The 144,179-nt window shown below is 38.9% G+C and overlaps 1 protein-coding gene and 1 long non-coding RNA gene across 2 annotated transcripts; both read left to right on the top strand.

Annotated features, from left to right (window-relative positions):
* Positions 1-50,045: 50,045 nt before the first annotated feature.
* Positions 50,046-113,248, top strand: LOC126456958 (zinc finger protein 2). Its single transcript, XM_050092894.1, has 4 exons — positions 50,046-50,317; positions 51,099-51,257; positions 87,627-87,955; positions 111,034-113,248. The coding sequence occupies exons 1-4, from the start codon at positions 50,183-50,185 to the stop codon at positions 112,049-112,051; spliced, it is 1,641 nt and encodes a 546-aa protein (XP_049948851.1). The 5' UTR covers positions 50,046-50,182; the 3' UTR covers positions 112,052-113,248.
* A 15,057-nt stretch (positions 113,249-128,305) lies between these two features.
* Positions 128,306-128,864, top strand: LOC126456959 (uncharacterized). Its single transcript, XR_007585417.1, has 2 exons — positions 128,306-128,489; positions 128,524-128,864. It is a non-coding gene; the product is annotated as an uncharacterized LOC126456959 (long non-coding RNA).
* Positions 128,865-144,179: the final 15,315 nt, after the last annotated feature.

Here is a 144,179-nt window from a genome sequence, read left to right as displayed (position 1 = left end):
CGTCTACTTGCAAAACTACTGGCTTGGCGGGGTCAAAATGCTCTAAACATCCGTCTCTAAGCAAAGCATTTTGAGTTCCTGAAATGCGTATTGTCAATCTTTAGTCCACACAAAAGCTACATTTTTGCGACGCAAGCGATGCAACGTAGCCGCTATCTGAGCGGCATTCGGAATGAACCGAATGTAGTATGCCATTTTGCCTAGTACTGACTGCAGTTCAGACACACTACGAGGAACAGGCAGGTCACGGATTGCAAGCAAATGGGAATGGAGGGTGTGCACATCCTGACTTTATCACATGACACACGTGCTGTAGTTCAGTTTGAAAACAGTCACACTTTTCGAGACGACACTTGAGTCCTGCTTCTGACAACACTCGAAAAAGTACACACAAATTGGCAATATGTTCATCTGGAGTACGACCTGAGACGACAGTATAGTCAAGGTAATTTGAGCAAAATGGCACTTTTGCTGTCAGCTGTTCCAAGTAACGTTGGAAAATGGAGGGTGCGGAAATAAGAGTCCTAAGTGTGTATTTCCAACAAACACTTTCTGTGATTCTTCATCCAATGAAATTTGCAAGTAGGCATCACGCAAATCTATCTTAGAAAAGTAATGTCCTGCACGAAGCCTGTCCATGAGTGCCTCAGGGTGAGGTAACAGATAAGTGTCTGTGAGTTGACTGTAGATTTGAAGTCAACACAAATGCGAATGCGACCAGAAGGCATAGGCAACAAAACTAGAGGACTTGCACATTGACTAGCTTGAATGGAAGCAATTACACCATTATCTTTCAATTCTTTCAATTCACTGGCTGCTTTGTCTCTTAAAGCAATTGGAACAGGGTGGGTCTGGAAAACTTAGGCTGTGCATTCTCTTTCAATGTAACATGCGCTACAAAATTATTAGTTTTTCCCATTCCTTCTGAGAATACTTTAGGAAATTCTTTAAGCAAACTACAGTAGCTACACTGCCTTTTGGATTAGAAACGGATACTGAAAGCACATTGTCTTGGTTTGGATTAGAAACAGATACTGAAAGCACATTGTCTTGGATGCTAAGTTCAAACAAATCAAAGGCATCTAGACCGAATATGTTCTCACTATCTCTTGATTTCAACACAGTGAAATTCACTGTCCTCGTGTGAGATTTGTAAATGGCAGGCAAACTACACTGTCCAAGCACTAGAATTTCGTGTCCCTTGTAAGCAGTGAGGTGCTTGCTAGATTTAGAAAGGGTGGTGAGTCTAACTGTTTGTACGTGAGACGATTGAGCAAAGTTACTGAGGCACTGTTGTCTAACTGAAAGTTCACAAGACGGCCAGCAATTCCTAATGAGACAAATAGTTTGTTAGAACGTCGTAGTACAGCACCAGGGCGAGAAGGAGGCACAACTTTAATCTTACTTTTATCAGACCCTATTGTAGGTTTTGAAAACACACCGTTCACTGTAAGAGCACGAGCCAGTTTTTTCCGGTAGCGGGCAAAATCGTCGTTTTTAAGCCGTTGCAAACAAAGTGCTTGGACATGGCCTTTTTCTCCACACATGTAACCCGTTGCGTTGCGTGAAGGGCAATCCTATCTTTTAGGGCGAGCAAAACATCAACGACAAGACTTCATTAAATTCACAGGCCTGTTTACATGTCTACGTGGCAGTCCGCACAGTTTTGTATGCGCTCATTGTTGTGGCTGCTTGGGGCAGTCGTGAACAAGGGACGCCTCGACCTGACAAATCGGGGCCTGGTCAAACTTATAGGGCGCTATGGCACCCGAATCATATTGCTCTAAAACTTGCAATACTTGGGGAAGTGATGGATCAGAGTACATTAAGATCTGTTCCCATATTCTACTATCTGGGACACTGAGTATTATTGCATCGTGGATCACTAAATCACTGTAAAAGTGGCCACAACTTCACTTAAAAATCTGCACTTCCCGGTCATGCCCATTAATTCTGTGTACCACTGGCGATACGATGGTTCCTGCTTTTTCTGCAAAAGAAGGGACTGGTATCTAGCCGCAGCTACTTGGACTTGCTGGTCATAGATTTTAGTTAATGCAGCGATTACTTGGTCATAGCTGAGATTAGATTAGATTGGTACTTGTTCCATAGATCATGAATACGACACTTCGTAATGTTGTGGAACGTGTCAGGTTACTAAAAGGTGTTTATACAAGATATTACATTAGAAAAAATATTACATGACACTCAATAATTTTTTTTGTGGAGGTTGGGAAATTACCCACTTACTATATCCAAAAATTAATCTAATGAGTAGAAGGAGTTGCCATTAAGAAATTCTTTTAATTTCCTTTTAAATGCTATATGGCTATCTGTCAGACTTTTGATGCTATTAGGTAAGTGACCAAAGACTTTCGTGGCAGCATAATTTACCCCCTTCTGAGCCAAAGTTAGATTTAACCTTGAGTAGTGAAGATCATCATTTCTCCTAGTGTTGTAGCCATGTACACTGCTGTTACTTTTGTATTCGTTCGGATTGTTAATAACAAATTTCATAAGTGAATATATATATTGTGAGGCTACAGTGAAGATTTCTAGCTCTTTAAATAAGTGTCTGCAGGATGATCTTGGATGAGCTCCAGCAATTATTCTGATTACACGCTTTTGTGCAATGAACACTCTTTTACTCAATGATGAGTTACCCCAGAATATGATGCCATACGAAAGCAGAGAATGAAAATAGGCGTGGTAAGCTAATTTACTCAGATGTATATAGCCAAAATTTGCAATGACCCTAATAGCATAAGTAGCTGAACTCAAACGTTTCAGCAGATCCTCAGTGTGTTTTTTCCAGTTAAACCCCTCATCAATGCATACACCTAGATATTCTGAATATTCTACCTTAGCTACCGATTTCTGATCGAAGTCTGTATTTATCAATGGGGTCATTCCATATACTGTGTGGAACTGTATATACTGTGTTTTGTCAAAGTTTAATGAAAGCCCTTTTGCAGAGAACCACTTAATGATTTTCTGAAAAACATCGTTTACAATTTCACCAGTTAATTCTTATCTGTCGGGTGTGATCTCCACTGTCATTCTGAGCTAGAATCACACCCGTTGAATTGAAAGGTTATGCCGACAAGCAAAGTACTGGCGCACAGCTGCGTTCTGAATACTGGTCAATGAACGAGGCCACGACATGCGAATGTAATACAACAAAATCTTGAGATCTGGGTCTGCTTCCGGGGCCTCAGCAATTTTTCTGTAGTGCAACGCAAAAAGTACCAGCTTTGCATCTTCATGAATATAGAATGGCAAGTCATTAATATATATTAAGAACAGCAGAGGAACCAAGACCGCACCTTGCGGCACCCCATTCTTGATTGTTCCCCAGTTTGAGAAATCGCCAGTTTTTTGCATATTATGTGAACTGTTTATTTCAACTTTCTGCACTCGTCCAGTTAGGTATGATTTAAACCATTTGAGCACTGTCCCATTCATACCACGGTACTTGAGCTTATCTAGAAATATTCAATGATTTACACAATCAAAAGCCTTTGATAGATCACAAAAAATCCCAACAGGTGACTTCCGGTTACTCAGAGAATTTAATATTTCATTAGTGAAAGTATATATAGCATTTTCCATTGAAAAACCCTTCTGGAAACCAAACTGACATTTTGTTAAAACTTTATTTTTACAAAGGTGTGAAGCTACTCTACAATACATTACTTTTTCAAGAATTTTGGATACGGCAGTCAGAAGAGAGATTAGGCAGTAGTTGTTGACATCAGACGTATCCCCTTTTTTATGCAGTGGTATAACAATGACATACTTCATTCTATCTTGGAAAATACCCTGCTTCAGAGAGCTATTACATATGTGGCTAAGAATCCCACTTATTTCTTTGGGACAAGCTTTTATTATCCTGCTGGAAATGCCATCGATCCCATGTGAGCTTTTATTCTTGAGAGAGTTTATTATCTTCCTAATTTCAGATTAAGAGGTGGGTGGAATTTCAATTGTATCAAATGGTGTGGGTAAGGCCTCTTCCATTAACTGCCTTGCTTCTTCTAATGAACATTTGGATCCTATTTTCTCTACAACATTTAAAAAATGATTATTCAAAATGTGCCGGCCGTGGTGGTCTCGCGGTTCTAGGCGCGCAGTCCGGAACCGCGCGACTGCTACGGTCGCAGGTTCGAATCCTGCCTCGGGCATAGATGTGTGTGATGTCCTTAGGTTAGTTAGGTTTAAGTAGTTCTAAGTTCTAGGGGACTGATGACCACAGCTGTTAAGTCCCATAGTGCTCAGAGCCATTTGAACAATTTGAACCATTATTCAAAATGTTTTCAACTTCCGGCTTGTTGTTTATCAAGTTTTCATTCGCTTTGATGGTGATGCCGTCATCCTGTACTCTTGGTTGTTCTGTCTCCCTTGTAATAATGTTGTTGTTGTTGTGGTCTTCAGTCCTGAGACTGGTTTGATGCAGCTCTCCATGCTACTCTATCCTGTGCAAGCTTCTTCATCTCCCAGTACCTACTGCAACCTACATTCTTCTGAATCTGCTTAGTGTATTCATCTCTTGGCCTCCCTCTACGATTTTTACCCTCCACGCTGCCCTCCAATACTAAATTGGTGATCCCTTGATGCCTCAGAACATGTCCTACCAACCGATCCCTTCTTCTGCTCAAGTTGTGCCACATACTTCTCTTCTCCCCAATCCTATTCAATACTTCCTCATTAGTTATGTGATCTACCCATCTAATCTTCAGCATTCTTCTGTAGCACCACATTTCGAAAGCTTCTGTTCTCTTTTTGTCCTAACTATTTATCGTCCATGTTTCACTTCCATACATGGCTACACTCCATACAAATACTTTCAGAAATGACTTCCAGACGCTTAAATCTATACTTGATGTTAACAAATTTCTCTTCTTCAGAAACGCTCTCCTTGCCATTGCCAGTCTACATTTTATATCCTCTCTACTTCGACCATCATCAGTTATTTTACTCCCCAAATACCAAAACTCCTTTACTACTTTAAGTGTCTCATTTCCTAATCTAATTCCCTCAGCATCACTCGACTTAATTCGACTACATTCCATTATCCTCGTTTTGCTTTTGTTGATGTTCATCTTATATCCTCCTTTCAAGACACAATCCATTCCGTTCAACTGCTCTTACAAGTCCTTTGCTGTCTCTGACAGAATTACAATGTCATCGGCGAACCTCAAAGTTTTTATTTCTTCTCCATGGATTTTAATACCTACTCCGAGTTTTTCTTTTGTTTCCTTCACTGCTTGCTCAATATACAGATTGAATAACATCGAGGAGAGACTACAACCCTGCCTCACTCCCTTCCCAACCACTCCTTCCCTTTCATGTCCCTTGACTCTTATAACTGCCATCTGCTTTCTGTAGAAATTGTAAATAGCCTTTCGCTCCCTGTATTTTACCCCTGTCGTCTTCAGAATTTGAAAGAGAGTATTCCAGCCAACATTGTCAAAAGCTTTCTCTAAGTCTACAAATGCTAGAAACGTAGGTTTGCCATTCCTTAATCTAGCTTCTAAGATAAGTCGTAGGGTCAGTATTGCCTCACGTGTTCCAATATTTCTACGGAATCCAAACTGATCTTCCCCGAGGTCGGCTTCTACTAGTTTTTCCATTCGTCTCTAAAGAATTCGCGTTAGTATTTTGCAGCTGTGGCTTATAAAACTGATAGTTCGGTAATTTTCACATCTGTCAACGCCTGCTTTCTTTGGGATTGGAATTATTATATTCTTCTTGAAGTCTGAGGGAATTTCGCCTGTCTCATACATCTTGCTCACCAGATGGTAGAGTTTCGTCAGGACTGGATCTCCTAAGGCTGTCAGTAGTTCCAATGGAATGTTGTCTACTCCCGGGGCCTTGTTTCGGCTCAGGTCTTTCAGTGCTCTGTCAAACTCTTCACGCAATATCGTATCTCCCATTTCATCTTCATCTACATCCTCTTCCATTTCCATAATATTGTCCTCAAGTACATCGCCCTTGTATAGACCCTCTATATACTCTTCCCACCTTTCTGCTTTCCCTTCTTTGTTTAGAACTGGATTTCCACCTGAGCTCTTGATATTCATACAAGTGGTTCTTTTATCTCCAAAGGTCAATTTAATTTTCCTGTAGGCAGTATCTATCTTACCCCTAGAGAGATAAGCCTCTACATCCTTCCATTTGTCCTCTAGCCATCCCTGCTTAGCCGTTTTGCACTTCCTGTCGATCTTATTTTTGAGACGTTTGTATTCCTTTTTGCCTGCTTAATTTACTGCATTTTTATATTTTCTCCTTTCATCAATTAAATTCAGTATTTTTTCTGTTACCCAAGGATTTCTACTAGCCCTCGTCTTTTTACCTACTTGATCCTCTGCTGCCTTCACTACTTCATCCCTCAAAGCTACCCATTCTTCTTCTACTGTATTTCTTTCCCCCATTCCTGTCAATTGTTCCCTTATGCTCTCCCTGAAACTCTGTACAACCTCTGGTTCTTTCAGTTTATCCAGGTCCCATCTCCTAACCTCCCACATTTTTGCAGTTTCTTTAGTTTTAATTTACAGGTCATAACCAATAGATTATGGTCAGAGTCCACATCTGCCCCTGGAAATGTCTTACAATTTAAAACCTGGTTCCTAAATCTCTGTCTTACCATTATATAATCTATCTGAAACCTGTCAGTATCTCCAGGCTTCTTCCATGTATACAGCCTTCTTTTATGATTCTTGAACCAAGTGTTAGCTATGATTGAGTTGTGCTCTGTGCAAAATTCTACCAGGCGACTTCCTCTTTCATTTCTTAGCCCCAGTCCATATTCACCTACTACGTTTCCTTCTCTCCCTTTTCCTACTACCGAATTCCAGTCACCCATGACTATTAAATTTTCGTCTCCATTCACTATCTGAATAATTTCTTTTATTTCATCATACATTTCTTCAATTTCTTCGTCATCTGCAGAGCTAGTTGGCATATAAACTTGTACTACTGTAGTAGGTGTGGGCTTCGTATCTATCTAGGCCACAATAATGCGTTCACTATGCTGTTTGTAGTAGCTTACCCACACTCCTATTTTTTATTCATTATTAAACCTACTCCTGCATTACCCCTATTTGATTTTGTGTTTATAACGCTGTAGTCACCTGACCAGAAGTCTTGTTCCTCCTGCCACCGAACTTCACTGATTCCCACTATATCTAACTTTAACCTATCCCTTTCCCTTTTTAAATTTTCTAACCTACCTGCCCGATTAAGGGATCTGACATTCCACGCTCCGATCTGTAGAACGCCAGTTTTCTTTCTCCTGATAACGACATCCTTCTGAGTAGTCCCCGCCTGGAGATCCGAATGGGGGACTATTTTACCTCCGGAATATTTTACCCAAGAGGACACCATCATCATTTAATCATACAGTAAAGCTGCATGCCCTCGGGAAAAATTACGGCTGTAGTTTCCCCTTGCTTCCAGCCGTTCGCAGTACCAGCACAGCAAGGCCGTTTTGGTTATTGTTACAAGGCCAGATCAGTCCATCATCCAGACTGTTACCCTTGCAACTACTGAAAAGGCTGCTGCCCCTCTTCAGGAACCACACGTTTGTCTGGCCTCTCAACAGATACCCCTCCGTTGTGGTTGCACCTACGGTACGGCTATCTGTATCGCTGAGGCACACAAGCCTCCCCACCAACGGCAAGGTCCATAATTCATGGGGTGGCTTGTAATAATATTCCAAATTATTTTGATTTTGTCATCAGAGGTATTAATCTCAGACATGATGCACATGCTTCTGGACTTTTTAATAACCTTTCTTAATGTAGCACAGTAGTTTTTATAATATTTGACTGTTTCTGGGTCATTACTCTTTCTTGTCGTTAGATACAGTTCCCTTTTGTGGTTACAAGATATTTTTATTCCTTTAGTAAGCCAAGGTTTTTTGCATAGTTTCTTATAATCAGATTTAACTACTTTCTTAAGGAAACAGTTTTCAAATTCTCTTACAAGTGTATCATGAAATAAGTTATATTTTAAATGAGCATCGGGTTCCTTGTACACCTCATCCCAGTCTAACTGCTGAAGATTTTATCTGAAATTTCTAATTGTTCAGTCATTAATTGAATGCACAACTTTGGAGGGTAGTTTTGAATTAGTGAATGGAGCTATGTCATACTGTAACTAGCTGAGCATCATGATCAGAAAGCCCATTCTCAACATGACAAGAATTTATGTTTTTAAACCTATCTTGGACTATAAAAGTGTTATCTACCAATGTGCTGCTGTCCTTTACTAACCGAGTAGGAAAATTAATGACAGATGTCAAATTGAAAGAACCGAGCAAGACTTCCAGGTCATTCTTCCTATTACACTCTTTCAATGAATCAACATTGAAGTCCCCACAAATAATAATTTGCTTTCCCCTATCTGACAGATAGCACAATAAGGCATCCAAGTTTTCCAGGAATAAATGAAAGTTTCCTGAAGGGGATCTATATACTGTTACAATTATAAAAGAGCCCTCCTTCAGTTTAAGTTGACAGGCACATGCTTCTATATGTTGCTATAGACAAGACTTTTTTGTATCTAAGCTTTCTACACAGTGTTAACTTTTGACATATGTGGCAACTCCTCCTCCCACCTTATTCTCTCTGCTCATACGTGCAGCTAGTTTATAACCACTGATATTTACCATTTCCATATCAGACACAATGTGACGCTCAGACAGGCATAGTATATCTATTACATTATTAGATTCAATGTCATCTAAACAAACCAGGAGCTCATCTACTTTATTCTTCAATCCCGGAATATTTTGGTGAAAAATGGTAACATTATTTTTTACTTTACTTTTCTGAGAATCTACTTTTTTCTTTAATCCACCAATATTTTGGTTAAATATGCTAACATTATTATTTACTTTCCTGTTGTGAGAATTTTGTGAGTTTTGGACCTCTTTAGCACCTACCTGCCTGAACTTCTCATTGGACACTGATATTAGTCTAAAAAAGAGGTACATCCATGAGTACTATTGTCCCCCCTTATAAATTTCGCTAACAACCCTGCCAGTTTACCCTTCCATTTCCCATTGAGATGTAGGCCATGCCTTGTGAAATCCCCCCTATCAATAGCCTCGACAGGAACCAATCCAATGTCTGACAGAGTGGCCGCCCTTCGCAACTGATCCCAACTCCATATTTACCCTCCTGACAGAGCGGTTCAACTGGGGCTGATCATGCCGCACGAAAGCAGCATAGGTCGTTGCTGAGGCTATTTTCACCAGGTCACACTCAATGCTGTAGCCCTGATCCCTATCAATACTGTTTCACACTCCACCCACTACCATCACATAATCCTGCTTTGTGAATCCCTTGCACAAGGAACCTATATCCTCTACCACCCGGCTAAGACTTGCACTTGGCTTGAAAAAGTTTGTGACCTGGTACCTGTCACCTAATTTTTCCTGCAAAATCTGGCCCACACCTCTTCCATGGTTGCTACCTAGCAACAGAACTTTCCTCTTACTTTCTGCTTTTTTTTTGAAACAGTTGGTTTCCTATTGAAATTCTGTTGCATCTTAACTACATCTACTTCTACTGGAGCCTCTTCCTTACTTAACTGTGGTAGCAAGGCAAATCTATTGGTTGTGCCAATTGGGAAACTGTCAGACACTGTTCTTTATCTGTGGCCCCTATTCCCAGCTACCACTTCCCACCGCTGTTTGCCCTCCTCCCCCCTTAACCTCTTCAGTTCCTTCCTCGCTCTGTCCAAATCAGCCTGAAAGGCTCTAATTTTCTCCTCCTGTTCAGCTATAATCCTATATCTTGAGCAAACCCTGCAAGAGAATGGAAGATTCTCGTTTGCTTCCCAAGTTCCCACACCGCTACAATTTCCCCAACGAAACCACCTGTCACAACAGCTGCACAAAACCCCTGAACTAACTTTCCTACTGCAGCTCACACACTTAGTATCCATGGTAGCTTGGAAATTAGTTAAAGAGATTTACTAAGTGATAACGATAATATATTAAATACAGATGCAAAAAGACACTAAATATGTTGTGGAAACTAATATGTAAGTAAGCTATTACCAAATGCACTTAAATTTGTGGTGTAACACTAAATACGCACTATCAAAAATTAGGCCTAAACAGCCGAATGTAACCAAAACAAACTTTATGCGACAAGTGGAAAAATACGTAAATAAACGAAAAACCTTTAATGGCAAGCTTGAAGAGCACACTAATGAATGTATTTAATTAGTTAATCTATACCAGATGCACTTAAGATTGCGGTATAATGCTAAGTATGTACACTCAGAAAGTAAGGCAAACCGCGAAATATAAACAAAACGAGCTTTTCGCGATTACTGGAACAATACGCAAATAAAAGAAAATCCTTTAATGGTGTGCTTGAAAGGCACCCTAATGAACGTATTTAATCAGTTAAACTACAGCAAATGCACTTCCAATTGCGATATAACGCGAGTCCGCCAGTCAGTGGCGGCGACGTAAATACTTACTGTCGAGAGGGTGTTGCTTGTCAGTGTGTCTCTGCCCTCTCTCATGATAGGCATGCTTGATCAAATACCTACTATCGATTTACACGCTACGTCTTCGCCGACCAGTGTGCTGGCGCCATCTTATGCCAGCATAGCTCCATACTTACCAGTAATATAGAACCACTTGCTCGACAAAAGATCCATACCCAAAGACTGGAAAGTTGCACAAGTCACAGCAATATTCAAGAAAAGTAATAGGCGTAATCCACTAAATTACAGGCCCATTTCACTAACATCGGTATGCAACAGGATCTTGGAACATATGTTGAGTTCGAACGTTATGAATTACCTAAAAGAAAATGGTTTATTGACACACAGCAACACAGTTTTAGAAAACATCGTTCTTATGAATCACAACTAGCTCTTTACTATCACAAAGTGTTGAGGGTTATCGACAAGAGATTTCAAATTGATTCCATATTTTTGGATTTCCAGGAGGCTTTTGTCTCCTTTTTCAGAAATGGCTTGTAATCAGATTGCATGCTTAGGGAATATTGTCTCAGTTATGTGACTGGGTTTGTGATTTCCTGACAGAGAGGTCACAGTTCGTCATAATTTATGGAAAGTCATAGAGTAAAACAGAAGTGATTTCTGATGTTCCCCAGGGTAGTGTTATAGACCATCTGCTGTTCCACATCTGTATAAATGATTTAGGAGGCAATCTGAGCAGCTGTCTTAGCTTGTTTGAAGGTAATGCTGTCGTTCATTTTCTAGTGAAATTATCAGAAGATCAAAACAAATTGCAAAACGATTTAGAAAAGATATCTGTATGGTGTGAAAATTGGCAATTGCCCCTAAATAATGAAAAGTGTGAGATCATGTACATGAGTACTAAAAGGAGTCCATTAAACTTTGGTTACACAATACATCAGTCAACTCTAAAGACCATAAATTCAAATAAATACCTAGTAATTACAATTACAAACAACTTAAACTGGAAAGAATACATATAAAATGTTGTGTGGAAGACGAACCAAAGACTGCATTTTATAGGTAGAACATGCAACAGAAGTTGTAACAGATCTACTAAAGAGACTGAATACACTACGCATGTCTGTCCTCTTTTGGAGTACAGCTGCACATTGTGGGATCCTTACTGGGTAGGTTAATGGAGTACATCGAGAAAGTTCAAAGAAGTGTAACACGTTTTGTATTATCGAAAAATAGGGGAGAGAGTATCACGGACATAGTACAGGATTTGGGGTGGATATCATTAAAGAAAAGCCGTTTCTCGTTGCGGCGGGATCTTCTCACGAAATTTCAATCACCAACTTTCTTCTCCGACCTACAAACGGAGAAACGATCATCATAATAAAATAATGGGACTCAGAGCTCCCATGGAAAGATTTAGGTGATCGTTTTTGACCATGCTCTCTTCAAGAGAGGAATATAGAGAATTATTGTGTAGGTGGTTCGATGAACTGTCAGCCATGTAGATGTAGATGTAGATGTAGACAACACAGACTAGCATCAAGAAAAGGCTCAACCCATTCGTTTCAATGTAGCTCCTCTTGTTTTATACTTTGTCTCGAAACCAATGAAGACGATGCGAGAACCCAAATACGTAATCAACAGCAGCCTACGCGCTAGTATGGAGACTGTGTTACATACTATGTGGACACCTTGGACGATTACAACAAAATGTTTAATTGTTGCGAAGATACAAATCAGACACCTCACACATGTCAAGACTCACGGAAACAGCTCAAAGAGGGGTTCAGGTCGATGACTTACCACCTGAGGCTACAGAGGAAGGAGTTAATCAAGACATACAGCGACAAGGCATTGACATGCTAGGCGTTCACTACTTCAGGCGGAAGGACCCAGTCACAGGACTATTCAGAGCTCAGTCTTTGCTGTAGCCTTGCCAAATACTATGGCTTCTGATGCTGTTTATGACATAATTTAATTACTGCATTACAAAGTGAGAGTAGAGGCTGCGTCCCTCACCAGCCTGTTTACTGGAAACCCCGCCAGCGTTGGGCACATACTATAAATCATAGTTGAGTTCCAACAAAATGCGTGAAATGTGGAAAGGAACATACCATCAGAGACGGTTCAGTACCACGAGAAGACTCTACTAGATGCATAAATTGCTCGCAGACTCACCCAGCCCGTTACCGAGGATGTGAGCACTTCCAAAAAGCCTTAAAAACCATCAAACCCAACAATATCGCCATATAAGAGAGCTTGCCGCCGTACAAGGACTTACCAACAACAGGAGGCCTATATCAGCAACCGTTCCCTGCCCACAGGTCCCACCAGACTGAGATAACCCAAGTAAAAAACCTTATGCAAGCGCAGCAGCTAACAGGATTGACCGAGAGCGAAAGCGTGATTTGACAGATACAGACGTTAGTGCTGCCTTCGGACACATAGAAAGGGCAACTTATACACCACCTTAATAGCTAGTTGTCAGTTGAAAGTGCATAGACAGCAACTGCTTTACGTTCTTGCACCTTGGCAACGCCTCAGACCAGCTTGCCTGAATCTGCCTCACATTTGAAGAACTAGTATACTGTAAAAATAAAGTCCCTTGCCTGCTTGTGAAACGCGTGGCGTCAATAGTAGAGTAACCTATGTTCTGGTGCATTTTGTTAGTATGGGTTGCATACATTCAGCGGCAAACTAGATTGATTTATAACCCCCTTAAACTTTTGTTCTGTTAATTGTTTTATGACCCCCTGGTTGTTGATTTATGACCCCCTGGGGATAATCTGTCCTTGTGAGAAACCCCTCCATCCCTGTCCCTCCACCTCCTCGATCCCTCTGGGAAGCACATCATTGATATCAAATTAATTGACTGATCAACTAAATTGGTAATTTAGTTAACCACTCCCCCCTCTGCTAAATCTCCCAGCCCTCACCTCCACCCTCCCCAACTCACCTTCCCTCCATCTGGAAACTGTCAGGAAAAGGACTCAGTCTGTGCTCGAGAGGGAGGATGTCAAGACAGGAAATTCAAGTCTATGTCAATATCATAGCAAAGGTTATACTATTTATTTATAAAATTCGAACTGCAGGGGTTGGATCTCTCTTTTATTTGATGGGAAAAGCTCATCATTCTCAGCTGTATTGGAAGACGCAGGTCTTGTAAAAAACGCCGAAAAGGAGTAATTAAATCGATCACTTTTTTTCTTCTGATAGTGCAAGGAATACTGTCACGAAATCGACTTCACTATATCTCACTGCACATAATTACAGTGTTACAAATATGTTGCTCCCATATTTGGACCACAGGGCCAACGAGCCAGCCACTTTGCAGGTTGGGAGACAGGACACATTCCATCTGCTAGGGCCTGTGACCACTGTTGGCTGCCGCATCACCAGCAGCCTCGTGTATTACCACGTATGCAAGTCAGCAGAAAGGCGCGCAAACTGGAAGTCATGCTAATCTCTAGACAAAGCATCAGGTCGTGGCAACTCCTTGTGTGGCTGTGCAGACAGATAAGAGGTGGTATGAAGCACCAGCTTTCCACTGTCACAAACGTCAGACGTGATGTCCTGCTCTGATTACAGTGCTACAGATTGGCAGTGGGAATAACATATCATGAATAAGCCCCAGCCTAACAGGTATTCGCAAATAGACTCTATAAAATACTCACCTGCTAACAGCTCTGACTGAATGCACAGTGCTAGAAAAGTAACTCCCTTCCCACACTTTGCTGGACTGTCATGACAACACATCTGCGTCCCACAGTGTCCCGAAGCCTTGTGCCCAGGCCCACGGACAACTAGAATGTGATCCTAGCTTCTCCAGGTGACTGGGGATCACATCACATAGAGTGATAGGGTATATCCCCAGGTATACAGACAGATGAACACAAGTCAAGCAATTAAATTTCAAGAACACTCGTCATATATCAGGGGCCTTGTATACAGAGAGGTTTGAGAACACAAGCGCACTCCTGCATGCACTGCCTGTTACCCACATGGTCACAAAGGCTGCTAAACTAATACTGAATAGTAGTTCACTATTCACCCCCTAGGGAACACCTCGGCCATTGACACCTGCACAGGATGATGACCCCAAAGCAGAAGTTTTGGTCCTTTTGACATTTGATACCAGGCAAACCAACTGCACTCTCTCTCGAGTGGTTACATCCTGTGTGTGTGTTATTGTGTGCGTGCGTGTGTGTGTGTGTGTGTGTGTGTGTGTGTGTGTGTGTGTGTGTGTGTGTGTGTGTGTGTGTGTGTTTGTGTGTGTATGTGTGTGCGAACCAACCTGTCCAAACCAGTAGAACAAGTTATCTCTGAATACTGCAATCTTTTTGGTTCCTGCCAAATTACCAAGCACGGCTTGAGTCTATATAAACCATAACCCATCTACCCTCAGCCTCATTCTGCCATCATTCGCCAGTGTCCCAGGTCACCTTTTGCTTGTGTGCCTGTTACCAGTTTTTATTTGGAAAAATGAAGGTGGCAGTAGCCGCAGCGACAATGCCAGTGGTGGCAAACGCCCAAGATAGTGGGAAGTACCTGGTAAGTTAATATTCAAATTGGCAACTGCAACTTATTTATCACTCGTAATTTTGTAGTATTGAATACATTTTGTCTTATTGTTTCAGCATACATCCACCAAATTGTGGATGAAATGAATACTGAAATGCTTAAGCGACAGCAGCAGTAGCAAGAGCATTGTAAATAGTATATATTTTTTTCTTTGTATACGTAATACGCTGGTGTTATTTAGTGTTTGGTCAGTGAGTCTTCACTGTCGTATTCGATTTTGAAGATCGAAATAGACAACTGTAAAAGACGCTTGTAATTTTTTCTCTAAGAATCTGGTAGTACTGAATATGTGTAGTCTTATTCTTTCAGTATACAGCCAACATGTAATTGGTGAGCTGGCTGCTGAAAGCACTTCCAAAGACATATAGCAACTTTGTCTAAAATTATGTCTGCTGTGCTTAAAGAAAACTACACCGCTTCTGGGCAAAACTGGATACTACCAAAGGGGAACAGGGGGGAACATGGTGAAATCAGTAAAAAAGGTACACACACATTATGAGGTAACAATTAATTTCTCATCCAACTTGAAAGTAATTTTACATTTTCGTAACCAGACACACCAACACAATTTTTACACATCTTCTTCTTGAATCGATAAGGAGTAGGACACCCCTAGAATTCCAGGTCTTGAATAGCAGCAAACTTGAATATTCGATGCATCGATAGGTCTTCTCCTCCTCCTTTATGTAGATGATGGTATAAGTGTGGTCGAATAATCGAAGCGATGTCACCATATCGTTATAGGGTATGCCAGAATCATCCCAGTGAATTCCAAGGAAGAAATCTTAATCTCTTTGCACTCTTCTGTATTTTAGCACACTTCACATCCCTGAAAGACGTCGATGATGTAATGTTTGCTGAGAATGTCTCTATCATTCTGGCCTCTTCTGTGTGCACTACGAATGCAACACATTTAAATATGAACTGTCTACACTCATTGTCATAGAAACCTGAGCGTTTGAGTCATGTTCACACCCTGAGATACTATTGCCGAACGCTCTGGGTTAGGTGCAGCACCTGTTCATTTATACAGCTCGCTGCACACCAGTCAGTGAGTAATAGTTTACCACATGGTCTTGTAGAACTATAGCATACGTTGCAGTGTGTTCTGGGAAATTTCCCGCAGATTCAAATTCAATTCGTACATCTATGGGTCCAGAGTTAATTATCTCGTTCTGTTTTGAGCAGTCTATTACGATGATTGGCGCCAGCTCCTTGAATTTCCATGGACATAGTAGATATCTACCTTCTTCATAGTATGAAGCATAGAACTTCACATATATGTCATATGCTACACTGCACACTTTTTCATCCAACTGCAGGTGTCAACTATCATATGGGTACAATTTGGAGTTCAGGTAGGCTCTGGCATTAGTTAACCAGCAATTATCAAATTGGTGGAATCATTTGCTATATTTCCTCATCTATTAGTCTCAAACGCAAGTATGATGAACCTGGTCATCTCCAAATGAGCGATGGTTTTAATAGACCACGTTTATCTGCTTGCAGTCAGCAGAACTGTGTACTCGAAAACCTCTCATGAAAGGAATGATAATGGTAGAAATATACTGCATTCAGATCTTTTAAAAGCTTCAAATGTTGCTCATCCGATGTGTGGCGTTTTCCATATTATTTTATTCATGATGATCTCTTTTTCCTTTTGAGCTCCTTGAATGTATGAGTTGTCATCCATTGCACTCCATACAAAAGTAAGAACCTGTTTAGCATTCATAACATTTCGCAGCATGTCCTCAAAGCGGCGGGGTCAGGGATTTTCTCTGCCTCGTGATGACTGGGTGTTGTGTGCTGCCCTTAGGTTAGTTAGGTTTAAGTAGTTCTATGTTCTAGGGGACTGATGACCATAGCTGTTAAGTCGCATAGTGCTCAGAGCCATTTGAACCATTTTGTCCTCAAAGTATCCGATGAGTAATTTTAAAGATATTCACACAGTAAATCTCTTGTTCTCTTCCACTGTTCTATCCACTGGTTCGTCTATAAACCATCCACGATTTTCTAAATCATTCAAATCCGAGGGAGAAGCAGAAACACACGTTTTAAGAGTTGATGTTATGCCTATGTTGCATGTATTATTAGTCTTGACCCCATTAAGTTCCTGTCATATCTCACGAAACAGGAACGCTAAATCACTGCATGTAAGGTTCGTTGCCACTGTAGCAATCCTATCCCTTTTCGTAAATGATCCATCAAGATATACAAAACTCTTGCATGAAACGGGTAAATCGTCTTGGTGTTGGATGACAATCCTAATTTCATTGTTCTTGTTAAATGTGATTGATGAGTAAGATTCACTGCAGATCCTGATGAGCCAATGGTAGCTGCCAATGCTAGAGACAAGCTGGATGTTGCTGCCAGTCCAGATGCATTAGAGGCCACTAAATAAAGAAGAAGAAACAATGAGCATCTACAAACAATGACAGGGAGCTGAAGAAGGAAAGGGAACTTGACAGAGAAGAGGAGGAGGCACTGCTACATACAGTAGTAGTACAAAGACATGTAATGAGAACTTACTTTAACAGTTCTTCCGCAATAGAGAGGCAGATGAGAATCTCGACTGCTATTGGCACTTCACGGTTCTTCTTCTTCCAGAGACTGACTGTGACTTCTACACCATGATCAAGTGACCGGAAATTAATTAGTCAATCAATTTATTGACTTCAGTAGTGTTTCTGGATCGACTCCCACTCAGACAATTACCTTGGAAGGAGTTATCATGTGTGCCAGTATCTGGGAGGGAAAGGCTTGGGGGTTTCCCGGGTAAATGCTGCTTTGTTTGCGGTTCATTCTGACCACAACTGATATCACGGATGGGCCCAGCAATGGTTTGCAACAGGAAGTGACCACTTGAGAGAGAGTGGGGGAGAGGAGACAATGAGAGCACATGTTTCAACAAGAATTTCTCAGGTATCAATATCAACAGTTGCCACCACCCGATGCTTTGTTTGGAGATTAGCGAACTTCTGGTCTGTGCACCTCTCTCCTGATCTACATGCATTGTAATACGTGAGGCAGCTGACAATGTGGAGGTGGAGGTGGAGGGGATGGGGTGAGGTTTCTCAGAAGGACAGATTATCCCCATGGGGTCAGAAATCAACCACAAGGGGTCATAAAACAATTAAGTGAATAATATGTTAATGGGAGCAGGTCAGAAATCAATCAAGTTTGCCCCTGAGTGTATGCAACCCACACTAATAAAAGACACCAGAACATAGGTTACCCTACTACTGACGCCTTCTGGCGTTTCAGCCATTATGAGAAAACTCACAGAACTCACAGAATACCACAGAAATCAGTCAATTGTAGTTTCATACACGTTAGGCACCCCAAATACGACAGAAATTCGCACAGTAGGGAATGTGGAAACAGATTGAACACTTTAGTGAATGAGTTATTTTGGTTAGTTTTGATGTGGTTTCCCTGTTCACTTGTGTGGCCCTCACAGACTCTGTATACTTGGTGTCCCAGCTCTGTGACGACACCATCGTAGATTTATTAAACATACCCTGACTTCATCATATTTTTTACTTGGTGGAGAACATTTCAACAAGGCAGACAGCGTCGCAATGGGAAGCCTTTAGCTCCAGTTGTAGCCAACCTCTTTATCGAGTATTCTGAGGACATTGCCTTGGACGCGCCTCCAGCAAATCCTAGTTGTTTTTAACGCTACATCGACGATACCTTCGTTGTATGGGCTCGTGGACATGAAAAGTTGGAAAGGTTGTTGCAACACATCAACAACATCCACGACCACATAAAGCTCACGATGGAAGCAGAGAAAGACGGTTCCTTGCCATTCCTGGATGTCCTCGTCCGCCGTAAACCCCGTATGTGTCTCGCTCACAGCGTTTACTGCAAGCACACCCACACGGATTGGTACCGGGTGATCAAAAGGTCAGTACAAATTTGGAAACTGAATAAATCACGGAATAATGTAGATACAGCTATTGTTGAGGAATGATGGTGGATATATTGAGTATTTCCTCTAAAGAACATCATCTTTGCTTTGTCTTACTTTGTTATGCTAATTATTGCTATTCAAATCAGATAAAGCGCCATCTGTCGGACATTTTTTGAACTTTTGTATTTTTTTGGTTCTAATAAAACCCCATGTCATTCCCAGCATGTGTGTCAATTTTTAAGCCTCTGTCTACATTATTCCGTGATTTATTAAGTTTTCAGATTTATACTGACTTTTTGATCATCCGGTATTTGCACGCCACTGGCTACCATCACTCCATCACTCAGCGCAGATGCGGTCTATTGTGAAGACCTCGGTACATCGAGCTGAAACCGTCTCACACGCCGAAAACCTGCCGAGGGAACTGAGACACTTCTGTAAAGCTTTCAAGGAAAACAGTTACAACAACAGACACATTTTGCAAGCAGTTTCATCAAAGCCGCGAAAGCAGAAGGCCCCTAAAGAAGACTGCGTTTTTACCGTTTTGTGGCTCAGTAACAGGGAAGATTAGCCAGCTCCTGAAGAAATGTAAAATCGACACAGTCTTCAGGCCCCCCAGCAAAGATCTGGCAACTAATGAAGCCTGTGAAAGACGATGTAGGCCTCACAACACGTAGAATATACAAAATCCGATATGGGTGTGGACAGTTTTATGTTGGTCTGACAGTCCGCCCTATTGAACAGCGCTGCATAGAACATAAAAGGTGTTTTCGCCTACGCTATGCGGAAAAATCAGTTTGTAACGTTCCCTGGCAAACTCACGTTATTAAAAAAAAAAAAAAAAAAAAAAAAAAAAATAGTTTATTTATACCATATACGCCGCTCTGGGCAAGTTGTATATATCGTAATTATTGAACAAAAAATATTACTGAATGTGGTGTAAAAGACATTTGTTATTCTCCTTATATTTTTTGTTGTAATATTTCTCTGTATTTAGGATAGGAATTTTTCTGTATTTATTATGTGATTGTAAAATGTGTCAGTATTTGCGATAGCAGAGATATGTTGCCAGAAGAGAATAATATCGTCAATTTGCAAAGAAATGTTAATAGTCAGCAATACTATTTAAGCACAATGCATTATGTATTCTTTGGTCTTCTCTGTTCAGAAGCCATTGCGGTAGGACACTGTGAAAGAGTTTTTTACGAATGGGTAGACTTCTTTTGTCTCTGTCTGGACTTAGCCGCCATTAGACGATGCGTTACGAATTAATGTGAGTTGTATTGTTGTTTGATCTAAATATATTAGAGTTTATCAAAAGTGTGAATTATTTATGTAAATTAGCTTGCCCACGTCATCTATAAAATTTCTTTAAGAATTTTTCAGCATTTTTTAGCGGTGTTGCTGGGCTGTGCCGCGACCAACAATAGCAAACCCGTAAATCGGGAACAGATGCATAAAAATCAATGGTGAATTAAGAAATTGTTCTTCTTTTTCAGTGATCCTGTGGCTGATAAAATTTGAATTAATTATACGTTTGTGCATTCGTAGGCGGATAGCTAATGTTAGTTAACATTGAAATTGAAACAGTTTGGTTCTTTCAAAATATCTTAAATGTGTAATGAAGTAGGTTTGATCAGTGATAAATGTCGGCTTGGCAATAATTAAAACATTTTCTGCTAATAGAGGTAATCTTGTGTTCTATGGCTAGTGCCGGGATAAAATTCAGTAAAAATATTTAACAAAAAATCCACTGCATCAGGAAAGTGTATGCCAAGGCCGAATGATTTAAAGGACCCAATTCTCAACCTAATATTCTTAACCAGTTCATATGAGTTCACGTAAATATTATTTTTTCTTTAAATGTACGTAATAATTAAGTAAGTAAAAATTTTTTATTACCACACGAAAATAAGAGAGTGGTTCTACAACAAAGTTCGCACGAAAGAAAATTAACTTAAAAACAACAGATAAATTTTATTATTCTTCTTTAACGAAATTTCAAATCAATCCCATTCATTTCGACGATTTCGTTAAATTGGCGCCCAACGTGGGGCACGAATATGCAGTGGCCACTAAATACCCGTGAGATAACTAGGGAATTAATATAGTCGAACTTTGTTGCAGAACATTTAATAATTTTTCTATGTATTGTATGTATTGCATAACCAATATTGTGTGGTAATACCTGTGTATGATTTTTTGCATGAGAACACTATGTACCCAGAGGCAAGCTGAAGAAGAGAGCTCAATATTTCGTAAAATTAATTACCTACCACAATATCAGGGGGCAGCTGCACCCAAGATAGATCACCAAAAGGTAAAGCTACAGTGTAGTTGTCCTGTGGGCAGTAAAGTAGCCTCAGTGCAGTGTTCTCGGATCATTAGTGGTGTGCTTGTTGTTAGTACTTTGTTTTAAAATAACAGGACATTTAGGTAGTTAGTCATTGTAGTATATAGTAAGTGTGTATTAGTTAATGTCCATTTCTTGTGTGATTATGTCAGTGAAACCTGAGTGTTAGGATATTTAGTTCAGATTTTATTTCTTTTGTTTACTATGGTTAGATTGCGTAGTCAGAAAGATATCAACATGGATAATGAGCAACAGTCAGTAAGTAGTGATACTGAGTTAGAAAGTGGGACACAAAGTAATGTTAGTGATGTAGTTCGAGAAGTACAATATGAAAATCTGGGGGCAGAAGGGCAAGAAATGTTGCCATTGCCATCCAGTGATTCAGTTGATAGCGGAAATACTGTGCCATCCGCAAGCACTGGACACGGACCAGAGAGTGGTGAGGTGTCAGAAGTGCAACCATTAAGAGTTATGCTCGAGCGCATGCTCAATTTCCAAGCTGAATTTGTACGTGTGCAAGCAGAGCGTGATAGAGAACGTGATGCTAAACAAGCAGAACGCGATAGAGAACGTGATGCTGAACAAGCAGAGCGTGACCAGAGATTGGTAGCTGAATTTGCCAAACAAGCAGAGCGCGATAGAGAACGTGATGCTAAACAAGCAGAGCGTGACCGACGCCTGCATGAGAGGGACTTGCAGTTGATGTAAACTTTAGAAGTTATGCAAAGTGAGATTGTTAGTTTGAAACAAAAATATGAAACCATACCCAAAACGGTGCAAGAATGAAGCGAAAGAGTAGATAGTGTTCAAGTGGCTAACGCCAATATAGTAGAGGAAATCAGTGTCCTGACTAATAGGGTCGAACAACTAGAAATTGACACAACTCAAGTAATTGAGAACAAAGTGATCGAACAAGTGCACAAAGTAGAAAACGAATTCATAAAAGAAATAGATCAGAAAGTGCACGCCGCAATTGAGGCCAGAGATGTGGGCTCAAGTGCGGATGTGCAGGATCTAAAAAGGATAGTGCACAAACACATTCCGCTGTGGCAGCGGAGTGTGGACCATCGTCTTGCCGAGATGGAGCTTAGCTTGCGGCATGACGAGGCACGGGCGCATGTCACGCCAGCCAGGTCCAACAATGATAGGCATATAAATACTGCAGTAAAAATTGCGACTGCGAGACAGAACAGGCAACCAATGTAAGCGAAACAAATAAATGTCATTCCAAAGTAGTGATTGAAGAAAGCTTGATTAGGAACCGACAGTTTCAGATCTTTACAACGGAGAAGAAATCTGTTCACCCTGTAGTGTTTATCAAGGGATTTAGAAACATTTTGCCTAGCGTTTGGAGTCATACCCAGAAAATACAGTTCGTTATGTCCTACATACAAGGAGATGCTGCATTATGGGCAACCGAAGCAGCTGACAGTTGTGATACATATGAGCAATTTGAAAAAGCATTCTTGGCCAAATATTGGTCAACATGTATCCAGGAGAGATTACGGAAGGAGGTATATAATCCAGAGCCGTATTCTCCACGACTAGGCAATTTGCGAAAATATTTCGAGAAGTACATTAATAAGACCCGTTACTGGGACGAACAGATTTCCTCCCGGGATTTGATCAGACTTTTGAAATCACACTTGCCGATGCATGTAAAGGAAAAACTTATACACGTGCCTGAAAATGATATGGAACATTTCTTGTCTGTTCTGGACTCAATTGACCTGATTCAGGAGGACGTCAAGGCAGCTACTGAACAGGCTAGAAGTAACGGAAACGGTTATAGAAATGGTAGAAATAACACGCCTCCACCAAGTAATGGAAACGGCGGAGGTAATAATAGGAGACAAGAGTATGCACAAAACGGAAATAGAGGTAGAGACCGGAACGGCAATAGTCCGCCGGTGAATAATGACCGGAAAAGGAGGTTCGATGACCGGTATGAAACAGGCCCACCAAGCAATAATAGATGGAAAAATGCCAGGGGGCCGAGCAACACTAATCCTTATAATCATGCAAACCGAACTTGGCCGCAGAACCAGAGGCCCAGTCCGGACCGGCAAAACAGTGATAGGTATGACAATAACCGACCGCCACCACAAAATGCGCCAATTGCGCAACCGTGGCGGCCGACGCAACACAACGTGCACATAGTGGAGGTCAGTGACACAGAGCAGCCACGCCCATCCACTAGCAATAATTCAACAAACTAGATGCAGCCGAGATACGCTCTCCATCGTCGGCTGAGGTTTGGAGTGAGAGCAGCCCGACACAGAACAAAACACCGAACAACATCTGTATCCTTAGGTATAATGACGGGGTACAGATGGGAGATGAACTAATAACTGAACCATCCACGTGCGTAAAGGAGCACAAAGACAAAGTACAAGCGATAATAGGGGTCAAAATTAACAATATTGATGTGCAAGCGGTCGTAGATACAGGTGCTACTGTCAGTGTTATGAGTATGGACTTATTCAAAGTACTGGGGAAGGAAAGGCGTATGCTGACTTTTCCCGTGAATAATTGTAAAGTCACTGGAGCCATAAGTGCACAGCGACAAATAATTAAACTCCAAGTGCGGGTAGAGATGTATTTAGGGGATGAAGCCATAGCGTGCTCATTCCTGGTAGTAAAGGGTTTAAAGGTAGCCTGCATTTTGGGGGTAGATTTTTTAAGAGAAAGGGACGCAATAATCGACCTTTCTCGGGGAAAATTAAGCTTGATGAATGCTGGTAGGAGAATAGAATTGTCCATGCTCAGATCTGAAGAGGTACCTGTACCTAATTGTAATGCTATTAACATAAGGTGTAGGCATCAGTGGATACTACATTTAGACAATCATTGTCTAGGTCAGAATCTCTATTATCCTGACGTACAAGATGATCAATTAAAAGCAAATGTGGACGCACTTGTGAACAAAGTATCACAGTCCGAAAATTTGAACTCTATGCAACAGCAGGATTTGGTACAGTTATTATCTAATTATGCAGATGTATTTTCAGAACGACCAGGAATTGTTAAGGGATATCAGTACAATATCGAGGTGAAGCCTCACAAAACTTACTGTCGAGCCTCATACTCCATTCCTTGGTCCAAGAAGGAAATAGTAGCTAAAGAAATAAGAAAACTGATCGAGTGGGGAATAATAGAACCGTCTTTGTCCCCTTATAGTAGTCCTTTGGTGGCGGTAGCAAAAGCAGACGGACAGGTACGGTTAGTACTAGATGCGAGAGACATAAATGAAATTATTGTACCTGTTAGGACTCATCCGGAAAATCTTGATGAGCAAATTCAAAAATTTCATGGAGTGCAATATTTGACATCTATTGATATGAGAAGTTCTTTCTGGCAAATCCTGCTCACACCCGAGTCGAGGAAATATACTGCATTTATATTTGGGGGAAGGAGCTACCAATTTAGGGTACTACCTTTCGGCCTAAATGTAAGTGCAGGAGTTTTTATAACAGCCCTCGACGCGGTTTTAGGTCCGGATTTGCTGCAAAGGGTAACAGTGTATGTAGACGATCTAGTGATTGCCACTGCCACCTGGGAGGAGCACGTAGAACTACTGAGTAAAGTCTTAGAAAGGTTTAAGCAAGCGGGAGTAACAGCGAATCTTGATAAATCCAAATTTGGACGTAATCAGATTAAATTTCTAGGTCACATAATAACACCACAAGGCATCAAGCCTGACAGCAAAAAACTTGATGTAATTCGTGGGTTTCCTAGTCCGAGAACTAAGAAACAGCTCAAAGCATTTATAGGTCTAGCATCTTTTTTTAGACGGTTTGTTCCAAACCAATTAATGAATAACGAATCTTTATTGAGCCTGTTGCGTAAATATGCGCACTGGGTGTGGACAGAAGAATGTCAACGCGCATTTGACGCTATCAAAAATGCCTTGGTGAACGCCAACATACTGCGACACCCAGACATGACAAAAGATTTTTGTATCGCGACAGATTCGTGTTCATACGGTCTGGGCGCGTGTTTATTTCAGTGGGACAGGAGCAACGACCCCACAACAATCAATGTAATCGGATTTGCCAGCCGCACACTAAACAGCTGCGAGAGAGCATATTCCGCTACCGAATTAGAGGCTCTTGCAGTGGTTTGGGCGGTAAAGAAATTTAACTATTACATCTATGGTAAAGAAGTCAAAGTATTCAGTGACCACCAGGCTTTGAGCTATTTAATGACTTGCAAATTATACCATACCCGCTTGCTAAGATGGAGGTTAGCATTACAGGAATATAAAATTAAAATCATGTACCTTAAAGGACAAGATAATGTTGTAGCAGACGCCTTGTCGAGGCTTCCACTAGGGCAATCCTCAATGTCAAATATTTTGGGACAATCGGAGGAATATCGAATACTATTAGTACAAGATAAGGTACATAGGAGGGACTTTTTACATATGTGTAAAAATATGTCCATATTGCAGGAAACTGATCCGATTTGGCGAGATATCATTAGTAAAATTAAAGAAGGAACCAATCTTAAAGGTGTTCAGAATTTCAAAATAGTAGATAATATTCTGTATTATAAAACAGGTGTGTCAAATGACCATGGAGTCGTGTGTATACCACAACAGGCTATCCCAGCTGTAGTGTGGCACACGCATTTAGCATGGGGTCACGCTGGGATAGGCAAGACAATAAGGATTTTGTCCAAATTCTGTTATTTTAAGGGGATAAGCCAGCAGACTCGCACCATTATCAGGACTTGTCCTCTGTGCCAAAAAGCTAAGTTTCAAAATAAGTCCACAAGGTTTGAACTGCATCCTATAGTGCCTCATCGACCACTTCAGTTAGTATCTATAGACATAGCAGGACCCTACCCACGAGCCAGGGGTGGATTGAAGTACATTTTAGCGGTGTATGACCTTTTCTCTAAATATTTAAAAATATACTGCCTTAAATCAGCCACTGCTCGTGGAATAGTTAAATGGTTAGGGAAGGAATATTTTACACAAGTGGGTAAGCCTGAAGCGATAATATCGGATAATGCTTCCTATTTTACAGGCCATACCTGGAAAAACTATTTACATGAACAAGATATAAAGCATATACTAATTTCCCGTTTTCACCCACAAGCAAGTTTAGTAGAGAGAACATTTGGAGAGTTAAATAAATTTTTCAGGTTATACATTGCATATAAACATACAAGATGGCCAGATCCGATACCTAAGTTTGTAGAAGTTCACAACGCAACCCTGCATGCTTCTACGGGGTATCCACCAAACGAGATTATAATGAATAATAATAGAGTTTTGAATGAGTGGCTGGCACCTTTGCCTAAGGTCCCAGTCATTCCTGAGCCTAAGGAAGAGAAGATAAGAAAAGCAGGGTGCAACCTTACCAGGTGCGCTCAGAAAAGGAAAGAAAAATATAATCGACATGTGACGAATAACCAAAAATTTAGTGTTGGGGACTTGGTACTCTTACGCAATCATCCTAAGTCCTCGGCATCCTTGAAACAGAATAGCAAGTGGCAATTGGTGTACAATGGACCTTTTAGAGTAGTAAGTGTGCCACATGAGTGTAGCTATCTCTTAGCAGATCCCCACTCAGGGAGAGTACGGGGACTGTATCCGCTTATGGATGTAAAAGCATTCCTACAGTAAAAGACTAATAGTCCTATGTGGACACCATTCTTTTGTAAATAATGAACATCAATGATGTGTGATCTTTAGAGATAATTTACTAGTGTAGAAGTGTTTAGTTATAAGAATATGATTGACTTTCTCATGTGTATGGATATTTGTGTTATGTACTCTTTTAATTTGTGTTATCTAGAACATGCTCTAAATGTTTGCACAGATAATCTGATTAGTGCAATTATTTGTAGTGTTAAGCTGTGACAGAGTTCAATCAAAAAGAACATTTTAGTAATGATTAGTTAGTGTACTACATAATTTTCTATGTGCCCAAATTTGAAATATTTCTTGGCACAATCTTCTCTATTATGTGTATGTATGTATATATGTGTAGCTGTCAGATTGACAGATTCGAACCCAGAATAATATCAATAATATGAGGCCCTGATAACTTTATTATCTAACCAATGTTATTAGAGAAAATAATGCACCCAGTAGTGACCCGAGGGCACCACGGGAGGCAAACTTGTTGCAAATTTATGTAATGCAAAGTTACGCACAAAGAAGCTTCAATTGAAGCATGTGCAGATTCAAACAGTAAAAAAGAGCTAGCCAGATACAGTCCAAGTCAATTTTTGCCTACAGAGACTACACTGTAGTTACGTAGGACGTTGATAGTAAAGTGTGACACGAGTTCAAAGGAGTTATTGAACAATATGCCTGAATCCGGCTGGAATGCACAAATAAAATCTACTCGAACACGAATATAGATGACTTTTGGGCAAACTAATACCAAATTTTAATATTTTGTTACCATGTACGCAAATATCACACCTTGGTAAAGAGTTACGAATGTGCTATTACAAAAAAAAAAAAATTGCACAGCGGACATTGTAAATAAAAATAAAGGAACTTAAACAAAAGTGCAGTATTGTGCGGCAGAGACAGACAGTGACTGTTAAACCTGCAGCAATACGTCACGGAATAGTTGTGTATAAGTGATAAAAAACTGTATCATCGCCGTGTGTGCAAGTGGACAAGGAACTAGCACGACACGAACAGTGAACCGATATCGGACGGTGGATCAAGCTAGTGTCAAACTTTAACTCTTTGTGTGTCAAGGGACGCTAGGAAAGCGCATTGACTACGAAGATACATTTTGTCCTAAGGTGAAAACTTGCGTGTGACTAATGACATGGTGAAAAATATTGTGTGCCCATAAAACGTGTTACTGTGACAACGAAACATTGTGCAAACCAGACTAGTGAAGGCCTACTGAGTAATAACTGCCACTAACTGTGTGCGTCCTTTCCCACAGCAGGAAAAATGCCTATAAGGATAGTACACTGTTTCTGAACTTGTTGCATGTTTCCTGGAGCACTGCAATAAGACGTCGCACGGGCGAGCGGATATCCAACGCGCATCCGGCTACATCAGCTTTGCAGCGGCCGCAGCAGCCCGTAGCAGACCAGACAGACAGCCACGCCCCTCCGCGCCGTAGCTGTCAACGCCGGGGGCGGTGACCTACACGGAGTCACCGCGCCGCGCCGAGCGCCGCTCAACAATCACTCCGCACCGCTCACCAAATACAGCATTATTGATTTTTTTTTATGTTCACATAAACTGAATAACATGTCAATGACTTCATTTCGATAAGCATTGAACATTTACTACGTAGGACAAGTGACCTTGTAGTGTATCACAAGAATAATAGTATCACACACAAAAAACTTCAGTCGAACTGTATGTGACTGTGGTATTGTGTAATTGTGTAACCGTTTGTGACGAACTGCATTTAATTCAAATGACCATGAACCAACTGGGATGGCTGGGCTCCGGCACAGTTTTGCCCAGGTTTCCTGTTTGCCTACGCCCAAATGGGGGAGCCATGAACTTATATAACCCTGGGACTAAATAAAAGAGCCATTCCGTAAAATATACAAGTGTAAAGAACGTTACTGGCACCATTGTGTCAAAGTGTAAAAACTCTTTGCCAAATGTTGCCAGGGGGCAATGTAACGTTCCCTGGCAAACTCACGTTATTAAAAAAAAAAAAAAAAAATAGTTTATTTGTACCATATACGCCGCTCTGGGCAAGTTGTATATATCGTAATTATTGAACAAAAAATATTACTGAATGTGGTGTAAAAGACATTTGTTATTCTCCTTATATTTTTTGTTGTAATATTTCTCTGTATTTAGGATAGGAATTTTTCTGTATTTATTATGTGATTGTAAAATGTGTCAGTATTTGCGATAGCAGAGATATGTTGCCAGAAGAGAATAATATCGTCAATTTGCAAAGAAATGTTAATAGTCAGCAATACTATTTAAGCACAATGCATTATGTATTCTTTGGTCTTCTCTGTTCAGAAGCCATTGCGGTAGGACACTGTGAAAGAGTTTTTTACGAATGGGTAGACTTCTTTTGTCTCTGTCTGGACTTAGCCGCCATTAGACGATGCGTTACGAATTAATGTGAGTTGTATTGTTGTTTGATCTAAATATATTAGAGTTTATCAAAAGTGTGAATTATTTATGTAAATTAGCTTGCCCACGTCATCTATAAAATTTCTTTAAGAATTTTTCAGCATTTTTTAGCGGTGTTGCTGGGCTGTGCTGCGACCAACAATAGCAAACCCGTAAATCGGGAACAGATGCATAAAAATCAATGGTGAATTAAGAAATTGTTCTTCTTTTTCAGTGATCCTGTGGCTGATAAAATTTGAATTAATTATACGTTTGTGCATTCGTAGGCGGATAGCTAATGTTAGTTAACATTGAAATTGAAACAGTTTGGTTCTTTCAAAATATCTTAAATGTGTAATGAAGTAGGTTTGATCAGTGATAAATGTCGGCTTGGCAATAATTAAAACATTTTCTGCTAATAGAGGTAATCTTGTGTTCTATGGCTAGTGCCGGGATAAAATTCAGTAAAAATATTTAACAAAAAATCCACTGCATCAGGAAAGTGTATGCCAAGGCCGAATGATTTAAAGGACCCAATTCTCAACCTAATATTCTTAACCAGTTCATATGAGTTCACGTAAATATTATTTTTTCTTTAAATGTACGTAATAATTAAGTAAGTAAAAATTTTTTATTACCACACGAAAATAAGAGAGTGGTTCTACAACAAAGTTCGCACGAAAGAAAATTAACTTAAAAACAACAGATAAATTTTATTATTCTTCTTTAACGAAATTTCAAATCAATCCCATTCATTTCGACGATTTCGTTAAAAGTTGTAGAAGAACGTGTACTGGAAAATGGACACCAAATTGCATTCTATGATACTTCTGTTAGTAAATGAACCAACAGCTTCTGGGATAGCATAATAAATGAAGCAATAGAGATCAAAATATCGGACAACACCCTAAATAAGGAGAGTGGATTGGAGCTCAGTATGCATGACCTGGGATCCTGTGATTGGTGAGTTGAAATGGGCATGGCGGCCGCGCCACCAAAACATTGCTATACATGATGCGGGACTGGGCACCAGTGCTATATCTGGTGGCAGCGCGGCTATGTGATCACGGCGGTATTCAAATGACAGAGAACCACTTGGCACTGGCAGAGGAGATCTCTGCCGAAAGCTCGTGGGTAGTTAACCAATTGACTGATGCTGCTTGAAACCCAAGAATATTTTATTAATGGATATCACCACGAGAGCATGCATTCATACATAACATCGGAACAGATGGGAATTGCAATCGATTAATAGCCTTACGTCGACCAGAATCCGGTCTAGTTACCACTTTCCCAAGGTGACGTGCATATAAGGAAACAAAATGGGACCAGTTTCAACAACAGCAGGCCCATACTCACTGTCAGCACTGCAGAAAAGATAGACTAGCCAATATATTACCTTACCGCCACAATCAAAGAGGCAGACAAACTGCTGCCCGTGATAGTCATCCACGACACAGTCTATCAAGATCCCTTGCCACACTCAAAGAACTGAAAGAATCCAAAAGAGAAGTTACCAGAAACTTTGACAGAAGACAAGAGACCCCAGATACCGTTGAGCAATGCACTGCCTACGTAGGGAGCCACGAAGACGCCTCCCCGGGAGAAAGACAGAAAAGTGGGAAGACAAAATATCGACCTTTTCAATGTAGACTTAGGCTGGAAGGAAGCTTGTTAAGAAGATACAAGCAAAGAAGACTCCAAAAAATCCAGTTCTTACACATCGAGACCTTTCTGCAGATACTCTGTGCAAAGCAGACACCTTCGCCACGATGTTTGAGGCACAGTCGTCTTTACTCCAAGAATCACCGAAATTACTGGAACGAGAATACAAGTTTACAACGTAACAACTGTCAGAGCGCATTCAGATCAACGAAATATAGGTACAGCCACGCTCACAACACTATCAAAAGTGAAAACTAGTCTGCACAACCGCTACTCACATCACCATCGGAAGTGAAAACTATTCTTCCTAAGTCGAACAATGAAAAGGCGCCTGGTCCCCGCAAAATCATAAGTAAACAGTTCAAGAACTTCCCGAGGAAGTCGCTACTATTACTGACCCCATCTAATCCCTTTACTTCCTGGATGCTGCGTACCAATCCCAAAGAGAATCAGAGACCTCACATAAGCGATTAAGCACTATCTCATTAGCTTTCTCACCAGCGTGAACAAAGGTTTTCAACGTTTGATTAAGAAGCAAATTGAAAAACCAACAACTCAGGACGCAACTGTCCGAGTTTCAACCAAAAGTTTCGGCGGAACTGCAACTTCTGAGGCTCACGTCACAGACATCTTCAATTAGTACACCAGATCGATGGCTGCTGTCTTTGGTGTTGACCTTTCTTCACAGTAGACGGCTCAAAGTGTATGTCGAAGGTCAGTAACCTGATATCAAGCGCCGCGCTGCCGCAAGTCTCGCTGTTGTCACCTACTCTATTCACAATTTACATCAATGACATCCCAAACACACCGCCCACCCAGACAACATATTTCTTTGAGAACTCAACGTTTTTGACGACGGGGAGAGTTAATGAAACCACCATTCAACGACTCCAATGCCACTGACACATTACGACAGACTGGTGTAAAGAAAAATACGGGGGAAAATGAGTCCCAACAAGACGACGACCATTAGTTTTAACAGAAAAAGAGCAGCTTTGCGTAAAACTCCTCAACTGTACAGCAGAAACTTGCAGCAGTCCGGTATTTAGAGTGACTTTCGACAGGCAACGGTTTTTCACAAACCTGTGGAGGACTTACTGGGAATGGTGAGGAAACTTTTCCCGTTCTTTATTAGCAGCAAACTAAACATGGTCACGAAACCAAGACTATATGAGTAATACGCTTTCAAAAATGCTCTATGAAAATTCTGTCTGTGACTTAGACAGCAAAACGTCCTACACGACATTACAAGTAACACAAAACACATGTCTGCAGTGGCTCTTAGGGGGGAACTGTTAAGAGGCAATTCAGAGTCATTCTACAACACTTCATAACAAGATAAAACAGACTTGTGTGACACTCAGGCAGCTACAACGTATTGGCACCATGGAACCTCGACCCAGGTTAGGACATTGGTAAATAACAACTGTGTTTTAGCACAGCAATGCAGAAATAGGATTAAGGACCCTAATATTGGCCCTCATACCCTTCGTCATAGTGAAATAAAGAAAGAACCAATGTTTTGTCACATGCCACAATGAAATGTAGGTCATCAGGAGATAATGCGGCTTTATATGCACAAAGACACAAAAAAAGTCTGCTACGAGATCAGGCTAAAAAAGTGTTTCATTTAAGGTTGTCTCTTTTTGTAATACAGGTGAAGACGTGTAATCAGGGAATGTGATGTAGTTAAAATAATTTTTTCTACAAATTAGAAATAAAGAAAGCTTACTCCATTGATGTATCAAGGAAAAAATTAAAAATACTCAGAAATATAGTCTAAAGTTGTGTAGCAGGATAAAACAACGAAATTTCCTAATACACATTACCAGTGAATTAGACTGTTGATAAATCTGCAGAATTACGTGATCTTTTCAATGAATGGATGTTGCAGTGATTTAATTTCTCAAAATTTGGCCAATCAAAATGAGAGAATTGGAGTTAAAGTGAATGGCAGTGTTTCTCTTCAAATGATGACCACTATGAAAAGTATGTCAAAAGACCATAGAACAGGCATATCCATAAGTATGGACTTCTGCAGGAATTTATCAAATGATAGAGAGGAGGGGGGGTGACAGGATTCTACAATTTCCACTTTTGATATAAACGAACTAATCGGTTTCAAGAAAAGAACTAATTTTATAGGTGACAAAAAATGTACTATATCCCACAGAACTGATGGTCATCCATGATGCATGAGAATTCTGTAAAGAAAGAAAACTATGCACTCCTGATTGTAGGGCAGGGGGACAAGTGCATCACTCCCCATCCCACCCCCTTCAAGATGCCTATGTTACAGAATGAGCATTCAGATGCACTATACAAGCTTTATATTATCAATGTACACTGCCATCCATATGAGGTTGAAAGTTATCATAATACATTTAAAAGATAAAGAAGATTCTCTGAATGTGCACCTATTTGCATAACTTCTGGATTGTCTCTTTCTGAGTGTATAGTCTCTTTATGAATCTAAGCTGCTGCATACAAAAAAGTCCATTCATAGAAAACAAATATGTGCATAAGCTAACCTCACATTTACAGTTAAAAACTAAACCTGTCTGTGAGAATGAGAAGCAAATCCGACTGTGAGAAAGTAAATGACATATGCCTTGTCTGAACTAACACTGTCTGTTGTATTTAAAAAAAGGTCTCTGAACTTTAATGAGAATAATTAAACTCGACACTGTTAATTGACTCTTTGAAATTGAAAACTCTTATATTCTGTATTTGGCTTATCTGTATTGCAATGAAAAACGTTGTGCATCTGCTCTCCTAGACAAATGAGAAAAGGCGCATCTCAGTTTCTGAACTGGTACTAACTACAGTGAATTGCGATAGTACGTTGCAATCTCTTAAATATGCAATCCAAACCTGGGACTCATTACCGAGCGCGATGGAGCAGTGCTTAGCACACTGGACTCGCATTCGGGAGGGCGACGGTTCAATCCCACGTCCTGCCATCCTGATTTAGGTTTTCCATGATTTTCCTAAATCACTCCAGGCAAATGCCAGGATGGTTTCTTTGAAAGCACACGGCTGACTTCCATCCCCATCCTTCCCTAATCTGATGAGACCAATGACCTCACAATTTGGTCTCTTCCCCCAAAAAACAACAACAACTTGGTTGTCATTAAATTTATCTCTCTAAGAAAAGAATGTTCAGCTGGTAATGGGAGCTGGATAATGATGAAGGATAATCTGAGTTACTCTATAGACAAAAATTCTTCACGAGAAGCTGTATTAAAAAAATTCACCTCAAACATTTCTTAACACTACTCTGCTTGCAAAATTTCACCGTTGATGGCCTAGCAAGCAATAAGAAAATATTTCATTACAAATAACAATTATGTAGGTTACCACTGGAGAAATACAAAAAATGTAACTCAACATGAATAAAATATTCTAACAAAAAGTCCTCAAACTAATGATTAAATTCTTTTTGTCCTTTCAAATCTATTAGTATTGGCTATGACAAAGCTTTATAAAAATAACAAGAAATTCCTGTGTTAAACCAGAAATGCCTAAATAATGCTGCCACAATAAAGTAAAATGCTGTCATTCCTTATCTTAAATCCCAATCTCATCATTCAATGCATAGAGATATTCCTTTTGTAATAATAATATCTTCCATCAGATCAATAAAATGATTCCCAAGAGCACCATGTTTTGCATCCTTCCTGTACAAGCTTACCACCACAACACTTCCTGTCTCCTCTCCTCACGATTAACATTTAACATCCATGCACCATTGCAAAGTATAGATGATCTAACTAGCAGTGCAGTGCAGTCCCTCTGGAGAGACTGCACAGAAATAACTAAACAATATTGACATTACATCTGCCTCCTAAGATATCCAATAACAAGAAAACCTGTAAGATTACATACACATAGCTTTCAAGGCAACTTCAGTATGGAATATGATTTGACCATTAGAGCTCTGTACATTTTTGACATTACATCTCTAGAATAGATGAAAGTGGTGTACTTATGTACATATTTTTCATAGACATAATGTTTGCATTCAGTGTCTGGAATTAGTTTGGCTTAGAGCTATGAGATACAACAAATTAACCATTTATGCTTGTTAATTTCTCTTTATCTATGGTCTTTATTAACTTTTCTCTTTATAATAGCAAATACACAAGAATATTTTACATTTTCCCATATTTATTGGTACATTTATTGACACCCATATCAGAAGAGTTATTAGATAAGAGCTCAATAAATGTGCAACAAAAACATTTTACTACAAATATTTGACATGTCTCTTGTACTTAAATTATATAGATTATGTATATTATGGTACGAATAGACAACAATTCTCACCCACCCACCCACCCACCCACCCACCCACACACACACACACACACACACACACACACATAAATCAATAAACCTCTCCAAATGAAAATGGTCATGTGTAAAGTGTTCTTAACACACTTTGAATCATTTTAGGAACGAAATTTTCCATTTTTATTTTCTTGTTCTGCAATTGTAATCATGGTTCATGCTTAGGGAAAATAAAATATTAACTCCAGATAATAATTCTCCCTGACATAAGTACTAGTATATCCTGTTGCGACTGCTTTATAATAAAGATAAACATTTGGAAATTTTTATAATAAGTACATGAATATAGTTCTAGATTGCATACATAACAGACTGAGTGACAGCATGCTATCACTCTATGCAGTCACATAAATTACACCTACAATAACAATTTTTTATTACATCATATATAGATATTTTTCGACAAATAAAGAAAAATTACTGATGAAATAACCATAATTTGACTTTTATAGTACTTGCCTATGACAAGTAACTTTCCCTACATGTGCATATTTCAATTTGCATCTGTAGAGACAGTAATTGTTCACTGTTAATAATGGTAAAATGTGTAAAAATAAAGATTTTAACAATGTAAAACATAACAAATTAGTACAAAAATTCTTACGCTATCACATCAGATGCCAGTCACAAACTTGGTTATATTCTTGATTACACAGCAAGAAACGAAGAGTTGTCCTAACAGATGCAGATGAACCAATAAAATCAGTGAGGAACTATTAAGTGTGGTATTCCTCAAAGTTCGATCCTTGGACTGCTGGTCTTCTTCATGTAAGTTAATGTCTGCCCAGCATCAGTAAATAACAAGGTAAATATACTGAATTTTGCTGACTCAATTACCCTTACCAAAGCTGTGAAGTTCTCAAAATAGATCACAACTAAAACAATAACACACAAAGTATAGAAATGATTTATAGCAAGCAGTCTGTCAGTAAATCTCTGGACATCAAATCTAATGCAGTTTCAGATAGCAAATAAGCGACAAGATTCTTAAATTGATACCAATGGTCAGGAAATGAAACTCCCCACTTAATATTTCTAGGCGTATGAGCAGATTATCAGTTAAGATGGACTGAACATATTGATCACCTGATCAAGAAACAAAGTTCTGCATGCTTTACTCTAAGAACTATTTCACCCTGTGTTGGTAGGGAAATAATAATGTTTTTGTATTTTGCGTACTTCCAATCTCTGATCTCGTATGGTATAACATTCTGGAGAAAGGCTGCAAAAATGGAAAAAGTCTTAAAGTACGATAAAGAACTGTGAAGTTGATCTGCAGTGTTAAAAATTGGACATCCTGTAGAACCTATTCAAGATCTTTGGGATACTGACATTCACAAATCCATATATCTATTCACTGATGATATTTGTAATCAAAAACAACAAAAATTTTCCCAACTAATCATGACAGTCACAATCAAGACACAAAGTAGAAGCAAAACCTTCATAAAAACTCAGTAACTCTCAACATAATGCAAAAAGGAGCTATCCAGTTTGAAATAAAAGCTAACAATTAGCTTGCATTGAATATAAAGAAAGGACATTGATAACCTTCATATACTCAAGAGGAAACTGAAACAATTCTTCATAAATTACACTATATACAATTTAATTGAATTTCTAAAGCTATAAGTTATGTAAAAGATGTATCATACTGTAAATAACGTTATAAAATTGTACACTATGTATGTATGTAATACTGTATACCCCGTATGCATATTGTTTGCAGTGTTGCGATTCTGCTGTCCTTCTCCGTGTATTTGTTTTTTGTATTTGCATTTTATTCATCTCATAACATACAGTCTACAGATTATTTCTTTCTATTGTACAGGAGAACGTCAATTTTGGACTTATGATACACACAGTTATATAATTTTCTAAAACTAATTTTACCAACACTGGTTTATGTTGAACATAGTAATAATATTGAACTGTTTTCCTCATGATGTACCAGTACTTTGTGTATAAATTTTCCAAATATTATTTCATACATAACACTATGATATTAAACATTCACACTGCTCAAGTAATCATCTCATCATTCATAAATTCCTGACTTGAATAGCAGCATTTTTCCACCAGGGTATCTTACAGGTGTCACTTCAACAAACCTAACTCTGCGTTCAGTACATCTGTACTGGTGAGTTAGTTATAGACCTTTATTCACTTGTACTTGGATGTCTGTTGGTAAAATTTTAACCCTCATGTGAGCACACAATTTTTCTTAATACAAGTGAGTGCATGGTGTACTTTGTATGCATATAAAGAATGGCTGTCTTTGTTACCAAGATAAACATTTATGAGCAAAATCACCATTTAATCTTAGTTTAATTGAACAATGGAGGAATTAATTTACATTGTATGAGCTAAAGTACTGTTTCATTAAACAATAGTAAAATAACCATCTGCCTGTGTGCAAAGGAATGGGATACTACCACATTATTTTTTCTACAGGGAACCATTTTATACTCTCTTTGTAAAAGAATCCACAGGTAAAACTTCTCCTCAGTTTGATTTCTCGGAGGGCGTTACATCAATATCAAATACAGAAGCACTGGGGGAGGATGAAGAAGGAAAGAGGAAACAAAGCAGGAAGAGGAAACAGGCATTAAGGATTGGAACACAAAATGCAACCCACACTATTGCAGGCTGGCAAGCTGGAAAATGCCAAAAGGAAATGATGAAGAGTAGACTGGATGTATCAGATATGTGTGAAGTGAGATGGGAGAATAAGGAAGAGTTGGACATGAAGAATGGAAATACACTCCTGGAAATTGAAATAAGAACACCGTGAATTCATTGTCCCAGGAAGGAGAAACTTTATTGACACATTCCTGGGGTCAGATACATCACATGATCACACTGACAGAACCACAGGCACATAGACACAGGCAACAGAGCATGCACAATGTCGGCACTAGTACAGTGTATATCCACCTTTCACAGCAATGCAGGCTGCTATTCTCCCATGGAGACGATCGTAGAGATGCTGGATGTAGTCCTGTGGAACGGCTTGCCATGCCATTTCCACCTGGCGCCTCAGTTGGACCAGCGTTCGTGCTGGACGTGCAGACCGCATGAGACGACGCTTCATCCAGTCCCAAACATGCTCAATGGGGGACAGATCCGGAGATCTTGCTGGCCAGGGTAGTTGACTTACACCTTCTAGAGCACGTTGGGTGGCACGGGATACATGCGGACGTGCATTGTCCCGTTGGAACAGCAAGTTCCCTTGCCGGTCTAGGAATGGTAGAACGATGGGTTCGATGATGGTTTGGATGTACCGTGCACTATTCAGTGTCCCCTCGACGATCACCAGTGGTGTACGGCCAGTGTAGGAGATCGCTCCCCACACCATGATGCCGGGTGTTGGCCCTGTGTGCCTCGGTCGTATGCAGTCCTGATTGTGGCGCTCACCTGCACGGCGCCAAACACGCATACGACCATCATTGGCACCAAGGCAGAAGCGACTCTCATCGCTGAAGACGACACGTCTCCATTCGTCCCTCCATTCACGCCTGTCGCGACACCACTGGAGGCGGGCTGCACGATGTTGGGGCGTGAGCGGAAGATGGCCTAACGGTGTGCGGGACCATAGCCCAGCTTCATGGAGACGGTTGCGAATGGTCCTCGCCGATACCCCAGGAGCAACAGTGTCCCTAATTTGCTGGGAAGTGGCGGTGCGGTCCCCTACGGCACTGCGTAGGATCCTACGGTCTTGGCGTGCATCCGTGCATCACTGCGGTCCGGTCCCAGGTCGACGGGCACGTGCACCTTCCGCCGACACTGGCGACAACATCGATGTACTGTGGAGACCTCACGCCCCACGTGTTGAGCAATTCGGCGGTACGTCCACCCGGCCTCCCGCATGCCCACTATACACCCTTGCTCAAAGTCCGTCAACTGCACATACGGTTCACGTCCACGCTGTCGCGGCATGCTACCAGTGTTAAAGACTGCGATGGAGCTCCGTATGCCACGGCAAACTGGCTGACACTGACGGCGGCGGTGCACAAATGCTGCGCAGCTAGCGCCATTCGACGGCCAACACCGCGGTTCCTGGTGTGTCCGCTGTGCCGTGCGTGTGATCATTGCTTGTACAGCCCTCTCGCAGTGTCCGGAGCAAGTATGGTGGGTCTGACACACCGGTGTCAATGTGTTCTTTTTTCCATTTCCAGGAGTGTAGTTTTACTTGGGCAGGGAGAAGAGTGGCAGCTATGGCAAGGCAATTGTGATAGGAATGTGGCTGATGAAAGTGGAGTACATAGATGAAAAACTGATGAAGATGAATTTGAGAAATGACAAGAAAGATGTTTTTCTAATCCATATATTCATGTTTACAAGTCAACACGCTGATGAGAAAGTAGAGAAATATCATGAGAAGATTGAAGAAATCATGGCTAAAGAAAAAAGAAACACCTGCATCATCATAATGGGGTATTTGAATGCAGTGGTAGGGGAGGGAAGAGAAGTGGGAGTTGTTGGAAGATTGGAACTGGAAAATAGGAACGACAGGGATGAAAGGATGGTTAATTTCTGCAGACAAAAATTCTCTTGCAGTTGGAAACACTTCGTTTGAACACCATAGAAGACAAAGATATACAAGGATATCCAGGTTGAATAACGAAAGATACAAAATTGTTTATATCCTAATTCAGAAGAGGAACAAAAACTGCCTCAAGAATACCAAAATATACCGTGGAGCACACATAGTTTTGGACCAAAACTTGGCGGTGGCAGACTTGGAAATAAAGTTGAAGAGGCTGGCAAGACGAAAGTCAGCAAAAAACTTCGACCTAGAGGGACTAAGGGAAGAAGGTTAGGATGCTGAGTAGGAAAAGATATTTATATCCATCATTCTAATTTGCAGCTCCTTGTATTGGCCGTGTTTGCAGTTAAAATTGTTGGATGTGAGGTCCACCAGTTATACAAAACACCATTTTTCTCATTACACAAACATGTTTTGGCACCACTGTGCCATCACCAGTGGGTTTTCGTTTTTATTTATTCTGCAATGTGAACATTTTTGCTAAATGATTATAAGATTATATGTATTTTTAGTTCAAACAACAGATTGTTTCTTTTGTAAATACCTTTACATTTGATGTGCATGAATTTTCTGGATCACTTGTGTGTTAATTACTAAAAGCAGCTTGTCATCTGCAACCAATCGATATTGATGAGAATTTTTTTTTTTTTTTTGCTGAGAGCTAACCTATCTTCTAGAATGTAATTCAGTTTTTCACGATGTTTTCGTGCCTATATTCGTTTTTACTTAAGTTTTCATGTGGCAAGTACTTCCATTCTCCACATAAGGCTGAGATGTTATGATGCACACGTAATTATAACAAGTATTTTTCACAAAGAACGTAGTAAAACACTTTTCACTTCCCCAGAACACAATGCGACTGTCGTTTGTTATGTGTCCCAGCCCAGTCAGTGTTCATTTGTTAACCAGAGAGTTCGGCGCCAAATTTGAATTTTGTTTGCATTTTATCTTTGTGTGTCTGTGTGTGCGTGAGTGTGTGTGTGTGTGTGTGTGTGTGTGTGTGTGTGTGTGTGTGTGTGTGTGTGTGTGTGTGTGTGTGTGTGTGTGTTTATTTGTAAAGTTCCTTTAATGTGTTAAATAGTGTGCCTTGCAGAGTGTAGTGTATTCGTTTAAGACCTATTTTCCTTCTGCTATTGCCTTCTGTATATGGAAGTTTTCCTCATTTGTCAGTTTGCTGTATAGGCTGTGGCTGGTTTTGTAGTATTCTTAGGTCTGTTACTATTGTGGTTGGGTGGTGATCGTTGCCTACAAGGTGGTCAGCAAATGTGCTATGGTAGCTATTGCTTTTTAAAGCTCTGATATGTTCTGAAATCTTGTTTTGAAGTTTCTGCATGTTTGTCCTATGCACACTGACTGGAAAGTGTTGCATGTGAGTTCATATATTCCTGATCTTGTGTTCTGATCTTTTTCTGTGTTGTGTTCTCTGTCCTGTATCCTATTTGGAGTCTCTGTTTCTTTTATATGTTGCCTATTCTGTGAACAATCTTGTTATTGTAGGTGAGTATGTGCCATTTCGTTTTGTGTGTGTGTTGTTGCTCTGTTGTGTCTTGTGTGTGGTCATTGTTTGTGTTTTGTGTTGTTCTGTGCTGAGTGAGGACTTGTGTGTATGTACGAATACACTACACTCTGCAAGGGCATACTATTTAACACATTGAAGGAACTTTACAAAAAAAGCACATACACAAAAAATAGAGAAACTAAAATCTGGAAAGGAATACCATATAAAAGTAAACACACACAGCTAAGAAGCGCACAGAAAACACACACTCATGCACACACATGCACACATGCACACATGCACACACACACACACACACACACACACACAACCACACACACACACACACACACACACACACACACACACACACACACACACACACACACACAAACATAAAATGCACAAAAAAATCAAATTTGGCGCCGAACACTCTGGTGAGCAAATGAACACTGGGCTGGAACACATCACAAACCACAATCACATTGTGTTCTGGGGAAGTGAAAAGTGTTTTACCACGTTATTTGTGAAAAATACTTGTTACAGTTATGTGTGCATCGCAACACCACAGCATTATGTGGAGAATGGAAGTACTTGCCACACGAAAACGTAAGTAAAAACGAATATAGGCACGAAAACATCATGAAAAACTGAATTACATTCTAGAAGATAGGTTAACTTGCAGCAAAAAAAAAAAATTCTCATCAACATCGTTTGGTTGCAGATGACTAGCTACCTGTAGTAATTAACACACAAGTGATCCAGAAAATTCATGCACACCAAATGTAAAGGTATTTAGAAAAAGAAACAATCTGTTGTTTGAACTAAAATACACATAATTTTTTATAATCATTTAACAAAAATGTTCACATTGCAGAATAACTAAAAATGAAAACCCGCAGATGATTGCGCAGTAGTGCTGAAACATGTTTGGGTAATGAGAAAAATGGTGTTTTGCATAACTGGCGGACCTCACATCCAACAAAGATATTTATGTCAAAATGGGTTAGAGAGCCCAGTGAAGAGAATGCAAATCAGAAATGGAAGAGGATGAGTCAAAACCCTAAGAAATCTGCAGAAGAAGTTGTAGGGGTGAGAAAATTATAAAGAATAACGAAAAATGCACAACAAGACAATAGTAGTTAAGAAGGAAATGGAAGACAATAGGAATTGAGGAAGGAAAAAGGATGTACAGAAAACTGAACAGTGAGTTAAGGAGAAAAAGAGAACAGACAAGGGAGACATGGATCAAAGAGAGGCGTAAAGAAATAGAGCAACTAGAAAAAGGAAGGGAAACATCAAATGATGTACAGGATAGCTGCTGACCTAGTCTTTGAAGCAAAGAAAAGCAGGGAATAGAAAGAAGTGATGATACTGCAGTTCATAAAAAGGAGGAACTGTTGGAGAGGTGGCAAGAATATGTAGAGTGCCTAGATGAGGCTAATCAAAAACCAAAAGCTATTGAATTAGAAAGGAAGACTAGAATTATAGAACAGGACAAAGGATGCTGCATCTTGGAAGGAGAAGTAGGAAGGGCTTTAACAGACATGAAGAATCATAAAGTAAGTGGAATCGATGGATAGCCAGCAGAGTTGTTTACAAGCCTTGGCAGTAGTGGTCTGAAAGAGTTAACATATCTGTGTAATAAGCAGTAATGATACTGATTGAGAAAAACGGAATGACAAGAAATGTGAGGATTTTAGAGCAATAAGTTTGATTCCTTATGCAGCTAAAGTTTTATTAAATGTGAAAAACAGAAAACTTCACAGAAGACTGAAGAAAGCATTGCAGAGGAGCAGTATGGAGGAAGTGGAAGAGAAATTTACACTGTTTTCATTGACTTAGAAAGAGCTTTTGCTAGAGAGTAATGGAATAAATTAATGGATATTCTAAGAAAGAATGGTATCTATGGAAGGGATAGAAGACTAATTAAAAACATATACCTCTCCTCATATATATGTGGAGCATATTATTCGAAGATATTTGAAACAAAATAGTGGAGTATGGTTTGGTGGTAAGAGGACAGAATGTATTCGATTTGCAGATGATACAATGCTATTGGCAGAGAGTGAAACAACTATGACTGGAATGTTAAAACAATTAAATAAGACCTGTGAGGATTTTGGAATGAGAATTAATAAGAAAAAACCAAGTATACAGTGATAAGTGCAAGAAAAGTAAGGACAACTGTCAAGTTAAGACAGAAAGATACAGAACAAGTTAGTGCTTTTTTTGATGTTACATGTAGTTTGAATTCCCACCAAAAATTAAACCATATCTAATTATGGATTCAAAGTAACTGTGGTACACCACTTTCCTGCTATTTATGTCAGTTACACCAGATAGAATGACCTCTGAAAAAGCAACGATGTTTCATTTAGTAACTAAATAACCTATATGTGCTTGCCAGCTCAGATTTTTGCCCAAGTTTAGTCCCAAGAATCTGATGAACTTTGCTTCTTCCACAACTCGAATTTTACAAATGAGACTGATCTCATTAATTTTTGGTCTGTTGGTTTTAAACTGAGTAAACAGAGTTTTTGAAATATTAAGTTTCAGACCATTTTGTTGAAACAATGTCTCTATACTGTTTAGTGCATTTGTTACAGCTCCCAAAATTTCTCTCACATTTCCTTTTTCAAAAAGTACTTAAGTGTCATCGTCAAACATGACTGCTTGGCTACTGATATTGGGAGGTAAATCACTTACATGAAAGAGAAACAAGACTAACCCTAAGATTGAGCCATGAGGGACTCCTTGTGAAACTGTATCCCTTTGAGATGCATAATATTGCATTGTTTGACTTGACCTACATTGCAGTGCATTAGAGAAAATATTTCAGTGTGTTAACACAGTGTATTCAGTGCTCCATAATAAGACTCCGTTTTACACAAGTTCCTTACAGCTTCGACAGGGACACAATACTAAATATTCCTTGATATAAGAGCTTCCATATTGTGACAACAATAAGATATGCCCACTATCTTTCTTCTATGAGAGGTGGCGTATGTAACCCCCATGTTTATCCTACTACTGATACATTATTTACATGAAAGAACTTCCTGAAAACGCCGTTTCAGCTGTTTTGAGGAATTTTCATTTATCAGTAATTTTATTTTGTGCATGTTACCGAGTATATATTTAGGCACAACAAACAAACGAGAACTGAGGTTTCACAAGAGTTCCAGCAACCCATTCACAACTGTTTGCCATAATTATGATTGATTATTCTTACTGTGTTCTCTACAGTCCAGCTGTGAAAAAGAGTTTCACCTATGGTTCAGTATCATGTCAACAACAACAAATATTAACAAGTTGTTGTTTAGATAGTTCCCTCAATACATCCTCACTCTTCGTCCACACATTCATGCCAGCATTGGCGAATAGTCATAGGACAGCATCCACACATTTGGAGCCAACACCGAGTTGAATTTGTATAGAGCCAACGTAAGCATGTCTGACTGACAGGTCGTGACTGGAGCATTTGTGGTTGTGAATGTGAATAACTGTATTTTGTCACTGTAAAATAAAAAATGAAAACAATTATTGTAGTACTACCTACTGCAACTTTTCAAAAACCAAATCACTTACTTTATAACAATCACGAAAAAGACATAATTTACCGTACCTTCCATAAAGCAAATACCGATAAGCTTTCAGTCACAACAAATGCTTACGACCTTATGCTCCTGACGTTTTGCAGATGTTAAACTATAATGCCAGCCTTTGTCAGGATTCTCTACAGGCCCTGAATTCTCAGAATAACATCTGGTTTAAGGTATGTGAAAAGAACTTAGATGAAACAAGCATTACTGCACTAGTAATTGCTGCAAATACATCAATGCTCACAAAACACAGCACTGTTACAGAATATATATATATATATATATATATATATATATATATATATATATATATATATATATATATATATACATCAGTAACCAATTTTTCTTGAGATATGTGCCTGTATTTACTCCCTGGGAGGATAAAAGTCCGGTAAGAGATTCAGCAATCGTGTAGCCCTTTGGTTGCCACACATTCATTTTGACATTGCGATTTTTGTGGTTCCTCATTGTAGGATTCCACCAACGTATTTCTTACTGGTAAGGTCCCGAAAACTGAAGTACATCCATGTTACTGCACTGATCGTGAGACACCGTGTTTTCAAAGATCAACCGGGAAGTACAAGCACAGTCTATCATAACAGTCGCGACACTCACTGCTGTAAAAGTTGTTACTGTTTGACAGATGGAGCGACGCTAAGGTAAACGTCAGACGCGTCGTAAGCATAATGTTTCTTTTGCATCCATTTCCTACTTAATTTACAAAATATTTGAGGTATTTTCTTGCCTCCAAGGGTTTGTGTAGTATCAGAAGGCATGTACGTTTCTAAAACTGATTCTAAAATAAGCGCAAGTATGGACAAAAACCATGAATCGAGTGGCAAGCTACAACACATTCGTGAAGAAACACTTGCGACATTGGATAGAATTGCAGCTTACAACGTTGATATCAAAGGAATATAAACACACAGATTCACACGTAAGAAACACAGACATGTTCCTCTACGTACAAAAACGATCGACAGCTCATTTATCTTTCAGTAGGCCTATTGTGTTATACATTGTCGCCTGTTGCCACAAGTATGACCTTCATCTTTATATTATTATAAGTGGGACAAGCAACTCCCAAATAGTGGGAGAAATATGTTGAAAACATTATAATGAGCTGATTACATTACATTTCATGCAAAACCAAATATTTGAATAATTTTCAAACAATCTGTCAGTGAACAAAGTGTTAACAAAATAATGTCATCACACGAAGGAAGCAAGGAAAATTAAGTGACTAACAACAGAAATGAATGGAATACATACCAAACATTACACTTTTGTAAGACATGAATAACTGCACTTAATCTAACCACTTTATCATCAAAGCAAGTCTGTGTTGACGATTCACACGAATCTGGCACTGATATATGGAAAGTTGAACTGGCTGCTTCTGTGTCATAGGACTATTTTACAGCTTTAGATGGATTGTCGAATTTTTGTGGCAGTTTCCTCTTCATCGTCACTCGAGGTGGCTTATTTGGGATGTCAAAATCGACACAAGTTTATTATTGTCTGCGCTCATGAACTGGTTTTGTTCGAAATGTAGCGAACAAAACCTAATATTATTATACAGGTAAACTGCGTCTTTTTTCAAAAGGTCTTCTCGTCTGCTGTTAACTAGTCATTTTTTGCTCCTAAAACGTAACATTAATTATTACACACATGTAGTTTGCAAGTGAATGCCGACGATACAGTTTAGTAAAGGTGGGTTTAGACTAGCAAGTCGCTTGCAGAAGTTATTGCTGCAAGTTATTGCTAGCCGCTTGCAGCTGTGTTTACACAGCAGCTCAAGAATTAATCAAGATTCTTCCGCAAGTTCTTTGGCAAGAAACTTGCGTCAATAACTTGCTGATACTGTTTACATATGCTTTCAGTACCACTACGAGTGTCAGCCAAAGTGTAAAATGACAAGTAGGCGGGTGAGATATGCTGCAGCTCGTGTAATTGTAATGCAAAACGTGAAAAAGAAAAAGAGAAGTATTTGGGTTAGAGAGTAGATAATGAGAAGATCGCAAAATGGTGCCTGTAATAACCTTTTGCAAGAACTGAGTATCGAGAACATAAATACTTTTGAAAACTTTTGCAGAATGTCCTCAAATGATCTGGAGTATTTGTTGGTGTTAATAGTGCCCGTCATATCAAACTTCGGTAATGCTATTTCAGCAAAGGAACGTTTGGTACTCACTCTATGATTTATAGCCACCGGTGAGCTACGAATAAAATAGGCATTTCATTTATTTATGTGAAACACACAACCAAAAAAAGTTTGAATTTTGAAATCTTTTCTTTGGAGGAGACTCATACAAGTCCCTAATGTACTTGTTTCATACTCCCGTCAGCACGATTTTTCTGATCGTACCCGATGTATGTAGAGCCATTTTTAACGTTTTGAAAAGGAAAAATTATTTGAAGGTATGTGAAAACACAACAATGAAATTAAATTTTTATTGAAATAAACTGAATTTTACAGAATGATATGCTTATAAAATTGTTTTTTTTTCCTAATGCTCATAAAATGGAAAGTGACAAGCTAAGTAAATAAAACATATAATGATTACACATCATCTTTTTCTAGACTCCTAAAACAACAAGCGAGTGGATGCAGGTGGCAAAGGGGTTGTGTCTTCAAGTTATGCTACTTTCTAAGTACTTCTTTTATAGATGTGTCGAAATCGATGAGATTTCATTTAATGCGCTCATCTTCTTCACTCTATCCTTACAGTCTCGGTTATGCATGTTCCGTATTTCGGGGTAGCTCTCCACAGCTTCAATAAGATGTTCTGTATCCTGCTTCATCCATTCCCGTTTCTTCCCCATTTCTGAAATTTGTTTGCATATAATACATAAGATGGTTGCATAAAATTAAGTCACCACATTAAGTAAAATGTTAAATATGAGTGCTATGCAGACGACATGCTTACTATAACTTGCGCTTCCTACTTGCAGGAAATAGAAATAAATCCTAAAAGCTGCAAGTTACTTGCCGATACTTCTTGCGTGGTGTTTACACTGGAAGCGGAAAACGTGTGCAAGTCACTTCCGCAATAAATTGCTACGGTCGCAAGTCGTCTTGGCGATATGTTTACACTCGCAAATCGTGCGGCAAGTTCCTCCGTGGATGTAAATTGCTGCAATAGCTTGATAGTGTAAACCGAGCATAAACCGAGCATAAAATGATGGTATATATCTCTCAGGATCCTTAGATAACCTAAAAAAAAAAAGACAGCTCTGATGTCTTATACCTGTTGCTACTGCAATTTATTGCGCTACAAACGCTCCCGCTTGTAAAAACCACTGTAGAAATCAAAATAGGCAACCACTATTCGCTTTCACGATCGCGCCGAAGTCACAGTTTAAGTTACTGGCCGCTTGGGGTACTGCTGGCGCGCTGGGCAACCAAATCGAGGCGAAGTGTCGCGACTGTTGTGTTAGACTGTGGTACAAGCGAGGAAAAGAACTCGAGTTGCATAACGACAACCGAAACAAACATCGTTTGCACCAAGCTAAGGTCGACGTATCGGTATTGGCCCCATCGTCCAATGGTGCTTGGTCGAAATACCGATAACAACGGAGCCGTAACAACATTGGGGCCAGTGTAGTTTCCAGTGTTGTGTTATTTCACTGATTTACACTCTGGACCAACACTGTTAGTGCCGTTTGACATGCTTACGATGGCTCTATCCAAATTCAACTGAATATTGGCTCCAACATATGGGTGCTATCTCACAACTATTCGCCAATGTTGGCGCCAAAGTGTGGAAGAAGAGTATTGAGGAATTGCCTCAACAGCAACTTATAAATTGTATTTGTTGATGTTCACGTGACATCGAGTCATAGATGTAATTCTTTTTCGTAGTTGTACTGTTCATAAAACAGTAAAAATGATCAATTGTAATTCTGACGAACAGTTGTCAGAAGGGGTTGTTGGAACTTATTATGAAACATGAGTCTCGTTTGTGTTTACTGCCTAAATAGATAGGGCCTATTTGGTAACTTCAATAAAATGAAATTTCTATTACAATAAAATCTACAAAGCAGTTTTCAGAAAATTCTTTGATGGAAATAACATATCGGTACTAGGATAAATGCGCCATCTCTCATAGAAACAAGATAGTCGGGTTACCTCATTGTAGTTACAAAATACAAACTTTTCAGTCAAGGAATATGAAATATTACGCTGTTGCGGAAGATGTAAGAAACTCGTGTAGAACTGCATCTTAATCAGCGCTGAATGCGCTGTTACCACGCCGAAACATTTTCTTTACTGCATGGGGAACAGTTCTCACAAAACGATAATAGAAAATGCCATACTTCGAACTGTAAAGTTGTAATAGCACATTACGTTTTGTCGTAAATATTGACAGATTTTCATTCGATGAACAAGAGAACTGGGTTATTGTAAGTGAGCAGATCTCTGCTATACTAAGCTGTAAGTTTTTAAACTATTTTAATATTGTAGCATGGATGTTTCAAAATAATTTCAAGTCTTTGGTAACTTCCATACCGTATTGTAGGAGCAATATCAAATAGGATTTGTCATATGATTTGATTAGGCCTACATAAGACCTATGCTGTATAATTATTGTAGGTATCAACCAGCCCACAATTGTAACTAACTAAAATATTCGAGAACTATTCGTATGCAGTTGCCATACTAGAGACATAGTAACAGCAACCTACTGTTTACAGTTATCTCAGCATTTTCTGGGATTCTATTGTAAACCTACCTATGATGGACGAGCCGTAAAAAATAAATATTTTTCACATCCTCATTAGTCGTCACCGCAAAGGTCACCTTTCTTATTGGCACATGTTGTTTTCCATTTTTCTGAATACTTTCAAATCCTTCTTAGGGTTGTACTGGAAGCTATTTACTGTATTTCTTTACACACAAAAAATGTTCGTTGTGACACCGGATTGCGCCGACAGCCGGCGATTTTTTAGTCCAGTGTTTTCATCACTGACTTAAAATGGTGGCAGTGGGTTGTGGTAGTAGTAGGTGTTGTGTGGTGTAATGAACGTTGGGGATTGTGTGTTAGTTTTAATTGTTTGCACTTCGAAAATTATGTAACATAGCTTGTCGTGGAAATTGGTGTATGCAAAATGAGCGCCGGGTATAATTCTTCGGAAGTTTGTCGTTTATGCACGACTGGCGGTGGGCTGAGGATGCACATATTTGACAAGGAAGGGGAACAAAGACAGCTGCTCTTCAAAATTAAATCGTGCTTACCTATCATGGTGAGTATATACGCTCTGTAGGGAAAAATAGGGAAATACGCGAAAATGCCTTTACAGTTGGATGCAAACTACATGTGTATGTGATAGGGCTCAGCATGATATTGAAGGCGTTTACTGGCGATACACCTATAAATCCCGCATAGAGAAGTTAGTGATGAAAGACCTTTAGGTATGAAAAAGAGTAGCTACAGGAGCTGGCTTCGGGCAGCACCTGCTATTAAATTCAGTTAACTAGTAACTTCAAGTAACTAGTAATTTCAAGTAACTTGTCTCTTGATTATTTTCATTGTTTTGAATAACAGTCCAACATGTGAACTATTTAAAACAAGTTATCAGTTTCAGCTCACAGCTATACAATCATTAGACGCCTACAATTCAGTGTTGTCTTTCTGCTTTCCTTTATAAGTGGCCACAAAAAGCTGATAAGTCTTGAAGCATAGTGATGGATGGCATGTAGGCCCCTACCTGACGTTTTAGCTAATGCCCACTTGTATCACTTTGATTTCACTTGAAGTTTACAGCACTGCCATTTTCTGTTGTATTTAGAAGCCTCATGCAATGCTCATACAGCAGATTTACACATAAGCTACAGTTGCTGATACAAACGAAATTATGTATGTATAAAATATGTGGCTCAGTTAATATAGCTTCATGGTTTTTCAGTTACTGTTAGGCCTACTGAGAAAGAAGGTTACAAATTATCAAATCTGTTAAAGATAGGGCTACCACCAAACATTTTAGAACTGATTTGTACATTGAATGTCAATGTATTTGATTTCAGATATCAAAGGAAGATACCCTTCCAAAGAAAATATGTTACCGCTGTGCATACAAGTTGGACATGTTCTACGAGTTCCGATTGAGTTGCCTGAATTCTGAGAACATGTTGAAGAATGTAACAGAGAAGCAGTTACCTGTCGAGAATGGACAGAGAGATGAGGTTTGGTGCTTTCTGCTATTTATGGGAGGGGAAGAGTTAAAAAAAATAATAATAGTTCCATTTTAGGTTACTGTGAATACTGTATGTTAATGGATTAACACGTAACACATTGGTCTGAGCACTAGTAATTTATTACGAAGTGTGTTACACACAACCAAACAGTTGATTTTTTAAATGTGTTTTGCCATTTATAATCATAAAAGTTGAAGGGTCAAGAGTCACCTATGTTCATAGATGGGAGAGTGTGGTGCCACATTTGTAAACTTGACAGTTAAAGTGTCGGATAGGAAACTAATTGTAAATGGCATAATGTATTAAAAGTTATGTGAACAAGTATTTGTCATCATTGTTGTATACTGTTTTAGATCTGGAATATTTTTGATTCTCTCTCTCTTCTTTGTGTGTGTGTGTGTGTGTGTGTGTGTGTGTGTGTGTGTGTGTGTGTGTGTGTCAGGGATTCACATTCTAATTGTTCATTTTTTTTTTTTTTTTTTTAATATTCTGAAATTGAATTGATGGCTTCCATAGCCTTAGACTGTGGTCGTGTGCGTGGGTGTGTTTTTTTGTGTTTGTTGTCTAATTCCGATGAAGGCCTAGTTGGCTGAAAGCTCACTTTCTGAAAGTACTTTTGTTGTGTCTATCTGCGACTCAATATCTCTGCTATATGGTGAGTAGCAACTATCCTTTTCATAATATTGTTAAATTTTGTCAAACTGTGAGGTGTTCATGATGTACAAAGATTTTCCCGGTAGGAGTCTGTATCCTAGTCTGCAGGGATAATATTCTGTGTTCATATGTGTATCAGCAGCACAGCTCATATGTCTATCACATAATTAATCTGTGCAGGAATTGTCCATAAGAAACACTTTTTAGTGTCATATTGGAGATTACTTTTAACAAATGGCTGATTAGGTGCAGTGAAATACAGATTTTATTTCATATAAAATTTGTATGGTTTACTCATCATAGATTTTCATCTAGGTATACACCAGTACGTAAAAATCTGCATCCATCTGTGTCTGTCTTGTTAGTTCCACCTATATTATTGATAGAGGTTTGGTGTGAATTTGGAAGTTTTAGTGACAGTAACTAAGATTTACTTATAATAACCTTCAAATTTTGATCCTGGAGATACATAGGCCTAGTTCATCATTTTGTTTGTCAACAAATAGCAGCAAGATGTCCGCATAGCTTACCGATTGGGAGTTAAGAGGTGGCTCTATATAGCATTCATTTATTTATTTACACTAGGATATGTGAAGTGCTAACAACTGATCACTGGGCTACGCCTTGTGTGACTGTTTCGTATCTGGATTGGAAACTCATGACAAGATCATAGTTTTTGCAAGTCAGCTTTTTATAAGGCTTACAATTAATTAGGTTTTGAGTAAGCAGTTACATGAATATGGCATTTATATTGAATGATCAAGTTTATTTAAGAATAACTCATATTTTACTGAATCAAAGTCTTTAGTGAGGTCTTGAAATGTGGCCTGCTGTTGGGTACTACACAAGTTATGATTGCTGTTACAGTGTTGATCCTTTCGGAAGCCGTGCTGTCTACCTGTTAGTAACTTCTTTTTCAAGAAATAGCCATTAAGTCATGTCAGCAATACAAGCATTAGTCAACAACAGTGTTATTGCACCTGGGAGTGGGGGTGTTTTGGTCAGCTGGTGTGTTTACCTGTGCGTTTGAAACCCAACATAACATGTTCTGCTGTTCTAACAACCAGACAACTTGCTTGTAAAGCTGTTCAGACTTCCACAGTGTATATGACAGTTGAAAAAATTGATATGGTTTTTGTTTACAGTAGCATCACTGCATGTTTCGGTAACAATTGTGGCAGGCCAAGTGCAATATTATCATGGGTGGGTAGCAAATACTGTATTGAAGACGAGTATTAATGAAATGGGACTAAAGTGTGGAACCTCTTCCTTGGATCGTTTTTATGCACTGTGCTCCACTGCAATGCATTTGGAAAAGTGTGTTCTCTGATACTCTGGTTGATCAGATGGGTAACTATAATAGCTAATTCTTTATTTTTTATTTTATTTTTTTTAAATCACAACATTACAGAAACATTCCCAACTTGACGAGTAGTTATTCCATAGGTTACTTATTATCCTGCCTATTTCCTTTTCATTCACTTATTTGAATTTAAGGGGTGGCTCTTGTATGGGGCAGAGCTTTACCTTCCACTCTCATTTGTGATATTACCGGGATTGGAGCTGCAAATATTATTTATTAAAAATGTTGCCAATCTTATTAGTATCTGTAATTATTTTTCCTTCGTGTCTGATTTTACAATTTCAGGCTCTGGCTTTGGGATGACTTGAAAAGTTTATTATGTTCCATGAAGACTTGGCTATATTGGCTGATTAAGAGCTATTTCATTGCCTCCTTCATCCATATCTGTACATCTCCTCTGGCCTCTTCTCTGTGCCCTCCTCCTCCTCCTCCTCCTCCTCCTCCTCCTCCTCCTCTTATACATCCCCATCTCCTCCACCCCTTTCATTCTCCACTTCATCGCCCTTACCCGAGTAGGAGGCTGGTGGTTCCCGCCACTACTGAATTTCTTTCCAGATCATAACTAATAAATATTATAAATAATTAATACCAGATTTGATTGAAATGGTTCTTTTAACCCTTGACTCTGACCGCATATGCACATCTCAAATATATTTCACATATAGTTAACATATTTCATGTGCTTGTACACACATTTAATTTGTAAGTCTAGTGAATTTGGCCCTGCAGTTTCACTTTCAAGCCGCCCTACATCTACATCGATACTCCTCAATCCACTTTAAGGCCTGTGGCGGAGCGTACCCAGTATCACTGATAGTCATTTTCTTTTCTGTTCTACATGCAAACAGAACGTGAGAAAAATGACTGTCTATATCCCTCTGTATGAGCCCTAATTTCTCGTATATAATCTTTGTGGCCCTTATGCACAGTGTATTTGGAGGCAACAGAATTGTTTTGCAGTCAACTTCAGATGCCAGTTCTCTAAATTATCTCAGTAGTATTCCTCGGAAAGAACATTGTCTGCCCCCCCCCCCCCCCCCAAGGATTCCCATTTGGGTTCCGAAGCATATCCATAAGACTTAAATATTGTTTGAACATAACAATAACAAATCTCTGAATTGCTTTGATGTCTACCTAAAATCCGACCTGGTACTGATATCAAACACCCGAGCAGTACTCAAGAATAGGCTGCACTAGTGTCCTACATGTGGTCTCCTTTACGGAATTCTCTCAATAAATCAAAGACAACCTGTCGCCTTTCCTACCACAATCCTTGTATGCTCGTTCCATTTCATATCACTTTGGAATGTTCTGCCCAGATATTTAAATGACGTGACTGTGTCAAGCAGGACACCCCTAATGCTGTATCCGAACACTATAGGTTTGTTTTTCAACTCATCTGCAATAGCTTACATTTTTCGACATTTAGAGCAAACGGCCATTATCACATCAACTAGAAATTTTCTCTAAGTCATCTTGTACCCTCCTGCAGTCACTCAACTTCGACCCAGCTCAGTTTTTATAATGTCATTTTTCCTGAACTATGTGTTGTACATATTCTGAGGCATCAATGGATCACCAATTGGAGGGCAGCGTGGAGGGTAAAAATCGTAGAGGGAGACCAAGAGATGAATACACTAAACAGATTCAGAAGGATGTAGGTTGCAGTAGGTACTGGGAGATGAAGTAGCTTGCACAGGATAGAGTAGCATGGAGAGCTGCATCACACCAGTCTCTGGACTGAAGACTACAACAACAACATTTGTTGTACAATGATAAATTTTTGAAAGTACGTACAGTCAGATGTGGATCCTGTCTGCAAAAGGTGTCGTGAATAGAGGTAGTGGCGACCAAGTAATGAATTTAAATGACTTGCCTGGCGCCGCAGTTTTTCGCAGATCTCAGTGTTTGTGATTTAATGTCTCCCGAATTACATGCCATACGATGATATAATTTTTGGCGGTATGAATACAGTTAGTAATAAAGAAGTTATAAATTAAAACTTTGTGCCCCATATGGAAGCTTTAGTACATGAACAGTGAAAATGTGGTAAGTGTTAAGCTTCTATCCTTTTGTCATTTTATGGAGGTCCTTAGCAAGAGAGAATTTCCTACAGCTTTGAAGTTACATATAAAGTTCGTTGCAGGTCTGTGAGTGCTCTTATTCGCAAATACTGTATGACTAAAGTATTGTATTCGCAATTTGTGGGCTACACTGCTTTATCATCCCCACACCTTTGAGAGGTAGATGGCTCTTAACCACATAGCGACAATTTCCAGATGGTAAATGATACGTATATCAGGTTTGGTTGAAATCAGTCCATTGGTTTAGGAGGTGTGGAATGTACATACATACATACATAATACATTTTTATAATAGTTGTGCTTCGTTGTACTTGTCTTGAAAATCTGCAGCTTTGTTGGCAACTTTAGCAGGTGCAGTTACTGAATATTTTGTGTGTGTTTGATCATTTTTGTTGGAAGTGAAAGTTTGGTGTTTTTTGCATCTTGGTTATGGGTTAGTAAAAACAGAGTCCAAATGTCTTAGCATACTATTATAATATTTGCCTGTTTGCTTTCTGACACTTTACACTGGTAAACCAAATTACAATCCTAAGTAGCTAATTCATTTTGTAGAGCTTTGATGTCAGATTGCTTTACATTTACTTATTCCCCACAAATTTTGTTATTTTTGGCATGCTTGGTTTACACAGTACACTAGCTAACTGTGGTCAGAGTAGCAAAAAATAAAATCCACATTCATGCACCTAACACTGCCTTTATTTGTTTACTAAGCATAATGTGATCTATTCTACTACATGTGGATTTTGTTACTGTAGGGTTAGTATTGACTACATTTAAATGTTAGAATGTCCAGGATTGAATAACAGCAATGTGGAAGGGATAACTTGCTACTTGCCATGTAGAGGAGGCATTGAGTTGCAAAAGGCACAATGAAGAGACTATTCAAAATTTTAATTTAAGCTTTCAAACAAAGTCCCCTCCTCTGTAGTATCAGTCTTTCCTTTTCACATTATATCTCTTATGTAATTGCTATTGAATGTAATTAACAACAAACTGTTCACGAATCTTTTCAGAGCTTTAAACATTTTTTGGATAGTATGTTGTTTTGTTGTTGCAAAGGTTTCATTTATAAAGCTGTAGCCTTTGCATGATTTAGAACCAAATGTTTTTCTCTCTGCATATTTCACTGTCATTTTAGCTTCTGTTGTGAAAGTTTTACTTTTTAAGTCTTTAACTTCATCATGAGCACATAGCTTATGTGGTAAGTACAGTCATTGTTACTCAGATTTCGTCTTGGTTTATCTTCCATTCACAACCAGAACTTTTGTTTTAAGTTCACATTTGCACAATCAAAATGAAACACCGTTTTCCATTTAATTTAATATGGACTGGTAAAGAAATCTACTCACCAAATGGCACAGGAGAAAATACATATAAAAGATATGGAAATGCGCAAGCTTTCAGAGCCAGTATCTCCTTCCTCCTGCAGAAGAGTTGAGGGGAATGGAAGTGGGATAAAGGAAAAAGACAGGAAAGGTTCAGCAAATAGAAAAGAGTTATGTAAAGTTGCCACTCAGGGGAGACTTACTGGATGGGGTAAAAAGAGAAGACATTGTTGGTGCCTATACCAGATGAAATTTGAACACGTGAGAACTTACAGTGGAAGTTAGGATGATAAGCAAGACAGAGATTACTGGGGAAAAAATGTGCAAGTGTCAGTAAGAATGGAAAGCTGAGTGCATCATACATTATAGATAGTTCAGGTGGGTGAGGAAAAATAGGCAAGTCAGAAAATAAAATATAGAAAAATAGAAGGGAGCGAAGAAAAGGAATAGTTACTAAAAATAAATGGTGAGAGCACAGAAAATAAGATACATTTAGGCCACATGGGTGGCAAGGAACAAGCACATGTTGTAAAGCTAGTCCCCACTGGTGGAGTTCAGAGAAACTGGTGCCAGGAGGGAGAATCCAGCTGGCAAGTGATGAGACAGGTACCAAAATCGCGACTGTCGTGCTGTAGAGCCTGCTCTGCAAGATGATGATGTGTGTTGCCTTTATGCACCCTTTGTCCGAGCCCATTCATCCTGACTGATAACTTGCTGGTAGTCATACCATTGTAAAAGGCTGAACAGTTGTTACGTAACAGTTGCTGCATGACATGGTAGGTGACTCTCACTTGATAGTATATGTTTTTCCGCTGGCAGGGCTTTTATATATGATTGTAGGATGGTGCATTGGCAAGTCCTATTGTGGGGACAGTCATAGTGGTAGGAACCGTTGGGTAGTGAAATGAATGGAGGAGCAGCATAGCGTATGACTGGGTTATTGTGGAGATTGGGCAGGTACAAAAAGCTATTCTAGGTGTGGAGGGCAAAATGTCACATGAAATGGATGTCATTTCAGGGCATAGTTTTAGGTAGTCGTAGCTCTGTTGAAGTAACTGATAAATACATTGAAGACCAGAATAGTACTAATGACGAGCTGAATTCCAAAGTTTTTTCTGGGTTCTCGCCACTCACCAGGATTAAATTTGTGTTAGTTTATGTGGCCTCAGAATGCTGGTCCCTGGCATGAATCCTCCCAGTGGATTAGTGTCGAGGTCCGATGTGCCGGCCAGTCTGTGGATGGTTTTTAAGGTGGTTTTCTATCTGCCTTGGCAAATGCGGGCTGGTTCCCGTTATTCTGCCTAAGTTACACTATGTCGGCGATTGCTGCGCAAACACTGTCTCCACAAAAGCGTACACCATATTACTCTACCATGCAAACATTGGGGTTAAACTCGTCTAGTGTAAGTCATTTCTGGGAGGGGTCCACTGAGGGCCAAACCACACAATAACCCTGGGTTTGGTGTGGGGCGACAGTGGACTGCTGTAGCGTGTTGTGGAGTTGTGAACCACTGAGGGCTACGGTGGGGACGAAGCCTCTCCGTCGTTTTTAGGTCCCCAGTTCAATACAATACAATACAACACTGCAGTGGTGGATCCTATGCATGTTGGGTGCATGATGATGGAATCATTAGATTTTAGGAAAGGAAGTATCTAAAATTCCAAATATAACAGAGTAGGGTCATGTTGTAGGGACCTGAGAAAGGGTGACGAAGCAGTGCTACACATTAGGAATTCTTGGAAAGCATGGATGAGGTAATTTTGAGGTAGTGGTGTGATTCAAGTTGGGATATGGTCAGAACTCTTAAAGGCAGGATTCAGTGTCAGATTTGCTGCTTGAAAGGTTTTAGATTGGGTTCTCGCCACTCACCAGGATTAAATTTGTGTTAATTTATGTGGCCTCAGAAATTCTTTTCAGTAACTATTTCTTTTCTTTGTTCCCCTTTTTGTTTTCTGACCTGACTGTTTTTCCCTGCACTCCTTACCTATGTACAATACACTTAGCTTTCCACTCTCATTGACTCTTGAATGAAAGCTCCGTGTCTCTTTCTTGTTTATTACCTCATTTTCCATCTCTCTGTTCTCAGGTACTCAAATCTTGTCTGGTGCAGGCACCAATAATCAATCTTCCTCCCCATCCAATTAGTCTCCCTGACTTTGGGCTCTAGATGACTTTTCCATAACACTCTCCATTTTCTAAACCTTCCCAATCTTTTTCATTCATCCCTATTCCTTTCCTTTCGACTCTTCTGCTATGAGGAGGAGCCACTAGCTCTGAAAGCTTATGCATTTCCATATCTTACACGTTTTCTTCTGCCACCAGTTGGTGAGTAGACTTTTGCTGTATCAGTATTATATTGTATTTTCAAACAATGATTATGTTAGTTTTATTTTCGATGCACGCAATTTCCCTACAGCAAAGTTTTGAAACTTTTCGACTTGATGTTACACTTCACTTGTAAGATGCTGCTGCTACACTGTCAAATTTGTCCAATTCTACATGTCGCTTTTCCACAACTTTTGATATTATAGTGCAAGTTAAACACACTCTGTGATTGTACATGTTGGCATTTTTACACATACAGCACTTACTTATACAAACTTTACTTTTATTTGTCAAGCAGTTTGACTGACTATTCACACTTGACATCACGTTTGCTAATGTTGAGGTATTGTGGAGTATTTGATTATTCAGTGCAAGTTTTCAAGACAGTCTTCACATCCTTGGTGATTTTTACTGTATGGGCACTCGGCCGTGATCTAAGGCATGTTCCCGTGCCTAATATTTTCTCTCTTAATGTTAAGAGAATTTAGACTTCAAAGATGCAGTTAGTATTTTCAAATGTAAACTGGCTCACACACTATGCTCTGCAGTAACATAGTATCATAAATACTTGCATAGTTGGTCATGAACTATACTCAAAAACTCTCTCCGAAATACATTTATTGGAGTGGGTTTGTAATATTTGATGATGCCGCTTGAACAGGTGTTGTGTTAAACTTTGGAATGTTTGTTCGAATGAAGAGTAAGGACGAAAATTTATATTGCTTACATTTCTAGTGTGTTGACTAACTAATACCAGTCATCTCCTCCCACACTCCTTAAACTTTGTAATGATGTGTGGCAAAGGATACTCGAGCTGTCATTACCCCCCCCCCCCCCCCCCCCCTTTCTCTAAACCATTTATGAATGGTGCACGGAAAGAACTACTGTCAGAAAAATTTTACATACTTTTTACAAAAATATACTTAAATGTTTACATGCTGCTGATTTATAGGTTCATAAGTACTAATTATTTCTATTAAAAAGTTTGTTATGGTATAGAAAGATTGGCTTAGGAGAAACAATTTTGCTTACTTGAAAATACTTCTTTCAGAGATTTTATTTCTGTGAATAGATAATCATATTTCTTTAGCTGTATTTTACTACTTTCTGTGCCAAAATTAGTCAATAGAGGGCTAGGCAGCAGTTTTCGTGAACTCTACACATAATTGTAATTGCTTTCAAATGTGGAGTGGTCCCTTTTGCATGAAGGCTTACTCCAAAATCTGCACCTGTGAGGATGTATCAAATCTAAACCAGAATTTAAATCTGACAGCTGTTGTAAGACGGAAATAAGTGTGATCTTGACAGAATGTCGGTGGGGATGTTGGGAATAGCGTTGTGATGCAGTTTCTGTGACATGACTGGCAGAGTCAGACCACTATGTGAACAAGAGATGCACAGGTGTGGTGCGCAGCTCATAATAATCAAGTGTTTTGCAAAAGAAGGCACCAAACCTGCAGAAGTTTTGAGATGGTTCCTTGAACAATTTTGGGAAGAAACCCATTCGAAGACTCAAGTGTGTTAATGGCGTACAGTAAAACATCTGTGTCAGGATAGGTAGCTGTGGAAAATGTATCCCACCAAAGATGACCACAGATAAGCATCATATCGGATAACAATTATGCTGTATAGGATCTTATTGCAGAAGATTTTCTGAAATTTCTTAGGTGATATGAATAAGCTATGGAAGTGTTGGCAGCCAATCTGAAATGTGATTCTGCATCCACATAATACTCCGCAAGCCACCTAACGGTGTGTGGCAGAGGATACTTCTGGTACCACTAACTGATCACCCCTTCCATGTTCCACTCGTCAATAGCACATGGGAAGAATGATTGTTGGTAAGCCTCTGTATTAACTCTAATTTTTCGAATTTTCTCGTCATGGTCGTTCTGTGAGGCATGTGTGGGAAGAAGTTATCTGTTGTCTAACCCTGCTTGGAAAGTGCTCTCTCAAAATTTCAATAGTAAACATCTCCGTAATACACAATGCCTCTTGTAATGTCTATCACTGGAGTTTGTTGAGCAAGTCTGTAACACTTTCGTGCCGACTAAACAATCCTGTGTTGAAACACGCCACTCTGCATTGGATCCCACAAATATGAACAAAACTGAAGAACTGGTCAAACAAGTGCCTTGTATGCCATTTCCTTCATGGATGAGTTACATTTCCTTAAGATTCTTCCTACAAATCTCTCTTGTCATCTGCTCTCCTTACTGTTTGTTTCATGTGGTCATTCCACTTAAGGTCACTCTGGATAGTCACTCCTAGATTTTTTCTGGTGGGTACTGTTTCCAACAGTTCATCAATAGTGTAGTTATGCAGTAGTGAATTTCTTTTCCTGTGCGTGCGCAATATGTTACACTTATTTACATTCAGGGTCCAGGACCAGACCCTGCACCATTCATCGATCCTCTGCAAGTCATTCTGCAATACAGTTAAGTCTTCTGGCGTTTCTGCTTTCTTATAGACAAGTGAATTATCTGTGAACATTCTTAAAGAGCTTCCGATGCTTCCTACTAGATCATTTATGTACACTGTAAATAGTAACAGTCCTATCACATTTCCTTGGAGTACTCCACAAATAACATTTACATTCGTCAATTTTGTTCCATGAAGAGTGATGTGAGTTCTGTCTGTTGAATCCAGTTCCAAATCTAGTCAGATACTTGGTAAGCTTGTGGTTTTTTTTTTTTTTTTTTTTTTTTTTCCACTAAACATCAGTGTGGGATTCTCCTGCAAAACAATGCAAGATTGGATTCTGCTGTTTTAAAGAAGGGAAGAGCTGGAGGAAATTCATTGAGAAACGCCGGAACACCCTTACGGTCCAGATTTATCACCTGTGATGACCAAATGTTTGGACTGCTGAAACAATAATGTGAACACCAGTTTTATGACAGTGCATCACTAGAGGAGTCTGTATGAACTTGGCTGCGCCCATGTCCCTTGTGTTTCTTTGAGGAAGGCATCAAAAAGTTGCCAGTTTGATGGCAAAAATGAGTAGCAAAGTGACCAGGCTATGTAGAAAAATGAGGTGAGTGTATCTTTGTTTTGATTCAGTATCTTTCTTTTGATTCAGTAAAGTTTACAAAAAACAATCTCAGTTCCTATTTGATCTCCCCTTTTACATAAATACTGTGCAAGCCACTGTACAGTCCATGGCGAAGAGTACTACTCATTCCCTTCACTGTTCCATTTGCAAATGGAGTGACAGAGGAACATCTGCCTAGATGCTTCCATACAAACTCTAAAATTACTTATCTTGTCTTTGCAGTCCTTACAGAGAGATGCATTGGTGAGAGTAGAGTTGTTCTGAAGTCAGGAGGAAAAGGCATTTTTCTGTTCTTTGTCAGTAATGTTTCATGAAAAGATTGTAGTCTTCCCTCCATGGATTCCCATTTGAGTTCATGAAGCAGTTTTATAATTCTTGCATGTCAAACAAATCTACCTGCTACAAACCTAGCAGCAATCCTTTGAATTGCACCAATGTTTTCCTTTAACCTGTCCTAGTGGGGATCCCAAATGCTCAAGCAGTGCTCAAGGACCCTCTCATATATCTGAGAACATGTTCCGTATGCTCAGACCTTCATTAGCCCCCCATCCATTATTTGTAGGATATCATGCAAGAAAGGGGCAAGCTTGAATTTCAGATGAAAGATACTTCTTAAATCTATGCTGATATGTGGGCAGAAACTTTGTCTCAAAGAAATTTGTTATATTTGAACTTAGAATCTACATCTATATTTTGCAAACTACGGTCAAGTGCTTGGCAGAGGGTATGCACAAGAGTTCAGCAGAAAACAGATGGTAAAGGTAGGTCTGTTGGTCTGTAATTTTGTAGTAAGAATCTTCTACCCTTACTCTATACAGATGTCAGTTGCACTTTTTTTCTTATCACTTGGTATTTTGCACTGGGCAGGAGATTTATGATAAATGCAAATCAAATATGGGGCCAGTGTGGAAGAAACTGAATTGGCATTCCATCTGGACCTGGTTACTTATTTGTTTTCAACTCTTTCAGTTGCTTTTCAGTGCCAGGGATACCCATTTCTGTGTCTCCCATACAGGCGTCTGTGCAATGGTCAGATGATGGTATGTCTGTATGTTTCTCCTGCCCAGTGAGTTTCAAAACTTGAAATTTCAATTTCAGCTCAACTTTCCTTTTACTGTCTTTTATTGCCGCACTAGACTTGTTGGCGAGTGGCTGAGTAGAAGTCTTCGATCGTGTGAGTTATTTTACATATGATGCATGTCCAGAAAGTAATTGTTTTGGAAAAAAGCTTCATAAAAACACTTTTTGAAACCAAAATTCATTTTTACTAGAAACACATTTTTAAACTATTTTTCTACAGTTTCCACCATTGTTCACACATTTCTTGTGGTGGGAAACCAATTTTTCTATTCACTCTTTCTAGAAACATGCCACCAGCCAATGCAGAACACTGTTTTTTGTGTAATCATCACTGTCAGTACCCTCTTCTATATCATGCTTGAGTTCAAGAACGAATCTTAGTCGGAAGGAAGCGAGATCAGGGCTGTGTGGTGGGTAATCAAACTCCTCCCAAATGAATTGTTAAATAAGATTTTGAGTGACATCAGTAGAATAGGGACATGGTTGACATCAAGCAACACAATACCTTGACTGAGCATTCCACACCTATTTTTATTTTATTATTTTTTTTTAATTGAGCACCGAAGTTTCCCCAGTGTTGCACATTGACAGTTTCGCCTCTGGGAACAAGTCAACCAGAATGCCCATTCTGTCCGAGAACACAGCGCACATGATTTTCTTGTGCCAACAGCATTGCTTTGAATCTTTACTCTTTTTTGGGTGGCGGGACGGAACTTGACTGCCTCCACTCCATCTGTTGTTTTGATTCTTGAGTGACATGGCAAACTTAAGTTTCATCACTACTCACAATTCTGTTTAAGCATTCATCTTCATCACTGTATCAGGTAAGAAATGTCAAATCACTGCCAATTCACTTCGTTTTGTGGACATCCATAAGCATTTTCAAAACCCAGTGGGAACACAATTTGTGAAAATTTAAGCGATTTGTGACAGTCTTGCATAAAACAGATTTTAAAATTTGGGGAACCTTACTACAAAGCATTCTTATAGTGAATCAAATATTTTCACTAATTTTCTCACACATTTTCAACCAAACCATCACTGACAACAGAAGGGCACCCACTCTTGCTTCACCATGAATATTAGTTTGTACCGCATATTCCATCAATCATTAAATTTTCACTGTAAACTCTCTAAGAGTTCTTAATGATTTTCAGCTAGCTTAACATTCATTACATTCGATTTTCAGCTAGCTTAACATTCATTACATTCAAAAACTGTATTACAGAACACACTCACAGTTGTCAAACTCAGAGATTGCCTTAAACATTTTGAATGGTCACTAAAAATATGCAAACACAGCACAATCTGGCTGTAGTGATGTCAGTAGAAAGCCAGTGAACCAGAGAGATGAGTGAGAATGTGCAGAACCGATCCTAGTGCTGCAGAGGTGGCAGAATGAAATGGCACTTACTTTCTGGATACACTTCATAGGACTAGAATTTGCTTGGGTTCTCAGTAAGATCTTTTGCTAATTAATCATGGTGGAAATTCTTGTATGCTTTGTGCCCCAGTCTTTTTATACACACACAAATTTCTACTATCTTTCACCTATGAACGTTTTACCATTCGAGGGTGCAATAATCTCTTGTTTCCTCAGCATTTTCTGAGTTTTGTAATTAAACTACAGTGTTTATTTTCCAAAATTACTCGGCACATACTTCTACAGAACATTGTTCACAGTTTAAACCTCACCCAAAAATCCTACACGTCCATTATATTGGAAATAAATAACATCTTGCCAGTAACTGCTTGTCTGCTCTCTCCAATATAAAAATTCTCCTAGTCTTGATTAATTTATTAGCTTAACAATTGTCGCTATGATACCATGATCACTAGTTCCTTTCTCTGTACTGACACGGTCTATAAGATGAGGCCTGTTTGTAGTTACAAAGGCTAAAATATGTACATTGAATGTGGGTTTTTGAACTTGCTGCTCAAGACATTTTTCGGAAAATGTGTTCTGAACTACTACGCAAGACTGTCCGTGCCACCTGCAGTGAGTACATACCTGTATATGTGACAGTTTGTGATCTGAGTACTTCCGTCTACTGATGTTAAACTTTCTTTGAATGATTCTGCAACAGTTATGGTTGAATGGGGTGGCTGGTAGAAACATCCAGTGATTACTTTGAGTTCACCTAGGCCACTTACTCACATCCAGGTAACTTTGCAGCGAGACTTGGTTTTGACATTCATAGACTTTATATTTTTGTCAGCTGCAATGAACAGTCCCACCTTCTACGGTATAGAACTTATCTTTTTCATATATGTTCCAAGCCTTGGTAAATATTTTGGATCTTTCTACTTCAGGTTTCTTCCATGTCTCCATTCCAAGTATTATTTGTGTACTACAGCTTCCTGGAGGACAGTAAATTCAGGGACTTCGTTGTAAATGCTTCGGCAATCTTAACGCATACGACATCAGTCACTGAAAATGTGCAGAAACTGACTAGTTTTGTGTCCTGAAAGTTGGTTAGTATTCTTAAAGCAAAACTAGCTGACTCTAGTTTTCAGCAGCTCTTCTATTCCCCCCCCCCCCCCCCCCTCCCCTCTTCCCTCCACATGCTCCAGTGTTAATGTTAAGTTGAGAGAGAAGAGCACTGTTATTATGTACTTCATTATGTAAACATCGTCCCTCAATCACTATGTTGCCATGCTGCTTTCTGAGCTCACTTGGTGTGGATTTAGCCTTCAATAGGTATTTAGAGTTCAGAACTTATGCTTGACTGGAATTCAGGTTTGGGCAGGCCCAAGTTCTGAATTTTGAGAAGCTTTTCATATATTTGATTTTCATTTATTCTGTTACAGTACAGTTCAAGAATGTGTTTTGGTGGCTGTTTCAGATCTGTGTAGTATCAGTGCTTTTACGCATCTCTCTTCTGTTGCCATGATTGCCTGACCTGCATGCATTTACTCACATTGGAATGGAGGTGTAGGTCATGCTCCACAGAACTCTATAAGGAAGGTGTCTTATGTGGCAGCTGAAATATACACTTAGTGTTAACTGTCTGTATTATGGCTGTGCTACCAGTGAGAGGGATTAACATGACCACAATAATGTTTTATTCCTATTTTGTAATCTTCAGAATGGCCATTTTTGGCTTTAAGGCACGTCATATTTGCGGATGTTACACCTTTTTCTCCATAAAATGTTTTTTAGTTGGTTTACACCTGTTGTTAAATTTTCTTGGCCACAAATTTGATGGACCATTTGTGCTGTTGTGCTTAGGACATCTTAAAGTTACAGAATGGTGATAGCATCTGGGGCGTGTAGCTACAACTCCATTTATGTTTTCTCTTTGTAAATATTGTGACCCATTGAAGACTTACACATATCAGTATCAAAATATTGTAAAATATACGCAATACTACGCCACAAAGCTGATTTGTTGAGGGAAAAAAAAACCAAATCTTCACAAAATATTTATTATATCTTGGTACCTAACTTGCTACTTTTTCATCTGTCTTTGCCCCTGTCAATGATGAAGTACTCACAGGTTGGAAAAAATAAAGAGAGAAACCAGTGATTTTTGAAAAAATGTGTTGTGATTTAGCTAGTTACTGAAATATACATTCAACTTGCTCGTCATTAAAGCAAGCAGTTCACTTGTTAACAAGTGACCCAATAACCTTTTTTCTCTTCTCTAGAGACTTGTTTTATTATAACAGTTAGTGAGTAAATATCAGTTTCTGCTGTGATCATTTCCTTAAGCACCATTTGTTTGTCTAGTGCTAGGATAGTCAACATTTTTTACCTACTTCCCACTTTTGTATCACTGTTAGTAGTAAAATTTTCTAACTGCCCATTGATTCCTCAATAATGATGAATTATAAATCAGGGAAGTAACTTTACAAGGTGTATTAAAGCAAATATAATGAATATAACAGAACACAGCAATTGCAATGGCATTTGTATACACTTGTACAAAGTGTATCTTAGGCTTAGCATTATTGTATAAATAACTTATATTATTCAAGTAGTGCGCTCAGCAGTTTTGTTCCCAAAATTATTCACAAGTGTGTGTGTGTGTGTGTGTGTGTGTGAGAGAGAGAGAGAGAGAGAGAGAGAGAGAGAGAGGGAGAGAGAGAGAGAATTGACAGGTGCACTGCTAGGGTTACATGGAAGAAAGATGATTGTTTTATCACCTAAGCTTTTCCATCTGCAGCATTCTGTCATCACAGTTGTGCTTCCTACAAGCAGCACCATTCTGCATACAGTGCCTTCATTCTGTAGTTGCAGTATCTGTCCATCCATTGTCTAATTAATTTGCATGTATTTTGCAACCAGTACTATTGTCAATTCCTGTGTTTCTTTGTGCCAAGATTTTATTGTATTATTTTTTGCTATTGTTTTGTCACTTTTTCCATACCATTGGCCTCTCTAAACACTGCGTGTATTAGAGGGGTGTACAAAAATATGAAAACACCAAAACCACAACACAGTAATGTGCCTAATGCGGTATAGGAAAACCATTGGCATTCAAAACAGCTTCTAGTCATCTAGAATGGGTAAAATTGGGTCCTGTACAATTTTCAAGAAAATTTCATACCATTCTTCTTCAAAAATAGTGGCAGGTAATGAAGATGAAGATGGATAGCGATCATACACCCTTCCCTCCAAAGCAGACCACAAAGGGTCAGCTATTGAGATCTGGTGACTTGTGGCTAAGGGGGATGTGACAATTCATCCCCATGCTCACAAAACCAGTCCTGGAGATAGCAAGCTGCGTGAACAGATGCCCTGCCATCTTGGATCACACTATCACCATGGGGGAACAGACATTGTACCATAGGATGGATCTGATCAGCCAGAATGATTATGTAATCCTGGGCAGTACTGTAACTGTGGAGAGTGAGCATGGGGCCCTTGGAATTCTGTGATATGGCTGCCTAAATTATCACTGAAATCATATCATGTTTGACTCTTTGGATGTCAACTAGGCCAGGAATTGGAAAAATATGAAAAAAAGACTCATTTGACCAGTGATTCTCCCATTGCTCCATAGCCCAGGTTTTATGACTTTGGCTCCATCTTTTACCTTTTATAGTCATTTACATCACCGATGTGTGCTTTTCAAATTCCACCATGCACTAAAATTCCCAGCTTATAGAGCTGCCTTAGTGTTATTTTGGTGCTGACAGGATTCGTGAGTGTGGCATTCAGTTCTGCAGTGATTTATGCAGGCATTGTCCTCTTTTAATCACAGTCCTCATAAATTACAGTCTGTAACAACCACTCAACACACACTTTCGTTCACATTGTGACTTAGTGCACATTGTTTTTCCGCTTTAACTGTATGTAGTATAAATCTTCAGTATGGTGTCTCTTGGAATACCAAACACTTCAGCTACTTTGGTTATGGAAGCACGCACTATACAAGCACCATCGATTTTCCCATATTGAATTCACTGGTATAATATGCTCACAACTAGACAGAACTCTGTTCTGACCACGACTGACACTTGCAATATATTGAGAAATTGCACAGGTGCTGTTGCTGGACAATCCAACAGCACAACATGCAGGCTTGGCTAATATCTGCATTGATGTTGAAGCATGCATTTTTTTGTGATGTTTGCATATTTTTGTCCAAATTGTCCAAATCCAGTGTTTAGAAAAGGGAAGGAGTCTGTCGCCTTTCCAGGACCCACATACATCACAGTTGCAGAAGAACATGCCTGCATATTCTATCAGTCCTTCATATGAAACACTTAGGAAGACACATGTTATTTACCATCTTAGAAGTGCTCAGTTACCATCAGTAAAGTGGCTGAGTGCATGAATGGACGCATTAACCTTCCTCAGGGACTTCAAGCACCCAGTTATGGAGCATGCTCTGCAGCATGACTCAAAGGATCTAGATGACTGCTACACCATGTGGGCCATTGGATCCTGCCACCCAGTACCAATTTACCTTAACATTGGAATAGGAATGTTGTCTCCAACTGTTTTTCTATCCCATATCACCCACCTGCACTTGACCTTTGTTAATAACTCCCCAATTTTTCCCATAAGTAGATTTTTTAAATTAGTACTAATTTTTTCTACTCAGTAAGTTATTCTATTACTGTTTTATTGTCATTGTTCTCTCATTGTATTGTCATTTCCTTTCTTTTTAATTCAACAGGACTTCTCAATCTGTCCTTCCTATCGTTTCTAAACAGAAACTGACACAATGCTTACCTTTGTAATGCATTTGACCTCTTCCTGTTTTTTGCACAACTCTCTTCACCTTTCTCTCCCTTGTGCTCACCACAGTGGGGTTTCTATCAATTTCAGATCATAGTGAACTGTCTTCTTCTCCTTGTCCACAACCTATTCTTCCTTCCTCTCTGGAGGAAACTGAAAGTTCTGAAAGGTAGATGTTGTTTCTATTGTATTGTGTTCAGTATGTTCAAAATTAGTTTTTCAAATTTTCATAAGAATAATTGTACACACCAAAATAAGGAAAATAGTTGATATAAATTTGTATCTGAAAATCCTTCATTATTGAGTTATTACTCAAAGTTTATATTCAGTATACTTCAAGGTAAAATCCAACTGAAGATTATAACCAAAAATAGAAGTTGATTTTGTTACTACTGGTGCAAGTCAAACTGCCGGTACACTCATTGTTTTGTCCTGCTGATGTGTCACTACACAGACTTTACGTTTGACATTTGTGTGCATGTAAGGTTAGTCTGTCTTAAAGCTGATAAATATTCTGTTTGACCATGACAAAATAATCATTTCATGACCAGACAATAATTTTTGTGTACAGCTGTGCACATGATACTGGAAATACGGCTGTGCAGCTGTACCATAATGCATTTCTAAGCAGAGGACAGTGTAGTCATCTAGTCATTGCAGCTGCCCTTTGTTGTTTTGATGGCACAGGACCTGTAGCAACACAAATGATGGATTGAGGTAGACCAGGAAGGCTGTTGAAGGCAGTTGGTGTGTGGTCCTGCCCACTCATCTCATATAGGGTACCTGAAGGATGCTTTGTTCTCAGAATGCTATACAATAATTCAAGCAAAATCACATTAATAGTTTTGTTACAAATAAGAAGATTGACAATACTTAACTTAGAATTTACAATGGTGTTGCAAGCAATGGGCGACATGCAATCAATCAAAGTCCTTTGCTGTATACAAGGTCCATGTAAGCAGATGATATGGATCACATGTCACTGCTATCGTAGTGCTCTCCTAGTACTGTGCCAGAAATGTCTGGCCGAGGCTGGCAGGAGAGGCGTTTATATTCACTTCGTCTAGATGCTACTCCTGTCACGGTGACGTCCTGGTCAGCGCGCTATTGGCTGACGTCATCTCATCTCACCACCTTCTCTGGTCGTGCATTCTTAGTCTTCGTGCCAGCACTTGTCTATACACCAGAACATTCCTCCCCCCAAAGCGATGGACCGTTGTCGTGTAGGGAGTGCGAACACGATGGGGGAGGCAGGAGTGTGGACACAAAGCCAGGCTGGAAGCTGTGGCTCCAAGGGACTTCAAGCTTCCGGCCGTACCTCACCATTCAGCCTGCACTCTGGCAGAAAACTCCCCTGGAAAATGACCAGAAGGGGAACCAGATGAAGAATGCGATAACTGCTGCGGTGCGGGCGGGTCCACCTCCATCGGTAGGATGGAGGTGGCTCCGTCTCCATGGGTTCATCCCGCTGTCAGTGTCGTGAGGACACCCTCTGGCGGCTGCTGTGGCTGCACTGTCCTCCGGATCCATGAATCTGGGGAAAGAGAGATTGTAAGATCATCGTGTGCATGACAAAGGCAAAATTGATTTTGATGGCGGCGCTGCAAGCATCTGGACCCAAAATAAGATATATGCAAGCACCAAGTCGACGGATGATCCCACCTTGTGCCCACTGTCTGCAGCCACTAAAAACCCTGTAAAAGATGATATCATGTGGAGTGAAACGATACTGAGGAGAGTGGAGCGGTGTCCGATGGTGGTGGCCGTGAAGTAATTCCGCTGGCGATGGTCCGTTTCATGTGTGCGAGCAATATGAGGTTAGAAACAGTTGCAGTGCTTGATCCCTGGTGTGTGCGGAGTGAAGTTTGGCCATTTGCTGCTTGAAGGTTCTGACAAAACTTTCTGCTTCGCTGTTGTGGACTGTGGATGGAATGGGGCACTAGTTAGATGCCGTATGCTATTGTGTTTACAGAATGTTTGAAATTCATTTGACGTGAACTGAGGGCCATTGTCTGACACTATTACTTCAGGTAAACCTTCTGGGCAAAATATCGATGACAGTACTTGAATTGTGCTGTATGACGTTGTCAAGTACATTGGCACAGCTAAAGGAAACTTACTATATGAGTCAACCACAATCAACCGAGTGTTCCAAAAGGGCTCCGCAAGTCTGTATTTGGGCATCCATACTCTGCCAAGTACAGTGTCGATGTGCTAACTGTTTTGTGTGAACAATCCCCCAGTGTCCTTGGTGAAGTAACTGCAACACTTCTTTTTGCAATGTGTTACGGATCAACACATGACTGTCCACTGTTATTTTGAACAAAAATTACACCTTTCTGTGCAGAGAGGCTATGCCAATGTGCAAAGTATGGACGCACTACAGAGTTCTTTATGCTGTTCAATGAGTGGGGCTAAGATTTGTAAATATATTTTAGCAGAATGTACAAATCTGGATCAGCTTCCATGGCCTGTGCAATTTTCTTATAGTTCAGTGGAAAAGACTGAAGCAATTCAGAATTCTGAGCATCGATGTGACAACATGCAGCAGAAATGTCAAAGTTTGTATCATGGCTGATTGGAAGGCGTGAAAGTGTGTCTGCATTACCATGTTAGCTGTCAGACTGCAAAGCCTTGTGATCTGTTGCTAAGTAGAATTTTCTGTCGGACAAATAGTGGTGAAATTTGGTGACACCATACACAGTAACCAAAGCCTCTTTCCCAATTTGTGAATAGTTACACTGAGCTTTGGACAACATTTTTGATGCGAAAGCAATAGGCCTGTCTTCATCACGAATTCTGTGCAAAAGTACTGCACCGATTCCGTAAGAGGAAGTGTCAACTTGCAATACAACTGGTTTGTTAGGATCAAAGTGAACTAAGCATTGATCACTGAGCAATGCGTCGTTAAGTTTTTGAAAAGTCACTTGGCATTCATCTGGCCAAACAAAGGGGACATTCTTGCAACACAAGTGACGCAGTGGAGCTGTGATTTTTTTTCAGCATTCGGTATGAACCGAATGTAATAGTTCATTTTCCCTAAAACTGACTGCAATTCTGTGTGGTATTGTGCGGAACTGGCAAGCCTCGTATGGCTAACAAATGCAACTGAAGAGGATGTACACCTTAACTGTTCATGACATGACCAAGATACTACAACTTGGGTTTAAAAAAATCACACTTGTCCAGTCTACACATTAGTCCTGCGTCAGATAACACATGAAAAAAGGACATAAATTTCCAATATGTTCTTCAGGTGTACAACCTGCTACGACAATATTGCCCAAATAGTTTGAACGGTTTGGTACTTGCGCAGTCAGCTGTTCCAAATACCGTTGGAAAATGGTGGGTGCGGAGGCACAGCAAAAAGACTAACACAAATATTTCAACAAGCCCAAGTGAGTATTCACTACACACACTTTTTTTGATATTCTTCGTCAAGTGGTACAGTATTTGAAGATCGCGTTGTGCAAATTAGTTTTTGAAAAATAGCATCCACTGCCTAATTTGTCCATGAGATCCTCTGGGCATGGCAATTGAGAAGTATCAACGACAGTTTGTAGCTTGACTGTAGACTTAGGCCCGCATCTCGTGGTCGTGCGGTAGCGTTCTCGCTTCCCACGCCCGGGTTCCCGGGTTCGATTCCCGGCAGGGTCAGGGATTTTCTCTGCCTCGTGATGGCTGGGTGTTGTGTGATGTCCTTAGGTTAGTTAGGTTTAAGTAGTTCTAAGTTCTAGGGGACTGATGACCATAGATGTTGCGTCCCATAGTGCTCAGAGCCATTTGACCTTGAGCCACTGTAGACTTAGTCAACACAGAGGCAAATGCAACCTGAAGGTTCGGGGAACAAAACCAGTGGACTTACCCATTGACTAGCTGACATGAACGCAATAACTTCGCTATCTTGCAATTCTTTAAGTTCAGCAGCGACTTTGCCCCTTAATGCAATGGGAACAGTTCTGCCTTGGCAAAATTACGGCTGAGCATTACCTTTCAGCTTAATATGTGCAACAAAATTGTTAGCTTTGCCTAAACCTTCAAAGGGTTCCAGGAATTGTTTTAGCAAGCTAGCTACACTGTCTTTTGCATTAAACGCAGACACTGACAACACCTTGTCCTGAATGTTAAAGTCAAACAAATCAAAAGAATCAAGACCAAATTTGTTCTCACATTCGCGTGATTGTAGCACTAAAAGTCACTGTTTGCGTATGTGAGCGATACATGGCAGGCAACGTACATGTTCTTAGAACAGGAATGTGTAGTCCATTATAAGCCATCAGTTGCATGCTAGTTTTAGGCAGGTGTGGGGAACGTAACAGTTCCTATGTGTGACAATTGAGCAAAGTGACAGAGGCACCCATGCCCAACTGAAATTTCCCATGTTTCCCACAAATAAGTAAATGAACAAGAAGTTTGTTCGACTAGTGTATCACTGAAGAAACTGCATGCTTGCTAGGTTTGCTAATGCCTGTTGAAGACTGAATATACTGCATTAATGACCTGGGTCTTGTGACTAGAATTTTGTGAGTGGGCCGACTTCTTATCTTTGTTCCGTTGCAAACATAATTCAGATTGGACATGTCCTTTCCTACCACAAGCGTAACACTGAGCTTGTCGGGAGGGGCAGTCTTGGCATTTGTGCTGCGAATAACACCGAGGGCAAGATTTCGCCTGTGTAGCCCCTGTTTAGCGGACTGCTTATGCGGCATGCAGCGTTGTTTACTTTGGCTAGCGCAAGCTGCTTTGCGGAATGGGGCGATCGCAAGCAAGGGGCTCAACCTGACCAATAGCTAGCTGTTCAAATGTATGATCCGACAAGGCACCGGAATCATACTGATCTAGTATTTGCACTACCTTCTGAAATGATGGATCGGACTGTTTCAAAATCTGTTCTCTGAGTTTGACATCAGGTAAATTGTACATGATTGCTTCACGCAACATAACATCTGAATATAAAGCACTGCAAGCACATTTAAATTTGCATTTCCTTGTCATACCCAGCGAATCTGTTACCTACTTGTGATAAGTTTGTTCTGACCATTTTTTTACAGTTAAAGATACCTAGCTGCTAACATACTCACTTGTTTGTCATAATAGTTGGTTAGTTTATCAACCACTTGGCCGTATTAAAGGCGCTGCAGTCTGGAACCGCAAGACCGCTACGGTCGCAGGTTCGAATCCTGCCTCGGGCATGGATGTTTGTGATGTCATTAGGTTAGTTAGGTTTAACTAGTTCTAAGTTCTAGGGGACTAATGACCTCAGCAGTTGAGTCCCATAGTGCTCAGAGCCATTTGAACCATTTGAACTTGGCCGTAAAAAAGTTCACTCATATTGGCATTAGGAAAAAGTTTTGTGATGAGGCGGAACACTGCACTTCCTACCATTGAAAATAGATATTGACGTTTCACAGTACCTGGTACATTGTGAATGATGACGTGCGCTTCAGACTGGGATAACCACTTGAGCCATTCCTCATCTTGTTCACTAAACTGTCGAAAAGGCGATATAGCAGTAGGTGTTGCTTGTTCTGTCGGCCGCGCAGCATTGGCTGGTAGCTGCTGCACCGTGTTGAGTAGTGCAGAAATCTACTGCATCAGGAACTTATCCATCAGCATTAGCTGTGTGGTATCTAATGCTTGCGGCTGTGGCGTCTGAGCAGGGGGCGGGATAGGTGGGGTGGGCGTGTTCGAAGACACCAATGCAACAAACAGACAAGGCAAGCAAGCAAAGAAATTTTTCTGCAATGCCCACCTGAAAACACTAATTAGCAAATATGACGCGAAACTGTTGAAGCAAATAAGTGCGCCTGCAAAGAAAAGACAGGAGAGAATTAAGGTGCCAGCAAAAAAAACAAATTCGGAGGCTGTGAGGCGCAGAGTTCGGTGGTAAGATGTCGTTGCCAAATGTGGGGGTCATGCCCACTCATCTCGTATAGGATGCCTGAAGGAGTCCTATACATCAATTCAAGCAAAATCATATTAATAGTTTTTATTACAAATAAGAAGATTGACAATACTTAACTTTGAATTTACAATGGTGTTGCAAGCAATGAGCTACATGCAAACAATCAAAGTCCTTTGCTGTATACAAGGTCCATTTAAGCAATTCATATGGATCACACGTCACTGCTATCGTAGTGCTCTCCTAGTACTGTGCCACTAGCGTCCGGCCGAGGCTGGCAGGAGTGATAATTATATTCACTTCGTCTAGATGCTGCTCCTATCATGGTGATGTCCTGGTCAGCGCGCTATTGGCTGACATCGTCTTACCGCTTTCTCTGGTCTTGCGTTTTTAGTCTTCGTGCCAGTGCTTGTTGATACACCAGAACAGTTGGGGTATTAGCACACAGCATACTACTGTAGCATGCTGAACGTATGGTAGTTTTGCATAGGTTACAGTTAGTGTGTTCATATCATCTTCGAAGCATGCAGGGTCTTTCATCTGCCAAGCACTGACAATGAAAGATCTTTAGCCCATGGTTTGTTGGTTTGTATCTTCAATTCGTTTACAGATGAGGCAACGGTTCAGATGGAATAGCTAATTTTCAAAATCAAAATTTGTGAACTGATAAAATTCCTCATGGTTAAATTAAGGTTATACATTAGCAGCAGTCTAAGATTTATGTGCTGCCTGGAATAGGTGGTGATTGTCTGGTAGATCTGTATATTTCCCCAGAATCTCATACAGGTACTGTATAGGATGACTTAATTCAGAACACTAGTCGAGTCATAGTCTGTACCTTTGCAAAATGTACTGCAAAGAATTGGGAAAAATGCTATTTACATCTTATTGCAGATTAAGGTAATGACCAGAGTAGATCTCACTCCAGATGGTCGTACCGTGCAGCTGGCTCTGCATGTGTGAGATCGTCATGCAAAGTGGTACTTATCCTTTTTGGACCCAGGCAGGCTGGTGTCAAATGGTCCTCGAAGCTCTGCTGCCATGTTCAAGATCCTGGGACATCCACATCACCATCTTGGTGAAGGAACATTGGAAGTAGTGGACTGATGGATTCCATTCAGTGACTTTAGGCATGGGATACACCCAGCTACTACTTTGCCAGCAACTTACTGCTCTAAATTAGACTAAACAGTAATATGAATCTTACCATACCAATGCTTCTAGCATTTTGCAGAACTTTAGAACCTTAGGTCCATTAGTAGGTTTGGAAGAAGAGTTAAGTAGGATTAAATGGGATGCTATTCAGTTATGGGAATCACAATGGGAAATGAAGAGAAAATAAAATTAGGACATATGTTTTTATTACAGAGGAACAGAGCAGGGAGGAAATTAAGAAATAGGCTGTTTGGAAGATCAAAAACATTATTGCAAATATCAAAGGTATCTTTAAAAAAAAAAACAACAAAACTTTCTTTAAAAATTGGCGAAAGATGTTCTATAGAACTGATGGAAGTTGTGATGATGTGCTGATGTTGTGATCAGAAGGTAGACAACCTTTACAGTGTTACTGACACTACTGATAGAAAATTCCGTAATGAAGAATTAGAATTCTTCACTGTATAATATCAGAAATTACAGAGGTCATAAATTTTTTGTAATTTCTGAAGAGGAACATATTTGTATTTAATACATCCTTCCAGTAGAAACCAAATAGGAAATGAGCTTCAAAAGGGCCAAATGACACTAAAAATGAAATGCACTATAATTTATCAAACTACAGAGAAACTGTGCAGGATGTGATGGTCCTAAACCTTTAAGAATCCATTGATTATATTCTGGTAAGATGCAGAGTAAAAATATATACAAAACTGGAAAAAAAATTAAGTGGTCAGAAAATTGAAATACAGATATGAGAATTTATGTAGGAATAGGGACATATACTAGATCAGATTAAGCAGCAATTTTGGCATCTTAAAAAAATGAAGATTGTATTGACATAGATGAATGGTTATTAGATACAAACGACATGTTGAATTAAACAGAACTACCAATATATATTTTTGAGAAGGTGTGAACAGAAACATATTTCATTAAATAAGAAGGCTAACAAAAGAGGAAATTTCACAGGCCTTCAAAGATTTCACTAAATACTTTTATATTTCAAGACAAGCATTAGAATTACAGATGAAAATTAAGGGCCCAGAAGTAATACCAGATGTTATGTACAAAGGTGTAAGGAAAGGATAGGTGCCTGAAGATGGTGTTTCAATAGAAATTGATAAAACTGGAGAAAAAGTAACACATAAGTAACTTGAAAAATTATTTGCAGAATGTCTGTGGAGGATGAAAACTCCCCAAAATTAGAATAATGTGTAAAGTGCACTGCTTCGCAAGAAAGGACCCACACATGCGGTAAAAAAGGTGCAGATCTATTGCCCACCTCACCCTAATATAAAATATATTCACAAAAATTGTCAATAGCCAATTAGAAAACATTTGGGTTTTTATAAAATGGAACAAGCAATCTTTAGAAGTGGATACAGCGCAATGGATACTTAGCAAGTTATTGTTGAAATTATACACTACTGGCCATTAAAATTGCTACACCATGAAGATGACATGCTACAGACGCGAAATTTAACCGACAGGAAGAAGATGCTGTGATATGCAAATGATTAGCTTTTCAGAGCATTCACAAAAGGTTGGCGCCGGTGGTGACACCTACAACGTGCTGACATGAGGAAAGTTTCCAACTGATTTCTCATACACAAACAGCAGTTCACCGGCGTTGCCTGGTGAAACGTTGTTGTGATGCCTCGTGTAAGAAGGAGAAATGCGTACCATCACGTTTCCGACTTTGATAAAGGTCGGATTGTAGCCTATCGCAATTACGGTTTATCGTATCGCGACATTGCTGCTCGCGTTGGTCGAGATCCAATTACTGTTAGCAGAATATGGAATTGGTGGGTTCAGGAGGGTAATACGGAACGCCGTGCTGGATCCCAACAGCCTCGTTTCAATAGCAGTCGAGATGACAGGCATCTTATCCGCATGGCTGTAATGTATCGTGCAGCCACATTTCGATCCGTGAGTCAACAGATGGGGATGTTTGCAAGGCAACAACCATCTGCACGAACAGTTCGACGACATTTGCAGCAGCATGGACTATTGGCTCGGAGACCATGGCTGCAGTTACCCTTGACGCTGCATCACAGACAGGAGCGCCTGCGATGGTGTACTCAACAACGAACCTGGGTGCACAAATGGCAAAATGTCATTTTTTCGGACGAATCCAGGTTCTGTTTACAGCATCATGATGGTCGCATCCGTGTTTGGCGACATCGTGGTGAAGGCACATTGGAAGTGTGTATTCGTCATCGCCATACTGGCGTAACACCTGGCGTGATGGTTTGGGGTGCCATTGGTTACACGTCTCTGTCACCTCTTGTTTGCATTGATGGCACTTTGGACAGTGGATGTTACATTTCAGATGTGTTACGACACATGGCTCTACCCTTCATTCAATCCCTGCGAAACCCTACATTTCGGCAGGATAATGCATGACCGCATGTTGCAGGTCCTGTACGGGCCTTTCTGGATACAGAAAGTGTTCGACTGCTGCCCTGGCCAGCACATTCCCCAGATCTCTCACCAATTGAAAACGTCTGGTCAATGGTGGCCGACCAACTGGCTCTTCACAATACGCCAGTCACTACTCTTGATTAACTGTGGTATCGTGTTGAAGCTGCATGGGCAACTGTACCTGTACACGCCATCCAAGCTCTGTTTGACTCAATGCCCAGGCATATCACGGCTGTTATTACGGACAGAGGTGGTTGTTCTGGGTACTGATTTCTCAGGATCTATGCACCCAAATTGCATGAAAATGTAATAACTTGTCAATTCTAGTATAATATACTTGTCCAATGAATACCCGTTTATCATCTGCATTTCTTCTTGGTGTAGCAATTTTAATTGCCAGTAGTGTAGAATGGAACAATCAGTACAAATTATCACTGTACCTAGGATTCATAGCTTTCTCAAAGCTATGAAAGTTTCAGCTTCATCTGTACTAACCTGTAAGTCCTTTAGAAACAAGTCATTGATTCGACCATGTTAGTACACTGAAGACAATCATGCCACAGCTTCCGTAAGACTTCGTCATTATAATGAGAAATTTAGAACTAAAATGGCAGTGAGAGAAGGAACAAAATTCCAGATCACCAAAACTCTTATAATAATAATAATAATAATAATAATAATAATAATAAGAGTTATTGTTAGAGGAATTATGGGACACTCAAACTGAACAACAGAAGGATGGCAGATGCTGAACTGTCTTTGTTGTGCTATGACATACTATATGGCTCTATTGCAGAAATAACTTCAACAGCAAATGGAAGAACTTAGTAGCTTAACTCCGAAAGCAGGCGTGAAAATCTAATTGAAGAGAGTATCACAATGTCTAAATTTCAGCTTGAAAAGAAAATAATACAAATTAACAGCAACTCATAGAATCGCTTGCTGAGTTTTTATTTTTAGTATAGTTTAAGACAGAAATCAAAAACTGTGTGTTCAGAAACTAGCTGCCAGTGTGCCTGAAATGGAAGGCTGATTCAAGGAATTTCATTTTTAGATTTCTTGAGATCAGGAAAAAAAGACAGTGATCAGAGGGAAGGCGGTGGTGGTGGTTATGTTAATAGAAAATTTTCTACAGAACAAAAGGAGTTGTTAAGGAGTAACATTTTCAGTTTGCTTTCAGATTTTAATTTGCTGTCTGGCAGATATTTTGTATCACTAGGTAACTGGTTGCAGCATTGCACACCCCTTTTTATGCTAAAGACATCCTTAATGTGGTGTAATGAATGTCCTTTTTCTTCTTGTATTTTAGTTATGTACATCATAGTTTTTTTTAACTTCAGTAGATTATTTACAACAAATGTCACAAGTGAATAAATATACTGTGAAGCAGTAGTCAAATGCCTGACCCCTTAAACAGATGTCCACAAGATGATTGTGGGTGAGCACCACATATTATTCTTACAGCACGTTTTTACAATAAATACTTACTCACTCAAAGATAAGTTACCCCAGAACATTATTCTATATGATGCCATTGTATGAAACTCTGCAAAATATGTCAACTTACTGATTTGTCTCTCCCAAAGATTTGCAATGCTTCTAAGTGCAAATTTGCTTTTTCTGGTATAAATTCTCAACAACACAGACATCTAAGAATTTTGAAACTTTTTTGTTTCCTCACCACGTATTACACTTACCAATATTAGTGTAGAGAACTAAATATGTCGTGTCTGTTTAAGACTGAGAGTGAGACCATTCGCAGAAAACCAGTCGATACTTTTGAGAACATCATTTACCATTTCTTCTGTTGTTGTATTTATGTGGTTCAAAGGTCTGACAGGCAGGTGGACAGGTAGGTAGGAGATGACTGGTTGTGTGGCCTGCATTTCTGCTGATGTAAGTCATTTGTATTATCTGTGGAGTTACCTGAAACAATAAATTTATACAATAAACATTTGTGATGCAGAGACACTTGACAGACTCATCACGGAAGTGAGCAAACCATTCAATACCATGTGTAGGTGTTTGAAAGGCAGTGATGCTTTGTGATGATGTAAAGAGTGGGGGACATTATGAACATTTGTTCTAAGTTTCTGTGCAGAGAACTACATAAAAGTATTTTTTCATAGTTCTGAAACTAAGGATTTTTGAACACGTGAACATGTGCATATGGGGACTTGGTGTCAGTAATATATCCCCCCCCCCTCCCCCAAACACACACACACACACACACACACACACACACACACACACACACACACACATACACATACAAAAGGCTTATTTCTGTTAGACTTTTTATAAGTCCACTGTAAATGAATGTCGCATTCTGTTTACATTATATTGGCTGTGACTAGAAGTGATTTCCAGTCTGTGAGTACTTTACAGTTGGTTTCCAATTAACACTACACTTTCGGTTATACCTGCTGCTGCTGCTCCTCCTCTTCCTTTCTATGACAGGTTAACTTTTCCTGCATCTCTTACCACCCATATACTAACATTTTCCTTCATTTGGCAATTGAGTTTTTATATATCATCTAAACTTTCCAGCACATTTTGGTTGTAGACTTCGTGCTGATATTTGATATCAAAAAGCATATTTTATTGAATAAATATTTCTTCCCCACCTCCTCCATCTTATGTCATCCTAAGTTGGGTCACGTAATTGAATGTTGTTGCTTAAGTGGTTGAGTTCCGTCACTGTTCTCCTGTGGCTTTGCCAGTGTTGACGTTGAGTAATTCACTGCTCTGCTCTCTGCTACTCATCATTATTTTTGTCTTTGTTTTGTTTAACCCTAATGCAAATCCTGTCCATTCCATTCAGCAGATCTTCTATGCCCTTCTGTTTGGCCAGCAGATGGTGTTTCCTCTGAATATATTAACATTGGTATGAGTGTGACCTGTTCTTTAATTTTTTTTCTTTAACTTTATTTCAGCTGGTCCTTTACTTTCTTAAGATGCAAATTTTAAAAAATATGATGTTGTTATTGTATTCTGTATTTTACGCTGTTCTTTCTGGGTTTTTGTACATGTAATTTCACCTCGCACTGTCAGGCTTTTTTCCTGTATTAATTATTCATAGAAAGGTTTTGTAGTCTCTCTCTTTTCCTTTTTCCATTAATATGTTGAAGATCAAAATTAAGTCTCAGGAGTGGATCTGACCTTTTCTGAAGCCACAGCCATTTGTCTTGTACCTCTTTAATTCCACCTGTCTATCTCACTGCATATTGTCTTATTCCACTTACAACGGATGACTGTTTTTTCATAACTCACTTTCTGTAAAATTGTAATATTTCAGGAAAGACTATATGGATGAGAATTTTGCAAAATTCACTTGTAATGTACAGGGTGAGGCATAAAGGATGAATGGTTTTCAAATGAACAATACATCATTAAGAGTGCTTCAAAAAATCTCATTGCAGAATAACGCTCAAATAATGTTGCCATTTAACAAAAGTAATGCTTGAAAACATGATGTCCCGGGAGACACACTTATCAAGGTGCTCTCGGAAGCTGGCTTCAACTCTCTGCAACATGCCTCTGTCTATTTGGACGATATCCACTCTAACAGCTTCCTTCAATTCTTCAAGTGTACGTGGCTTATTCATGTACACACGTGGTTTGAGGCAGCCCCGCAAAAAGTAGTCACACATGGATAGGTTAGGTTAGGGGAACGAGGAGGCCAATGAATGTCCCCTAACTGGGAAATAATTCTACCACGAAAAACAATCTTAATTGCTTCCGTAGTCAATCTTGCCGTGTGAGCTTCGCTCCATTCTGTTGAAACCACACTGACCGGATAGGAATATGTTATCTTTTTAATTCAGGTAGGAAGGATTCAGTGATCATCTCTCTCTATGTATCATTCAGAGGTTACAGTTACAGTGTTCCTGTTTTCATCTTGGAAAAAGTATGGACCAATAACATCTGTACCTGTCACAGCACAACAGAATGTCACCTTGGGACTATGTAATGGTTTCTCATGCAGTAGTTCTGAGTTTTCACTGGCCCAATAATGACAGTTCTGCTGATCTACCATTCCATTCAAGTGGAAATGAGCTTCACCACTCATAAGCAAAATAATGTTGTCATTTTGCTCAAATATAGCCTCCATTTCTTGGGCAAAATTTAGCTGCTGTTCATAATCTCTTGGGTTTAATTTTTGCACAATGACCATTTTGTAGCAATGAAATTGTAAGTTAGTATGCGAAATACGCCTTAACGAGCGATTACTGATGTGCAGCTCAGCCAAGTGTCTTCTAGTAGATCGACCAGGACTACAGAGTGTGACTTGCCGAGCTCTTTCCACATTTTCTTGTGTCCGAACTGAGCAAGGAGTTCCTGGTGGTTTTTTGTTCATAACTGTTCCTCGTGTTCGAAATGATTCTACCCAACATAAAATGTTGTTAAGAGTGGGAACACTATCATGTCTAGCGAGATTGAAATGGCTACGAAGCTCATGATGCACTGCTGTAGCTAAACACATGATGTTGCACAGTCCACGGCTCCATGACCTTGACGAAACAAAATGGCAGGAGCTACCGATCACATTACCACATCATTCCTCCCACTCAGACCGCCTGAGCCTGAATACTAGCTGTTATAAAAATGTCCATCCTTTCTGTTAATTTGTAAAGAGCAATTCATACATCCATAAATCAAAAGAAAAATTTTCATACATAAATTAAAAAAAAGGCCACGAAAATATCAAATTGCACCAAAACTTACTTTCTGCATAACTTACTGATGTATAACTTTCTTCCTTATTGACCATTTACTAAGTACACAATAAATATACAACATAGAATTTTGTAAAGTATTAATGATGTAGAATACAGTAACTACATTAAGTCAAGCAATTAAATATTTCAAGGCAAGCCAGTTAACATGTTTGTAGTCCAGTGTGTCACTCTGTTCCCTCAACATCTAAATTTTCCACCATATCACTTGTATTTGCACTATCCAAAGGATCGTTCTCCTACAACATATTTTGATAGGACTCCATGACATTGTTGGGTATTTCAGTGAACTTGATCAACTCTGCCATATCTTGACTTTTTTCCTTCTTCCTCTTCATCTTTTTCTTCTTCTTCTTCTTCTCTTTTTTTTGGGGGGGGGGGGGGGGTGGGCTGCAGCCATGGCTCTCACGGATTTCAGTCCTTGAGGATCCCTACTACAGTTGACTCCCACAATATGTATATCTAATACAAATTTGATCCTTGAAGTTGGAATGCTCTTTGTACTGAATAACTCGACCTTTAGCAAAGCTGAATGGCAATTTTTACTTCAAAATACTGCAACACCTATTTGAGACCTTTCACATTCCAATCATCGAGCAATACTTTATCACCATGGATTCTGAGAATCTCAGGATGCTGCTTAGGTGACTTAATTTCTTCTTTCTCTCTGTACTTTTTCCACCTTGCCAAATGCCCAATCGGGAGGCATATAGCTGTGCTCCTGTGTTAGAAAGTCTTTGGATTTTTCCTGGAATCTTGATAAAGTTGCTGTTGAAATACTGTTCTTGTTTTGTGAAATGCATGAATCATAGAAAATTCATAGAACTCTCATTGAAAATGGCAATATTAAAATAAAAAGAGTATTCACACTACCAAAATTGGCTCTTAGAAAGGGAATTTTGCTATATAAATTTTGTTGTGAAAGCAAGTTTTGGAAGATATTTGGTAGCTTCTAACCATGGAAGTAATTGGGTTTTGTTCTGAATAAGAAAGGCGGCTATCTCAAGTAGTGTATGCCATAAAAGAAAATATTTTGGCCAATTTTGCAGAAAGTGAGTTCTGAAGGAAAAAAAAGGTCCTCTGTTGTGGAATGTCAGACTGATTGATTGTCCTCATGTTTATCTACTTATGTTGTGTTCAATAGTGTTATGACACTGCATACATAGAAGTGCTGTATATTTAGTCATTTACTCTTCAAAAGTTTTGAAGAGCAGTTAACATATACACCTTCGGCCAGTAGGAAAAGAAATTGCACCCAAAGACAGACGAATCAATATTGATCACTAATATGTCGGTGCTTTAGACAACATAAACCACTGAATTACACTGACAAATGTGGATCTAGAAGACATGCACTAATCTGATAATTATCATTTGTCTCGAAGAATAATTACAGAGACAAACTAGGCGCTGTTTCACATTTCTAACTTGAAATCAAGCAGTGGCGAGTATCTAACAGATGACTGAATAATGCTAACCGTCAACAAATCATTGTATGGAATGTTAGAATCTTCTATTTATTTACTTTTTTAAGTGTGTGTGGAGGGGGGAATAAGAACTAATAGAGAAAGATGAACTGTATGAAATCAATAGTTATTAGTAACATGGATTAAAAGGAGGACAAGTGCTTCTGGTGAAGTGACCACTTAAGTAGTAGCAACATTGTCAGTAAATGCTACAGTGTGTGTTAACATGGTCGTGGAAAAAAGGGTGGGTGATAGTGATTTATAGTAGAGTTAGCAGTAACCAAATTACCTCTCTCATTATTGACGTGAAGCTAAAGTCAGCTACTATTTTACAATGATGGCGGTGGTGGTGGTGATGGCGGCATTAGGGAAGTGGTGAAATGTGTGAAGTGAGAAGAAAATTTCTTTTTCTTGGGAATTTTCAACAGTGACCAAGACAGAAAATATTACCGTACATGCTTATTGGAGATTATGGACTGGGAAGAAGGGATGGGGGATGAGCGAGGACGACGTTTTTGGAATTCTGTGATAGATTTAAACTGCTCATGTTAAACACCCTTTTCAAATCAGAAAAGGCTGTAGCACATACGCTACAGTCATAGGTTCGAATCCTGCCTCGGGCATGGATGTGTGTGATGTCCTTAGGTTAGTTAGGTTTAAGTAGTTCTAAGTTCCAGGGGACTGATGACTACAGATGTTAAGTCCCATAGTGCTCAGAGCCATTTTTTTGTAGCACATATACCACAGTATCAGCTAGACTGATGTATGGAGATAGAAAAGCAAAATACGAGAGAATGTTCCAAGAAGCCGGAGAAATTGCAACTACCTCTATCGTGAATCATATCTAATGGAATTTTGGAGGAGTTACCCCTGCCTCTCACAGTCGTAGTCACATAATAATCAGGACAGTTGGGGCTTGGAAAGTAAGCTGAATAGAAATTAATTCTTTTTCTCTGTGTATTCACTGTTAAAAATACGCATACTAAGTTGCAAATCAGGAGTAGCCTAATTGAAATTTTTATTTTATGGAAAGGAATGCTTTGCATTTGTGAGGAGGATCATCTGAACAAGTATTTGTTCTGCTATTCCTTTTTCTTAATACACAGTTTTGTTCATTACTTTCTATATGAAGTTGAAGCAGGCATTGTGTGTATGCCAAGGTAGATCAACAGAAGAGGCAGTAATTAAAAAGAACCTAGCTGTGACACTTTGAGAAGGTATTTCTGACATTAATAGGATGTTTTAATTTACCTATGCACTCAAGAGAGGAGCACTGTTCACTTTCTGTCAAAAGGACTTAGAAAGTCTGTTTGTTGGAGAACTGCCACTGTGCAGTGTAGGAAGTTGATGAAGAAGAAGAAGAAGAAGAAGACAAGGAGGAATTAGAAATGGGCAATTTAAGAATTTAATTTAAATTTGAGAACAATAAATGATTTTGTGCAAGACAAGACTTTGGTTACGTTCCTTCAGAGCTACCTCCAATGATTGTTGTAAGTGTAATACTTGACATGTGTTCTCTTTCAAATTTATGTGAGATGAAGCAAACTGTAATCTCACAGCTTTTACCTGACAACTACACTTTTTATATTCATTTTGTATATTGTATTCACTGAATTATCAGTTTTTTTCCCTGCATACTGAAATGTTTGTGTAACTGTATGTAAGCATTAAACTGATATACTATGATGAAAAATTTTCAAAACGTCATGCATCTCTTCCCATACACTGCATTCTGAAGTTAGTAACAATAACTTATATTTTTTCTGCCACATGTTGTGTGTAGCACTGATATTTTGTTATATTGAAACTCTACTAATAAAAGCTAAAGATTACATGATGCATATTGACATACGTTTTTTTAACAAACATTTGGTGTAATTGCTACAGAACTTTGTTGCTTGGTGTCCTGTTTCATTACTTTGTCCAGTTTATAGTATAAAATGTGCGGTAAAAATTGTTTCAGTAAGGTGGCTTATGACCTGCGTCATTTTAAATTCAGCCACCAAGAGAAGTTGGGGTGTCTATAATAAGGGCGCGTTAAACTATTGTGGCAAATGACGTGCTAACTTAGAACCCCGATTTTTATAAAAGTGGCCAAGTTATGAATGTGTTTTCTAGCGATCCGCATGCCTTTCTACGCAATCGATCAGTTTTTATTGTGATTTCAGAGCAATGTGTTGACATCCGCCAACGCTAGTGATACAACGTAACTTTTCACTCAACTTCAGCTACGTGTTTTTCATAGATGTGGCAGGACAGTCATCGAATATTTCTTAACTCGATATCTCGATGTCTTTCGGAATGTGCATTGGTCGAAGTAGTATTGATTCCCTTAAGAATGTTGATGTAGCCGTTAAGGGTTTTGCGACGAAATGGGAGATTTTTTTTGAGGGGCAATCTAGTTTAGTCATAAAGCGCAAGTCGGCAATATTTCTTCAAATTATCGACTGTTTGCTACATTATTGTGGCGAAAACACAATACTTCCGCCTGTCCGCCTTCTCTCTAACCGGCGAATTTTTTTTCGCAGAAGTTGCGCCATGTTTAATTTTTTATGATACTGTCGTCTTTCAAGAACATGTTTTTTTCTCAGGTGCAAGTAAAGTCTGAAAAAATGGAAGAAGTGCAGAAATCTACTTACACAGAAGCAATGCAGCAGCATATGGCGCAGATAAATGCAATGCATTGTAAACCTCAGCAAGATGATAAGTCTTCCGACAGAAATGCCGGACAGAAAAATCCAAATTGTCAGAACGGTACCCGCTTGCCTGAGTACCCAACAACACTTAAAGTTCCGCAGGTTTCTCAACCAAATCCAGATATTTATGGCAGTAAACAAGCATCTGAACCGACGTTTGTTATTCCCGACGACGGTTTGGGATTCGATGACGGCGTTAGAGTTCTCAGAGCTTTGGGTACATGGTAAGTAATTTTTATTCATAGTATTCTGTGTGACTAGTTATTTTTAACATTTGTAATTAGGAGGTCGTGTATTATCAACAAGCTTCGCCACATAAAATGTATTTAGAAAAGTAATCTGCCCAACAAAGAATGAATAATAAGAACCCGATGTAAATGAAGATAATAGAAACGTTTCATATATATTCCCTTAGTTTTGACGAAGATGTAATTTTTGTTAAGGTGAAGTGCGAATACCAAATTGGAACTAATCGTCTTAAGTGTGACTACATGTTATCAAAGTTTGTCACTTCTGTCTTACATAATTAGTTAGTATTTCAAAAATGTAGTATCAGCATTAATCAAGAGTGTATAGTAAGAGCGTCTCAGTTAATTGTTTCTGAAGGATATTTGTTATAATTCGTGACTTTGACACTGTTGTTGAGGAAAAACAAGTTGGAGACATACGTGATCTGTATTTACACATTATGTTTCTTGAGCTATGTGATAGAAGGAGCTGTATATTAGAAATTCCAGCCAAATTTGAATTGACAGAGATTGGAGAATTATGGAGGAAAATCAACCTTTCAGACTTGTATTTAATTTAAATGAAAAAAATGGTTATCAAACAGTAGCCAGAATTGTGTGTGTGTGTGTGTGTGTGTGTGTGTGTGTGTGTGTGTGTGTGTGTGTGTGTGTGTGTTTCCTTGGCATGATTTCAGTCTTGTGCTCTTTCACACAAGTTTTTCTTTTGAATACAGATAAAAGCACAAATATTGAATTAATGGTGATAAAATGTGTTGCTCATCTGAACAACTGCCAGGTTTTAGTGACTTAGCTGATGTTAAATGACTAAACAACCATTATAGGCTTACTTGCACATTGCTGGGTCTTCTTAAAATAGTTTTTAGATTGTTGACAGCCTTAAATGGTGATGGGTTTTGAAGAAATACCTTTGTCAATAACTATATTTTATCCCAAAACTCCTCAACTGTTACAGTAAAACTGCCACTGATGAGTGCTGGTTAACATATATTTTCAGTTGTTGCATTATCGCGATAGTGCAAAGTTTACTAGTGCCACAAAATTATGTTTAGTCAGGTCTTGAGCGTTACGAAGGCAGGCAGGTATACTCCAATTCAGATAACTTGGTGATATCAATGTTTCATGAGTCGAGTGATAAGAGCCAGCTGGTAGTCAATTGCAGTAGTTTCCTGTTGCCTGAAGCTGACTGTAATGTCTGTTGATTGTGGTGACACTGATCTGTGGTTGAGCTCAAGGTCTAGATTAGGTGGGAAGGTACATTTTAGTTATGAGTTTGCAAAGCCCACAAATGTGAAAGCAGAAAATTTGGTTGTGTTAACAAATTGACTGGTAGCAAAGCCTAATATTTACATCTCTGCCATAATGAAAAATGTAATGGGGTGTGGAACATTACTTCTACTTCTTTCTGTATGGTGATGACTATTTTACCATCATATAGTTAATTGCATAGTTTAAAGGAAACAAACAGCGTTGCATTAACAAAAACGAGTTCTTGGTATTGGTGGCTTTTGCATTGTGTGCTGCAGGTGGCAACTTTTAGTGCAGTGAATGATGGCAAGTGAACACCACGAATGATGCCAGATGATTAGACAAGGTTGCAGAACCAATGAGAAAATAGTTATATCAATGTCATTATATGAAATGGTATACTGAATATATTGTGCAGAGTGTTGTCATATAAAAAAGAATTTAAACTGTACTCTTGGCTTCCTGTATAACTGATGCCACAGAAATTGGAATTTTTCGAAAGATACCCCACAAAGTTTACAAAATGATCATTGGACTATGCTGGAGACTAGTAGGTCACCACAACTAACTTGCCTCCAGTCAAATTGGTTCACTTTGCCAACTCTCGACTAAACTATAACATTGGTATGCAAAACAAATCCTGTCATATTCCGAGAAACTGCCAAAATAAGTCGTCATATTCAGCAAATCTCATTGGTTACTGTTTACTATCACCCAACTGGCTACTACTAATGCTGGCCGGTGTGGCCGTGCGGTTCTAGGTGCTTCAGTCTAGAACCGCGTGACTGCTACGGTCGCAGGTTCGAATCCTGCCTCGGGCATGGATGTGTGTAATGTCCTTAGGTTAGTTAGGTTTAAGTAGCCTAGTTCTAAGTTCTAGGGGACTGATGACCACAGATGTTAAGTCCCATAATGCTCACAAGGGAACCTCCCCATCGCACCCCCCTCTGATTTAGTTATAAGGTGGCACAGTGGATAGGCCTTGAAAAACTGAACACAGATCAATCGAGAAAACAGGAAGAAGTTGTGTGGAACTATGAAAAAAATAAGCAAAATATACAAACTGAGTAGTCCATGCGCAACATCAACATCAAGGATAGTGTGAGCTCGCGAGCGCCTTGGCTAGCGTGAGGAACTGCGGAACGAGAAGTCCCTGGTTCAAGTCTTCCCTCGAGTGAAAAGTTTAATTTTTTATTGTCAGACAATTATCAAAGTTCAGGCACTCACACATAATCAACTTCGCTCTCCAAAATTCCAGGACATGTTCAGATTTGCTTGGACATATGCAGGATTTGATGGTCTACACACGGAAAAATTTGAAAACGTTAAAAAAATATGTTTTGACAGAGCACAGAGAAAACTGTGCGACTGTGAAACTGCTGCATTCATTTGTTGCAGTTTATCTAACAACCTCTTATGTTTTCATCACTTTTTTGGTAGTGATTATCACATCCACAAGAAAACCTAAATCGGGCAAGGTAGAAGAATCTTTTTGCCCATTCACCAAGTGTACAAGTTAGGTGGGTCGACAACATATTCCTGTCATGTGACGCACATGTCGTCACCAGTGTCGTATAGAATATATCAGACGTGTTTTCCTGTGGAGGAATCGGTTGACCTATGACCTTGCGATCAGATGTTTTGGGTTCCCATTGGAGAGGCACGTCCTTTCATCTACTAATGGCACGGTTTTTCGGTGCAGTCGCAAAACAGACATTAAACTTATTACACTGAACAGAGATGTCAATGAACGAACGGAGAGATCATAACTTTGCGAAAATAAAAAAAGTAAATTTTTCACTCGAGGGAAGACTTGAACCAAGGACCTCTCGTTCCGCAGTTGCACACGCTAACCACGGGACCACGGCGCACCCGAGCTGACATTATACTTGATGTTGCCTATCTTTCGCATGGACTACTCAGTTTGTATATTTTGCTTATTTTTTTTCATAGTTCCACACAACTTCTTCCTGTTTTCTCGACTGATCTGTGTTCAGTTTTTCAAGGCCTATCCACTGTGCCAACTTGTAACTAAATCTGACGGGGGTGCGATGAGGAGGTTCCTTTGTCAGAGCCATTTGAACCATTTGAGCTACTACTAACAGAAGTGAATTGCCAACAGCAGCACACAGCGGAAGAGCCACTGACACTGTAAGTGCACTTTAACCTTTTTTTATGTGCTAAATTTCGTAAACCATATTGTAGTCAAGATTTATTATTTTTGTTTCCTTTATTTTTCTGCTTGGTGTAAGTAATGGCACTCAGAAAATAAATGTGAGAGTGTATGTTTGGTGAACTTCATCATTGTTTTCTGATGCATCATATTTTAGTTAAAGATGATTATAAAAATAATACACAGCTTTGTATGCTCATATGATAGAAAAAAATGATTTGCTATGGAATACAACTTCTAATTTTAGATGATTTATTGCTAATCTGAAAATATATACAGGGTGGTCCATTGATAGTGACCGGGCCAAATACCTCACGAAATAGCGTCAAACGAAAAAACTACAAAGAATGAAACTTGTCTAGCTTGAAGGGGGAAACCAGATGGTGCTATGGTTGGCCCACTAGATGGCGCTGCCATAGGTCAAACGGATATCAACTGCGTTTTTTAAATGAGAACCCCCATTTTTTTATTACATATTTGTGTAGTACGTAAAGAAATATGAATGTTTTAGTTGGACCACTTTTTTTGCTTTGTGATAGATGGCGCTGTGATAATCACAAACATATGGCTCACAATTTTAGACGAACAGTTGGCAACAGGTAGGTTTTTTAAAATAAAATACAGAACGTAAGTACGTTTGAACATTTTATTTCGGTTGTTCCAATGTGATATATGTACCTTTGTGAACTTATCATTTCTGAGAACGAGTGCTGTTGCAGTGTGATTACCTGTAAATACCACATTAATGCAATAAATGCTCAAAATGATGTCTGTCAACCTCAATGCATTTGGCAATATGTGTAACAACATTCCTGTCAACAGCGAGTAGTTCGCCTTCTGTAATGTTTGCACATGCATTGACAATGCGCTGATGCATGTTGCCAGGCGTTTTCGGTGGATCATGACAGCAAATATCCTTCAACTTTCCCCACAGAAAGAAATCTGGGGACGTCAGATCCGGTGAACATGCGGCCCATGTTATGGTGCTTCGACGACCAATCCACCTTTCATGAAATATGCTACTCAATACCGCTTCAACCGCACGTGAGCTATGTGCCGGACATCCATCATGTTGGAAGTACATCGTCATTCTGTCTTGCAGTAAAACAACTTGTAGTAACTTCGGTAGAACATTACGTAGGAAATCAGCATCCATTGCGCCATTTAGATTGCCATCGATAAAATGGGGGTCAGTTACCCTTCCTCCCATAATGCCTCACCATTGAAATTTCTCTTGTGCCCAATGGCAGAACTGTACATGACGTTCAAAGTCGTCACCATGCAATTCCTAGTGCATAGAAATATGGTACGGGTGCAGTCGATGTTGATGTAGCATTCTCAACACCGACGTTTTTGAGATTCCCGATTTTCACGAAATTTGTCTGCTATTGATGTGCGGATTAGCCGTGACAGCAGCTAAAACACCTACTTGGGCATCATCATTTGTTGCAGGTCGCGGTTGATGTTTCACATGAGGCTGAACATTTCCTGTTTCCTTAAATAATGTAACTGTCCGGTGAACGGTCCGGACACTTGAATGATGTCCGTGATACTGAGCACTTTACATAGCACACACCCATTGGGCATTTTGATCACAATAGCCATACATCAACACGATATTGACCTTTTCCGCAATTGGTAAACAGTCCATTTTAACACGGGTAATGTATCAAGAAGCAAATACCATCTGCACTGGCGGAATGTTACGTGATAGCACGTACTTATACGTTTGTGACTATTACAGCGCCATCTATCAGAAAACGAAAAAAGTGGTCCAACTAAAACATTCATATTTCTTTACGTGCTACACGAATACGTAATAAAAAGTGGGGGTTCTTATTTTAAAAAACGCAGTTGATATCCGTTTGACATATGGCATCGCCATCTAGCGTGCCAACCATAGCGCCATCTGGTTTGCCCCTTCAAGCTAGATGAGTTTCATTCTTCGTAGTTTTTTCGTTTGGTGCTTATTTCATGAGATATTTGGCCTGGTCACTATGAATGGACCACCCTGTATATTTAGAAAATAGCAAAAAATTTACAATTTTCTAAAAGTTTTGAAGTTGTCATGTAATTTGTGTATAAGTGTCATGGCTAATAACTGTAGAACAGATCTGATCCTTAGCTGCTGTTGGTGCTGTTATGTCAGAAGTAAAATTAGTTGTCATTGTAATATTTTTGAACATAATTTTAAAATATAACTTCTTTTGAAATACCATTAAACCTTTTTTCCTTTTGGTCAAACTTTGTTTTACATATTACTGCCCCCACCTCCACCCTGCCCGCATTATATGAGCTGAGGAAAATGACATTTCAGTAAAATAATAATAATAATCACAAAAATGTTTAACAGAATGCTAAAAAAGGTCAACTGTTAGTTTAACACTTAAGCTGCTACCAACAATGTTGCTGAGTTATTGGTGTGTAATCTGCCTACCATCATCAAGTTACCGAGCACCGTGCCGTGCACTATACTGATTTTGTTTGAGATCAGCAACAATGATTCATGTTGTTTGAAGTTTTTCATCACAAAAACTAATTACAGTAACCGTAAAAATTGCAGTTTTGTTTGTTAATAATTCTTCTGCTACAGTCATGGTTTTATTTATTTACTCTTCAAATGACTCATTTCGGGAAATAAATCCCAGTTTCAAGTTCATTTTTTGTGTGTATTACGCCATTTCTATGTGATGTTTTCGATGTGTATTTTTTGGACTTAACTGCAGTATATAAGAAATGTGCAATTTTTAGTTGGTTATCGGTCTTTTTGTGTTATTAGTGGCAAAATTTAGAAGAATTTGTACTTACAGTTTTCGTATGGTCTATTTGTGTAGTCTTGCACACACTTTTGAACATCACACACAACTTGCTGTACAGTTTAAACATCGCTAGCAAATTCATTTTATGTTCTTTATTTAGTTAATGGAGTAGTTTGATATTTTGCTCTATTTTTTCCAAATGGATCTATTATGTATGTGTGTTGGTATGGCTGATGTAGTGTGTGTGTTGTGTGTGCAGGCTTTAATGTGCTCTATGTACCTGGTGTTCAAATTTGGGCTTGTCTGTCATAGGTAGAACATGAAGCATTTCTGGCATGTTACCTTGTATATTCTAGAGTCTAAATACGGATCATGATAGCCTTTATATTATGTTTCAGTTTTTGTTGCAGTGCATTAGATGTAGAAAATCCAATTTTTCCTTTGTGATTTTTGAAAATATTCGCGATCTTCTGTGATACATTGCCGGTGTATGGGATACTAGATATACATTTGTTTTCCTCTTTTTTTCTTCTGTGGTGCAATTTGCACCTGGGTCTTTCTCCACTTTGTCTAGGATTGTGTCAACCATGGAAACATTGTAACCATTGGCAATTGCAATCTTTTTGACTGTGTTTATTTCTTGTTGTGTTTTCTTGGTTCAGTGGTATTTTAGTTGCCCTATGTAGCATTGGCATGGTTCTTAAAATAATACTGTTTCTTGTACAGTTGATAATGATTAGTAATTCTTCCTTATATGGTAAGTCATGAAACGGCTATAACACATTACGATGTGTTGATTAATTTCTGGTACCTTTCACACGTAGTATTTTGCATGAACTGTGCGCTTTCGCGTTAGTGTATTTTTCCTGGTGTCTTGCTTTTTGAGCTAGATGAAACAAAACCCCATTTCTTTCTTAAGCACTGCTCCTGTTGGACTCATCTACATGCACGTTTCTAGAACTATCATCAACATACTGCAAGTTCTTGATTTGTTTTTCACCTGTCTTTTTGTCTGCCTTTCCTATCACTTCTGGAAAGGATAGATTGCTACTCACTGTAAAGGTGACAAATTGAGTTGCAGACAGGCACAATGAAAATACTGTTACACATTCAGCTTTCGGCCAAGCCTTCACCAGAAAAGAAAAACACACATGCAATCACACAAGCAACCATGCTTCACATATGCATGACCACTATTTCTGGCTGCTTAGGCCAGTGTGGCCTGTGCTTTCTCATGTGAATGTGTGTATGTTTATCTTTTCTGATGTTTGGCCGATAGCTTAAGGTGTAACAGTCTTTTCATTGTGCCTATCTGCAACTTAGCATGTCATCTTTATGGTGAGTAGCACTCTATCCTTTCTACCACACACTTTACATTGTTTGATTTTGCACTTGAAGCATGTCTGTGGTTACCCATTGGTCAATTTTATGCTGCTCCTGTGTTGCATTACTTAATCGGTGAAGCTGGTTATCAGACAACATAAACTGGATTTCTCCTCAGTTCAGTTGATGATCCTATAGCTTTAATGTGTTGCATCCACTACAGGTAGTACTAGCTAAAGTGTACTTACCATGTCAGTGGCTCTTGTGTTGTGTGCTGAGGCTGGCAGTTCATAGATGTTGGTCGTAGCCTACCGAGAGATATATGGGAGCCAGTGAAAATCATTGAATTTCTTTCAGCAGAAGGTATGAGTTGTTACTTGCTTTTTGAATCTGGAGAGTGCCAGGATAACTATTACTGATCTGGTTATTTTGAATTTTAAGATTGGTTACTGGTTTTTGTTTTTATTTGCTGAATGAAGAAAATTACATAAACTGATGGATTGATTGCCCTGTAGCATAGCCCGAGGCCTGTGTTAGGGCCAGCTACAGTCTGGAACCGGGCGGCCGCTATGGTCGCAGGTTCGAATCCTGCCTCTGGCATGGATGTGTGTGATGTCCTTAGATTCGTTAGGTTTAAGTAGTTCTAAGTTCTAGGGGACTGATGACGTCAGCGTTAAGTCCCATAGTGCTCAGAGCCATTTGAACCTGTGTTAGGCTGGATTGTGAAAATTTGATTGAGAGTTGGTGAAACCAATATATGTGGATGGAAGGGAACTAGATATGCTGACAGACTGCTGTTTAGCATAACTTGATGTATAGGTTAAATCAGAATATGATAGTTTGCTTCTAATTGGCTACAATTAGATTGTCATTATAGACTAATCTTTAGTGTAGCCCGATTGTACATTTGTCGTTGCAATAACCTACTTCCATCTCTTTCTTTTCCGATAATGCCAAAAATTGTAACATTCTCATTAAATTCTAACCTAATACCACAAAATACTCTAACCTTACATATGAACCATAAAAAATGTTCAGCAAGCTTTCTGATTGTCTACCGGCAGTTGAATCACGATTCACTGTATTCAGTTTCTGTTATTCATCATGCGAGTTATTACCAATATCGGCATGCAGTGCAACAGGTGCTGACACCGAAAGAGCTTTCTTACCAATAGTACTGCATGCTGTGGTTCCATGACTGCGGAGACGACTATCTTTGGCCTTGAATAACAGTGGCTGACATAAAAACCTACTCACTTCGGATACAATAAATTGTTAAAACCACAATAAGCTTTTGTCAGGAAAAAGTTTTTAATGTGAATAAAATTCACTTTGGTGTGCATAAGGACTTTACCAATGTTTATCCCAATTTATAATTAACAGTCTTCATAGTTGTAAGTGAACCAGAGCACCCTGATCGGTAATGCAAAATGCAATTAGAACATAATTGTGTAGTAGAGTTGAGGGCACAAAAATACATACATCCAGAAAAGTAAGTGACTGTTGTCACTTGCTTTCCACCTGAGCCATGAGTATAGTTGGAACACAATTTGTCAGATCATATCTTTTTGCTTTGATTACAGAGAATGCACTGTTTTTTGAAGATTGTCCATGATGTGTAAATAAAATTAATTGGTTTCATTTACTATAAAAGTTGCCAGGTCTACTACCAGGAATACCGTGAAAGAAGACCGTTACCAACTTGATACCCTTACTTTTTACGGAAATCAGATCAGAAAAAAAGGTTTTTCATTCATCAAATGTGTCACTGAAGCATTCTTTTTTCCCCCAAGTGTTGCACCTTCTCGTTCAGATTTTAGGAACTGTTAATGATGTGTGTTCTGGAACAAATACCTGCTGGAAATATATGACTGAAGTACACAGTTCAGGATTATTACCTTGAAATTGCACTTATTAAGTGACGAGATCAATTACTGTTTGATTCTGTTGTTGGTAATAAGTAAACAATAAGAACCACATAAAATTTCTACGGGTATTCATCCAAAGTGAGCAGAGTGGAATGATTGCATAAAACAAGTTGTACGAAGAGCAGGTGCCTGACTGGGACTAATTACAAGAATATTAAAGAAATTTAATTCATCCATGAAAGACGTGAGTCACGAAACGCCTTTTGAATGATTCTTATATATTGCTCATCAGTCTTGGGCACTAACCTTGTTAAATTAGTTTGTCTGCCGTTCTGTGGTGCTCAGTGTTTTCTCATACCATCTTCCACAAAATTTTGTTAAGCATTTTTGTGAAACTGTCTCATTAAACAAACAATCTCGTGATGAATCGCATAGTTTTGTTCTGAATCGTCTCTCTCTTCTACGATTCAGGCATAGTAAGAGTCTCAGATTGATAAATAATGCAATTTAATTGGGCACACTAAAGTTTTCATGGCAACACACCACATGGATGGCTTACACTTTCGTAAGATGATTTGTTTGGAATGAGCCTTTCATTCACCTAGATTTCTCTGGCTGTTTTACTTGAAATCTCTCTGGATGATTATATCAGTAATTATGTTTGTTCTAGTGATCAGCAATATGGTTATTAACACTCATACCTGATTTCTTTGATATAGTCAGAGAATGTGTGTGTGTGTGTGTGTGTGTGTGTGTGTGTGTGTGTGTGTGTCCCACTCCCTTACTCCCAACTTCCATTAGACGACAGTGCAGAACTGTATTGGAGGTCAAGACCTTTACTGCATAGCAATCTCATTGAACACAGCGAGTGTGAATTGTGACATGCTGTAACCATATATAATATTTCAAACTGAATTTCAGTCAGTGTGTGGTGGTATATTCATATTGATCAATACCAGAGGAGTTTTGGAATAGTTATTCATACACTGTCACAAAACATTTTCTAGAACTCGTGTCAAGTACATAGTTTTTTCTTGTGACATTATACTCTGAAATTGACCTGAGTTGATCGCATTGGGTTGCTTTGGAGATATACAATATACTACTGCTAGAAGACCAGTTCTTTTACATAACTGATGCAGATTCCAAACAAATTGAAAGGTGCTCTGTCAGGTGTAGTGCTTTTTCTGCTGCATGTGACAACCATAAGGATGAATTCTACGTCTACACATTTACATAACTACTTGGCAATTCACTCTTAAGTACCTGATGGAATGTCCATTGAACCACATTTGGACTATTTCTGTACTGGTTCAACTCTTGAACAGCATGTGTGGAAAAATGAACACTCATTTCTGTTATTTTATTATGATGATCATTTCTTCCTAAGCATCAGGTGGTTAGAACTAAACTGATAGTTTTATGAGCTCTGCGGTGCAGGCTGTATACATTGCAGGATGCTGAAACATTATAGGTATGTTCATTACTTGTGCATCTGCGGAATATGCTGAAAAAGTAATAGTTCAACTTCCTGCCATCAGGTGAAGATATGTTGCTGTAAGCAGTCGTAATGTGTAATGTCTCCTGTTTTGACTTCATACCGTGTTTGTTGCTTATTGACACATGTTGACTGCTTTTGTGAAGTGACTGTTGGAGTAAAGGTTAAGAGGGTTGAAAATTTTACGAAACATAAGGGCTGTTGAGAAGAAAGACAATGCCCTGCTGGTAAAGTTGTTTCATCAAAATGGCAGCAACAGCATCACTACATTTCAGGAATGCCACCAACAGATACAGTTGCGAAGAGGCCCATGTCATTAAATGGACTAAAGAATATGATGAATAAATTGGAAGAAACACACAATTAGGTGGTGCAGCAGGGACAGGAAGATGGCCCATTCCTTTGGCAGTTATTGGTGGAAATGCTGTAGCTGATAGTGCAGCACATCTCAAATTCAGCAGGAAGTGCTTGAGCTGTTGCAGGAAGTGCTTGAGCAATGTGTCTACCCTAGTCAACTGTTCAAAAGATTTTGTGGTGCATTTTACACTGTTATCCCAACAAGATTTGGAATGTGCACCAAATGAAGCCCCAAGATGGTTACAACGCCATGACTTTGCCCTTTGTTTTTTGGCATGCTTGGAAGTGGAGGACATGCAGCCAGGCAATATTCTTTGGACCGGTGAAGGACATTTTACTCTGCACAGTGCTGTGAATGCACAGAACTGTTGCATATGGGGTTCTGCCTCACTATATATTGTGCAGGAACATCCACTGCACTCAGCTTATGTAAGTGTGTGATGTGTTTTCACAAGCTGATTCATTCTGGTCCATTTTTCTTTGAGAGGATACTTCACGGGCTTCTTTGGTTTACAGTGAAATCTGCACATTACAAGGACCTCCTTGTGCAGCACATGCTTTCAGTTTCATAAGAACACATGGACACCACCTGTCACTTGCCAAGTGAAAGATTTGCTTCGAGAAGTCTTTGCTAATGTCTGAATCACCTCTAGGCAATTTCAAGATGCGTGGCCTTCCAGATCTCCCGACCTAAATCCATGTTTCTTCTGGTTGTGGGGATATGTGAAAGATTTTTTCTATTAGGAATATATCTGGACTTGCAGTAACCTTATATGAAGGTAATTTAGTCCATATCCAATAAATGTGCCAGAATTACCATTGCCATGTGTTTGATCATTCCCCCCTTTTCCTGCACCCACACCAAATTCTGACTGCTTACAGCATCATATTTTCACCTGTGTGTGAAAGTGGAACCATAATTTTTTCAGCGTACTCCGCGAGCACGTTGATTAATGAACGTACCTACTATGATTCAGTGTCCTGCAATGTATACAGCCCACACTGCAGCACTCGGAACATGGCCAGTTTTATTACAACCACCCAATAGGCCTGTTTTAATAAAATATTTTTGCATTTAGTGGAGAAAGTTGATTGAAATTTTGTGAAAAGGAGTCACAGTAATGAAAAACACCTTTATTTTAAAGATTGTCATCCCAACTTGCTTGTCACATCCGTGACACTCTCACCCCTGTTTTGTGGTGATACAGAATGAGCTGCCCTTCTTTGGATTTATTCAATGTTCTCTGTCAATCCTATCTGGCAAGGATCCCATACTACACAGCAATACACTAGCAGAGTACAGACAGATGTTGTGTAGACAGTCCTCATTGTGGACTTGTTGCATTTTTTAAGTGTTCTGCCAATATAATGCAATATTTGGTTTGCCTTACCCACAACATTATTTGTGTTATTGATATAGGCTTGTTCAAGTTGTTCATAATTGTAGTCCTAAGTTTTTAGTTGAATTAACAGCCTTTAGATGTGTGTATTTATCGTGTAACCGAAATTTAATAGTTTCCTCATAGTACTCATGTGTATGACCCCACACTTTTCCTTATTCAGAGGCAATGACCACTTTTTGGACCATACAGATACCGTGTCAGTCATTTTGCAGTTGGTTTTGATCTATGAGTATGAACTAAGTTTCAGATCCCCTGTCAATAGCACTAACTACTTCTTGTGAATAAAGAGCTAATTGTGTTTCACAAGAACAGATATTTTCTGAATCTGTACTGACTATGTCTGTAGACTATTTTCTCCAAGGTAATGCATAATTTTCGAACACAGTATATATTCCGAAATCCTACTGCAGATGGACCTCAGTGTTATGGCTCTGTAATTCAGTGGATTACTCTAACTTACTTTCTTGACTAGTGATGTGACCTGTGCAACTTTCCAGCTTTTAGGTACAGATCTTGTGGAGTGAGCAGTTGTATATGATTTCTAAGTGTGGAGCTGCTGTCAGCATACTCAGAAAGATGTGTAATTGGTGTATAATTTGGATCAGAAATCGATTTACCTTTTTAGTAATGCTGCTTTAGTGGCACTGGCATCAGTAATATTACCATGGGTATTTTGCAGTGAAGGCATTGATTGTGTCTTACTGCTGGTGTTCTTACCATATGACTTGAATCTCTCTTGATTTGTTGCCAGATTTTGAGACGGTGTTTTGTTGTGGGAGCTATTAAATCATCTTGTGTTTAAGTCCATGCAGAGTTTCAAGCTTAAGTAAACAATTGCAAACCTTGGAAATTTTGTGTTCTTTTGAATTTGGCATGCTTCTTTTTTCTTCCTACAATAGTGTCACCAACACTATTTCTTCGAATGAAAGGTGAAAATCAAATTTTTATTTGCTTTTTTAAGTAGATACATTTTACATTTATTTTGGGAAAATTTGGATCTTTCAGTGTGCAGTGTCACTATAACGACCTTGTGGTCACCTCTACCCTTAATAACTCATAGGAACTACCTACTTCAATTTTTCTACAAAATAAACTAAATGTATCCTTCCTGAACATTGTCAGGTCTTTGTAAAAATTTTGGCGGACCTTGTTTATGGCTTTAGCCATTTCTTAGTAAGTATGGCAGTTTGAGCTTCAGTGCTCTCTATGAATGTTTGGAGCTCTGGTTCTTTCCCAATAGCTACGACAGTTTACAACTACAGTACTGATCCTTTCAGTGGCTACTCTTGCCCTGCGTTCTCTGGGTCTGTAGTACTTTCTGTAATTCCTCGAGACCCCTGACCTAAAATATGGCCCTATCCATTCCACACAGCCCCCCGCTATCCATTTAGCCACCTCCTGTGTGTAGTTGGCCTATGAGATGTTAGGCGGAACCCGAAACCGCACCACCCTATAGCACAAGTCGAGGAATCTACAGCCTACACAGCTGCAGAACCGCCTGAGCCTCTGATTCAGACCCTCCATTTGGCTTTGTACTGAAGGTCCACAATCAGTCCTGTCAAGGATGCCACACATGGTGAGCTCATCATCATCTTGCTAACAAGAAGTCTTTGCCAACTGAGACAGCTACCTAAAACTGTAGAGAAACTCACTCCAAAGCAGCATACATCTTTCGTTCTGAAGGGAACTATCACCTGCAGTTTGCTGCACCCTGTGCTCTTCTTGGCAATCTGAAGCACCTGTTCCATATCTGTATTGTGGCAACTATATCACTAAGGGCCCGCATTACGTGCCTAATATTGCCCCTCCAAGTTAACAATAATCCTGCCCTCAGTGAATGCCCAGATCTTGAGGCTGTGAGGCTTCCTCTGAAACAGAAGTGACTGCATGTGGTTCAGGACCTTTTATCGGCCACAGGTAGCACCTGAAATCTGTTTGTCAGACTAACCAGGAAGGCTTTTCGATCCCTAGCCCCCCTCCCCATGCAGAAGGTCTTCCACTGCCCATCACACCTCAAGTGACCTCTGACTTGACCATGGGTGAGGAGTCACCCTCAGTGGGGGCAGTAACCAGGGTGGTCACAGCAGTGGACGGATTGGAGTATATGTGGGACCTGCTGGACATCATATGGATTTGGTTCCACACAGTGATGGCCTTTGGTAACATCCTCAAGCTCTGTGACCAAAGCCAGCACTGCCTGGCACTGTGAGTGTGGGGTCTGCTCGCGTTTGAATGCAGCAATCACAGTCGCTATCCGTACTAAAGGTGGAATTATACACTAGACAGTAATTAAAACATGGAAATGTGGCTACACAAATGTGCAGGAAATTTAAGAATTTAAACTGCACAAAAGAAATCAAAGTAAGTCACTTCTTAACAGAAGCTCATTACAACTCACAAGCTAAATCCTGTACTGTGATGTGCTGCTGCAGAGAGTGAAGCTGCCGCCCAGTTGACAAGTTGTGTGACTAACTGCCTGTGCACAGGGAAACAAATGACTCTCACAATACAAATGGCAGAACTATATACTAGAAATAACTAAAGCATGGAACTACTAGATACAGAAAGAGTTTTATCTGAAATGCACACAGTAAACCACAATAGGTCAATTTTCTAGCTCGTATTGTGTGATTTTAGGCAGTGAAAGAATTTAATATTTCATCACTATAAGCTGACTATCTTCAGTTTTCAATTTATTGATTTTCATTTAGAACTTCATAGCTTCTTGACGATTCAGGAAACAAAATGTTTCTCTTAAACATTATGGAACATATCTCACACCATGCCTACACCTTCTTCTTCTTCTTCTTCTTCTGCTTCTGCTTCTGCTTCATCATCATCATCATCATCATCATCATCATCATCCCTCAGCATCATACATGCTACATGCCATACAGTACTGTTGAATAGCATGTGACAATATCTACTTTTTTGTGTAATATTTCATTTCCATTAACCATTAAGAGTGCATTTATCATGTGGCAGTACATTTTTTTTTTGTATCAATATAACCTATTGTGGCCATGAATCATTGAGTGTGCATTGCCCGTTCGCTGTCTCGGAGATCTAAATGATTAGGCTAATAATGCTCAATTCTTTGGTATTGTCTGATATCCCTGATACTTGGGTACAGCAGTCTGCCACAGTGTTAGGCTCCACGAGTTAAATTTTCTGAAGAATCCAGCAGGTAACTCAAGTCACCTACTGTCCCGTACTATACATCCCAGCATTCGTTGGGGAAGGAGATGAACATGGCTCCTATTGTGCAATGAATATAAGTGAAATGGTAGATATTTTATGTTCTTTGTGAGCTCTGGAGGAGAAATATTGAAATGAGAGATAAATATCAGTGCAAAAATAATGGTTGGTAACATAGCTAAACTTTAGGAAATCAATGCATGTGATTATAATAATCTCGTGATTACACCATACTGAAACAGCTTTCCTGTTTCATACTTCATTTTTGCATTTTCTGCAACATCGCCTCTTAATTAACCAGTACATGGATTTATGAAGACTTACTATTTCCCTGTCAGTCAAATTTGTCTGAACTAGGCATATACAAAAAAATGAATTTTGCAGTAAATGAGCATTTACAGTTTGTATTAGACATTTATTGTTAGTTTTTCGACAGAGTAGCTCACTACTTCCCAATCAAGAGTCACATTTACCTGCCATTTGTGGTGTGAGAAAACTTGAAACCATAACTTTACCATCAGAAGATCTTGAGTTTCTGAGCCCCGTGCCAGTATGATTGCGGGCATGGACTGGCATGTGTAGGTTTTCAAGACCACAGCCAATAAATCAATAAAAGAGGAGCTACCATTCAAAGTGGCTGAAGACAAATTTCTTATTTTTTTATTTTATTTATTTTTTTAAAAACACCTATATTACAAGAAGTCAGGACTTCAATTCCCTGCAGGCAATGAAATAAATAAATGGTGAAGGCTGAAAATTTTGCCAGGCTATGACTCAAACCTGGATGCTCTACTTGTCTAGAAAAGATGGCCTTAACTGCTTCGGCCTTCCGGACATGCATGCAAGTAGCGCCCCCTTCGATTAACCACACTGCTTGTAGCATTCGCTGAGTCCCACAGAGGTTTGGAAGATGTGGTGCCTCCCAATGAAACTAACTAGAGTGGTCTCTGCTAATATATAAGTATGAGTGAGGATGGTTCTAGGTACTTTCAGCGTGGATGCACCATATGTTTCGAATCCCTGTGGGACGTGGTGAACATTGTGTGTGGTGGGGGTAATGGAAGGGAGCACTACTTGCGCATAACAGGTTGAGAAGTTGAGTTTGATGGAGAGCGTGTCTGGATGGCCAAGGCAGTTAATCGAGAGAAGCGGAGCATCTGGCGAGCTGGCACAAATTTTCAGCCTTCACCATTGATTATTTCAGTGCCTGTAGGCGACTGGAGTCCTGATTTCTCATAATATAGTTAGTTTCGGTTGCTGCACCAGCAGTGGCATGTGTTCTGTTGAACATGTCTGACGTAAAAGACATTAGATATCTATATAAAAAAAATTAACAAAGGAAGTGCCATCTGCAAAGTTGAAACAACATACTTTTCCTCTTTGTTCATTGTTGAAATGGAAGAAAACTAACAACGATAGGTTCAAAGACATTGGTCAGTTTGCTGTAATAAAATGTAGAAACCATGTGTGTCAAAAAACATGACAATGTAAAGAAACTAGAGAGATTTTTTTGATCCATCATTAGAAGAAACCTGAGAGTTCAGTAAGAAGGCCCCTAGAGTGTTGCTGTGAACATGACAGTGAACCACATCGACATATGTATGCCACAAGCCACCATACAATGCATGGTGATGGTTACCCTGTACCTCTATAGGTCATTTCCTTTCCTGTTCCACACGCACATGGAGTGAGGAAAATGTGACTGTCAATTTGCCTCTGTAAGAGACTTGCAATGTACATTGGCGGCAGTAGAAACATCCTGCAGTCAGCTTCAAATGCCGGGTCTCTAAATTTTCTCAGTAGTGTTCCTAGAAAAGAATATCGCCTTTCCTCCAGGGAGTCCCATTTGAGTACTCGCAGCATCTCCATAACAGTTGCGTGTTGTTCGAACCTACCAGTAACAAATATAGCAGCCTGCCTCTAAATTGCTTTGAAGTTTTCATTTAATTCCAAACACGTAAGCAGTACTCGGGAATGGGTTGCACTGGTGTCCTACATGTGCTCACCTTTACAGATGTACCACACTTTCCTGGAATTCTTCCAATAAACGAAGTCTATCCTTCACTTTCCCCACTGCAGTCCTTACATGGTCATTCAATTTCATATTGCTTTGCTGCATTATACCCAGATATTTAATTGATGTGACTGTCAAGCAGCACACTATTAATGTTGTATTTGAACATCAGGGGGTTTGTAAAATTTGAAATTTTCCCGGCGAACCAACTGTTCAAAATGATTTCGGGCTTGCAGCCGGTCATCATAAACTTCATTGCACAATATTTCGGCTGGACAACTGCCAGCCATCTTCAGGTGAGCCGAACGAGTACTGATGAAGACGTTCTCCGCTCCAGCTTATATAGTGCGCTGATAGTACTGCCGCACATGCAATACAGTCGCGTAGAAAGAAGGGCCAAACCACCCAGCGACAGCGCCCTCGCTGGTGGAACTGCAATACTCAGCTGCTGTCGGTATTGTCGCTGGCCACAGCTATCGAAGTCTTCTGCCGTCTTCGTCTCGAGCAAATTTCAGAGGTGACGGGATTCCATGCGTTATTCAATTGGTAACCACTGTCACTGTTCATTATATTTCCCGCAATGCATATTTCAACGGATTCTTTGATAATGGAGTCCCAAAAAGTTGTTGCTATGGCCAAAATCAAAGTTTTGTCGTACTCCATTCTGTCTATTGTTAAGCCCACTCACACTAATTTGTATTTGCATTCTTCAAGTTGCCATCACCCATCCCAGACGATGAGTGTACTTAAAATCCTTGTGCACAGGACACACACGGTTTTGGATGCAGAGAATTTGCTTACGGAACTTGCACATTTGAGGACGGTGTTCAGAGACAATGGGTACTCGACGCGGCAAATTAACAGGGCCTTCTCAACTAGAGCCAGAAACCAGGAAGGGGATAAAGAGGAGAACGCGCCAGCCAAGTCCCTAGCGTTTCTTCCCTTCGTTGGAAATATCTTCTTCGAGATAGCGAGGATTCTTAATAATTTTCATGTGAAAGTGGTTTTCGTCTGCTTTCTAAGATTTTGGATTTGCTGGGGTCAATGAAGGATGATTTTTTACTGCGGAATGTGGGAAATTACAAAATACCATGTCAATGTGGTATGGCCTATATAGGACAGACAACGCGTACAGTGGAAGAGCGTTGTACAGAACATCAATGTTGCTCTCGCCTACTGCAACCCAGTTAAGTCTGCAGTTGCAGAACATTATATTTCTAACCAACATTCAATGGAGTATGACAAAATTTTGATTTTGGCCACAGCAACAACTTTTTGGGGCTCCATTAGTAAAGAATCTGTTGAAATACGCATTGCGGGAAATCTAATGAATTGAATAACTCATGGAATCCCGTCATTTCCGAAATTTGCTCGAGACGGAAGACGCCAGAAGACTTTGACAGCTGTGGCCAGCGACAATACCGACAGCAGCTGAGTATTGCAGTTCCACCAGCGAGGGCGCTGTCGCTGGGTGGTGTGGCCCTTCCGTCTCCACGACTGCAACGCATGCGCGGCAGTACTATCAGCGCACTATATAAGCTGAAGCGGAGAATGTCTTCGTCAGTCCTTGTTCGGCTCACCTGAAGATGGCTGGTAGTTGTCCAGCCGAAATATTGTGCAATGAAGTTTACGGCAACCGGCTGCAAGCCTGAAATCTTTTTGAACATCAGGGGTTTGTTTTTTCTTACTCATCTGCATTAACTTCCATTTTTCTGTGTTTAGATGGTGGTGGTGGTTAGTGTTTAACGTCCCGTCGGCAACGAGGTCATTAGAGACGGAGCGCAAGCTCGGGTTAGGGAAGGATTGGGAAGGAATTCGGCCGTGCCCTTTCAAAGGAGCCATCCCGGCATTTGCCTGAAACGATTTAGGGAAATCGCGAAAAACCTAAATCAGGATGGCTGGAGACGGGATTGAACCGTCGTCCTCCCGAATGCGAGTTCAGTGTGCTAACCACTGCGCCACCTCGCTCGGTCTCTGTGTTTAGAGCTAGCTCATCACACCAACTAGAAATTCTGTGTAAATCGTCTGTTCTCCTATGGTCACTCAGTGACAACACCATTCTGTACACTGTAATCAGCAAAAAGTCGCAGACTGCTGCTCGTCCTGTCCAGCAGATCATTTATGTTTATAGAAAATAACAGCAGGTTTACCACACTTACCTGGGGCGCTACTGAATGTGTGTGTGTGTGTGTGTGTGTGTGTGTGTGTACGTGTGTCTATTGTTGACGAAGGCCTTAATGGCTGAAAGATTTATTTTTGACAGTCTTATTGTTGTGCCTATCCGCGACTCGGCATCTCCGCTACATGGTGAGTAGCAGCTATCCTTTCCATAATAGTGTCACAGTATATCATGTGAGAAAAGAGCCAGCTGGGCTTCGCACAAGCAATGCTTTCTGAAATTGTGCTGATATGTGGTCAGAAGCTTTTCCGTCTCAAGGAAATGTATTGTATTGGAACTAAGAATATATTCAGGAATTCTGCAGCAGACTGATGACAAGGATATTGATCTGTAATTTTGTGTGTCCAGTCTTTCACCCTTCTTGTATACAGAAGTCCCTGCACTTTCCTCGAGTCGCTTGTGACTTTGCAGTGGGCGAGATATTCACGATAAATGTAAGCTACGTAGGTAGCGATTGACATAGAGTACTCTTGATGAAAAATCTAATTGGAATTCCATCGAGACATGGCAGCTTAGTTCAGTTGTTTCTGTACGCCAGGGATACTTATTACTGTGTCCTCCGTAAGGGAGTCTGTGTGTGATGACCAGATAGTGGTATATTCATACAATTCTCCTTTGTTAATGGTTTCTTAGATGTGAAATTAAACTTCAGCTTTCCTTTTGCTATCTTTTACTGGCACACCAGACTGGTCAACAAGTGACTGGATATAGAAGCCTTTGACCCACTTAGCGAGTTTATGTGGGACAAGAATTTTCTCTGGCTCTTGGCAAGATCTTTTGTTAAGGTATGACGGAGATAGTTGGTGTACGCTTCAGGAATTGATATTTTTACAGAAGACAAATTTCTACTGACTTTTGACTGTCGTCATTTGAATGTTCTCTTTTGAGCCGAAAGTGCAGCTGCAGTTCCCTAAGGAAACAATTTATTAAGTTATTGTCTATTCAGTAGGTTAAAGTAAACTAGAACATTACTGCTATAAAATAATTAATCTATACATGTTCAGTAGAAATGTTTTTGCACTGTTGTTTTATGTATGAAGAGATCATTTTTGAAATATAATTTCATGAGACATCAGCAGTGTATACAGTTAAAGAAATTAAATAAAATGTGTTTTCAGAAAATTTTGTTTTTGTAGATGTTGACGTTTGTGAAAACAATCCACAGTTTGAGGAATTCCCTGAATTGGGTATAAGTTCATGCCCACTGTGATGCCATTGTACTAGTTACTCCAGGAGGTTGAATAAACGATGACATTTTTGTGAAATGGATGTAACATTTTATCAGAACACTTCCCCTGCTAGACCTGTCCTCCTGTTAATGGAGTCTCATGGTCTGCATTTGTCTCTAGAAGCACTGAAAAAGTGAAATCATATTACTTACCTTTACATCACGTACAACTCGTCTACTGCAACCGGTAGATATCAATATCTGCATTCATTAAAATTTTCCAGGAAATTTGAACTCAATTAACATGTGAGGAGGAATCCTGGAAAGGCACCAAGCAGGTATGATTTTCATGCACTCGTCAACGCATGCTATGAGAAATCCCTCTGTCCTCAGATAATTAATACTGGGTTCAAGAAGATTGGGGTACACCCTTTTAACAGAGGTACAATTCCTTTGGAGGTCCTAGCACTGTCTTCAGTCTCCAATAAACCAGTTTCTGATGTTAATCAGTCCTCAGAGGAAGAGAAAATGCTGCCCATTTCTGTAAGCGAACAATTCCCAGTGAGGAACACTCACAGGAAGTGACAGTATACAAAAATTCATACCATTTCCTGAACTTCGTGCAATGCTGATTCTGAACATGGCCTGTCTTCTAAAACAACCACAGAGAAAAAATGGGGAAGAAATGCTAAATTTCGTGTCCACAGTACATATCCTGTGTGCAGTTTGTACTATAAATATGATACACATAATTACACGGAAGCAGAGTGGACACAGTGTTGTTTCTGTGTTCAGAGGTACAAGAACAATGTGAGAGTCTAGGGGATGACAATGATGGAAGCACTTACATGTGCAGATAAATCTTTTTGTTTGAGCAAAAAGACGTTGGTTTATCATTTTGTATTAGGTTAAGTAATTGATTTACATGCTGTGTTCTTTACTTTTTGTACATCCCCTATCCCCCTCCCCTCCTCACCTGCCCTCCTCCCATGTTAGATATGAGTTTCTTTAGGTGAAATAGATTGTGCGGATTTTGCTGTTTGGGTTTGTTATTCCATTAATATGTTAGCAGTATTAATGCAGTGTAGTTGATCGCAATGTAATATTAGGAGCTGGTAGTTTCGTATATTTTATGTTCATTGTTTTTGGTCTCAGGGAATTAGGATACCATTTACGCAATTAGAATACCACTATCTTGGATTTAGAAATCATGTGACATGTGGAGGAGCCATTGTCATAGAATTAATTTCTACAGCTTTTCACTATATTTGTAAAACTTAAAAATACTCAGTCAAATAAAAAATATATACTCTAGAAAGTTCAATCTGTCTTCCGGAGTTGAGACCTTCTTTCATTTATTAACATTGCTTTTTCGTTTATGAACATTGCACAGCAGTAGCTGAAAAATATTTTGGCATTAGATGTCCGTACCCCACTGTGTGAATGGATAATAAATTAGTGGCCAAATAACTTACTGATGTGGAAAAGTTATCTAATGATTTTTATTTGATTCAGTCAGTGTACTAACAGTTGTATACTTTTGTCTACTCTTAACATTTTGTAATGCATCAGCAGGTGATTACTGCTCACTTGGTGAGTACAGGTCTTTTTTAGGCAGTGAGCTTCATATACATGATTTTGTGAAATGATTAGATAGAATATTGCAGTCAGATTATGTCATACATAATTAAAATAAAGATTAATTTTTCAGTTACAAAAAGAAAACCGATTTTAATGCACCTTTAGTAGTTATAAATTTACAGGCACAAAATTCTGCTGTATGTGGTTATATTGCTGACTCTATTCTTACACACATCACTGACAAATTGTAATTGTTCATTGAGGATAAATGATGATGTATGTTTCTAGGTCACCTGATTACACTAACAGTTTGGGCCGTACTGGAATGCTACATGTACCAGAACAGCACTATGGGGAAGTAGCAAATAGTGTCAATAATGGTAGTTATGGTCCTCAAAGGAAAGTATCTCCCTCCACAACTAACCGAAGCAAAGGAGCTTCAAAAGGTGATGGTGCTAACAGTTCTTCCAGTAAGAGCTTTGCCTGTACAGTCTGTGGTAAGGGATTAGCTCGTAAGGACAAATTAGTTATTCATATGCGCATCCATACCGGTGAGAAACCATATATTTGTGAAGTGTGTAATAAGGCATTTGCTCGCCGTGATAAACTAGTGATTCATATGAACAAAATGAAACATAGAACACCAACCAACATAGCCCCTTTAGGCAAACGTTCAATAGTACCTGACAAGAATGGTATGTTGATGCAACAACAGCACCAGCAGCAGCAACAACAGCAGCCATCACAGTCGCAGCAGCAACCACAGCCTCAGCCCCCACCACACCAGCAACCTCAGCAGCAACAGTCACCACAACAGTCACTTGTTACAGATAAGAAATCATTATCAGTGAAATGTGAAGATGATGATATACCAAGAGGTCTTCCTCTACCTCCACCACAACAGCAGAACATTAGTTGGAGCTGTGAACTTTGTGGTCGTATGTTCTCAACTCGAGATGATTGGATGGCACATGCAAAAAGTCATCTAGACGACAAAATGATTAGTAACATGCATCATCCACAACAGCATCTTAGCAATGGAAATCCGTGTAGCAGTGGTGTTGTAGTCCCCACATCAGTGCCTGCACCACCAGCTCCTTATTTTTCCCCTCATGTACCACACCATGTGCAACCATATGGTGCTAGTGCACCAGAAAGGCATTTTTGCTTAGTATGTCGCCAAGACTTCACGAATAAGACTGATTTTATGTTCCATGTGCGTACTCATTTTGTTGAAGGGAAGCCACCAGAGTTTGACATGCTTGGCAAGAGTAATCTTGTGGATGGATCTGGTCTGTGCACTTGAACGTTAAATATATGTAATTACATACTATTTTTACAATGGAAAATTTTGTATTGTTTGCAGATATTTAGTGCAATGTGTACTGTCTTTTTATGAAGAACACTATTTTTTATGTCATGTGGAATGTATACTAATAAGTCATAGTTGTTTTATAGCATTTTCTGTGTGCTGTGGGTAATTGTCGTGGCCCTAATTATGTTGCAGGAAATTCAGTTGGCTAAATGATTGACATGTTTTTATGATAAGACTTTTTGAGCTATCTTATTTTTATACTAGTTATCCGGTCATTGTTCCTACAATCTCCTGAATTGATTAATTGCTTCAGTTTTTTTGAGTGGCATTTGCTGTGATGTGGTTACATATATCTTTTTTTATAATTGCATTGTAGTCAAAGTTGCAGCATGGTTGCGTGTTGGTGTCTTTTAGAAACTAGTTGGCTATGAAAATCTTCGAATTTTAAGTTTTGAAAAAGTGTTGATACACCTAATTTTATAGTTGGTGTAATAGTAAGGCCCTGAGAACAAGAGAGTATTTCCGTAATGTAATACATATCAACGCGATGAGTACACCTTACAAAAATCTTTCCTCTATCAAGTTTGAAAACTGGTTTCAATAAGACAATCAATATGGTTTAGTAATCTCTGAAACTTAGTCATTGATCAAGAACTGGACAATAGTATGTTGGTTACAGATTTGTTAACAAATCATCCTTTATACAGATGTTGTAACAACACAGGGTAAAATTTGATTTAAACAATGTAATGGATGAAAGCTTTGAATTGGATACCTAACAGCATTGGGAACATAATTGATTCCATGGTAAGTTGTAAAGTGCGTGAATGTACTATTACAACACGTACTATTTTTCAGTAGACCAGCAATTATACTTCTGTTGTTCAATGAAACTGCAGAAGACTTTGATCAGAATAAGGACTAACATCTGTGAATAACTTCTTTCCTAATTTATTTCTATTAAATTGTGTGTACGATGATGTGTTGCTACTTGGAAATGGTTTTTTTTCCAGTGCATGTAACAGTCTTCCTCACTCTGGTGCTTGTTCCTGTAACGTGCAGTTTTATGTATTTAATTTTATTGTGTTGTGGATATTAGTTATCTTTATCTTTATTTGAATGTTTTATTGTGTTGTATTTTTTATACACTTTATTGTGTAAATGTGTTCCTTCTCAGATAAGTTGTACACTTGAGTCAAAAATTATAGATACTACATAGTTATTTAGTTACTTACTTGAAAAAGAGTGATTAATTACAAAGACTGAAAAGATGTTGCATTGTTTTTCCTTACAATTTTTTTAGAAGGCTATATTTAGTAAAAAAATTATTATTTTATGAGGTATATGGCAGGTGTACTGCAGAATTTTCTTTGCAGTGACATTCTATTGCGTGTGTGTTTTATCATTATGAGACATATCACTTCAGAGTTTTCTCTTAGCTGAACATCAGTTTCTCTTAATTTTTGCAGCTAAGAATAGCTTTGCAGAGTTCAGAATTATACATTTTCCTGCTTCAGATATGCCACAACCTCAAGGACTTGACAAATATTGATCATTATTTAACTATCTGTGGCTTAAAATTTTCGTTCTTGATTTATTAACAGATGATTCCTCTTACAGCACATTCGAACTTTATCCCTAATGCAAAGCTTCTTTCTATTGTCATGTGTAATGTAAACACTAATCCTATATATGAGGCTATACATTTCCAATATTGCATACTTTAAAACAACATGAAGAAATTTTAACTGCCTTCAGATAATTTTCCTGAGCAATCAACATGCACAGATCTTTATTGAGAGCACTGCTGTGAAATGTAATGGCTGATGGCATGATTTGATTTACCATTGAAAGTTTGTGCTAGCATTTTTCTGTCACCGTCATCTGAAACTTATCTTGCTGATATGAAATATACTCACTGCCTTCATCATTGGGAAGAGGCAGCAAGTAAATTAAAGAAATCAGTACTGCATTCTTGACCTCTGAGGTGTTGTAGGTGGAATCTATGTATACCCTAAGATATAACTGAAGTGGAAAACAATCATCTCTTTTTAAAAAACAGTTTTTCTTGGCTGTAAAGCACTGTGTCAAAAGAAATGTAATTTGAAATGTAAAATGTTCTGGCATTGGTTTTGTATGTATGTCTGGAGAACTGCGGGATCTGAGGATTTGTTTCTCCCTTTTGTGTTCCTATCATAGTTGACAGTGACTTAACGATTCAGCTTCAGGTGGGCAGTGTCTGTGTACAGTTGACAGCTGTCTGTCTGGTGATGATGATTATTATTTGATTCAGTGATATTTGACTTCCAGCAGTCTATTTGTTGGGCTTTTTTTGTGGAGTAGTGTAAGTTATTGTTGTTATTATTATTGTTATTGTCGGAAGTATCATAATGTGTTGATAATACGTGTTAATTTACCTTAATTCAAGCTGTAATGCAGTTGCTTTGCTCCTGTAACTAATGTTATGTGCCAGTCATCATTTCCTGCCAAATGTTGTGATAGCTAAAACATATATCTGCTTTTTTTTGCCCCCTCTTAATAACAACTTGTGGAGATTGCTGCTGATCTTCTTGTTGAGTACACCTAATCCACACATGGAAGTAAAGGTGCAGAATACTTGTTAGTAGTGCACATACTCTCATGCTTACCCATTATGGCCATAAAGCCAAGCAGACATCATAGGTCTTCAGAATATGTATTAGATAATTTATGTTTCTAGATCCACCAGAGCAGGATGTTAAACTTCGTTTTATTTATTTCATCTTTTATACCTATAGACGTATTCTTGTGTAATATTTAAATCAAGCCTGCTGCTGTTTCCACACATATATCAATTTGTATAGTCTATGACTGTTTTTATTCAGTTTAACATATTTGAACTATAGTGGCTGTCACGAAAATAGGCACATCAAGGTCATCTCACTTTCTTTCACTGTTGCCAGTTAGAGATAATTTCAAAAGTTAGTAAAAATTGAAAGAAAAAAAAGACTGACATCTCTGTTTTTGGTCTAGAACATGATGCAGTAGATTATAAAAGAAAATTCTTTCCAGCTGCTACAGAAAAAACACACTAATATTATAAGAAATTTTAAAGAAAAATAATTTTTAGTTCAGCCTGTTGATAAGACAGATCCACTGACATTTTTGGACTGAAAAATATATGAAATTCTGAAAGATTAGAGATGCATGTGGTACAAATTTTATAATGAAAATATAAAAGTATTCATAGGTGTGAAACTGTTCCGCCCATGTAACGAAAAATGTCGTCACCGGTGAATTTGTGTTCTGTTGGACTTAGTAACTTCCCCTAAGAAAACTATAAAATTAATTTTGGTAACCTTGGAGACATCATTGTTGTATAATTTGACTTAAGAGACTCAGTGCGCAGCAGTGTGCAAGTACTTGAGTGCCGCTGCCGGGATTTTTGTTCAGGCGGCTCACCTTAATATGCCAAGAGTATTCCCTACCATCTGAAATTTTTTTATTTTTATCTCTTACTGACCGTTCACCGCAGCAAATCGTCACCCAGTTTGCTGATACACACTACAGAAAAAGTAACTTTATGTACTTACAGACCACTACTTCTGTTGAAGTCGAGCAAAATACGTTTTTTCTCCCCCCCCCCCCCCCCCCCCCACACACACACACACAGCTCGTGGTCATGCAGTAGCGTTCTCGCTTCCCCAGGTTCCCGGGTTCGATTCCCGGCGGGGTTAGGGATTTTTCTCTGCCTTGTGATGATTGGGTGTTGTGTGATGTCCTTAGGTTAGTTAGGTTTAAGTAGTTCTAAGTTCTAGGGGACTGATGACCATAGATGTTAAGTCCCATAGTGCTCAGAGCCATTTGAACAAAAATACTTTTTTTCCGTATGATTCTGTGAAATGGAAGTTTTATCACAGTATACTCAATTGTCTCCAGCAAGCAATAAGTATGTTGTACTCAGAGCTTCATTATTGCAGCTGCAGTATCTCTAAATTCCATTAACAATTTTCATCCAACCTTACACTTTCTGAAAAAGAAAAAAACTGAAAGTGGAGAAGATAAACAATGGAGGCCTCTGAGCCAGAATAATTTTTTTTTTTTTTTTTCCACCAAGATCACCCTGCAGTTTTCTAGCTGTCGGATATTCTGATCAATTGCGGTATCTGAGTGTAGTTCTATACACTAACTTTTTTTGTCAAAATCGTAAAAAAATGTACATTTCCATTTTCTTTTATATCCTTTTCTTGGAGAATCAAAACACATGCTCACACTTAGAGACTATTCCAAGGCTACTACTCTCTTCACATTGCATAGAGTTGATTCCAAAATACCACAAGGTTTTCCGTCATTTTATGAACTTGTGCAAAATTTGTGTTTTTCTAGTTTCTCCACTGTTAGCAGGATCAGTAAACAACTTCAGTGCATTCAACATTGCTTCTGCATTTTTTTCACTACTGCACACGTCAGTGCACCATTTCACGGAAGACTGAAACCACACGTTTAACACACAGTATCGACGGAAAAACATAACATTCAGCTAATACTGACCTGCTGCACAGCTAGCAGTGTGGCAACAAAGCTATGAGGTGAGGTGGGCAAATAACAGCTTTTAAATTCTGCGGACTGCAGACAGCGGGTGAAACCTTGAGGTGGCTTAATTTCGTGATGGTCACTCTAGTCTTCATATATAAATTTTGTTTAAGTAAAGCCTTCAGCCTCTCCAGTGGCTTATTAAAGCACACAATTTTGTTTGATTGTTCTGCGAAATTACTTATTCTTACATTATTACAAATAAAACACTTAATCTTTTAGCTGACATTACTGCTGGTTGATTTAGTAACTGCCCTGTCAAGTCACAAACAGCTGTACATGTACTTACAATGTGAAAAAGACGGAACATTGGTTAATCTCCCAGTGGTTAAGAAACCTTTCAGTTGAATACTAGTTTGCCTTGGTTTTAGTTGTTTGCATATTGTTTTCAATCCATGGAAAACTAACATACTCAAAATATGCTTAACAATACACACACATTATAATTGTTTCAAGTTTAACTCCTATGCTAACAATTACTGTCTGTTCCATTTGAATGTACATGGGTACCAGGGGAAAATTATTGTTTATATAATGTGGGCATGTTTTGATACACATGTTAGAACTTGTGTCTGAAGCTGGACAGTTTTTACTATAATGCAAGAGAAACAGTGAAAGGCCCTACTCATAATTGAAAGTCAATACTGAACCTCAAGAAAGTAGAATTAATTTGTATTTTGTCCATAGTATATGATCTAAGTAAAATTTCTTAAAGGAAGTCTGAAGCATAATTTATTGAGACATTGAAAATGATTCTTATTATGCCCAGAATTGTACTAAAGGTAGCTAATGTTAAAAATTCTCTTTTACTGCAACTAACAGTAATGTGTGACAGGTTTTTTCATCAATAATATGCCTTTGAAGTGGTACACTGTGTGGAAATTGTGTGTTTGAATTATGTTTAATACTAAACAAATGTCAACTTGATAACTGACTAATTTACTTCAAATATAAGGTGATGCCGTTATAAATGAATGGCTTGAGAACCCTAAACATTCATCTTGCTGATGCATAGAGTTTGTAGTTTTGAACCTGAGGAACACAGTATGTTAGAAGGCAAAATTCCTGGTAACTTGATTCCATAAACATCTACTAACATTTCTGTCACAGTCATGTCTTGTAAATGGTTTACCTGGTTATCTTGGTTTCCTAGTAATACTGTCCTAACAGGGACAAACTTTGACTGTCATGGAATCTTTTGCAGTGTTTTATTGTTACTGTTGATTTTAATAGGAATGTGTTAGGTAACACTTAAATTTTTGCGTCGACCCATGTTACTTGCATCTAGAAAACACACTCTCTCTCTCTCTCTCTCTCTGTCTCTGTGTGTGTGTGTCTGTGTGTGTGTGTGTGTGTGTGTGTGTGTGTGTGTCCCACACGCACACACACACGAAAATATGAAATGAAAAGTTTATGTGAAATTGAACTAGCTACTTGTCACAGTAACCACATCGATATCTATGTCTTATCTGTTGTGATGAATAAATATTTATGCGAAGACTTGAACTTGGATTTCCTGCTTTTTGTTAACAATCAACATATCATTAGACTCCCCGAAGCCCACCTTCTGGACTGACAAATATGATTTGTGTCTGGCCAGATGGTATGCTAGAAAAACTGAAAGATAAAGCAGCTGTGCATGAAAAGTGGAAAGTCCACATTTGAATCTGGTCCCAATGTATATTTTCAACTATCATAACAAATACGTATAATTCATGTAGCATGAGGCATCAGCAGTTGAAGTAGAGTAAAGATAATATATTGATTAGGTGTCGACAGTCATTTCGAGGTGTGTGTGTGTGTGTGTGTGTGTGTGTGTGTGTGTGTGTGACATCAATACATTTTTACCTACTTATTTCGTAAATAAACTGAAACAAGATAAATCTGAAAAGTAATGATAAGAACAAATTTTCATAAATTGAAAATCAAATGTATGTATTCTCTTGGTTAGTCAAAACTTTTGTCAATTTGAATACCTGAGAATACTAATGACTAAAATCAACAAGTCTAGCATCTACCTCATATAATCATAGGATGCGCTTATTAATTTTGAGCAATGTACAATTAAAACTAGAAAGAGATTACCAAGCAGTCTAATCACTTTTTCTGAGTACCACTGCTCAGTTTACTGTAGATTTAAAATGAATCTCAGCTTGGACCATAATTTTCCATTAGTTTATGGTGTAAAAGTACATGCTGACAACCTTATTTCGTATTTGTTTTGAAGATACAGTGCCATATTATACATACAATTTTGAACTAGAGTGTGTGATTTGTCTTGTTCTTACAATATCTGTTTCATCCAGTGTGGCTCTTTCTGTGTACCCCTTTTATCATATCCAATAATGAGAAACTGCAGCATTCTTGGCTGCTGGAGTGGAATTATTGGAAAGTACTTCTACAGTTTGCATTCAAGTAATGTGCAAAGAACGGAAAAGTGTGTGTGTGTGTGTGTGTGTGTGTGTGAGAGAGAGAGAGAGAGAGAGAGAGAGAGAGATACACCTTGTATTGCGACATGACCATTTTGTCTATGTAACATTAAACAGATGATGAACTTCGATTGGTTGTTCCTGTCATTACATACTTTAATTCTGTGAAAATAATGTAAGTTTCGTGCAATAATGAAATTTTGTGATGTGCTTATGGCACCTGTTTTAAGAAGCGAAAAGTAGCCATGAAGAGTTGTAAATGGAAATAGAGAGATGATGATCTGCGGGAACATGAATAGGAATGATTTAACTAATTTTGAAAATAAGGTGATATCTTCCAAGAAAGAATTAAGACAGCAGGTACCTGTTGGCTCTTTTCTGAACTATGGTGTAATAGATTCCCCAAGTTGGGTGATTTGGGGGAAGGGAGGGAGGAGGGGCAGATGAGCCTATATTTCTCTGTAATCGATTTTTGTAACTAATATCTACTATTTGTAGTGCTAGTCTGCTTTGAAGAACGAAATTGAAACAGCCATAGTCTGAAAAGTTGAATGTGCGTATTGTGTATAAGAATTGAAGATACAGAAAAGTACTTGGAAACTGTCTCTCCTTGCAAGGTATTGTGTCGACATGTTATTGTGGCAGTTGTACAGGAGCACTGTTTTGATTGAGTGCATTCAAGTCAGTGCTGTTTGACTCCACAGATGCCAAACATTGCAGTAGACGCGCATACTCAAGACATGTGGCATCTAAACTTTATAAAAAGTGTAAACATAGTAAGATACACTTTGTTGACACGAATGATGTAACCGTTAAAAGTACTTGTGAATAATTTATTACCTGCATCTTCTACTAAAATCTTCTTGCCATCTATTAAAAAAGACTCTTGAAATAGGGGTGGAATCTTTGACAAAAGTTGAGATATAGGTATTGTAGGAGGGACATTTGTGGCGACCTTGACATCTGCCATGATGACAGCTCACTCTCGGTTCTCTCTATCCACAGAACATGTCTATGATGGTCCATTTGTGACTTGACTGTGTAACGATGCATTTTCAAACAATGGAAAATCCAGCATAGACTGTAACAATATTATGAAAAGGAAAGTTGCTACTCACCAGATAGTGGAGATGCTGAGTCGCAAATAAGCACAACAAAAATACTGTCACAAATAAAGCTTTTGGCCAGTAAGGCCTTCTCAAAAATAGATGACAGAGACATACACTCATACACACAACTGCAGTCTCAGGCAACTTGAACCACACCACAAGAGTGTGGTTTCAGTTACCCGAAACTGCAGTTGTGTGTGTGTGTGTGTGTGTGTGTGTGTGTGTGTGTGTATTTTTGATGAAGGCTTCACTGGCAGAAAGCTTTATTTGTGACAGTCTTTTTGTTGTGCCTATCTGTGAGTCGGCGTCTCCGCTATATGATGAGTAGCAACTTCCCTTTTCATAATATTGTAACAATGCAGTTTATTAACTCCAAGGAATATACACACACAAGCATAGTAAGGAGTCAAAGAACTGACTTAAGATCATACAGATACCTGATCCCTTCTGGTGTTGTGTGAGTCATCAACGAACCCCTTACTGTACAAGAATTAAGCTTTTTCACTCACTTCAAAATAAGAAAACAATGAAAAATGCACAAGCCAAAGCGAAGTGGAGTAAAACGCTCCCTGCCTATAACTGCCACTTTAAAGTTTCTGTGCAATACTTTGTGTTTTCAGCCAGTAATGTGTCACTGAATGAAGTGACGCAATGGTTAACACATAGGACTCGCATATGGGAGGATGATAGTTCAAACCCGCATCTGGCCATCCTGATTTAGTTTTTTCGTGAGTTCCCGAAATCATTTCAGGTAAATGCTGGGACAGTTCCTGTAGAATGGCACGGCCCTTCCCTAATCTGATGGCCTCCCCATCCTTCCCCTCATCTGATGGGACCAGTGACATCCTTGTTTGATTCTCTTCCCCGAACCCACTGGAAAAATCTCATTTTTGTCTCAGTAGATGAAATGGTTTTTTTACTGAGCGGTCATGCATTGTCGCTGGCTGAGTGCAGCTGAGTACGTGCTCCGCTTCCCTACTCCCATCATTACTACTGTTTCCCCTCTTCCTACCACTCTCCTCAGCTTGCAGTCAGTGCTGACACCACTTCTTGCCACTGCCGACGAGAGGCAGGGAGGCATGAGAAGTGGTTTGTTAGGATCTGATTTTCAGAGACTGTAGCCCAGCCGCAGCAGCCGGAGTCGGTGATCATGTGTGCATGAGTTGGGTCTGACTGATTGTGCGAATGTGTATGTGCTCTCATTTTCTGACAAAGCAATTGGTGAAAATTTAGTTGTGAGAATGTGATTGCCTCTTCTATGTGGCTGTCTGCAGCTCAGCAATCATCTTTACAGTGAGTTGTTCCCTATCCTCTTTATCATTGGTTCTCAGAATATTTGAACAAGTTATCTGTTGCATGGATTGATGACCGTGGTCTCATTTCATCAACATGTCTGTGGCACATGAATAGCTGGCCACATGATTGGATTTCCATGACGGGCCAAAACCACAGGCCATTTCTGTGAGTATCTGTAATGGATTGTGCCTGCCAGTCAGAAGCCATTTGGTTCCCACTAATGTGCAGGCCCTGCCTGTCAGATCTAGTGTCGTCAATCTGCCCGCAGGCCGGGTCTGTTTATGTGTGGCGTAATGCAGCAGATTTTCATGGTTTATCCATGGACCCAGGACTGTGGTGCCCCTCAGCAGGCCAGAGGCAGTGGGTTTCAAGAATTGCAACTGCCTCACCACAAGTACACGGACAGTGTGGCATTTTATAAACATTTTATTTGTTCTAGTACACTTTGGCACTTAAAAAGTATTTTATATGTTCGAAGGTTTGCACGATAAGAAGAAGAAAATTGTGTCAGCCGCTGGTGGTTTGTAGTGGTTTATACGCTGGGTACTCATATATTTCCTGAAAGAAACATCACAAAAGACCTGCAAATAATGGATGTAACACAGCGACTAAACACCGACAATAACAAATGTAATAGAACCAACATTTTATTAGCAGTCACGTACAGTGTTGGTTTACACTGTTCTTCCCCGCCTTATACACTTCTTTCAAGAGGCCTACTTTTATCTGAGGCTATTTCTGAAAACAGTGAAGGTATTTCAAATCTGTCTTGCAACTCCAAGGAAATGCGTACTTTTATCACCAGATGTGTTTGGTTTTATTGAAATAAAATATCATCAATGGTCATAATGAAACGGATGTACCATTTGGCTTGCTTTCTCCATATAAAAACAGTTCGTCACAAAAGATGTTGATGTTAATACTGAAGATTTTTGCTCACATTAGGAAACACCATCTGCTTGCAAGCTTTTTATAGGTGTTTGCACTATTGCTTCTTGTACTGTAGCTCCAAAGACAGATGGTCAGTGTCTTAACTTACCCTTGAGATTTCAAAATTTGTCAGGGGGAAACTTGTGGCAACCTTGGTCAGGTTTTACATCTGCAGTGGCTGTTAAAGCAATCTGGCAGTAGTGCTCCCCAGTGCCATGTGCATGTTCCATGTATTTGGTGAACAAGTGTTGTGTTAGTAGTGCTTTGATTTCATAATTAGTTACTCTAAACACCTGTATACATTTAAGTGTTCATTGTATTTTAAATGTATCTACAGGATAGGTTTTTTGCATTGTAGTTTCTTTCACTCTTCATTATCTGATCTTTGGTGCTTTTTTAGAGCAAAATATATGTTTTGTACTTTTATCTCATTTCGTTGTTATACATTTTCCTTTTAATTCTCACTGCTAACAGCCCTTCCAATGTTATTGTGTTAGTTTACCTGTTTTAACTAATTCCTGGTAATATATCTCTCATCAACTTCATAACATTAACATGTTAGGTATATGCTCCTCACTGTTGCTAGCTTCTTGTGTATAAAAATCTCTAATTGAAATTACTAATGCTAAACCCCATTAGTTACATTGTCTGAAACATCGCCCAATTAATGTGACTGAGAAGTGAAGGCACAGATTAACTTTCCTGTTATACACGAAATAAGAACTTAATCTACAATTCGTTTGCAGTTGCATGCGTGTTACAATAGTTGTCACAGTCTATAAAGCTAATTAATTTAACATCTACTACACTATTGCATTATAACTACTCCTCATCACTTCTGATTGTATGCTGCCTATTCACTCAGTACTGCAGGTATTTTCAAAGATGATATGAACATAAATTATGCTCATTTGCATTTACACAATTCCCTCATCTGATTTGGTACATCATACAGACAGTGTGTCAGATCAGTTTACTACATATGAACGTTCCCCAGTCTTTGATCATAGAAATTGATTTGATCTGCATTGCTTCCCCTCCATCTGAGTTACAGAGTGTGTTCTCCAGTGAGGCATTTTGTAAACCTGTTTGTCTTCCAACAATGAAAGTCTTGCAGTTTTGTTTACAGTATAACTCTCTCTCTCTCTCTCTCTGTCTGTGTGAGGGCACGCACACGCGCCGCAGGTGAAGGTTTATGCTGCCAATCCTATCATTTTTTTGACAGCTGTTGTCATTTTGGACAACTTTTGTTCAACGTCTGCCATTTGTGAGCTCGGTATACCTTTCACTTGCGAACTGTGCTCAAATATATTAGGGTTTGTGGTTTTTTAACATCACAATATATCTGTGCAATTTAAGCCTCTGTCTTTTGGGAAAAATTGATAGTTTATATGAATCTCAGATATAGTTAAATTCAAGTTAATAACAGTATTAAAGCCTTTGACTATTGTAATGATTTATTACTGAAAAATAATTATTTTAGATGAAATAATTTATTAAATGTAGAGTTTATGCTAATACTGCTTTCATATCAGCAACCAAGGACTTTGTGCCAGATAGTGAAATACACTTCGATGTCTGAATTTTGTTAGTTGTGCTCGACACACTTCATCATCCAAAAGTGTCATACTAATAAATCTAGTCTTCATTTCCATTGCTTACATTAATCACAGTGTTTAAAATTTGAAATCTGAAAGTGTACCTGATATTGGGAAGAAAGACTTGAAGAGAGTGTGGATCTAAATTCAGCTCAGCAGCTTTAAGGTTTGATACTTCAAATAGGGTGGTGCTCCTAAAAAACTTACTCGGAATCTTCACTTAGGCCATGCGTGAGTCATTATCAGTTGTATTGTTTATCACAGGAGTCCTCTGTATTGGAAATCACAAACTCTTGGAAAACGTAAAGGGGGATGAAAAAGTTTCCATTTGATGGCCGTATAATCCAGAATCGGTTTGCTGATAATGTACAAATCATTGTGAACATTGAGACAATCATCCCACTGATGGTGCAAGATTGAAGATACCTGATTGGTAAAACTTCGTGTCCTGCTGCATAAAGAAGTTGATAACTGCCTGTTGCACATCCTCCTCGACAGGAAGTGTCAACTGTTCAAGGCCCCTCTTGAGGGACTGACGGCATTATGATCGCATGGGGAGAGATCAGGTCTATAGGACGAGCACTCGAGAGTCTCCCATTTCAGTTGGTACAACTTCTACATTAGTGACATTTGAGATATGTGGATGTGTGTTATCATCAAGCAGCAGCACCAGTTGTCACAGTTGGTTTTTTACACATTCTTCATTCTGTGGTGGATGTCTGTTGGTATTTGTCATTCACCAGCCAATAAAACAATTGGATGCATTTGGTAATAACATTACCATATTTCAAGTTTCCGCATTTAGTACACGTGTGTCAGAAAGACATGAATGCCACACTAATCCTTTGGCTGCATGTTGGTGCTTATATATCCACAATGGTGTTGTACTATGTTATACATACGTTGCAGCAATGCTCTCGTATGGAAACTTTTTGATTGCTCTCTTATAATAAGTCATTATTATTATTGTGACCTATGAATCTATTATACAAAATGTTTCACTGAAGTAATGCTACTATCGAAAACCGGAAGTTAGTGATTAACCGTTGGGCACCAAGTTTCAGGTATGGTTAGTGTAAGTTGTAATGTATTTACCGGTGATAGTTGTGTGTAAAATATAAAACTAATTTGAATAGTTGCTGTGATTGAGTTTTAAGCACAGCCTTCAACTTATAAACGAATATTTTTGAAAAACCAAGATTTAGTTGTGAATTCGTAGGAAGACTTTGTGGTTTTTTTTCCCTCCTGCAGATTAAAAGTAATCATTTTGAAGGCAGTAGATTTCTTTATTTTAGGTGACAGATGCTTTACATGTGTTGAATGTTGCTTACTTTGTGTGCCAGAGTTCTGGAGTTTGCTTGTATTTGACTGAAGAGAGAAAGTGTACAGAAAAGTTGTATGTGTATTGGAGCAGACATGATTCATTACAGATTCATATATCAGTTGTGCGAATGCTTATTGTGGATTTGCCTTAAAATAAATTCATAGGTTGGATTGTATTAATATTAGCTTTCTATGTGAATTGATGGCAATGTTTAACAAGTTGGAGTAGTAATAGGTACTTATCAGCAGTTGTGGAGTCTGTGATGTGTTGTGTTTTTTGTAATATAAGATTTTTTTCCCTTTATACTTCAATATATAGTGACACATTTTGATGTAATTCTGAGGCTAATTTGTAACTATGACAATTTGATTTTTTGTTAATCCTCGAGTGGGTGCACAGTGTACTTTGTACATTTGATGAATAGCTGCCTTCATGTTGCTAAATTAAGTATGTCTGAGCAAAATCATAAAATAATCTTAGTTTAACTAAACAGTGATTAAATAAACCATTATATAAGCTAAATCACTGCTTGATTAAAAAATAATAAAATAAATTTTAATTACATCACTCTGCTGCCACATACAAGTGTTTTTTACCTCATAGTAATGACCCACTCGAAGCATTAAAAAGTGCAGTTGCATCATATTCATGCCAACATCTTATTTGATTACTAATTGTCTCTTAGATAACTGGATCATTGTGGGATTGTGCTGCTAGCTCAGAATCTGGGTCATTTTCTTGTACGGATCATGCATTTTTTCCTCACCTAGCTCACTGTTTATTTTGTATTACTTCTGCTCACTTGGATGTGTGAAAATGCAACTAATCATTGTGTTAACTGAAGCAATGGTGAAGGAATAGCTATAGTCTCAAAACGTAAAGCAATGGAATGGTACAAGATAATGTTACTTGCGAAGAGCACATTTTATACAGAGATGCACCAACTTGAGGGTTAATGACGTACAAAATGATATGTGCCAGAGATGACGAGGGAGAGATCTAAAAACAAAAATTAGAAACCCAAATGAAGAAGACATGGTGAAGGAAAGGGGAAATTAACGTAAACATTGGCATCCAGTGATGCAATTTCAAATTCTTTAATAGGCAGTGATGTGTCATTGATAAGAAGATGGTCAGGGTTAGAAATGATAGTCAGTAAACGTGCAAATGAACAAGAGTGCTGACCTACAAGACTTAATAAAATGCTTTTGTGGCTATTTGTTTATACTTTATAAAGTTTTGTATAGGATCAAAAATAATACAGCAGGTGCATTACTGTGATATTGGAAAGGGGTATTTAAATATGCAACTGAAGTTTCATAAGATCAGCATTATGATGTAATACAATAAAAATAAGGCACTTGGACTTTGGGGGTATCAAGAGCCTGACCAAAATACAAAAGAACTTGTGCAGCGAGGTTCAGGCATTTCTGCGAAGTTCACCACAGAGGCTACTAAGAAAACAAAATGCTGCAGAAAATAAAACAATATTTTCTCCTAGTGATCATTGTCAAATTTTTCCAAGCAACAGTGGGACTCTGCTGTCATGATGAATGTGTAATTGATATTTTAGGCTATAGACCTTTCTGAAATTTTAAGATAGAAGTTTGTATTCCACTGTTAGTGATAGTCCCCAAGATCTGACTAAAAGATCTGTCAACTCCCTTGTTATAATTTTTTTAATATAAATAGCTGTGTGAATGTTGTTGAGACCACTCACAGGTGCAAAAGGACAAATTAATTGTTAATATATCTTTCTGAGAATGATGTCCTTTGTGTGTCATACTTTTGTAACATTATTTTGAAGTGTAAAATAACCTATAGTAACATTGTATTCTAGTGTTGTGTTAATCTCAGTAGATACTTTCTTTGGGCTGTCAACTCTGATGTATTTTTGTTATAAAATGTTCTTATTAAGCAGCACAAATAATCCAGTTACAAGCAACATGACCAGTTGAATGAACAGATAGGATTTTTTCTATGTTGGTGATGTCATATTCAGGAAATACTTCATTCAGAGCTTTCATAATAGTGTCATTTTGTCAAAGATGGCAGATATGAGATGTCACATGCTGCATCAGGATACAGGAAGCTGTAAAATTGATGTGTGACTATCTGCATCCAGTGATTGCACCACTGTGTTTGTTGACCGACTTATAAGAACATCCACCACACATTCAAAATATTCTAAGCAGCAGATACTTTAATTAGGTTTTTTGGATTACAAGCAAACATTTGGATGAAAACATTCCACTCATTGCCACTGGAACAAGATCTGCTCAGTCACGTAATGCAAAATGAGAAGCTGCTTTAATAAGTATAATAAGTGTGCAGCGAAAGTTATACACAGTTGGATCATCCCCAAGACAGTCATTTATTTATTTATCCTTAGACAATTGTTCTCTTTGTCACCAGAATTAGTGTCCACCTTTTCTTGTGTGACTCTGGTGAAAGATACCTGCTTCATAGAGTCATTAATGATCATTATCTAACAAGACAACTAGTGAGAAAGATAGAAAGTGTAATCGGATGAAGTTTGAAAGTTGATTTGAGCTACAGATCTCACTCCTTTGTGCTCTGATGCAGTGGAAGATCAAGCTTTGTTTTTGATTTAATGGTGATGTTATAAAATTGCTCACCTACAGCAGAAGTCATCTGACTGACATATTTCTTGTATTGGCCAACATGAACGTAGAAATTAGTTCTGTGTAAGACCTGTTCTGTATTATAAATAGAAGAGGTAGAATAGCATGTGTGACCACCTATACGTTTATATTGTAATCTCCAGGGTTAAACAAATATCTTAATAACTCCATGCTATCGATGTAAAATCAAATCATATCTTTATACTGAAGCCTTGACGTTCTGCATTGCTCGGGAAACAGTTACAGGAGTACGAGGTTCTTTGTACTGGTTTACTATGTTCCTATCCCCACCCTTTAAGTTCTGTAAGAAAAGTCATTTGGTTCATGAATTATTGGTTTTACTGCTCAACCTGTGTGCTATTTTCATTGGTTGGCAAGTAGGGTACGATCTATTGCACACAATGTAGACAGTTGTATTTACATTTTATATATGTCTTTTTTATGTATTTTATCATTGAAGGTACCTTTATCTTTGTTATTGTATTCTGCCGTGTGTGTGTGTGTGTGTGTGTGTGTGTGTGTGTGTGTGTGTGTGTGTGTGTGTGGAGAGAGAGAGAGAGAGAGAGAGAGAGAGAGAGAGAGATCATAAACATGTTAAGAATATTTGTGTAGTATTAGAGTGTGGTTTCTAGAACAGTTCAGTTTCTTATTTAAATGTCTAAGATATATGGCCTTGTAACCGTGTACCCACTGTACCGAAAATAGTGTCTCAGGAATGTCATTTGCCTCTGAAGAAAATGTAGTACAAATTGTGTATTTGTGTTTGTTGATTTTGTTGAGAGTACTCTGTTCATTGTATGGTTGTGGTTGTATTAATCACCCCCATGTACAGGTAGCATATTAATATGTCCTTATTGATTGTCATATTTCTAATGAAAATATACTCTTAATCATAAGCTTATTTTTTGTGATGTGTCCTTCATTCATTCTTAACTTGATGAAGCTCTCTAGTTTCCTAGAGGCTTATGTTAGAGGACAGGTTTCATCTTTATCATAGTTCATAATGGAAAATAAATAGCATGTGTTGGTAAAATGTTCCACCTGCAATGATGTGAGAGACTGGAAATGTTTGTGTCTTTACGATGCTACCTATGCACTGCAAGCAGAAATTGAAAATTTATTTTTCACCTAGAGATTATTTTTCTTCGGTGTGTAACATACATACTTTTTCAGTATTTATTTATCAGGTATTATATACAGTTATATAACAGAAATACAGTATCCGTCCTGTGTAAGGCAAAGCCTTACATCAGTTACTGTCAGTAGCAGTGCAAGGTTTGGGTACACAATTTGTCAGATGATGATGATCATTACATGTTCAAAATCAGTGCAGTATTCTCATATTTCTTATGCAATTGCTGTTTTTGTATTTGTATTGTAAAGCATAATAATAATTCTCATTCAGAATTTTTTTTACTGTTGTAGAATAAATGTAACAAATATAATTATTATGTGGAATAGATGACTTTCCAAAATTTTCCATCAAAGCCAAGTTAGTATTCTGCCTTATTTGGTTTATCTCGGGATAAAAAAGGTACTGAAGGTAAACACAAAGGATTGTGCAAATACACATTGGAGAGGAATATTTGTCCTTTTTGCTTGGCAACATTAACACCTACCATAGTAGTGACATGCACAAAAAAGTTGGGTGACGGGTCGATGAACTTCATCAAGGAGCACTGTACCACGTGACACACACTAGTCAACATTGTTGTTCTGCCAGGTCTGTAGCTTGTGCTTTAGGGTAGTATAGACAAGAAGTATTACATTAAGCTTTAAGAAGTGACAGTGATAGTTTTCTTAGCATATAAATTGTTCTAGGTAGAGTCATAAGCAGAAACCTGGTGTGGCACTCACCCCAGTATTGCCAGTTATCTGGATAGGCAGTGGCTGGAACATGTGGTGTGGGAGAGGACAAAGAGCACACTAGCCCTGCTGTCTCGAAGTATACTCCATCCTTCACTGTGCAGAATTCTTCATACATAAGCCTTCTTAGTTCGTCACCACTAGAATACATGATGTGTATTTCTCTTTACAGACCACACTAATTTTACATTAAGTATTTGCCCCATGTGTGAAAAGCCTATTGAATACATAGCAATATTATTTCTGTTGTCTGTAGTGGATTAAGTATTATACTGAACCTGAAATATGTTGTTTAAGTTGCATAATTTAAAAAAAGTGCTGTGTTAGATGTGAAGGATCAGGAATTGACACCTTATTTTATTAATTTGTAATTGAGGAGAAACTAAAGGGAAATTTCATTTTCTGTTGGGTTCCATAGTTGAGGATGCCTACAGTTTAGAAGCATCCACAATTTCACTATTTTGTTTTGAATAGCTTGGAGAAAAAAGGACAATTCTAATAAAAGATGTTGGTCCTGGAGGGGAAAAAAAAAAAAAAAAAAAAGAAGAAGAAGTGCCTTTTAAAGCTTACAGATGATTAAAAGCTATCTGCAGCATACAGTTTGTGTTTTGCATCTAGTGTATCTTTTGGCTTTCTTTAACATAGTCTTATCACCTGTCTTGCATACTTCGCCATGTCTGTCAGAAACATTTCACCATTATGCAATCTGCAGTTAATCAGAATGACAAAGACCCAAGACTATGTTCTCATCAGAAATGATCCCTAATTTTTATTGCTTTTAATACTTACATATTTCCACAGTTACAGGTGAGAATATCATCATGAGCACCTGTTTAAATGTCTACACACCTTCAAGAACAGTTTTTGGTAGATTCCAAGTCATTGGATTTTGTGTCTGCCCATGGAAAAACAATCTTTCGGCAGGTTTGGCTGGGATGATCTCATCATGTAGGCTTTATTGCACCATTTTCAGTTGTAGGAAAACTATATGTATGTGACTAGGACTCGTCTCACTTTTGTTGTGTTAAACTTGCATCTTGATGTATCACCAGCTTCAGAGAGACCCAAGTAATGGCCTTTCATCTGTGGAAGAATTGTGGGAAATTATTCCCCACATATCTTCCTTTATAGCCACAATTATTTCTCAAAATTTGCTTGTCCATGATATCTTTAAAGGGGTTCTGTCTGATTCTTAGCGAAATGATCAGCTTCAGCAAGAATTGAGTATTGGAGGAATCTACAAAAACAGTAAATACAAACATACTCATTGATTTTTTGCAACCATGAAAACAACTGCCCATTCCAATGGCATTGTTACAGTTTAGCTACCACATTTATGGATCGAAACAAGACATCCCTATATTGAAGAGTGGATTGGAAAGCAAAGATCAAATGCTGATATCAAAAGTGAGTATGAAAGACAAGCACATGACTTTAGACTCAAAAGTGCTAAACTAATTTTCAGGAAAAATCTCTGGAGCATATAGAAACAAGATCCCAAAGTGTCAAAATCTCTTAAACAATCTTTGAACGAGCATCACTTATTATTTCTCTTAAGTATAGTATGGCTTGATTCTTGTTCTTTTATTTTGTGCTGCAAAAATATGTCCTTAAATTGTAATGAGGCTTGTTCTTCGATATTCAAGTGAGATGGCTGACTTGCATTTGGGAAGAATAGATTCAAATCACCTGCAGATCGTCTAGATTTTCGGTTTTTTGAAATCTTTGAAGATTTATTTTGATACAGTTCCTTTGAAGAGAACACTGTAAATTTCCTTTTCCATTCTTCTCCTTTCAGAGCATTTACTGTGCCTGTGATGGCCACATTCTTGTGAACCTGCTTCCGTTTTCTTGTACACCTCTCATAAAGTTTTGTCAGGTCTAAAACAAATGGTGCACTCGGAATGAAAAATAAACAGTACTCTTTAATTTAATCTTCCTTTTTGTTAATTTTTACCAAACACCAATGAAGAAATCAAAAAGAATTGCATTCATTTAATATGCAAGTGATACTGCTTTTTGGTATATATAATTCATTAACTACATATACTGCTGAGATTCATTAACATTCAAGGCCAATAATCATCTATTGGGTTTTCAGTGTAGAACCAACACTTTGTCTGGTGAAATACAGATAGTTAAATTTTTTTCATGTCAAGTGAGACAGTAGCTGTGCATCAGTAAGACAGGGACTTGTAGAGACTTAATTATGGAAACATGTATGTGAATAAGTTGTGTGTTAACAATTATGAGTAGGTTACATTGCTGCTCACATTAAAGATGACACATTGAATTGTAGACAAGCGCAACAGAAAGATTGTTGCACTTTGAGTTTTCAACCAAAGCCTCGTTCAGGAAAGAAAGGCAAAAACACACACACACACTCACACTCAAACAAGCAGGCATGACTCACGCAGACAACTGCGATTTCTGGCAGATTTGGTTAGACTATTGAACAGTCTTTACACAGAGGCTATCGGTAGCAGTCATGTGCTTGAGGTGCGCCAGCTGAGAGTTAATTTGAATTGGATTTTTATTGGTCTGCTTTTATCATTCAGCACATATTGTACAGTTGATATTGGGCAGGCTAAAATAAGCATGCAGTTACATTTAGTATCAGCAAAAAGGGCATGAAAGTGTATACAGTGAAACCTCTTTATAACTTTCCTCCATATAATGTTTTCCTCTATGTTACATCTGTTTTTTTCGTTCCCGACTAAAAGCCCATATAACCAATGTTAAATTTTCCTCTTTACTGTGTTTCCTCTGTTACAATTTCCTCCATGTAATGCTCATACTTTTGGAACCCTGGTCAATTATTTACCTCTTCATAACGTTTGACTGGATGTAGACGCATCGTTTTCCGTTCTGTGGATTCACAGTTTGCACCGGCTCGGAAAGCCCATGCTCAGCGTGTTTCATATGTCAGCGGAAGAACCTGGTCACGTGACATGTGACACACATTCTGCTTGCGATCTTTTTGGCGCCATTTACTTTCACCCATCCACCTACTGGGCCCCATGTTTTAATTACAAAAAACTAATCATTTGATACATTGATCATTTGAAATGAATATCATATTACAGTGTTGTGAAAATTTAAAATGTCATCTATGGCACCATTTGTCAGAGCTGATTAGTGGTATCCCGATCTTCAGTAATGCCCTATAATTATTATTTGGAAGCCTTCCTCTTTATAATGTTTTCCTCTATACAGTGTTCAGAATTTGTGGTCCCTTGAAAAACATTATATAGATGTTTCACTGTATATAAATCAGAATTTATCAGTAATAGTTTAAGAACAGGTCAAAATAAGGATACAGCAATATGTAGCATCAATAAAACAATAGGAAAATTAAAATTACATGCTCACTCTTACAATCTAAGTTTATCAGCAATTGTTTCAGTAATATTTATTTTTACATGTGCAGAAATTCTTGTAAGAATAGAATCAGTGCTTTATCAGAAATGATTTCAGTTTTGTTTTAAAAATGGGATGTGTAGCATTTTTATTTCCTTTAGTATCTTATTGTGTAGTATGACAATAAAGTTAATTATGCTTCTTTGATAGGAGATGATTAGGAATATTACACAATTGCCCGTGGTACAGTAGTTGTGTCCATTCTTGTTCTGCAGCAATTTTCATGTCTTCAAGAGGCGAATAAGATAGTTCCATAAAAGAATAAACATGGAACATTCAGAGCAATACTATATGTTCCCATCTGTATACATAGTAGCTATAACCCATGCTCAGTAAACTGCCTGTGAATTAGCAGCTTGTGTATTGACGAGTATTTGGTCAGTGATGGAATTTGTACACTCTATTGATATTGTTGGATAATGTCTTGTGGGGTTTACAGTGAATCAGTTGGTCATGTGTATAAAAGCAACTCCCTCATTCGTGTCTTCTGAAAAATCGATGTTGAAATCATCACAAAGCACTAGCTTCATATTTACTGCACTATCCTGTGCAGTAAAACTACAGCATATTGCCTTCTATAGACAGATATCAAAACACTTGCTACAGAAAGCATAGAAATTGAAGGTTGTGAATGTTGTAAGTCATATTGTTGTGACACGAGAGAACTTTTATTTATGGACCGAGGATAAAGCAACATAAAGTAAGATCCATTGTATAATGTTACTTCAAATGCAACATGCGAATGCTGTTTTCTGCAGTAAAACTAATCCTCTCTATACACTGCAGTGACAAAAGTCATAGGATTTTGTGTACAGTTAAGTTCCATAAACATTCATTGCGATTCATGATGGGTGATCTGGGTGGCAAAACATTTGCTCGAATTGTCCAGAATATTTCCTCAAACCAGTTGTGGCCCTGTGACGTGGCACATTGTCATTCATAAAAATCCATCATTATTTGGAAACACAAAGTCCTTGAAAGGCTGCAAATTTGGTCTCAAAGCAGCCGAACATAACCATTTCCAGTCAATGATCAGTTCAGTTGTACCAGAGGATCCGGGCCATTCAATGTAAACACAGCCCACACTATTATGGAGCCACCAGCAGATTGCACAGTGTCTTGTTGACAGTTTGGATCCACAAATTGATGACATCTATGCCACACTCAAAGCCAACCATCATCTCATACCAACTGCAGTTGAGACTTTCTGACTAGGCCATGGTTTTCCAGTCACAAGCCCAGGAGAGGCACTGCAGATGGTGTCAAGCTGTTAGTAAAGGCACGGGCTTCGGTCATCTGCTGCCATAGCTCATTAATGCCAAATTTCACCACACTGTTGTAACAGATATGTTAGTTTATTTATTTATTTATTTATTGTTCCGTGGGACCAAATTAAGCAGAAGTCTCCATGGTCATGGGACGAGTCAATACATGAAATTATAACACGATAGTAGAAACAGATAAAATGAAATATAAGTCACATATTCAGGCGACAATTCGTAAGTTTAAATAAAGAAAATCAACAATGTAACACTTGAATTTGCTTAATTTTGCAGCTCTTCCAGGAGCTCCTCGACAGAATAGAAGGAGTGAGCCATGAGGAAACTCTTCAGTTTAGACTTAAAAGTGTTTGGGCTACTGCTGAGATTTTTGAGTTCTTGTGGTAGGTTATTGAAAACGGATGCAGCAGAATACTGCACAAGAGTCAAGGAAGTGCATTCCACATGCAGATTTGATTTCTGCCTAGTATTAACTGAGTGAAAGGTGCTAACTCTTGGGAATAAGCTAATATTGCTAACAACAAATGACATTAAAGAAAATATATACTGTGAGGGCAATGTCAGAATTCCCAGACTATTGAGTTGGGGTCGACAAGAGGTTCTCGAACTTAACACCACACACAGCTCGAACAGCCCGTTTTTGAGCCAAAAATGCCCTTTTTGAATCAGAAGAATTACCCCAAAAAATAATACCATATGACATAAGCATATGAAAAAATGCGAAGTAGACTACTTTTCGTGTTGAACTGTCACTTATTTCAGATATTGTTCTAATGGTAAATAAAGCAGCATTTAGTTTCTGAACAAGATCCTGAACATGGGCTTTCCACAACAGCTTACTATCTATCCAAACGCCTAGGAACTTCACCTATTCCGTCTCGCTTATAATATGCCCATTCTGTCTGATCAAAATATCGGTTCTTGTTGAATTGTGAGTTAGAAACTGTAAAAACTGAGTCTTACTGTGATTTAGCATCAAATTATTTTCCACAAGCCACGAACTTATTTCATGAACTAATTACTTGATATGACATAGCTCCATTCAGCAATACTAAACAGTCCTTCAAAGTAGTACGTTCAGTCAACAATTTAACAATTGCAAATTTCAGGGAAAGCCTACAGCAGTTAGACTGGGATGAGGTGCACCGTGAACCTGATGCCAATTTAAAATATAATTTATTTCATGACATTTTTGTAAATGCATTTGAAAACTGCTTCCCCAAGAAAATAGTTAAATATACTCGTAAGAAACCTTGTAACAAACCATGGCTTACTAAGGGTATAAAAATATCTTGTAACCGGAAAAGGGAAATGTATCTGACAGCAAGAAAGAGTAGTGACCCAGAAACTATCAAAAATTATAAAAACTACTGTGTTATATTAAGAAAAGTTATTAAAAAATCCAGGAGTATGTGTATCATGTCTGAAATCAGCAACTCTGATAATAAAATTAAAACAATTTGGAATATTATTAAAAGAGAAACAGGTCAACCAAGAGCAGAGGAAGACAGTATTACCATCAAATTGAATGAAAACTTTACGAACAAAAAGTCAGAAGTTGAAAATATTTTTAATAATCATTTTCTAAATGTTGTGGATATAGTAGGATCCAGGTGTTCATTAGAAGATGCTAGGCTGTTAATGGAAGAGGCCATACCTATGCAATTTGATACAATTGAAATCTCACCCACTTCTCCCTCTGAAATTAGGAAAATAATAAACTTGCTTAAAAGCAAAAACTCACATGGAATTGATGGCATTTCCAGCAAAATACTAAAAGCTTGTTCTCAACAGATAAGTAAGATTCTCAGCCACCTGTGTAATAGCTCTCTGGAACAGGGCATTTTCCCTGATAGACTGAAATATGCTATTGTTATACCTTTGCATAAAAAGGGGGATAGATCTGATGTCAACAATTACCGTCCAATCTCCCTTTTAACAGCTTTATCCAAAATTTTTGAGAAAGTAATGTATTCAAGAGTAGCTTCACATATCTGTAAAAATGAAGTACTAACAAAATGTCAGTTTGGTTTCCAGAAGGGTTTTTCAACAGAAAATGCCATATATGCTTTCACCAGTCAAATTTTGAATGATCTGAATAACCGAACACCACCCATTGGGATTTTTTGTGATCTCTCAAAGGCTTTTGATTGTGTAAATCATGAAATTCTGCTAGACAAGCTCAAGTATTGTGGCATGAGTGGGACAGTGCACAAATGGTTTAATTCGTACCTCACTGGAAGAGTGCAGAAAGTTGAAATAAGTAGTTCTCGTAACATGCAAAGATCAGCACATTCCTCAAACTGGGGAACTATCAAGAATGGGGTTCCACAAGGGTCAGTCTTGGGTCCTTTGTTGTTCTTATTATATATTAATGACTTGCCATTCTATATTCATGAAGAGGCAAAGTTAGTTCTCTTTGCTGATGATACAAGTATAGTAATCACACCTGAGAAACAAGAATTAACTGATGAAATTGTCAATACTGTCTTTCAGAAAATTACTAAGTGGTTCCTTGTAAACGGACTCTCACTGAATTTTGATAAGACACAGTACATACAGTTCCGTACAGTGAATGGTATGACGCCATTAATAAATATAGACCTTAATCAGAAGCATATAGCTAAGGTAGAATATTCCAAATTTTTAGGTATGTCCATTGATGAGAGATTAAATTGGAAGAAACACATTGATGATCTGCTGAAACGTTTGAGTTCAGCTACTTATGCAATAAGGGTCATTGCAAATTTTGGTGATAAACATCTTAGTAAATTAGCTTACTACGCCTATTTTCACTCATTGCTTTCATATGGCATCATATTTTGGGGTAATTCATCACTGAGGAATAAAGTATTTTTTGCACAAAAGCGTGTAATCAGAATAATAGCTGGAGTCCACCCAAGATCATCCTGCAGACATTTATTTAAGGATCTAGGGATATTCACAGTAGCTTCTCAGTATATATACTCTCTTATGAAATTTGTTATTAACAACCAAACCCAATTCAAAAGTAATAGCAGTGTGCATAACTACAATACTAGGAGAAAGGACGACCTTCACTATTCAAGATTAAATCTAACTTTGGCACAGAAAGGGGTGAATTATACTGGCACTAAAGTATTTGGTCACTTACCGAATAGTATCAAAAGTCTGACAGATAACCAGCAAGTATTTAAGAAGAAATTAAAAGAATTTCTGAATGACAACTCCTTCTACTCCATAGAGGAATTTTTAGATATAAATTAAGAAAAATAAGAAAAAAAAACAAAAATATTAAAAAAAAATTAAAAAAAATAAAAAATAAAGAAAAACAAAAAACACAAAAAATAAAGTTGTTATATTAACTTAAGTATGTTGTTAAATTAACCTAATTATGTCATGTATTGGAAAATTCGACTCGTTCCACATCATTACGAAATATCGTATTCATGATCCATGGAACTAGAATTAATCTAATCTAATCTAATCTGATACTGTTTCAGTATTACACACAAGATCCTTCACTACCAAGCTGGTGTCATCAGCAAACAGAAATATTTTTGAATCGCCTGTAATACTAAAAGGCATATCATTTATATAAATAAGAAACAGCAGTGGCCCCAGCACCGACCCTTGGGGAACGCCCCACTTAACAGTGCCCCATTGGGACTGAACATAACTACCACTTTCAGTATTGCGGAGAATTACCTTCTGCTTTCTGTTCTTAAAGAAAGAGGCGAACCAATTGTATGCTACTCCCCTTACTCCATAATGGTCCAACTTCTGCAGTAATATTTTGTGGTCAACAGAGCGTTCGCAACCTTTTATTTAATCCATCCAAAACCTCACAGAGAAAAGAGAATATAGCATTTTCAGTTGTTAAACCATTTCTAAAACCAAACTGTACATTTGACAGCAAATTATGTGAATTTAAATGCTCCAGTAACCTTGTATATACAACCCTCTCAATAACTTTAGCAAACACTGATGGCATAGAAATAGGTCTATAATTGTCAACATTATCCGTCTCCCTTTTTATAAAGGGGCTTCGCTACCGAGTACTTTAATCGGTCAGGAAACCAACCACTCCTAAAGGAAAAGTTACAGATATGGCTAAGTACTGGGCTAACATACATAGAACAATACTTCAGTATTCTGCTAGATAGCCTGTCATATCCATGAGAGTTCTTGGTCTTTAGTGATTTAATTATTAACTCAATCTCCCTCTTGTCAGTATCATGGAGGAGCATTTCAGGTAACAGTCTCGGAACACTTTTTTCTACGAGCGCTATATGATTCTCTGTTGGGACTAGGTTTCTATTTAGTTCACCTGCTATATTCAGAAGCCCAAATTGATTTCTGCAGCTATTTCAGGCAGTGTTGCTTGAGTGTAGCACTGACAACTATTCAAACACTGCTGCTCTCGGTTGTTAAGCAAAGGCTGTCAGCCACTGTGTTCGTGGTGAGAGGTAATCCCTGGAATATGGTGTTCTCAGCATACTCTTGACACTGTACACTGTGGATGTCGGAATATTGAATTATGTTACAGTTTTCAAAATGGCATGTTACATGCATTTAGCTCCAGTTACCATTCCGTGTTTAATGTCCATTAATTTCCATCGTGCAGCCATGATCACATCAGAAACCGTTTCACATGATACAAATTACAGCTCTACCAATGCACTGCCCTTTTATACCTTGTGTACAGATGACTATTGCGAACTGTATTTGCACATAAAGCTATCCCATGACTTTAGCCACCTCAGTGTATACATACAGGATGTTTCACATCAAATGTCCATGAAGTGAGAAATTATGTCATGGGGAACAACTTTTATTAGAGACTGAACATTGGCTGAATTCCCGGCAAAGCTACGCATCCCTTTATTGAATTTGCCAGCCCTGGCATGATGAGATTTCACCGAACTACAAGGATCTAATAATGAGGTGTGCTGCATCTGCATACTACTTTCCAGTAATTTGAGAATCATTTTCAACAAGAAAATATTAAAACCAATATCTCTTAGTAGAGAAAGATATTTTAGAAGCAAATCAGGAACTGTAATTTTGATTGGCCTAACCTGTTTCTTGGGGAGCAGATACTGGATGCTAGGCCACACACATTGCAGAGACGCACTGCAGAATATCTATGCCTGCATGAATAATAATACAAGCTTTCTTAATGTCGACACATATTTTGTCTGTAACAAAAGTTGTTCCCCCTGATCATGATGTAATCTGTTACCCCTAGAGTGTGTGTGTGTGTGTGTGTGTGTGTGTGTGTGTGAAATGGGCACTCATTAACAACATGTTACATTGTTTGCTCTTCAGTGAGCAGATGTATGGAAATCCCACTTTCTCAAGGTGTAATTATACCTAGGTGTAATTATACCTATGTTTACCTGATCCAATGCAGTTCAGTTTCAAACCAGGTTTGACGAGGCACTTTGGATCCATCAATCTTAGTGGAGTCTTGAACCAGGTGAGCACCGGTGGGTGGAGGTCCATTTTAGTTTGTCACCACATAAAGGTCACATCAAAAGAACTGATACTTTTCTGAATCAATCCAGGGCGGTTTGCATCATTTCAGACAAGTTATTGTTGGATCTCGTGGAGCATCATACAAGGGAGAGTTGTTCTTGAGCAAGTTCATTAGCTGCATTTGCTTAGCTATTGTGGAGCAATATTAGATAGACCAAGTAGCCACTGAATGTAAAGTATCGTCAATAACTCTCGTGGCATCATTACCTATAGATGAATTTTATAACATGTGTGGGTACTGTTTTCCCACACAGGGACACAATATCCACCAGCAGAAAGCACAGCTCTGTGTGCAGCAGAATGTATACTATTGGTGTCTGCATTCCAGTTGCTTCTGGCAATCATGTGAAGTAGGTTGACCCTTGACCCATGTTTCTTTAAAAAAGGACCAAACTAGAATTGTTCCTAAATGTATTGTAATTATGGAATACTTCAATTCCATTAAAAGTCACATATTGCTTCCTATGGACTTCTTTGTTATTTAGGAGGAATGCAGTAACATCAACTTTATTCGGTTGCACTAAAGTGTGCATTTGTGGAAGTAATTGCTCAGTTTCCTCAGATCATTTGTTAGTGTATTCTCACAGTGCATAATATCATTGCTTGGGAGACTAATACTAAGTCGTCTGCATACTGGAATTTTGTGGAGTTCATGTCAGGCATGTCATGGATATAGGTTAAAATAGAATAGGGACTGGGAGTGCTTCCTAAGGTAGATCATTCTTTAGTATACTCCATGTGCTAGCTTGCCCATTTACTAGCACTTGTCGCAGAGCGTGGTGATCACTAAAAATGCAGGATTTTGACACGGGCTGATTTCAGTAAAGTTTGACATCAGTCTTTCCCTCCACACAGTGTCAATAAGTGGCTGCAAGCTTTTATTTATTATTATTGTTATTATTATTATATTTATTATTATTATTTATTTATTATTATTATATTTATTATTCAGGCAGTTGTATCATGATCATAATGTTTTCTCTGTCAAGTAAATGCTTTATGTTGTTTTGTTACTGACGCTCTTGAGTGATGGATGTAGCATGAAACCTGCGTTGTGCTCTAGCCTTATTACTACCATTACTTCCTTCAACAATCACAACTTTTTTTCTAGAAACTGAGAAATTGTAGTTTCTAGTTGTTCGAAGGAAAACATCTTACGGAAATATCTAATCTCGTGCAAATTCTTTTGTAAGAATTTTAGTTTACTATATTTCTCAATTTGCTCTTATTACTAGCCATTTTCTGAGATAAAATAACATTAGGTAATCCTAAATGTTTGTAAATGACTCACTTTGTACATTGAGCAGCCTTCACTGTAGGTTCAAGAGTGGCATTGTCTTGAATCTTCAGCATACTTCAGAGTAAGAATGCTGGGACCTGATTCCTGATAACTGGATGCTTCATTATTAGTGCTTGGCCAGAACTTTGCACTCCAGGTGCCAACTCTGAGAGAACTCGTAGATTTCTTTCCTTGCCAAGATACATATAATTTCTAGATAGCCTTGATGTTGTCGTTTGATACCTTCCACAACAGTGCCAGTCACTGTGTAACAAGTTGATCGCAATTTTCATGAGAATATTGTTTTCAGAATCTACGGTACATGGTTCATATAGTTTTGCTTTTCATTCCATTGTGATCAATCTACATAAATACACAGTCCGGTCACATTGTGACCACCACCAGTGGTCAACATCAGTGTGCAATAACTACTCACAGATAACTGCTAGCAGTGGGGAGAGTACATAAAGCCTGTCGAGGGTATGGAAAGCTTGTTCTAATGTGGAAATGGAGTGATCTATCTGACATCACAAAACGACATGACCATTGGATTTCAGGCCAAAGGTAGAAGCATTTCTGAAATTATTAAGTTTGCAAACTGTGTGTGTGCGCGCGCCACTGTGGTTAAACCATACTGTGCGTGGCCAAATGGTGCTACGCAAAACAAGCACCAAGGAAACTGCAGTGCACCGTAGGCCATAATAACAGGGGTGGAAAATGGTTGCAGATATGTGTGTGGTCGAATAAGCATGCAGTTGTTGAGCAACTGATGTGTTCACATGAACTGAAGGGCTACCTACAGTATGTTGTCAACGACTATTCAGCGAGTGTTGCTGCTTATGGGCCTCCACCACAGGTGCCTGGTTCATGCACCCATGTGAGTGCTGTTCACCAGTGATGAAAGCTCGAATAGCATGCCAGTACCGCAGTTGGATATCCACCGTGTGGCGACAGGTGGCCTTTCCAGATGAATCGTGTGAAATGTCTGAAAGCAGATGCTCTGCAACAATCATTCAAAGAGTACAGGCTGGAGGAGGGAACATTACAGTCTTGGAATGTGTGTGGGATTCACAGGGTGATCTGCTCATTCTGGAAGGCACAATGGATCAGCACAAGTATCCATCTATCCTTTGGGACTATACAGGGTGTTACAAAAAGGTACGGCCAAACTTTCAGGAAACATTCCTCACACACAAATAAAGAAAAGATGTTATGTGTCCGGAAACACGTACTTTTCATGTTAGAGCTCATTTTATTACTTCTCTTATAATCACATTAATCATGGAATGGAAACACACAGCAACAGAACGTACCAGCGTGACTTCAAACACTTTGTTACAGGGAATGTTCAAAAGTCCTCCATTAGCGAGGATACATGCATCCACCCTCCGTCGCATGGAATCCCTGATGCACTGATGCAGCCCTGGAGAATGGCGTATTGTATCACAGCCGTCCACAATACGAGCATGAAGAGTCTCTACATTTGGTACCGGGGTTGTGTAGAAAAGAGCTTCCAAATGCCCCCATAAATGAAGGTGAAGAGGATTGAGGTCAGGAGAGCGTGGAGGCCATGGAATTGGTCCGCCTCTACCAATCCATCGGTCACCTAATCTGTTGTTGAGAAGCATACGAACACTTCGACTGAAATGTGCAGGAGCTCCATCGTGCATGAACCACATGTTGTGTCGTACTTGTAAAGGCACATGTTCTAGCAGCACAGGTAGAGTATCCCGTATGAAATCATGATAACATGCTCCATTGAGCGTAGGTGGAAGAACAAGGGGCCCAATCAAGACATCACCAACAATGCCTGCCCAAACGTTCACAGAAAATCTGTGTTGATGACGTGATTGCACAATTGCGTGCAGATTCTCGTCAGCCCACACACATGTTGATTGTGAAAATTTACAATTTGATCACGTTGGAATAAAGCCTCATCCGTAAAGAGAACATTTGCACTGAAATGAGGATTGACACATTGTTGGATGAACCATTCGCAGAAGTGTACCCGTGGAGGCCAATCAGCTGCTGATAGTGCCTGCACACGCTATACATGGTACGGAAACAACTGGTTCTCCCGTAGCACTCTCCATACAGTGACGTGGTCAACGTTACCTTGTACAGCAGCAATTTCTCTGACACTGACATTAGGGTTATCGTCAACTGCATGAAGAATTGCCTCCTTGATTGCAGGTGTCCTCATTGTTCTAGGTCTTCCCCAGTCGCGAGTCATAGGCTGGAATGTTCCGTGCTCTCTAAGACGCCGATCAATTGCTTCGAACGTCTTCCTGTCGGGAAACCTTCGTTCTGGAAATCTGTCTCGATACAAACGTACCGCGCCACGGCTATTGCCCGTGCTAATCCATACATCAAATGGGCATCTGCCAACTCCGCATTTGTAAACATTGCGCTGACTGCAAAACCACGTTCGTGATGAACACTAACCTGTTGATGCTACGTACTGATGTGCTTGATGCTAGTACTGTAGAGCAATGAGTCGCATGTCAACACAAGCACCGAAGTCAACATTACCTTCATTCAATTGGGTCAACTGGCGGTGAATCGAGGAAGTACAGTACATACTGACGAAACTAAAATGAGCTCTAACATGGAAATTAAGCGTTTCCGGACACATGTCCACATAACATCTTTTCTTTATTCGTGTGTGAGGAATGTTTCCTGAAAGTTTGGCTGTACCTTTTTGTGACACCCTGTATGCACCACTAAAGGCAGATTGTTTTTCCTCACCATGATGGCACCTACCAGCATTACAATGCAGCATGTAACAGCTTGCAGTGTACGTGCGTGATTCAGAGAGTACCAGGATGAGTTTACAGTACTTCCCTGGCCC

The sequence above is a fragment of the Schistocerca serialis genome, chromosome 2 (genome assembly GCF_023864345.2).
Source record: "Schistocerca serialis cubense isolate TAMUIC-IGC-003099 chromosome 2, iqSchSeri2.2, whole genome shotgun sequence".
Classification (NCBI taxonomy): Eukaryota; Metazoa; Arthropoda; class Insecta; order Orthoptera; family Acrididae; genus Schistocerca; species Schistocerca serialis.
Note: the sequence above shows the minus strand (reverse complement) of the source record. Positions and strands in the feature narration are given on the sequence as shown.

Excerpts from the sequence above, each read along its gene's own strand:
- LOC126456958 (XM_050092894.1), top strand. The coding sequence starts at position 50,183 with ATGAGCGCCGGGTATAATTCTTCGGAAGTTTGTCGTTTATGCACGACT. Across the intron at positions 50,318-51,098 it reads AATCGTGCTTACCTATCATG|ATATCAAAGGAAGATACCCT; the intron begins GTGAGTATATAC and ends ATTTGATTTCAG. Across the intron at positions 87,956-111,033 it reads CTCAGAGCTTTGGGTACATG|GTCACCTGATTACACTAACA; the intron begins GTAAGTAATTTT and ends GTATGTTTCTAG.